The sequence below is a fragment of the Castanea sativa genome, chromosome 4 (assembly GCF_040712315.1).
Source record: "Castanea sativa cultivar Marrone di Chiusa Pesio chromosome 4, ASM4071231v1".
NCBI lineage: Eukaryota > Viridiplantae > Streptophyta > Magnoliopsida > Fagales > Fagaceae > Castanea > Castanea sativa.
The window spans coordinates 12,828,308-12,952,780 of record NC_134016.1 but is presented as its reverse complement, the minus strand read 5'-3'; the positions used below and the strand labels follow the sequence as shown (position 1 = coordinate 12,952,780).

The 124,473-nt window shown below is 37.6% G+C and overlaps 7 protein-coding genes, 6 non-coding genes and 1 pseudogene across 14 annotated transcripts; 4 read left to right on the top strand and 10 right to left on the bottom strand.

The window, feature by feature from the left end:
- Positions 1-33,753: 33,753 nt before the first annotated feature.
- On the bottom strand, positions 33,754-41,859 carry LOC142631782 (mitochondrial import receptor subunit TOM40-1-like). The gene is made up of 11 exons (XM_075806096.1): positions 41,414-41,859; positions 41,056-41,137; positions 40,623-40,722; positions 40,424-40,519; positions 40,255-40,305; positions 39,043-39,108; positions 38,480-38,581; positions 36,608-36,676; positions 36,446-36,529; positions 34,238-34,333; positions 33,754-34,067 (listed from the first exon to the last, which is right to left on the bottom strand). The coding sequence occupies exons 1-11, from the start codon at positions 41,550-41,552 to the stop codon at positions 34,011-34,013; spliced, it is 942 nt and encodes a 313-aa protein (XP_075662211.1). The 5' UTR covers positions 41,553-41,859; the 3' UTR covers positions 33,754-34,010.
- Positions 41,860-48,896: 7,037 nt separating this feature from the next.
- LOC142632460 (uncharacterized) lies at positions 48,897-49,949 on the bottom strand. Its single transcript, XM_075806856.1, has 2 exons — positions 49,726-49,949; positions 48,897-49,329 (listed from the first exon to the last, which is right to left on the bottom strand). Exons 1-2 carry the CDS (start codon positions 49,947-49,949, stop codon positions 48,897-48,899), a joined length of 657 nt encoding a protein of 218 aa, XP_075662971.1.
- A 917-nt stretch (positions 49,950-50,866) lies between these two features.
- LOC142632459 (uncharacterized) lies at positions 50,867-51,938 on the bottom strand. Its single transcript, XM_075806855.1, has 2 exons — positions 51,797-51,938; positions 50,867-51,327 (listed from the first exon to the last, which is right to left on the bottom strand). The coding sequence occupies exons 1-2, from the start codon at positions 51,936-51,938 to the stop codon at positions 50,867-50,869; spliced, it is 603 nt and encodes a 200-aa protein (XP_075662970.1).
- An 8,841-nt stretch (positions 51,939-60,779) lies between these two features.
- Positions 60,780-61,789, top strand: LOC142631814 (germin-like protein subfamily 1 member 20). Its single transcript, XM_075806135.1, has 2 exons — positions 60,780-60,964; positions 61,145-61,789. Exons 1-2 carry the CDS (start codon positions 60,835-60,837, stop codon positions 61,678-61,680), a joined length of 666 nt encoding a protein of 221 aa, XP_075662250.1. The 5' UTR covers positions 60,780-60,834; the 3' UTR covers positions 61,681-61,789.
- A 4,997-nt stretch (positions 61,790-66,786) lies between these two features.
- Positions 66,787-93,672, bottom strand: LOC142631967 (uncharacterized). Of its 2 annotated transcripts, none has more exons than XM_075806348.1 (6): positions 93,281-93,618; positions 92,987-93,182; positions 92,662-92,734; positions 89,171-89,220; positions 88,882-88,995; positions 66,787-66,936 (listed from the first exon to the last, which is right to left on the bottom strand). In XM_075806348.1, exons 1-6 carry the CDS (start codon positions 93,552-93,554, stop codon positions 66,813-66,815), a joined length of 831 nt encoding a protein of 276 aa, XP_075662463.1. In that variant the 5' UTR covers positions 93,555-93,618; the 3' UTR covers positions 66,787-66,812. The 2 variants fall into 2 exon arrangements, with proteins under 2 accessions (XP_075662463.1, XP_075662461.1); XM_075806346.1 differs by lacking the exon at positions 66,787-66,936 and adding an exon at positions 88,251-88,589 and having other exon boundaries at positions 93,281-93,672.
- Positions 71,491-72,560, top strand: LOC142631833 (germin-like protein subfamily 1 member 20). Its single transcript, XM_075806155.1, has 2 exons — positions 71,491-71,666; positions 71,849-72,560. Exons 1-2 carry the CDS (start codon positions 71,540-71,542, stop codon positions 72,382-72,384), a joined length of 663 nt encoding a protein of 220 aa, XP_075662270.1. The 5' UTR covers positions 71,491-71,539; the 3' UTR covers positions 72,385-72,560.
- Positions 85,326-86,335, top strand: LOC142630990 (germin-like protein subfamily 1 member 20). The gene is made up of 2 exons (XM_075805042.1): positions 85,326-85,510; positions 85,691-86,335. The coding sequence occupies exons 1-2, from the start codon at positions 85,381-85,383 to the stop codon at positions 86,224-86,226; spliced, it is 666 nt and encodes a 221-aa protein (XP_075661157.1). The 5' UTR covers positions 85,326-85,380; the 3' UTR covers positions 86,227-86,335.
- Positions 90,102-90,189, bottom strand: LOC142633195 (small nucleolar RNA Z122). The gene has a single exon (XR_012843836.1). It is a non-coding gene; the product is annotated as a small nucleolar RNA Z122 (small nucleolar RNA).
- On the bottom strand, positions 90,359-90,443 carry LOC142633192 (small nucleolar RNA Z122). Its single transcript, XR_012843834.1, has one exon. It is a non-coding gene; the product is annotated as a small nucleolar RNA Z122 (small nucleolar RNA).
- LOC142633194 (small nucleolar RNA Z122) lies at positions 90,571-90,658 on the bottom strand. Its single transcript, XR_012843835.1, has one exon. It is a non-coding gene; the product is annotated as a small nucleolar RNA Z122 (small nucleolar RNA).
- On the bottom strand, positions 90,823-90,907 carry LOC142633191 (small nucleolar RNA Z122). Its single transcript, XR_012843833.1, has one exon. It is a non-coding gene; the product is annotated as a small nucleolar RNA Z122 (small nucleolar RNA).
- LOC142633196 (small nucleolar RNA Z122) lies at positions 91,032-91,119 on the bottom strand. Its single transcript, XR_012843837.1, has one exon. It is a non-coding gene; the product is annotated as a small nucleolar RNA Z122 (small nucleolar RNA).
- LOC142633190 (small nucleolar RNA Z122) lies at positions 91,293-91,377 on the bottom strand. The gene has a single exon (XR_012843832.1). It is a non-coding gene; the product is annotated as a small nucleolar RNA Z122 (small nucleolar RNA).
- An 11,000-nt stretch (positions 93,673-104,672) lies between the features above and the next one.
- On the top strand, positions 104,673-106,212 carry LOC142632458 (berberine bridge enzyme-like 8; annotated as a pseudogene).
- Positions 106,213-124,473: the final 18,261 nt, after the last annotated feature.

Genomic DNA, 124,473 nt, shown 5'->3' with positions numbered 1-124,473 from the left:
AGCTTCGACCCACTTAGTGAAGTAGTCGGTTTCTACGAGTAGCCACCTTTTGTTTCCCACAGCCCTCGGAAAAGGTCCAACTATATCCAATCCCCATTGAGCGAATGACCAAGGACTGGACAAAGGATTAAGGACTCCCCCAGACTGATGAATGTTGGGAGCAAACCTTTGGCATTGGTCACACTTTCTCGCGTAGTCCTGAGCTTCCCTCTGCATATTGGGCCACCAATATCCCTAAGTCAGAGCCCTATGGGCTAAAGACCTTCCCTCAGTATGACTTCCGCAAATTCCCTCATGCAATTCTTCCAAAAGTGCCTTCGTTGCCTCAGGATGTACATATAGCAAGTATGGTCCGGAGAATGAGCGTTTATACAATTTCTGATCCTCGGACAACCAGAAATGAGGTGCCTTTCGACGAATCTTATCTGCTTCAGACTTGTCCTCGGGAAGAATATTGCATTTTAGAAAAGATACCACAGGGTCAATCCAACTAGGTCCAGGCATTATCAGATGGATACGAACGGCACTTGTAGTGGTCAGAGTTGGTTTTACCAAGTCTTCAACGAGGATAATCATAGGCAAACACTGAGCCAAGGATGTCGCCAAAGTGGTCAACGAGTCTTCATGTGTGTTTCCACTTCTAGAAACGTGAGAAAGGATAAAAGAATCAAACTCGGATTGCAAACACTTGACCTGGGTCAGGTACTCTTGCATTCTTGGATCCTTAGCCTCCATGGTCCCCCTCACTTGGCCCACAACTAACTGAGAATCCGAGAACATATGAACTTCCTTTCCCCCCATTCTACGTACCGTATTCATACCAACCAAGACCGCTTCGTACTCAGCCTCGTTATTAGTGGCTGAGAACGCCACTCTCAATGATTTTTCAAAGACGATTCCCTCAGGGGATACCAAAACAAGTCCAACCCCAGACCCCCTTTGGTTGGCTGCCCCATCAACATACACATTCCAAATCGGTGGTCCTTTGCTCGTGATCATGCCAACTGATTTTTCATCCATGTGTGATTCCTTCGCAGTTTCTTCTAATGATGGTTTGGCGAACTCTGCCACCAGATCCGCGAGAACTTGGCCCTTCACCGAGGTGGGTGCCATGTATTTGATATCAAAAGCTCCCAGAATAGTTCCCCACTTGGCTACCCTCCCCGAATAGTCAACACTTCGCAATACTGACTTGAGAGGCAGTTGGGTCAAAACCACCACAGTGTGGGATTGGAAATAGTGAGGAAGCTTCAGCGTGGCATGGACTACAGCCAGAATTGCCTTCTTTAAAGGCAAATAACGCACTTCAGCTTCATTCAAGGATTTGCTGACATAATAGACCGGTCTTTGTACCCCGTCGTCGTCCCTTATAAGGACCAGGCTGATTGCATGGACGGCCACAGCTAGGTATGCAAACAAGATTTCATCAACCTCTGGCCGAGACATAATGGGTGGCCGGGAAAGATATTCCTTAAGTTGCTGGAAAGCTAAAGCACACTCCTCGGTCCACTGGAATCGTTTCCATTTATTCAACAGTTGGAAAAAAGGTCTGCACCTGTCAGCTGACCGAGAGATAAACCTGCTGAGAGCAGCGGTCATCTCGGTTAACTTCTGAACTTCCTTTGGATTCTGAGGAGGTTGTAAGCCCTGGATGGCTCTAACCTGTGCTGGATTCACCTCTATCCCTTTATGAGTCACCATGTAGCCCAAAAACTTTCCAGAACCCACCCCAAAAGAACACTTTAAGGCGTTAAGGCGCAGCTTGTACTTCCTAAGTAATTGAAAGGTGTCATCGAGATCTTTTACATGCATAGGCACTGCCTTACTCTTTACTACCATATCATCCACATATACCTCAATGGTTTTTCCAAGTTGCGATTCAAACATTCTGGTCATCATTCTTTGGTAAGTAGCCCCAGCGTTTTTCAACCCGAACGGCATCACTTTATAGTGATAGTTCCCTGTTGGAGTAATGAAAGCAGTCTTCTCCTGATCACCCACCGCCAATGGTATTTGGTGATAACCCTAGAAGGCATCTAAAAAGCTCATCCGAGGATGCCCGAACGTAGCATCCACAAGCTGATCGATGCGTGGCATCAGGAACGAATCCTTTGGGCAGGCTTTATTTAGGTCTATAAAGTCTACGCATACTCTCCACTTCCCATTCTTATTTTTCACCACAACTGTGTGCACCAACCACTCTGGGTAGAAAACTTCTTTAATAGCACCAACCCTTTTGAGCTTAAGCACCTCTTCTGTGACAGCCTTGGAATGCTCTTTGGAGGATCGCCGAAGTGGTTGCCTCCTAGGAACGACGGCAGGGTTGACATTCAAATGATGGCAAATGAAGCTTAGGTCAACCCCCGGGGCCTCATAAGGATCCTAGGCGAAGACATCGATATTGTTTTTCAAAAACTTGACTAAATCCATTTTCTCCTGGTGTGGTAACCGTATCCCCACTTGAAAGAACCACTCGGGATCATCGACTATTAGAAATCTCTCTAAATCTTCACATATGGCTTCCTCTGCTGTCACCGCATCGGGCGCATCCAGAGTTGTTAATTGTTATAAGTCCTTCACAACCGAGGCCGAGGACTCTGATTTGGCTTGATGCAATATTGCAGCCGATTTGCATTGCCTTGCCATTGATTGGCTGCCAAGAATTTCCTCGATGAGTCCCCCCGAAGGGAATTTTACTTTAACATGCAAAGTCGAGGAGACAACACCCAAAGCGTGCAACCAAGGCCTAGCAAGGATGGCCGTGTATGGAGAATATGCGTCAACCATAATAAAATCCACCTCGACTGTTTTTAAGCAAGACTGTACAGGAAATCGAATCTGTCAATTTGGTATGACAGCCTTCCCTTCAAAGCTTATCAATGGCAAGTCATAAGGAGTGAGATCCTTCAATTTTAACCTTAACCCCTTGAATAAGTCAGGGTACATAATATCCGCACCGCTGCCTTGATCGATCATCACCCTTTTGACTTCGTAATTCCCTATCCTTAAAGTGACCACCAGGGCGTCATCATGGGGTTGGATGGTCCCAACCTTATCCTCTTCCGAGAATCCCAAGACAGGCACATTCCCTTTAATTCTTTTCAGCTTTGAGCCCGACTCCTCGGCCTGGGAGTGTGATACCGCCATCACCCTGGTAGGACAGGAACCGGTCCTGCCAAGTGCAGCGAAGATGACATTAATCGTTCCCAAGGACGGCCGAGATGAGTTGTTCTTCTTATTATTTAAACCTGACTGACTGCCCTGCCCATTAGGTTGGTACAGGTGTTGCTTCAATTTTTTCTCGCTAACAAGCTGCTCCAGATGGTTCTAGAAGGTCCTACAATTCTTGGTAGTATGACCCACATCCTGATGGTACTGGCAAAAAAGATTCTGATTTCGTTTCGTAGGGTCCCCTGCCATCTTACTGGGCCATTTGAAGTAGGGTTCCTTACGGACTTTCTCCAGTATTTGGTTCACTGGTTCTCGAAATACAGTATTAACTGCTTGAGGAGTGGCTGAGCCGGACTGCCTAGAGTAATCTCTCCTCGGCTTATTGTTATGGTACCTGTCCGACCTGAAATCCCTTCTCTCCTGCGGGATAACCTTCGCACTACCCTTACCCTGCTGTTGATCTTCCTCAACCCTTTTGTACTCGTCAATGCGGTCCATGAGGTGACGTACACTCCGTACGGGCTTCTTGGTCAGGGATTTCCTTAAATCATGATCAGTGGGAAGGCCCACTTTAAAAGTATTAATCACCACCTCGTCAAAATCTCCATCTATCTCATTGAACATCTCCCAATACCTGTCGAAGTATGCTTTCAATGTCTCATCTTCCCTCGTGGCCATAGATAATAGCGAGTCCAACGTTCGAGGAACTCTGCTGCATGTAATGAACCGAGACGCGAATGCCCTAGTAAGTTCCTTGAACGAATCGACAAACCCCGACTTTAGTCCATTGAACCATCTCATAGCAACAGGTCCCAGGCTAGAAGGAAAGACTTTGCACATCAAGGTTTCGTTATGAGAATGCACCGCCATCCTCTGGTTAAAGTGGCTCACATGTTCCGTCGGGTCTGTCCGGCCATTATAAATGGTGAAGGTGGGCTGGGTGAACCGTCTAGGGAGCCTTCCATTCTCAATCCTGCATGACAAGGGCGATTTGGAGAGTTGGTGTAACGCTCGGCTCATAGCATCGTTTCCCAAGCCCCTAGAGGGAAGCTTCCTATGCTTACGACCTGATAGGTCATCCCCTTCGCAAAAGAAGGTTTCGCTAGGGGGAGTCCTGGACCTTGAGCTGTAACTGCTTCCCCGGGATTCTCCTGAGGAAGGATTGGATGGGGGTGAAGCCCGCCTTCGTTTGACACGGCATAGCTTTTTCTTAAGGTGGTCAATCTCCCTCTGCATAGCCCTGACATCATCCTCATGGGTGGCAATGCCTCCACCACGCGTATGACTCGCGCCAGGACATACGGTATGAACACTTTCCTCTTGATCTCTCCGGCGCTCAAGACGCTCAAAAAGATCTTCGGGCTGTGATCCCTAAGATTCTGCATGATACGAACCTACGCCTGCCATGATGTTCCAATTCCTTCAACACTAGATTCCCCACATACGGCGCCAATTGTAAGTGCACAATTGTACCCGGACCCAAAAACAAGTGTTGGGCTCAGGCCCAATGAGCCTTATACAATAAAATTTGTAGAGTATGAATTTGGAAATCTAGGTTCGGGATGTTGGAAGTTTGATTAACAGGCTAGAATGCCACAATCTGTGCAAATGATAAACGAATATGACAGAGAGACCTCCTAGGACGTAAGCCGAGGACGATTTGTATATATATTCTCTTTCTATGCCAAAGTTTACAATTCTTAGTTCCTATTTTTTCTTGACGGAAAGTGCAGATCCCTCTCTCTTTCCTCTCTCGTCTCCTTATATACTTCTTTTTTTTTACTGGTTCATCCACGTGTCATACAAATCTTTCCCTTAGATACTTGTCCCATCCGCCACCTTCTTGAAGTCTTCAAACAATAGCAGGAAGGCTGAATTCTACTGTTCAGAGGTCATTTCACCATTAATGCAGCCAGGGAGGTAGATGCAGGGTCTTTAATGTGGTGGTAGCAGCTTTTTCTTTAGATATTTCTCACATGTCTCTGCTTCTAAAGGGTGCTTGGATCACCTTCTTACCCATCATTTTTTCCAAAATCTTGCCTCTAACCCCTTTAGCAAGTCCCAGGGTCATTGCCGAGCTTGTCTAAGGAGACATTCCTCCTCGGACCTTTGCAGTGTAGACCAACTTGTGGGCCTAGAGGCCCTGATAAAAATAAACTGGTACCAACCGATCAGATCCAAAGCCCAAACGTTTATTCAATAGCTTTTACCCCCCCACAGATATCATATCAAATTCTTCTTAATATTATATGCTGTAATTATTATTCTTCTTCTCACCCCCTCTCCCTGTCTTTACGATGAACCTTTGGTTTTTACAATTTTTTTAGAGTTTTAATGCCATGTTCTTTTCCTCTCTCTTACTGGACTCACATTTTTAAGATTTGCCAATGAAACTTCCAAATTGGGCAACACCAGGAAACACAGTACACACACCATTAGTACATGGAGTTTGTAAACATAAAGTAACTAAGAAGGTTAAAGTAGTTCTAGCCCTGTCGATTTAGGTTTATGATGGGTATAATTTGTAAATTTCTTTGAAGGGAGTTGTTCCTTGCTTCAAAAATTAGAATCAATTGAATTTTTTTTATTAGTTAATTTGTCTTGTTCAAGTTCTACTTTAGTGGTAATTATAGGGTTGTATGAGGCTATGTAAAATGAGGAAGAGATTTGAGAAAATATATCTGATTTTGAAACTTGCTTTGGCACTTTGCTAGTCTGTGTTACTAAAAAGAGAAATTTTGTTTCTGAGCTTTTCCAGCAAATAGGAGAAAAATTTTATGGAGAAATTGTTTCAAAGTTGTGCATAGGAAATAAATTTCAAAGAGAGGTAGAGAAGAGCATATATTTTTATTTATTTATTAGTTTTTTATGAAAAGGAATAAGAGATAGAATGATGTCTCTAGTTTAGTTTGTGTAGTATATATTAGGAATGACAACGGGTTGGGTTCGGGACAGGTTTCTTTATGCCTGAACCCGACCTGCAGGCCTGAATCCGAAACCTAAACCTGCCCTGTTTATTAAACGGTTTTTTTTTTCTAACTCCAAACCTACCCTGTCGGGCTACACAGGTCCCGCGGACCCCGCCACCTCAAGCCCAATAAAAAAAATTGTCTAAACCTTTAAGCCATGTAGAACAGAAACCATCACATGAACAATGCAAAACAAAGTAAAAAGCATAAAAATTTTGCTCAATACTACAGATTAGAGTCTAAGACCATAAATACAGATCAGATCTTTCATCAAAAAAAAAAAAAAAATACAGATCAAATTAGTGTCTATGGCTACCTCTATTTCAACCCCTCCAAAACTCCAAAAATAGAACCATGAAAAATCCCAACAGATCAAAGTTTAAGACCTTAAATACAGATCAAAACTTTCATAAAAATAAAAATACAGATCAAATTAGTCTAAGCCTACCACTATTTCAACTCCTCCAAAACTTTAAAAACAGAACCACGAAATACCAAAAAAATCCCTCCTTTTCAATCAGGGCGAGGTGAGAGAGGAAGGGAGGAAGGAGCGGCGTTTGCGGCAAGGTGGAGGAGTGAGCGGCGTTTGCAGCGAGATGGAGGAGTGAGCGGTGTGGTGAGGGAGGAGCTAGCGATCTCTACGGCAAGGTGAGGGATAAGTGAGCGGCTAGGTGGATGAGTGAGCAACTCGATGAGGGAGGTAGGGAGCGATGAGACCGGTGAGGTGGAGGAGGGACCGGTGGCAGCAAGTGAGAGAGAGAGTGAGGGAGAGGGAGGGGTGGCTAAGAGTGAAGGAGAGAGAGGCAGCTGAGAGGTGAGAAATTAGGGTTAAGTGTTCTTTGAAATGATAGAATAGTATTTATACGTAGGTTTTTAATTTTTTTAATAATATTATATATACGAGTCGGGTTTGGGCCAAGTATGCATAATACCCAAACCCGTTACAGGTTAAGTTTATAAAACTCGAAACCACCTCATTTGCTTCGCAGGTTGGGTAAAACCCAACCCATTAGGGTTGGACTGGGTTGGGTACTCGCGGGTTGGGCGTTTTTTTGCCATCCCTAGTATATATAGATATATACAAGATAAATTGTAATATATATACCAAAAGGTGCATATTGAAAGGTCATAACTTTTCATATTGGATATATATATTGTTGAAGGCCATATTGGATATATATTGAAAGTGTCTATTGAACAAAAATGCGTCTATTGATCAAAAGTGTGCCTATTGACCAAAAAATGTGCATATTAAATGAAAATGTGTCTATTGAAGGGTCATAATCCTTTGGGTACAAATAGTGGTTCATATTCATTTGATAACTTCTTCTCATTCATCTTTTTTAGAAACACAAGAAAAATGTGGTTCATCTCCAAAATTACTATTTGTAGAACCCAATAAACTTGGTTGTATCTTGGGAATGAATTTGTAGTAACCCATTAGCAACTCTTATGTGGGGGCAAATCTATATATGTATTAATAGGCAAAACTTAGAGAAAATTCAATTAGAATCTAACTTTGCGTTATGTGTCTAAATTTATATGGAGACCACACCATAATTTTCCACTTAAGTTTGTGTCATATGTTCACTTAATTTTTTTTTATTATTATTATTTTTTTATCTTTCTACCAAGTGAGTTAATAAGTGCAAAATCCTAAGAATTTAATATTAATGAACTATAAAATTAAAAAATAAAAACCAATAATATATACTCAATAAAAAACACTAGATAACAAAGACCACTACACGTTCTATATTATTAAAAATTAGAAAAAAAAATCATAAATAGTATTAAATTTATGTAAGAATTTTAATGTGTGACTAATTACATTTACTTTTAAAAAAATAATTTGACTAATTTTTTATATTTTGATGATAAAAATTGTGTTTAATTTTAAATTTATCTATATTTATGCATGTGTTACATGCTATTTTTTTTTATAATAATTTGACTAATTATTTATATTTTTATAATAAATATTGTGTTTAATTTTGAATGTATCTATGCGTTTGTATGAATTACATGCTATTATTGTCTAATGATAAAATTTAATCATGCCTCAAAGTCAATCAAAATTTTTGTTTGTCTACTAGATCATTTTGTTATTTTATTATATTGCTCCTCTAAATTCCCAATAGTTTGGGCAATTGATTTTTTTGTAAGTCGATTTTTTTTGGGGTAAAATAGTGAAAAGGTATAGGAATCAAGCCACACCAATGGTAGCAACAATAATACTGAACGATTTCTTTGAATGCTTGATGATTTTCTTCTCAGATTTCTTATTCTCTTCCCTTTTTCTTACAGATGATTTTCTTCTCAATACAGTTTTATGTTTTATTATATACATCTTATGTGAAATGGTAAGTAGATATTGAAACTTAACAGGAAAAATGAAAAGGCACAATTGTATACGTGGCATAAATTTATATAACTATGTGGTACAATAAAGAGAGGTCAAGAAAAAGTCAAACGTTTCGCTTTTATATTATACACGCACGTGCATCATTTTTTTAGACCGTAAATTTCTATAAGATCTAACAGTTAAAAAAAATTAACTGTCTATGTCATCATTCAATATTTCTTCTTTGCCACACCATCTAAATTAATTCAAAAGTTTTTTTTCTCTATCTATACCTTAATTATTACAATCATAATTAGAGAGAGAAGATTATTCAATATTTATTACAACATCTTTAACTTGTTTAGAGAGAGAGAGAGAGAGAGAGAGAGAGAGAGAGAGAGAGGATAAGATTTTGATAGTTTCTTCTTCTAAAAAATATGTTAAAAGCATTCACATCAGACTCCTCAAATATTTAGCTAAACTAACCCAAAAAACTTGATTTTTTCTAATTTAGCTATCTATGTTTTTTGTTTCTCAAAAAAAAGAAAAGAAAAAAGAAGCTATCTATGTTTTTTATAAATATACATCGGCCTCAATATTCTATGTTTCACCTCTCTCTAAACACATTAAAGATTTTATCAAATTCTAGTATTTTATAATAAAAGAAAAGAAAAGAAAACATTAAAGATGTGCCCCTTAATGAAGAGGAATTTGGAGATTTTATCAAATTCTAATATTTTATAATAAAAAGAAAAGAAAAAAAAAACATTAAAGATGTGCCCCTTAATGAAGAGGAATTTGGAAAGCAATAAGTAAGGAGAGAAAACAAAAGTAATTACATGTAATGATGCAGTTTTAACCATTAGATTTCTTTAAAATCTAAGGTCCAAAAAAGATGTAACTCTATTAAAATTTCATATATATATATTGGTCCTTTGAAAAAATATTTATGACTCTACCACTGATCTACACATTCAACACTTCTGTGATATTCTTTAAAAAAAAACACTTTTGTGATATTTTTTTTTTCATGTGTTTTGTATGAACACGGAATTTGGTGGCCCAAGCCCACTTAGAATAGTGAGATTGAAATTCCTAAACCCGGCCCAAATCAATAGATATTTGTACAGAGAGTGGGATGAGCAACTTTGGGCTTCGCCCGAGGACAAAGATAGCAAAAGAAAAGATTAGGGGCCTTGTCTTACAAGCTTGCTCGAGGATAATGTTCTTGATTGTTACAGATACTGTTCACTCTCTCTTAGCTATTGTTCTCTATGCGATCTCTTTTTCTCAATTCTCGCTCCCCCCCCTATCTGAGGGTCTTTTTCCTTTATATACTCCATGGGCGCTTGCATCCTAGCCCTCCATCTTTAATTTTTCCAAATCTCCTTAGAACACTTGTCCCTTTAGACTTCTGGTGAAGGTGGTAGAAGGAGCTGCTGAGTTATGGATCCACTATTCAAGTCACTTCCTCATTAATACAGCTGATAAAGCTGTTGCCAACCATTTAATGTGGAGGAACACATGAGACTTTTACCAGAAATTTCTTACAAAGATCCCATTCAACCCCTGAGACACCCATCTGCATCCCTTATATCCCCTAAGGACGCTCCGTCACTTCTCATTCCATCCTCGGACCACCTCACTCCTCGGGCCGTGGATGCTCCTTCCAAAAGTATAATTGAAGGCTACAACAGTGCTTCCCATCTTCAGTTCTCGGGTCCCCACATGTTTTTTCCCTGAATGAAAGAATTTCTTTAAAAACAAAAAAACAAAAAACACACAACCTATAAAGCAAAAAGATACTACATATACGAGGATTAGCCAAAATGAGACTCTTCACATCTCCTTCAAAAGATAACATGGGACAAGGACATATTGCAGGCTTGCTTCAGAAATTGCTAGAAGCAAAGCCTCTGTTTCGGACCAAAACACATATAAATAAATTTAGTAAATCACTGAATTTAACGAATATAAATTTAGCAACACATGATTTTATAAAATTAGGAGATTTTGCTCAAATAAACAGCATCTCCATCTAATTCTTCATATTTTTGTACTATTTGAAGAGTAAATTGTAACTTTTACATTTTGTCTACTTACTTTTTTAAATATATTTTCCAACAAACTCTTTACCTTTTCTTTGTCCTATTTAATATAATCATTTTTATTTGTCTTTATTTACTTGTTTCAACTTTATTTACTTGAGAGAGAGATGGGGATGAATATTTTATTCAAATAAATTCTTTTGCTAATGAACAGTAACACTCTAGATGAGAGTAGCTGTTCATTAGCAAAACACTTTTTGAACTTTGGAGAGACAATTGAAGTTGTGTTTATTGATTTTACTCTCTAAATAGAGAAGATTTTGGTTTTAACTTATCTATTGGAGATGCTCTTAGATATTATGGATTTGAAATAATATCTTACACATTTTTATTTCTTAAGAAAAGAAAAAATATCTCACACCTAGTTATTTCAAATCCATATAAATTATTATGTTATATAATTGAATTCCAAACCAAAGATGCATAGAAGGATGGAATGTGTCTTTTTGTTAATATAATATTGACATATGTCAAAACTCCTCAATTCCATGATCTTAGCCAAAAGGCCAAAAAAAGGAATAAAAATCTTCTATTCAGACTCTATTCCTTTTCATTGCCATTTGAGTTATTACCTATTAGGTTATTCTCAGTTATATTTCCTATTAATTTCCATGACATTGACGGTAAATCCCTTTCAAGAAACATTTTTGGAATTAGTATATTATATTTTATCTCCTTATTTGGAAATAACTAGCCATATATTTTGGTAAGTTAAAAATTAAAATAAAACTGACCCGAATCAAATTCAGTTTCGCAAATTGAGAATCAAGGAAATAGGATGTCCCATGTACCAAGCATAAAATGAAGTAGAAAACTAATATCTTTGATAATCCAAGTTAAAATAATTCAAATTAAAAAAGGGGCATGATTTATGAAGCATGTCAAACTCTATTATGCGCATTGATGGTCATTGATTCTATATGTTGTGTTGAGACTTGAGAAGTAAACACTTGTGCTGATGAAGAAAAAGAGTTATCATCAGGGAGTTATCATCAAAGTGGGGCGGAGCCCTTCCTTGAATTTTCAAAAATCCTTCATTTCTCTTGTATAGATAAATATTTTTTTAAAAGAAGATAGTTTGGGATATAAATTTAAATAATTCCCCCCCTAGATTTTTACTTAAAACATATAATGCATTTATATATAATTGACTAATGCATTTTTTTTGTTCTCTCTAAATGCATTTGTATATAGTCATTGAACTCTCACCCTCTATCCAGTTAAGCCACTCTACGGAGTATCGCTTTGCCACCAAGATCCTGCCGAAAGCCTTCCTCCTCACTCAGGTCACACTTTGCAAGGTGCTTGGTGTTGGGAAATTGCCTCAAATTTCAATTGTGACTTGGAAAGTCAATTAGGTTTTCTAGTTGAAGAAGGAAAAATTAATTTGGGTTTCCTTGTTGTAGAAGGAAAGATTATTCTTTAGTGTGGAAGGAAGTCTATTATTTGTTAAAGAGGTAATGTATTTTTAGTTCAAGAGAGAATAGATTCCTTGTTAAAAAGGTAATGTATTCCTAGTCCAGATGGGAATAACAAAAGAGTCTTATAAATAGACAATGCTACAAAGAATTTGATGGTTTTGGCCTAAGCATCCTCCCTATTGGGAGAGGAAAAATAAAGCGTGAAACCAAGAGAGAGAAAATGGATTTTCACTTGGGAGGAACGCAAGAGGAAGGAGAGAGTAAGGTACTGCCACCTTGGAGAAGACACAAAGAGAGTATGTGCAAGAGCAAAGAAAGAGAAAGCTGCACAAGAAAGAAAAAGAAGAAAGAGCAACCAAGAAAGAGCCACTTAGAGAAAAAGAAGATAGCCAAGAGAGAGTTGTGCGTGGAGAAGAAAATAAAAAGGAAATAGCAAAGTGTTGTCGCTTTTAAAAGAGATAATTAGTGTGTGTGTGAAAGCAAAGAAAAAAAGAGAGATTTTTCTATAGTCGTGAGATATACACAAGAATTATAATAATTGATTTGGTAATAGTAAAATTATTCGGAGTTTGTCCCTGGTTTTTCCCTTCAAAGAGAAAAGGGTTTTTCACGTAAATTTTTGTATTCTTGTGTGTGATTATTGTTTTAGATTGCTGATACCATTGATAATATTATTTGGGAGAGAGTTAAACGGGAGGGGAGTCGGCCCCTATGTTATGTTAGCTTGGCAAGCAACTTGTTTTGCACTTCAATAAAAGGGATTTTTGAATAAGATATGGACTCTTGTAAATATGGGTTTCAGTTAGCTTAACTAGTAAAATCTCTTCTTGTTGAATAAGATAAAGAATAATCATCTAGAGCAAACGTTATAAATTAAAACTATCTTTGAAAAAAATTGTATATGAACTCTCTCACGAGTATTATTAACATGGTTTTCTTAAAGTTTATAATATGCCACCATTTCCCATGCATTCTATCTTGGCACAACAGAATAGTCAAGTAAAACGAAAACTTTGACACATTTTAGACATTGTTAGAGCATCCAAAGCAGTGGAGCTAAAAATTTAGTAATTTAGCTCCACCAAAAGTTACTTTATCTATTTTACCTACACACATGCTGCAGCAGTGGATCTATTTTAGCTTTCAACACAATAAAATAATATAAACATCACAATAAAATAATATATCTACCACAATAAAATAATATATCTCACTACAATAAAAATACCACAATAAAAAAGTAATGTGAATGCAAAATAAAAAATTAATTAATTTTTAGCTCTCATGAACAGTGCACATCTATCTATAGATGTGCACTGTAGCAATGAGCTAAAAAAAAAAGATTTAGCTCCACTGCTGCATGCTTCTTTTTGGTGTTTTGGTGGAGCTAAAATAGCTATATAGCTATTTAGCTCCACTACTACAAGTGCTCAGCTTCCATCATCTCTACTTCCACTCCTACCCCTTTTTAGGTGAAGCTGCACTCATGGCAATTCATACCGTCAACATATGCCTCTCATCATTATTGCTTGATTTCACACCACATAAATGCCTATTTGAACCACTAGCTGTAGTCACTTAAAATTTTATGGTTGCACATATTTTGTTAATCTCTAACGCCATGAGTGCACTAAGTTTTAGCCACGCTCTCTATTGTGCCACTTCCTAGGATCTCCCGTCATGTCATCTTGAAACACAAAATGTTCTACTCCCTATCCAACTATATTCTCATCAAACGTGTCTCCCCAATTGTTCACCCATATCTTGACCTTTTTTCCTTGAGTCCTTGAACTCTAACCCTCGAGAGAGAGAGTTATTCCTCAATTCGATGAGTCCATCCCTTTCTGCGCCGAGAATCATGATGACTACTACTCTCAAGCTTTGCATATCGTATCCGATGAGAGCTTCCCCCTACATACCTTCGTGATTTTCATTTTTTTTTTTTTTTTTACAATCTGCAATTTGTATTACTCAAAACTCAAAAGGACTTATAGAAGGGCAATCCACCTTACAAGCAGAAAGTAAAATGGGGGGCAGATTGCCATTATTGAAACAAAAGGAAACATTGGAATATAAAGCAAACTTAGCAACTTTGTAAGCTGCGACATTACGGTCTCTCTTAACCCAACTAAAGGAACAATTAGAAAAAGATTCAGCTAAACATAAAAGAGTTATCCAGCATGGTTTTGACTGGCCAGTCAGCATATGGAGCCTTAGTAGATAAGGAGTTGAAAAAAAATTTAGCGTCACCCTCAACAATGATTTGAGACCATGTTTCTGATTTTGCTAACTGGAAAACCCAAAGAATTGATGATGCTTCAGCTAGGAGGGGTGAGCAACTATTTTGCTACTTAGCCCAAACCTTGATAGCTGATATGGCAGCATCAACATTAAGCTTGACCCAATCCGTAGGAGTGGGGCCCGTCAAATTGGTCTCAAAGAAACTCAAGGAAATCCAACCCCTTCCTCTCTCCTCCTTCTATCCAAAGAAACTTTCCCACTTACAAGCGTTGGGGGTGGAGGGAGGTAAGTAGAATGGTTGGTTAGGGTTGAAAACTCCATAAAACCGTGGTAAATTTGATGAAGGGAACCATAAATATCAGCTGGGCCTCCACTGTGCAAGACATGATTAAGTCCTTCGTGATTTTCATTATTATTGTACACTTGTCACATTACGTGAACCTTACACCTTTGATGAAGCATCCTATGACCCCTTATGGGAGCAAGCTATGAAGAGTTGGATGCACTAATCAAGACAAGGACATGGGATCTAGTTGTTTTTCTTCGACATCCGACCCTATTAGCCTTGACTAATCAACACAAAAATGATTGAAAATCGTGTCTTGGACACTATTGCAAGTGCCAAAATCATGTTTTGAATATTAGATTTTAAAAAACGGCTAAATTCTCACATAATTTGAAAACAACACTAATTTAACAAATAAATATTTAACACACACACACTCTCTTTCTCTCTCTCTATGGGGCCCACTTTTTCTCATCCACCCAAATTGGGCGAAAATGAGAAGAAAGACAAGTAACATAGCCTGCAATTTTGGGGGGCCCACTTCTAATGGCTTCTAAAACTTCAATTTTGTCCATCACCAAAACAAGCACTTGAGTTTTTATTTGGGGTATTTAGGTAAAAACATGTCTAAATTAAATATATTCTTTTATTTTCTTTTCTCTTCCCACACTCTTTCCAAACATGTAAAAATGAAGCATATTCTTTTTCATTTCTTTTCCTATCTTTTCCCTCTCTCCCTTCTCTTCTTTTCTCTTCCCCTCATTTACAACCAAACACACTGAAAGTGTTACTCTTGTTTTTGTCTTTCTAGTTTTTGCACTTTCCATTTTAATTCAAATTTCATTTTACTACCTGTTTATCTCTTTCTACCTTGAGAACTTCACCAAGGCTTCCTTAAGAAGCTTTGGTCCTTCTCACCTAGCCACTTATCTCTCTTTCCTTTTTTTTTATTTTTTTTTTTGACACTTGATAAACATATATTAAAAAGGATGGAAATACAAAATAGGCTAAGCCTATATAAAGTTCGCATACAGATTGTAGACATGCACTGGATACCTAGTAGTCCTAATAGCAAGTTCCAACACATGAGAGGCTATAACCTTAGGAACAAGAACAAAATTAACAAGCATTCCTTGTTGCTTTGGCTGCCTAGTATCAGAAACAAAAGTAGAAACAAAAGTTTGCTACTGCTAAGCTGGCACTCTAGCATTTTTGTAGATTTGCATTGTTCTTCTGCAGTTGTTCATTATGATGATCCTACGCAGATTTGCTTCCTTGGCTTTGATCATTGCTTCCACTACTGCTTCTTGTCTCCCACTACTAGTTGCTTTTGTGAACAGGTTAATTCCATCCTTTCGAGGTTCTTTTTATGTTTCTTGTACTTTAGACACGCGTCTTGATGTTATTGAACAATGCTTAGTCTAGGCTTTTTCTAAGAAGGAAGTTGGGCCTAGCGCTCCGCGGAATGGGCTCCAAAGTACCATTCTGCCACTGTCAGTTTGTGCGCAAACGTTGAGTCCAAGTCCAAGGGAAGACGCTGCAAAGTTGGCTTATCCTTTGTTTCTGCCGCAGAAGGAACTTTTCTCCAGTTTTTGCCACATGTCTGACTTTTCTGCCATGCGGCAAAACTTTCTGCTATGCAGTAAAACCATCTGCTATATAGTAAAACTTTCTGCTATTCAATAAAGCTTTCTGCTATGCTTTGGCTTTGTCCCACTACAAGCACGATTGCTTCCCATGTATTTTCTGCTACATATGATTGTGGCTATAGCTTTTCTGCAGATTCTTTCCAAAGACTTGCGATCATGACTCCTTTGCGGGTTTGATTGAGTGTAGTCCCCATTATGGGCTTTTGCCAAGAACTCACAACCATGGTCCCTTTGCTGGTTTCTAGCCAAGAATTCATGACCACGACCCTTTTGCTGGCTTTTGCTACTAAGACCCATATTCCTTGGATTTCTTCCTCGTTTGCTTTCTGTATGGGCATATTTAGATGGAGCTTACTACGTCTCTTGCTTCATGGTTGGCTAGTAATAGCCAAGAGCAAAGGCTTCTAATGTAGCATTTTCTCATGACGTATCCACATCTTTTTGGGACATCATGCTTCTTTATTCTTGTGGCAGAATGCCCGTGCAGCAGAACGCCTTCAATAAATACCACGTAATAGTTTTCTGCAGCAATAAGATAAGCAACTCTATTCACGGCAGAATGTGTGTCAGCAATTGTTTTTGTTGTTTCCTTCTTGTACACAAGCCGAAAGAAGGAGCTTTGAGTTTGTCACTGTTGCAGAGTTCTTCTAGAATGAGACATAAACATCAATGAGCTTCTTGAATTGAAAAGTGATGGTGGAGTTGTGTAGTTTGTAGTACAAGTGATCTGATACATTCTTTCTTAGAAATATCATAAAGATCGTGATCATTAATGCCACTCTAGGCATAAATCCTTTGAGGTGCTTCCAAGAAAACTTCTCAACTCTTCAAGGTTGTTGAATTGGTTTGCTAGACCTGATAATGGACAAAGAGCAGTTTGCAAGCAGCTTGTAGATTTGGGCTTCTTTATGGAGAGTACGCAATAACTGAGTGATTGGCTTCATTCCAAGGTTTGGATTTAATTTGGAAACTTCACCACCTTGTCACATGCCTTCAATGTATTCTTTGGTTGAAAGCAGATGTTTCGATATCGCCGAATTGATTACTTCTCCCTCCTCCCTTCATTGATACTAATATATTTGCTGATGTAGTAGCAAGAGATTGATTCAGCAAAAGTGAACATGAAAGGCTTTGTATGCACCTCTCTTGCTTTGAGAACAAGTCTCAAATTTGTTGAATAATATCTAGACTCGAATTTCTTACTGTAGCAGAATCGTTCACTACCCTTTTATACATCTTCACACTGTTGGTGTTCCCATGGATTCTTAATGGGGCAATGATCACTTTTGTTGTAGAAGATAATCACGTTGGATTTATGATTACACTTAGAAAGTTTAAGAATTCGATATTAAATTTTGTGGTAGGATATTCTGTGAAAAGACCTGTTGGAATTCAATACAGAATTTTGTTGCTGAATATTCTGCTACAGAACATTTAGTTGTGAACAGTTTGCTGAGATGTTTGCATTTTGGCTTTTGAAGCTTTCTACTAGGAAATATTTTGCAGATGAGCATTTTGCATTTATGAAATTCAGCAGATTTTATTGTGAACAGTCTGCCGAAGGATCTACACTTTGTCTTCTGAAACCTTTTGCTACGAAATATTCTGCCGATGAACATTCTGCATATTTGGGATTTGCTATGAAATATTCTACCAATGAACATTCTGCATTTTTGGGATTTTGCTGTGAAATATTTTGCCATTGAACATTCTAGAACTTCGCAGATTCTACTGTAAATAATCTGCAGAGTGATCTACATTCTGGCTTTTGAAATTTTTTGCTATAAAATATTCTGCGGATGAACATTCTGCACTTCTGAAATTCAGCAGATTCTATTGTGAACAGTCTGCTGAAGGATCTGTACTTTCTGCTACGAAATTTCTGCGGAGGGACATTTTGCACTTCTGGAAAAGTCTGTTGAAGGATACTTTGCGGAGGAAATAATGATTCGCAACAGTAAAGTAATGATAAAAGTTTTCCTTTGGCTGCTATAGCTTCATTTTTTGTTTCTAGCTTTTGGTTTTTTGAGGGGAAGTAGAGCTAGAATCACTAGCATGAAAAAATGATTGAAACCTTGTAAGGGAATGAAGGGATTTTTCTCCTCTAAGTGCTGGACCCAAAGGTGGAGATGAAGAGAGTTTAGAAAGCTTCTAGTGTTTCCTTTAAAGAAATGAGAGCAAGAAGGTGATAAGTGGCTTAGAAAGCTTTTAGGAGAGCTGCATGTTTGAATAAGTGGCTTGCCACATGTCTCACATGATTGACAAGGAGAACAAGTGAAATTGAAAGAATAGGACCAAGTATTGTAAAGGCCTTCTATTATAGAGTTCTCATGATATTTTTGTTGTAGAACTCTATGGTGTTGTAGTGATATTTTGCTACCACATTTTGAGGCAATGCCATTGAACTTTACTATGGTATTGTGGTATTCTACCACAACATTCTGTTGCAATATTTGACCATAGCATTTTGCTCATGATACCGCTCTATTTTAATGTTGTTGTGTTCTGCTACAGATTTCTGCTACAGTACTGTCTTGCTGTAATGTTGCTGCAATATTCTGCCATAGAATTCTACTACAATACTATCCTGCTATAACGTTGCTGCAATATTTTGCCATAGAATTTCGCAACACTGTTTTGCTGTAATGTTGCTGTGATACTCCACCATAAAATTCCACTATGGTACTGCTGTGATGTTTTGGAAACTTTCCTGAGGGTATAGCTTGGACAGTTTAAGAACATCTGCGTCTCGCTTTGGTATGGACTTGGAAACATGTTTGCGAAGGAGAAATATCTCATTCTCCCCATCTTGATCCCAACTCCCTAGTGGAGTTGCCAAAAATGTTGAGTATTCTTTTTACGTTTCTTGTACCTTAAACACGCTTCTTGATGTTATTGGACAATGCTTAGTCTAGGATTTTTCTAAAAAGGAAGTTGGGTTTGGCGCTCTGCAGAATGGGCTCTAAAGTACCATTCTGCCGCTGCCAGTTTCTGCGCAAACGTTGAGTCCAAGTCCAAGGGAAGACGCTGCAAAGTGGGCTTATCCTTTGTTTTTGCTGCAGAAGGAACTTTTCTCCAGTTTCAGCCACGGGTTTGACTTTTTTGCTATGTGGCAAAACTTTCTATTGTGCAGTAAAATCATCTGCTGTACAGTAAAACTTTTTGCTGTCTAGTAAAGCTTTCTATTGTGCAGTAAAGCCTTCTACTGTGCATGAAAGCCTTCTGCTGTACAGTAAAGCCTTCTGCAATGTGAATGACTATTCTTTATTTTTTATTGTAGAAATACTTTTTTGCTTCCTGTACATAAACAAATCTAAAACCCAAAGAAAATATCAATCAAGCAAATGTTAGTTTACATGGGTTAGCATATTCTCAAATATATACGTACATATATTCGTATATGTACTTATACGTATTCATATATACATATATAAAATATATTTTGCCGAACATGAGATACAAGGTATATGTTTATATACTTATGGCAAGATAATGGTTAGTTTGTGTCATAAGTAAAACACGTAATAACAAAGAAATAAGAAAGCTTCAGTAGAAAAGGTTTAGCTAGTATAATAGCTAACACGGTAAACAGAATAAAAAGGTGCTACAGCAGAATAACTAGTATAGTAAATAAAGATACCACATCAAGACAACTGATGCAATAAACGTGATAAAAATGTGCTACAGCAGAATAACTAAATACAGCAGATATAAGTTCTAATGAGTGAAAGCAAATATATTTGCAACCGAAATCGAATATTGAATCTTCCCATAAAATAAGTAAACCAAGAAGGAACCCAAATCCTAATTTGAACAACCTTGTCATAGGCTTTTGCCATCAAAGTTGTGCATTTTGGAGAATAGGCCTAAATGGCTACTGACTATTACTTTTGGGGACTTCAAAGAGTGGGTTTGCTAAGAGGGAGGAAAAAGATAGTCTATTGATGCATGCTCCTATTCCTGCCGTGTTTTCTCTTTTCTTTTTTACCACTTTCTTTCTTCTTTCTCTCTGTTCTTTTTACTCTTAGTTTCGTACTACTCTCTTGCCGTGGGTTGTTCCCCATTTTGTTCTTTCCTTTTCTTGGGTCCCTCTCTCTAGGTGCCTCTCTCTCTCTAAGTGCCTCCCTTAGGTGCTTACTACTCTTTTACGATGGGTTCCCCCCTTAGATGCCCCCCTCCCTTTTCGTTCATGGCTACCTCCTCTTTTTATAGTGAGCTAATTCAATGAGATTTCTCTCTTTTACCTGTAGGGCATCACCAACTGTTTTTGGTTTGTTGTGGGCATCCTTTAGGACTATCCACCAACCTATTGGTTGCCCCGACCATTGTCATTGCTCAACACATGTTTGCTGCACCACTGCTCATTTTACGATAAAATTCCCTTTTGTTTATTCTTGCTGTATACCTCTACCTCTAGGTTCAAATGGATAAGGATTGGGCTACCTCACTACCCAGCTTTATGGTATGCATTAAATGGTCCCAACCATCTATTACTTCTTTTGGGTAAGATACTGTTTGAACAAGGTATATTCCCAAAAGAAGTCACGGTTAGAAACCAAATATAGACCCCCTTTTCCCCCCACCACCAAACCACACCCTCTAAATCCCCTTGACCATGGGCTTACCCCCTTGTATTGGCTGGGTACAGGTTGGTGATGCTCTGGCCCTTTTGTGCTTGCTCCACTATCTTCTGCTTTTGTCTTCTTTTGTTCCCACGTCGTTTCTGCCGTAGCAAATTAGTTTTGTTTTATTCTGCTGCGTGTTTTTGTCTTATTTCTTCATGCTTTTCCTGTTGTGTTTGTCATTTCCTTTGGTTTGGATTTTCTTTCCTTCCCGCAATTCCTGCTGCTGACACTTCCTGCTGCTCTTTGTTTCTTTTTCATCGTGCTTCTTCATATTAGTTTTCGTGCCAGTCTTTTTATACAAAAGGATTTGGGCCTTTGTGGGCCAAATAATGTTGACTGGATCAAAAGGGTCTTGGGCCCAATTTGTCTTTATCTGCCGAAACCATTTTGCTAGAGAACTGTATTCTGCGGCAAAGCTGTATTCTGCTACAGATTTGTATTCTGCTACAGATCGCTTTCCCTTGTATTTCTTTCTTTGGACCTCTCTTGCTCTTTGATCTTCTTGGTGGGCCTTTGGACCTTGCTTTTCATTGGGCTTTCCTTCGTATGGGCTTTTGGGTACGAATAAAAAAATGGGCATCAACACTTCCAAAGTGATGGCTTCAAAAGCATATCCACATCTTCTTGATCTCCTATTTCTATAGGCTGCCACTTTGATAATGGCTTGCCAGTTTTGGTGGTCAATGGTCTGTGACTGCTTCATTCTAGTACTTGCTTCTGGTTTATGCAGATTTTTCTTAAATGCTTCCTTGTATTTGCAAATGAGAGATTGAGAGGTGAGTACAACTTCAGTAGGATTAGGAGTTTTTCCTTGGTGAAGCACCGAATTCCTGTGATTCCAAATTAACCATAAAATGGTGAACAATGCTTGAAGAAAATGCATTCCATCTTGTCCCAAAACTCTGCTGGTGGTGATACTTTCTATGATCCATTGTTCAAATATAACTGAGTTCTCTTTCTATCTCTCTTTCTTCCTCACCTTCAAGACTTTCATCTCATTTCAAGGTTGTTACAGAATGTAAAATCTATGTGCGTCAATGTGTGTGTTTTGTTAATGATTTATTGACCGGATAAAATTTAGCTACAAAATTGGTTATAGCTTAAAACTACAGCCTTACTCAATAATCTAAATTGCATGTTTTTTCGCTCTTACTCAAATGGCAAGGCCGGGGAGGCGAGCTTTGGCCATGTCAATGGCACACTACCAGAGGAGGTTACACTCTAGAAGAAGAGCTTCAGAGAGGGGGTTAGTCTTGACGTGTCTAAAGTGATGGTAGCTACCACCACATTTACTACACCCCACCAAACTCCCGAGCCGTATTTATGTGGAAAAGACCCCTGAACAGTGTTGTCTTGGTTGCCGCAACTCACAGAAGATTTAAAAAGGTGTCTGATGGGACAAGCACTTGAGTAGCAGTCTGCATGATCAACAAATGTAGGGCCAAGATCAGCTGAAAGAGGCTATATAATGTAAGAGATCATCCTACAATAAGGGAGGTTGATGGAGAATCCCAGAGAGAGAAAGACTGTAGCAAATCGTTCTTGAGATCAATCTAATATGAGTATCTATCCTTAGACCTTGATCGTCGACTAGTATTCTTCATTGTTCCTTGTCTTTTTCTTCTTCTTCAACTGTGCTAGGTTATTTGATTCAAGTTCTCGCATTTACAAATTCATTGTATTATGTCAACTCATTCTTGGAACTTACAATTGGCGTTGTCTGTGAGAATTTCACTTAATCTACACACCTTTAAGGAGAATGCCAAAGGATGTCTAGCAGTGAAGGATTCATGAGTTCTCATCCTGAGCGGCAGGACGAGTTCATAAACCTGGAAAACCGCTGGGATCGTGAGTTAGCTAGGTTTGAGTCCAAGAGCTCGAGACCAACCCGTTCCAGTCAATGCAGCCACAATTATTCGAGATCGCGAAGCCATCTCTCAAGTGAGACTGTTGGCCTAAGACGGGAGGTGAACCATTTATGCAGGCGAATAAGGTAGAACCAGAGAAACCAACGAAGTAGGAGTCTCACTACGAGCTCGGGCTTTAGTTCAGAGCTAGAACGGGGCCGGTGTAGGAGAAGTAGGACACCTCCCAGCGAAATGGAAACTAATTCTTCCAAAGATTCGCACAGAGAAAGGTGGCATTGCAGGCGGCACAGACCCATCCCCTGGGGAAATAGGGTATGGACGTTATGAGCAAGGCCCTTTCCTAAATATCCAAGTTGCCCTTCACGAGGTGGATTGAGAGAGCCGAGCTGCCCAAATGCTTTGCGTAACCCACCTTCATTGTTTACAACGGGAGGACTGACCCCATAGAGCACATTAGCCACTTTAATCAGAAGATGGCCATATTCACTAGAAACGAGGCTTTGATGTGCAAGGTGTTTCCCTCCAACCTCGGCCTAGTGGCAATGAGATGGTTCGATGGACTGCATGAAAGGTCTATTTCCTACGAGGAGCTCACCAGAGCTTTTGGTGCAAGGTTCATTACGTGCAGTAGGGTGTTGAGGACATTAGACTCCCTGCTAACGCTGTTGACGAGAGAGGGAGAAACCTTGAATACCTACTCGGATAGGTATTGGGAATTGTACAACGAATTGGATGGGGACTTTGAGGAAGTTGAAGTACACACCTTCAAGAGCGGGCTACCCACCAAGTCTGACCTATGGGAGTCCCTCACCATAAGGCCTGCTCGGACCATGAAATAGTTGATGGATCAGATAGACGAGCATAAGAGGGTAGAAGATGACAGAGCACAAATTAAGAGAAAGGCAAAAGGCTTCCAAGACCGAAAGGATAATCACTTCAATAAGACATGGAGAAATTGGCCCAAGGAAAACTTCTGCAATCAGGGACAGCTGAGCAAGGTCCAACCGGTCAACTAGGTGTTCAGGGTCCCAATCCACAAAATATTGTAGAAGATCCAGAACGAGCATTACTTCACTCGACCATACAAGATGGGTGGAGACCCAACCCGAAGAAATCAGTCAGTGTATTACCAATATCATCAGGATAAGGGGCACACCACTAAAGAGTGCAAAACCTTTCGGTTGTACTTGAACCTTTTGCTTAGGGAAGGAAAGCTAGGAGAGTTCACGAACGAGACCACGGCACAAAAAGGAGCCCCACATTAGGGATACTAGGGAGGGCAAGCACCACGGCCCCCTTTGGGAACTATTTATGTTATCCTCACCGAACCTGAACAAACGCCGACCACGTCAACAGGGGTGATGTTCGTGTCTCCCCCCATTACCAACTTCAGCCGAGAAGACCTCTACAAAAGGGCCATGACGAGACCTAGTCTCATTATGGGTTTTTCTGATGAAGACCTGGTTTGCACTGTCCAACCCCATGTTGACACTCTGGTCATCATAGTGCATATCAGGGGCTTCGACGTGCACAGGGTAATGGTCAACAAGGGAAGTGGGGCTGAAATCATGTACCCCGATTTGTTTAGAGGACTAGGGTTAAAGGAGACGGACCTAGAGTGTTACAGAGCCCTACTCATGGGATTCGACGAGAAAATGGTGATCCTAAAGGGAAGAATCAAGCTAACGGCCCAAGTAGAGAAGGAGGAGGTGTTGGTGAACTTCATTGTGGTGGACGCGTATTCACCATATACAGCTATTCTAGCTCGGCCGTGGCTACATGCTCTTGGAGCCGTATCATCCACTCTGCACCAAAAGGTGAAATTCTTGACTAAAGGTTGGATTGGAGAGATATGAGGATGCCAAGCCTTAGCGAGACAATGCCTCATCGCAACAATCAACCATCGAACCCCTCTAAAAGGAATGGATGAGGCGCTACCAAAGTTATAGTAGTTAATGCTTATCGTAGTCAAGGCCAAGGACGACAGGGTTGGAGCAGTAGAGGCTTGTGAAAGCCTTACCAAGGTGGTTATTGGGAGCAATCCCAACAAATACTTTCAGGTAGGAGCACATCTATCACAGGAAAAAAGGGACGAGTTGGTGGCTTTCCTTAAGTAGCATATCGATGTATTCACCTAGGACCCATACGTAGCGCCAGGGATTGATCCGGACTTCATATGCCATTAGCTGAACGTGAATCTCAAAGCTTGGCCAAAGAAACAGCCACCTCAGAGATCCTCTGATGAGCATTCCAATGTAGAAAAAGAAGAAGTCAACAAGTTGAAACAAGCTGGGGCAATAAAGGAAATTTTTTATCCGGGTTGGCTGGTTAACACTGTGGTAGTGAAAAAGAAGAACGGGAAGTGGAGAGTTTGTGTGGACTTCACTGATCTCAATAAGGCTATTCCCAAAGACCCCTACCTTGTCCCGAGGATAGACCAATTGGTAGATGTCACCTTCGAACACCCTCGGATGAGCTTTCTTGATGCTTTTTAGGAATACCACCAAATCCCTGTAGCGCTCGCCGACCAGGAAAAAACAGCCTTCAGGACTCCCCTTGGCAACTACCACTACTGAGTGATGCCTTTTGGGTTGAAAAATGTAGGATCCACCTACCAGAGGATGGTGACAAGAATGTTTGAGGCCCAGCTGGGTAGGAATATGGAAGCCTATAAAGATGACATGGTGATAAAAAGCAAAGTTGTGTTCGAGCACATACAAGACTTGGAGGAAGCTTTTTCTATGCTCAGGAAACACCAACTACGGTTGAACGCTTCAAAGTGTTCGTTTAAGGTGAGCTCGGGGAAATTCCTAGGCTTTATGATAACACACCATGGCATTGAGGTCAACCCAAATCAGATCAAGGCCATAAACGACCTACATCCACCTCAGAACCCCAAAGAGGTGCAATGGTTGACAAGCATGACAGCGGCCCTAAACAGGTTCATATTATGGTCGGCTGACCGATGCAGACCATTCTTCCAACTTCTACACAAGTGGAAGGATTTCTCCTGGACCGAGGAGTGTGATTGGACCTTCCGAGAATTGAAGGAGTATTTGTCAAATCCGCCAGTGTTGTCTTGTCCTAGGCAGGAAGAGGTCCTCTATGCCTACTTAGCTGTCACAAACCACACAGACAGCCTCGTCTTGATTTGGGTCAATTCCAAGGTTTAAAGACCAGTGTACTTCATCAGAAAATCTCTATGAGATGCCGAGACGAGGTACTCTCACGTAGAAAAAGTCATCTTAGCCTTCGTCCACACTACCAAGAAGTTGCCACACTACTTCTAGGCACATACGGTGGTGGACCTGACCTAGCTTCCCCTGCAAGTGGTATTACGGAAATCCGACTATTCTGAAAGGGTGGTGCAGTGGGGAACTATGCTAGGGGCTTTTGACATCAAGTACCAGCCAAGGACATCGATTAAAGGCCAATTTTTGGCTGACCTTGTCGCCGAGTTCTCAGATGATCAAACTAAGGAGGGTGTACAAAGCCAGGAAGCTGTTGGAGTTTTTGTCGCTAAAATTTCCCCTCCATGGATTGTGTACACTGATGGGGCTACCAACTAGAAGGGCTTGGTTGGAGTTGTCATTGTCTCCCCAGACGGAATACTTTTGGAGAAATCCCTGAGGCTGTTCTTCTTGGCCACTAACAACGAGGCCGAGTATGAGGCACAGTCAGGATTAGAGGCAGTAAAGGGCTTGGGAGGAAACAACATAGAGGTCTTTAGTGACTCCCAACTGATAGTGGGGCAATTACTGGGAGAATATGAGGCCAAGAATGCAAGAACGCAAGCTTATTTGGGCAAGATAAAGCAATTCCAGACACACTTTTAGGAGTTCACCTTGAAGCAAGTACCACGATGCAAAAATTCCCATGTTGATTCACTAGCTACACTGGCAACGATGTTCGATGGTGCTCTGCCACGATTAATCATAGTGAAGGAGTTGGACAGGCCGAGGTGGAAGGACCAGAGCCCCAACCATGGTGTAGTCTATCCGAGCTGGACCTAGCTAGATGGACCCCATAGTGGCATTCCTTGGGAGTGGAGATCTGCCAAAGGATAAGGCAGAGGCCGTGAAGATCCATAGGCACGCCCAGTAATATTGGTTATCTCAAGAGCAAAAATTGTATTGATCGTCTTTTTTTTTGTCATACTTGTTATGTGTACACCCAGAAGCAATGGAGCCATTGTTGGAAGAGCTACATGAAGGGATTTGTGGGAGCCACACAGGGGGAAGATCCTTGGCTCATAGAACCCTTACCCATGGGTATTGGTGGCCTAGTATACAGAAGTCCGCTCGGGATTATGCAAGGAGATGTGATTAATGCCAAAGTTATGCCCCGAATATCCACGAACCTGGAGGGGTTCTGAACCCACTCTCTAGCCCGTGGCCTTTCGCTCAGTGGGGTCTAGACATCACGGACCCATTCCCTCTGCTATTGCAAACCGGAGATGGTTGCTCGTTGGGACAGATTATTTCACGAAATGGGTAGAAGTCGAGCTGTTGGCTAATATTTGAGACCAGGACGTGAAGAGATTCGTGTGGAAGAACATTGTCACACGGTTCGACATACCTTACACCCTCATATCTGACAATGGATCACAGTTCGACAGCAAGGCTTTTAAGAGATATCGTAGTGAACTTGGAATCAGGAACAACTACTCTACCCCTGCATACCCACAAGGAAACGGGCAGGTAGAGGCCACCAACAAGGTGATCCTTAATGGACTGAAGAAAAGACTGGGCGTGGCAAAAGGGAAATGGGTAGACAAATTGCCCCCTGTACTATGGTCATACTTAACTACCTCGAGAAGATCAACCAGGGAAACCCCCTTCTTCATGACGTATGGAGTGGAAGCAGTTATACCCGTGGAAACGGAATTCCTAACAATGAGAATAGATCAGTTTGAAGAGCATAACAATGATAGTCAACTGTGTGCAAGTCTGGACTAGGCCGAGGAGAAAAGAGAGACGGCAACGATAAAACTAGTCCATTACCAACACAAAATGAGACAGGGTTACAATGAAAAGGTGAAGTCTGGACCACTCATGCTAGGGGACCTTGTCCTTAGGAAAGTGGTCGACAATACGACAAACCCATCCTAGGGAAAATTGGGAAGGCCCTTATCACGTCACCTCAATAGCGGGCGTAGGTGCATTTAGACTAGAGGATCTAGATGGAAACATTGTACTACAACCCTAGAATGTAAGTAACTTGAAAAGATATTATTATATCTCATCTGTTATTCCCATGTCATTGCATCTTAGGGTTAAAAAGAACCTTGGCCATGCTTGGTCTCTTGGATTACAAGCCTTGGGTAAATTAATACCTCACATATCTCTAAGGGTTAAACAGAACCTCAGCCATGCCTGGTCCCTCAGACCCATGCCATGGGTAAATTAACGCCTCCACAAATTCTCTAAGGGTTAAACAGAATCTCAGCCATGCCTAGCCCCTTGGGTAAATTAACGCGTCAACAAATTCTCTAAGGGTTAAACAGAACCTCGGCCACGCCTGGTCTCACGGACCCCTGCCTTGGGTAAATTAACGCCTCACAACCTCTCTAAGGGTTAAACAGAATCTTGGCCATGCTTGGTCCCTCGGACCACATGCCTTGGGTAAATTAACGCCTTCACAAATTCTCTAAGGGTTAAATAGAACCTCAGCCATGCCTGATCCCTCGGACCACATGCCTTGGATAAATTAACTCCCCAACATATCTCTAAGGATTAAACTGAACCTCGGCCATGCCTGGTCCCTCGGACCCATGCCTTGGGTAAATTAACGCCTCATAACCTCACGAAGGGTTAAACAGAACCTCGGCCATGCCTGGTCCCTCGGACCACATGCCTTAGGTAAATTTATGCCTTAACAAATTCTCTAAAAGTTAGACAGAACCTCGGTCATGCCTGATCCCTCGGACCACGTGCCTTGGGTAAATTAACGCCTTAACATATCTCTAAGGGTTAAATAGAACCTTGGCCATGCTTGGTCCCTCGGACTCATGCCTTGGGTAACGCCTCACAACCTCTCTATGGGTTAAACAGACTCTCGGCCATGCCTGGTCCCTCGGACTACATGCCTTAGATAAATTAATGCCCCAACATATCTCTAAGGGTTAAACAGAACCTTAGTCATGCTTGGCCCCACGGACCCATGCCTTGGGTAAATTAATGCCCCGCATATCTCTAAGGGTTAAACAGAACCTTGGCCATGCTTGTTCCCTCGAACCACATGCGTTGGGTAAATTAATGCCTCAACGAATTCTCTAGGGGTTAAATAGAACCTTGGCCATGCCTGGTGCCTTGGACTACATGCCTTAGGTAAATTAACGCCCTACATATCTCAAAGGGTTAAACGGAACCTTGGCCATGCCTAGTCCCTCAAACCACATGCCTTGGGTACATTAATGCCTTACAATTTCACCAAGGATGGGACCTCAATATATGCATCATTAAAGGAAAACAAGGACTCATGTGGCAACACCAAAAATGAGAAGTCACCTTGGGTTTTGGTTAAAGGTTCTGAAGGTACGTTCATGAGGTTATCTTGAAATAAGAGACCTCAAACTTCCTTTTCTACTAAGTGTTTAGTTCATCTCTGAGGACTTAAAAATTTCTACCAATTATACAATTTCTAGTATTAACACATAGTCATTTTTCTCACTATTTATATGGGCTTAATTTACTTGGATTAACAACAATTCATTGCCGTTAGCTTTTTGTTAAAGTATGGGTTTTCACCCTTAGAAGCATCATCAGTCTAACTTCTTAGCAAAAGACGGTATAATTTTTGTAGCCATCGGAGATAGATATTGTAGGGAAATTGAAAGTTCACTTGTTGTAAAGAAAAAGATAAAATCTTTTCATTAATAAAAAAGGAAAGGTACATCGTAAACCATGGCAAACTACCACAACAAAAGAAAAATACATAAGAAGAAAAGAAAGATCCTAGGTAAGTCTGGGCTAAAGGAGGATCTTCTTTGCTGGCTAGTTGGGGGACAGAAGGATCAACAGCCTTGCTCAAGTTGGCCTCCTTTTCCTAGGCTATAGCTTGAGGCTTGACCGGTTTGGACTCTTTTGCCTTGGAAACAATTTCCTTGCCTTGGTTAACCTTTGAGCCCTTAGTCTACAGCAGAGGTTTAGCTTGGGAGACCTCTTTGCCTTGACCAGCCCCTTTGCCTTTAGCCTCTAGCCAAGTTCTACCCTAGGCAGCCTCTAAGCCCTTGGCCACCTCCACCCCCTAGCCTTGGTCACCAGCCTTGCTAGGCCTTTTGGAGGTCTCCAAGGGAGGAAGAAAGGCCTGGGTGATTGGAAGCTACTCCAGTGCAGTTGTTGCAGGGGCAGCATCTATCTTAGGGCCCGTAGATGCATCAGGAGCTTCTCGGAGGTCTTGTGGCCAACTGTATCTCCGTGTAGTGGAGCTTTTTACGCTGCTCCTCGACTTGCGTCTGAGCGTTCTTGAGGCCAGCCTCAACACTCTTCCTCTCCTTATCCTCAATAGCCAGCTTCAGAGCAAGCTCTTTATTCTTCTTCTTGGCAGTGGCCAAGGACTTGCTGGTCTCTGCGCGAAGATTGTCCGTGAGTCTAGCCTCAAACCGGGCATCTTTCACCCACTTTTTAGCTATAAATACCTCCTGGATTTCCTGTGCAAAAATGACAAAGGAACACCCAATCAGATAAGAAGAAAAATAACCTAGCATGAAGTTAGTAAGATGTGTCGAAAGACTTACCAATGCCAAGTCCCTCTTCAGGGACCGAAAGAGGTCTTGTTGCTTCTAGCTTTTTAGAGCATCCATATCCTTTGGCAACAAGAGGGGCTACTCCAAGGCGTTTGCAATATATTGGGCGTTCCCTCTCTGGAACTCCCTAATGGAGGAGTTCCTTAGTATAACGGCCTCGTCTAACTCTAACCGAAGATTTATATGCCGGGTTCGGAGGTCGCACCTTGGCCACATGCTCAGCCTTCTTACTTTCGGCCGAGAAAGCCCTTTGCTTGCCTTTGGCCGTCTTTGGCACCTCCGGAGGAACCCCCTCATTGGAAGGAACCAACTCCCCCTCCTTAACTACCTCATTGTCCTTCTTTCTCTTCCTCAGATTGGTAGGCGTGAAGGGGGAAGCTGAAGGAGGAGGAGGAGAAGGAAGAGGAGGAGGAAGCTGAGAGCCCGAGGCATCCTTAGACGCCGACCCTTTGGACTTGCTCGCGAGGAACCCCCTCATTGGAAGGAACCAACTCCCCCTCCTTAACTACCTCCTTATCCTTCTTTCTCTTCCTCAGATTGGCAGGCGCGAATGGAGAAGCTGAAGGAGGAGGAGGAGAAGGAAGAGGAGGAGGAAGTTGAGAGCTCGAGGCATCCTTAGACGCCAACCCCTTGGACCTGCTCGCAAGGAGTTCACGGAGGCTTGCCCCCTTCTTCCTTTCTAGTGGCATCCGGTGGAACGAACACCTAAAGATTTGTCAAGTTCGTCTTCCGAGTTCGAGACCTCAATCACAAGTTCTCCCTGCTCCTCCCTCTCTTCCTCAAGCCAAAATTGGTCTATCTCCTCCTTAAGCGACAAGCGTGAGGAAGCTGTTTCTTCTCTTGGAACTGCTTCTTTACAAGGAGAATGATGGGAGGGTAGCTCGACCTACGTGATACCTTCTCGGGTTAGGAATCCGGGCACCAAAATGTCAATTCGAGCCAGCCGAGAATCACCCGCTCTAATCGTGTTGCCCACGTCCTGAAACTTATCGGACAAGGGCTTGAAATCAAGGATAAGATGGATAACTCTCAGTTGTCCGTCCTCACTCACGAGTACATCGAATTTCAGTACCTTGTTAAGATCTGGCATGTTGACAAAGTTAAGATTGGGGGCCACGAATCTTTTATCTGTGAAAAAGCCGAGAAGCAAAACCACAGTTAGAAAGGCGAGTCATCAGTCAGAAGGAAACAAACTACTAAAGAAATGAAGAAAGAAGTAAACTACAAAACTAATTCCCGTATTAAAGGACCTAAACCTAAGGTACCCACCTGGTGCTCCCTCTTGGGTTGGGTAGTGAAGACCATTGTGCCATTCACCCGAGATGATTAGAAAGTCATCTTTCATGCCTTTGTTTGATTTGGGGAGACACAAGATAAGCCTAACTTCGGAAGACCTAGACTTAAGGTAATAGCTAGAGTCTAGAAGAAGATGGCGCTCATACATTCAGACAATGTCGTGCCAGGTGAGGCCCAACTCCATTTGCTCGTTGAGAGTATCTACACTACCTAAAACTCTAAACAGGTTGGGTCCACATTGATGAAGGCAGATCCTATTGGCGATCAAGTAGTCCCTGGTCACTCTACCCATGGGAAGCCTCATTCCCCCTTCTACGAAGGCGATCATGGGAATAACGACACTCCCTTCCCTTCTGAGGATGTGCCACCCACTCAGAGGGCAATACTGCAAGGAGACACCTTGGGGAATATTATACAGGGCCCTAAAACCCTCCATACCTGCAGGGGTATCTACTAAGTGAGCAAATCTACCCATCTAAGCATACTAAGGTTAAGGGAAATAACTTTTTTGAAGAAAGAAATAGAAAACAGAAGGCCGAGGAGACTGGCCAAGGAGAAAAGATCCTAAGAATAAGATTGGAATAAACAAGGAACTTACGAAAATAATGACTGGAGTCACCTCAGGACCTTCTTGAAAGTTTGAAGATTTGGAAAATGGGAGAAATGAGTCCCTCAGGCACCTTATATAGGAGGTAGAGTTGGGCGGGAGTTACCTCGCCCAAATTTCGAGGAAAAATACCAGCCATAGGATCTCTATCTCACCGTAGGATGTGGAGAACAAGGCATCATATGGAGCATTTAATGAGACATTACGGATTCTAAAGCGCCAAGAGGGATTACAGGGCATACAAAGCGAAGTTCTCACGTGGGAAAGTCAAAGAAGCGTGTGGAGCCAATCACCCAAGATCAAAACCCCATTTTTCTCCTCGGACAAGAGGGAAAAACTGGAGTTTTGGGGGCTATTGTGGGACACAAATTTAATAAGGTAATAGTGACATGTGTCATATCTGAGGCCGAGGAGGCTGATGCAATTCCGAAGGGACCATACCCTCGGACGGCAAGGCCGGGGAGGCGAGCCTTGGCCATGTCAATGACACACTACCAGAGAACGTTACAGTGTAGAGGAAGAGCTTCAGAGAGGGAGTTAGTCCTGATGCGTCTGAAGAGATGGTAGTTGCCACCACATTTAATGCACCCCACCAAACACCCTGCCGCATTTATGTAGATAAGACCCCTGAACAGTGTTGTCTTGGTTGCCGCAACTCACAAAAAATTTGGAAAGGCGTCTGATGGGACAAACACTCAAGTAGTGGCCTGCATGATCAACAAATGGAGGGCCAAGATTAGTTGAAAGAGGCTATATAATGTAAGAGATCATCCAGAAATAAAGGAGGTTGATGGAGAATCCCAGAGAGAGAAAGACTGTAGCAAATCGTTCTTGAGATCAATCTAATATGAGCATCTGTCCTCAGATCTTGGCCGTGGACTAGTATTCTTCATTGTTCCTTGTCTTTTTCTTCTTCTTCAACTGTGCTAGGTTGAATACCAATAGTGGAAGAAGAATTATTTTATGATTAGTGCATTATCTTCTCTTTTTCATTAAGTTGATTTTTTTTATTGAAAAAAAAAAAATTAAAACTTTGATAAGGAACTTAGATTTGGATCTCAAGGCTTCATGTTGAGCTCAAGTTTGAGCTTAAGCTTGACTTGACTAATGAATCAAGCCTAGCTAAGCCAAGCTCAAGTTTTTAGAATTCCTAACGAGTTCGAGCTTGAACACAAGTTTTAAGCTTGATTCGAGCTCGAACGAAGCTTGAACACTCTACTTCTATTGTCTAGAAGAGCTCAAACATACATTACTCGGTAATGCTCAGCCCGTTTAGAGCCCATAGAGTGAGTTTGGCATTCTGAAGTTTCTGGTAGATTATTTGCTAAAGGTGAGACAAAAGGATTTGTTCCCCTCACATAAAACTCTTTCTACATTCCACATTTCCGCTTAAGAAATAGAAGAGAATCAAAACAACGTTATTGAAGTGATAAATATCTTAATTTGCATTATTTGATCTCATTCTACAGCCCTAAAGGGTAATAAGAGTGTTTACTCCGAATTAATAAATAAGACGGCTAAAACTGTGGCAGCACACGATGCTACTCACAAATAACGTTGCCAAAAGTAGAAATACAAAACTGTTTCTTTGCTCTGTGCCAATAGGAAAAATAAAGCAAGAATAGCTCGCAAATTTGCTACCAAGAATGAGGATAAAACAGCATCAAGTCATGCTAATCTACTCTCCGACTGTCAGCCCAAAACCAAATTTGTAGTCTTTCTTCCTGTGATCTAGCTGCAAGACATAAATTTACAAAACGAGTAAATAAGCATATCTCTATAATCTGTGCAACAGATCATGGATATGCATCCATCTTGAAGACCACTATATTGTAGGTCCCCAACATGAGTACGTTTGCATGATACACACCAAGGAAAATGCATAAACTAACAATTGATCCTCACCTCTGCAGAAAGAATAAAATTTAGACCCATATTCAATCGCTCTTCCAGAAAAGCAGATGCACAGCCATTGGAATCAATCTTCCCTCTAAGGCGGCACTGTAAGAAACATAAAAATTAGTCCAGCTCCAATTGTTGAGTTGAAGTTGAGAATTATATATGAAAAACTAAATTTGCCTTAGTGGAGTTAGGATGTTGCTTGCGACGAAAACCATGGTGAGGAGTTTTTTCTCAAAGATTGCAGCAGAAGTATCAGCTAGTCTAGATACATGCATCAGCCGGGATCAAACCAATCTTTCTATATGTTTTGCCACCTCCCTATGCCCAGATCAGATTTACATCACTGACCCTAGTCCTTATTTTTATCATCCACCACCATGTCTTATATTTTTGTTATTGAGGTTCAACGTTCTTAACATAATCCACGCTTAAAAGTTAAAACCAGTCCTTATCAAAAAAAAATTTACAAAAAAGTTAAAACCACTCTGTTCTTTATTGACTATTAATTGTTATTATATCTAACCCACCCAAATTCACATCAACTTGGTCTGTTTCATACTCCAAGATGCACACCAATTAAAACATTGATTTCTTTTCACAAACCCTAACAGGCAACAAGAAAATGAGGATCAATTATTAACTGGTATGGACCTCAGTTTTATAGGGGGACCAAATTTAACTCATCATTACTGCCTATAGCTATTGAGTTCATCCTATTATAAAATGGATTGGGTCTAGCTGAATAAAATACAAATAGTTAAGGTGCCTTAGTAGTTAATTTTAGGGTCCACCTATCCAAGCATTTAACTGAATGACCACATCTACTAAAAGCCTATTAATGTTTACTGTAATCAAAGTTAAGGTTAGTTTTTATAGGTGAATAAGAGCTTCAGATTTTGACTAAATCCTTCAGTTTTTATTTTTATTTCCATTTAGTTGATTAAAAAGTCTCTGATTTGAAGCCCCTAGCTTAAAGATTGAAGCTGTTCTTGCTGGAAGTTGCGGAGAAACCAGATCTACATGTTTCTCGGCCTGACCCAAAATTTTTTGGAACCTTCGTCCACTTTTACTTGTTTTTCGCCAATCAAAGATTGAATCTTAAATATCTAATATATTAAATTGAATTTTAAATGCAAAATTTGTATAATGAACATTATGAAGTAGGTTATCTAGTTCGTAGAGGGATGGCAGAGCTTATAATTATTTGTGTTCAAAATTTTATAATTCATTTTAAATAGAAAAAATATGTATCTAAGTTCTCAAAAAAATTATACGTAACTCATAACAGGGGCAAGGTTGTCTAACTCATGAATTTATCTAACTTTCCTTTAAAGTAAATTATCTCCCAACATCTTGTTTTAAGCATTGAGCAGATTTTACTGATGAAACAAAAAACCCTCAATCCCAAACATAATTTTACCAGCAACAAAACCTCAATATAGGAAATAGAAATAAGGACCATGAAGTGACATACTGTTGAATCAACTTTGTCAAGCAAATGTAAACATGACAATATTTAAGAAACAGAAGAGTCACAAATATGTTAATGCAGTTTTAAGTAACACATTGTTAGAAATATCAGCAAAAAAGAAATAATAGCAACTCTTCACTTTTTAGATGAGCAATATGCCAATGGACTACAAACAAACCATGTTTGCACATATCTTTGGAATAATACAACACGATCATCCCAAATCAAGAAGTAAATGGATCATTAGATCTTTTAAACCAAGAAACCAGTTTATGAACCAAAGGTACAGCCATAGCCAGAGCCAGAGAGAGAGGGAGAGAGTAAATACAGTCATATTTAAAATTGAAAAATAATTTCATAGGTTCAAAAGACAGCTGAATTTTTCCATGACTTGGGGCATGGTCTAGTAACATTTGTACCACACCTGATTACGGTAAGCAGAGACAACATATCCCATGGGGCTCTCACCTCAATTAGGTGCAATTTTGTGAGGGGACTTCAGACTTGTCTAACCTTTCCTATGGGCTAGGACTAGCGCCAAATTACCAAGAAAAAGGGTATCTACTATAATGTAAAAGAAGAAATCTATTATTGGCACTTTTCACATCAAAATGGTAATAATATATTCATGCTTAATAACCAAAAATACATTGACTACATAACCACAAAGCAACACATACAATGGCAGGCAAATTATGTCAGCACCAGGATACCAGAGAATTTACAAGAGCAGAAGTTACCTGTCTAAGGATGTAATCATAACCGAAACTGGCTGTGGCTTCTTTTGACATGTAGTTGTACATTAAGTCTGAAGCTAGAGAAACCTAAAAGGAAGAGAACTGTATAAGAAAATAAACTTGAAAATGATCATAACATATTCTTATACTGCTAAATTTACTCACCTTCTCAGATATCTTCTGAACATAGCTCAGAGCAACCAATCCTGTACTTGCAACTTGCCCAGTGGCAACCTGCAGAAAAATTGGTAAATGCAACTACAGTAAGAATCACATATCATCAAAATTTTAAAAACAAATAAGTTACTTATCCCTGCCCCCAAAGAGAACGAAATGCATTTGTTTCTCCACAAACACGAACCCATTAAAAAAAAAGATAAACTTCTGTTTTACAAACTCCATATAGCTCCAGAAAAATTTATTGACATAGGACAGATTTCATAAATCTATGTGTGCTTGTTATAAGCTTCAGGGTTTAAAGGTTACAGATTTGAAGCATATTGGTGATATTTAGGGTTTTTATTTTCAGTTCAAAAGGTAGGCATTAAAAGTATCCAGAGGAGTTATTCCTTGAAGCAAACAAATTGCAAGAACTTTTCTGACAGCAACAAGATTTAACAGCCCTAAGGTTATTTCAAGGATTTATTTGGTGGCTTATGGAAGGAAAGGTTTAGGATAGAAGGATTGAAAGAAGAAAAAAGAATCTTGGAAGCTAAAACAGAGTGAAAAGTATGTGAACAATAACAAGAGGAATAGATGAAGGAAAAAAGAAATTCAGAGAAAGAATAGCTCACACAAGGGCACACATTCCATAAACCAAAACACTCAAGTTCTCACATCAAATTTTAACTTTTTGAAAAATGGCACACAAATAGATGCCATATTCTTGACTTTTTCCAAAAGGACTAAGACTTCAAACACCAACTCCTAATTCATCTAAAAAAAAAACCTTTGTACCACGGAATGAAGACAAAAAAGATCTATACTGCATAATCTTCTTTCTGGACCAAAAAGTCTTTGAGAGGGACACACAGCATTAGTATTTGATCTTAGAGATGGTATTTCCTTTCTATCCATGCAATAGATGTCACAGGATTTATACTCTTTTGTATCACTGCGTGCACTATGGAATAGGTTACAAGCAAAATTTTTTACCATTCAGCAATTGAGTTGGGCCAACATGTGAATAACAGGAGCAATCCCTACAAATGGGAGTTTAATATACATGGACGAGTTTCTAGAAAATAAATTTTATTTCTAAACACATATGTTAATCAATTCATACCATGCATGAATGAATTTTCCATTCCAGCATGAGTAAAGGAAGAAGCTTGACATAAAATATGTATATCTCATAGAACTATACAGGGTCTCAGAATCCACAATAAAAAAATGATCACCATCCCTTTGATTATCTTAATTATGCATCGCAACAAGGTAGATCCAAAATGCATATCTCAGATACTTACTCAATTTCCATAGCTCTTTACTTTACAGTTGTCAATTTTGACAATGCATTGAAAAGAGAAAGGAAAGACACGGAGAGAGAGAGAGAGAGAGAGAGAGAGAGAGAGAGAGCGGGAGGGAGAAGCTTTGACCATAGGAACAACAAATAGGACAAGCACTTAGAATTGGAGAAAAGAACAGCCAAGTATCCATAAATAGCAGACTAAGTAAATTACTATAAATTCACTAAAAATCCATATTTTCTTAAGACGTGATTTAATCACTTTCCATAGCTCTTTACTTTGCAGTTGTCAATTTTGACAACGCATTGAAAAGAGAAAGGAAAGACAGACACACACACACACACACACACACAGAATGAGAGAGAGAGAGAGAGAGAGAGAGAGAGAGAGAGAGAGAGAGAGAAGCTTTGACCATAGGAACAACAAAAAGACAAGCACTTAGAAATTGAGAAAAGAACAGCCATGTATCCATAAATAGCAGACTAAGTAAATTAATATAAATTCACTAGAAATCCATATTTTCTTAAGACATGATCTTGTGATAAAGAATGAATTGAAGACAGCATACCATCTTATCCGTGTTGTATCGAGCAGCATAACCAATACCAGACTTCCGATGCTGACCAGCCCAAAACACTTCACCACCAAAAGACAAATTGGGGGTCACACTCTGAAAAACATAAAGTTATTTCAGTAAAAGACCATTAAATGGTGTTTGCTACACCAAACTATAAAAAGGAAAACAAAAAAAAAAATCCAAGAAATTAATCAATTGGCAAGATGATAAAACAGCTTATCAAAAATGGCAACATAATGTAACTATTTCCAGTTTGGTGAGGACAAGGAATGATCTTTCGAATGGATCATAACTAGTGAATTATATACATTTTTTGGATTTCTCGTTGTCTGCAGTACACAATTTTTTCTGTGACAATTTTATTTCCAGCCAATGTTTCCACAAACAAGCAGATTACATCAAGAACTCTATACTATTTGCCACCCATATGAAAATTATCACCAATTTCTCATCACATATCCATGAGCAGCTTCATAGTATTAAATTTAAAATATTAATCACAATCCATCATAATAAGTGTAAAAAAAGAATGGCTTGGTTCCAGTATCTTATACCTGTATATAATTTGCTCCAAGTAAGGCACCATTTCCCAGCTGAAACTGGGACCTGTAGTCTTTGCCCTGCACAGAGTACATTGTTCAACAAATTAGAGATACCAAAATGTCAATCCAAGCATTACTATTTTAGGAGAGCTTTGGAAAGACCCAACCCAAAGATGTCAAAGAAAGGGAAAAATGAAAAAAATTGCAGAAGGTCATGGAAAGTATCACTTTTTTTTTTTCTTTGGGCTTGGTAAGTTACAAATGCAACCTATGTCTCAAACCCAGGCCCTCACCTCTACCCCTTTCTCATAGGGGTAGAAAGTGTCATTAGAACTAGAGCTCATTGGCAATATTACTTCTGTTGCACTCACTCACAAGAGTTGAACATATCCAGTATCCACCCACTCCTTTGCCATGTAAGAGAACACCCAAAAGAAAGATTCCTACTTAATTTTTGAAATAAAGGTTCGCCATCAGACATTACTCATGTTTTTCATCCACTTGTTTTTTTCCTCTATTAGATTAAAATCCTGGGATAAAAAAGGGGGAATAACCCCCTACCCCCCAACAAACCCAGGCATGCATGGTTTTGATCCTAGGTCTCTACTACAATTCCAAGACACTTTGCCAACTAGACTATCCAACAACTTCCAGCCCTTATTACTTAGAGAGAGAGAGAGAGAGAGAGAGAGAGAGCCCAATGTTGCTGAACAATGGTTAGTGGTTACAAGAATATTATCTGAAGATAGGGTCCACTTCACACTTTGATACAGAAATTTCTTCCTTATTAGCATGTGAACAAGAATCTGATGGAATCCACAGCCATCAAATGATTTCCAGATTTCTATCTCTCCCAAGGTAAAGAAAAAAACTAGTTATCTCAATTCATAATCTGAATAATTGACAAGAACATCATACTCATATGTTCTTTAACAAAATAATAAATTAACTATAGATAAAGAAAATGTGCATCTGCCACAACTTGCAACCTGAATGAAACTTTTCTTACATGACAAATTTCATTAACAATAAAGTGTCAGCCACTAAGTACTTATGCAGGTACTCAGAAATATTCCCTAGATTAGGTGCCTCTGCAGCCTAGAACGCTCTGATCGCATATCGGAAAAAACTAACAATTATGTAAATGCACCAACAACATCATCACTAAAAGCACAATGAGAAATTATAAACATATTTACAAGTAAGGAAAAAGAGAAGCTTCACCTTGTAATCAAAATAGGCCATTCCATGTGACATATGCGGCTCATTTGTAAGCTGGAAAAGCACAAGAAAATATAATCAACTGCCTTAGACATGTTAAGGCACAATGCCAGTAAAATAGGGAAAAACTCCATCATCATTCATCAAGGGATGTTAATATATGCGTTTTTACCTGAGCATTACCCTTGAAAGAAAGATTGTCGGTTAAATCACACTTCACTCTTGCATTGAGCCTCCCATCAGTCATTATTCTCCCAAAAAGCATCAGCTACACAAAAACAATTAACACCAACAGCGAAGCTTTCAATTCTAATGCATCATTGAATTTTTATTTTATTATTTTAAAACCCCTTCAACCAGAGGTCACTTACCTTTGGGTCTATAAAGTTGGCACCAAATTCATAGTGAGCAGTAGGGATTTTAATGGTTTCAGAAGATTGTGAAGGAATCTCCATTGGTCCCATGAACACGCTGACCGAATGTGAACAATAAATAATTACTATCAAAATCAACAGCGATAAAAAAAAAAAAAAAAGGCACAGAAAATTGAAAACCCAAGAAACAAATGCCAAAATACATTGTAGGTACCTAAAATTTAGCACGATTGATTTTAATCCCTGAAATTTAAAGCAATCACTTTTAGTCCTAACAAACTTTTTAGTCTCTAATGAAGAACAATCACTTTAAGTTTGCTAGAGTCTAAAAGTAACCAATTTAAAATTTTGAGACTAAAATCGCTCCTGGGCTAAAAGTTTAGGGACTACAGAGCATTGTATCCAAACAAAGAGAGAAAGGGAAAGCTACCTGTGGCTGAGTGAGAACCTCTGATTGAGTCCTTTGGTAAAATCAAAGCGCATCCCTTCAAATAGTTCTGGCTTTAAAGACACTGCCAAAACAAAATACACAGATTCAACACAAAAATTAGAAGCATAAAAAAAAAGCCCATTTAACAGTTCTAGCAATTACATATTCTGATCCTATAGATTAGCAGAACACAAAATAAAATCCACCTAAAATCATCAATTGGGTCCAAATTCACATGTAACAAAAATAAATCTTACCCAATCAAAATCAAAAGCATGGCAAAACGAACAAAAATTGGAAAGAGTGAAAGTAGAAAAGAAGAAGAAGAAGCAGAAGAAGAAGAAGAAGAGAGACAAACTGAAAGCTTCACGGTGGATCTCCTCATAGGGAATAGGACAAGGGAGGTTGAAGTAATCGACTTTCTCGTCCTCTTTCTTCATTTGTGGCAGCGTAGTGGTACTACTAGTTGGAGGGGCAGTGGCAGTGGCAGTTGCCATTATTGTAACTCAATGAGTTATTTTGATCTCAGAGAGAGAGAGAGAGAGAGAGAGAGAGGTCTGTCTCTGTGTGTAAAGTGTAAAAGACTAAACCCCAGACAGAGTTGAGAGAGGGAGGATCTAAAACTAAAACTAAAACCCTAGCGGTTGTTCGCTGTTATTAAGGTTGTTGTTGTACTTCTTGGGCTCTAACTCGGAAAAGTTTTAAGTCAAACCCCGGTTCCAATTTTTTGCTTTTGGAGGCTAGTCAGTTTCGTGGTTGCCACTCGGTTTGTTTGGCAAATAATAAGCAGCTTAAATTTTAGACTTGGGACTATTAAACGAGTCATGCTTAAATATAACTATTCAGCGTGTTCTTAGAGCGTCATTATTGAATGGGCCAAATCTCAAATGTAGGCTAAATTTTAAAGTAGTTTACAATTCAGGTCCAAAAGAGAACTCCATTAGAAGTTGTAAAATACAACTATTGCAAAAAAAAAAAAATATATATATATATATATATATATATATATATATATATATATATATATATAATTGAGCTACAATGCGATTCTAAATGTAGAATCGCACTGTAGCTCAATGGTAAAAACAAAAAAATATTTTTTAATCGGTTTGGTCTTCTCTCTCCTCTCATTGCAGATCATAATTTTCATTATCTTTCTCTCTCTTTGTTTCTACTCTCTCTTCTTCCTGCTCTCTCTTCTTCAACGGCATGGAGACAACGGAAGGCTCGATCAATTTCTGTGGTGGAGGCGTGGAAGTCATGAGTTTGTTCATGGGTTTCCGGCATAGGTTTGTTCATGGGTTTTCGGCGTTTGGATCGGATTTGGGTGGCGTTGGGGTTGGCGTTTGGGTCAGATTTGGGTTGGCGTTTGGGGGATTTGTTCTGATGGGTTTGTTGGGTTTGATGATGGATTTTGATTTTTTATTTTGATTTGGCTGGATTTTGCTCAGCAGAGGGGGGTGGTGTGACTGAGAACGGTGGAGATCGGCGTGGGTTTTGACAAGATCGGCGTACGTGTTGACAACAATGAAGATCGGCGTGGTGGAGATCGGTGGGTGGCAAGATTGGCGTGGCGGAGATCGGTGGGTGGCGAGATTGGTGGTGGCTATGGCGGTTGTGGCGTTGTGGTGGCTGTGGCATTGTGATCGGCATGGGTGTTAATGGTTTTTTTTTTCTGGGTTTGCTGGTGTGCGTACTTAAAAAGCGGCTATTGGGCCCAACCTCTGTCTGGGCTCACAATCTATTTGTATTGTGGGTTTTGGATTTCCTACTATGGGTGATTCTATGCCCGGCAACCCATGTGTCCTTATTTTCTCTACACTCAGAAATGCTCCCCCCTTTCCTCTCAGAATGATCACCCTCTTTTCTTAGTATTTTCTCTCAAATTCTCATCTCTTATTTATAGCCTAAGGCTAGTGGAAGAGTTATGATTATTTTCGTGGTGAGTGGGAAGAGAGATCCAATGTTGTTACCTTTAAGTGGGTGTTTAGTTAGGAGTGAGAGGTGGTGATAGTGGCATTAGAACTGGTTCCATCATTAGAGGGACTACCCGGCAGTGATACCCCCTAGGTGATGCCATGCATTTCGGGACTCATTTGCTCGGGAAAACGCATTCCCCGACCAGGTAGGATCTCACCTTCGCTGCTCATGTTATAAACGTTTTTATCTCTTGGTCTTGGGCTTTTGATGGGCGTCAAAGCTTGCCTGGGCTGAGTTTAAGGGCCCAACAAGTGCAAGGTCTTACACGTGGCACCATTACGATGGGTTTTTAAGAACAATGCGCTTGAGGGAGAGTAACACCCCGTACAATAGCCCCCCTTGATTCATGCTCGGCTTTCGGTAATGAATCAAGGATTCTGATAACCAAGCATTATCCGAGGTGTCTAGTGGGTGGGTTATTAAGGGCGAATCAAGAGCAATCCCAGTCATGATGATGGTCTCCGAGAATACCGGGCGCCCCTTAATGCGCAGACAAGGAAATTATTGTAGTCTTTTTGAAAGTAGCTCAGTGTCAGGTTGCCATGTCAAGAATTATAACCTGTCGGTACGCGAACCATCTGAAGGTTCATGAACTGCACCTACACATGTGGGGTGGTTATCAAAGAGAGTTGTAAGGGATTTTTCCCGCCTCCCACAGCATTAAATGCCTTAACCTCTATATAAAGCCTTTCCTGGGTTACAATTTCACCTTTTATGTCATTTCTCTTTCAATCTTCTCTCTGCCGAGCATCCTCCTTCTGTGCGTAAACACTCCACTCCAATTCCTCACTTTCTAAAGCCCAAAGTAAGTCTTCTTTACCTCTTTCTTTGTTCGATTCTTCTTCATTCCATACTTCAGGAATGGGATTTTCTCATCTTCTTACCCTTGGGGATACCTTGGCCAATTTTAGAGAGACCTTTGGCGTCCCAGGGGATGTTGATAATGCATACTGCCATGAGGGCGACATCGCTCTCGAGAGAGCAGCTGGATTGTGCGGCAATTTTTCAAGTGATTATTATTTGAAGACTAGAGATATGCGGGTTTGGCTTATATCTTATCTGCTCGACTCCAATAGAAACTCGACAAGAGAGTTTGTTCGGGTGCATGGCAACTGGCTTGCCGATGAGCTACTTTGCCCGTTTTCGCCACATGATGTTGGTCGGTACCGAGAACCCCCATTTGCTTTAGTTTTGCATTTCTTTATTGTTTGCGTATTGAACTGATCGGTCCATTTGTTGGTTTGCTGTAGAATCAAAAAGGTTCCAGTCGAATCTCCAAGTTGTAAATGTGCGAGATCTCAATTTTGTACTTAGATCAGAGATTTTTGTGCACAATGATGGGATTTTCTCATCTTCTTACCCTTGGGGATACCTTGGCCAATTTTAGAGAGACCTTTGGCGTCCCAGGGGATGTTGATAATGCATACTGCCATGAGGGCGACATCGCTCTCGAGAGAGCAGCTGGTTTGAATGTTGAGTTCTTTCCGTTGATGTCCATACTTGAGGGTGGTGTTAGGTTTCCTTGTAGACCCTCTCATCATAAGTACCCTTGGGTTCTATGGCTTATGCCCCAACCAGCTCCCCCCCAATTTTTATACAGTCATTAGTTGTGTTAGCCGACTGAATCAAATGTTCGGGCTGCAATTAAACCATCATGACATCAATTTCATGTATAAATTGTGCGGCAATTTTTCAAGTGATTATTATTTGAAGACTAGAGATATGCGGGTCTGGCTTATATCTTATCTGCTCGACTCCAATAGAAACTCGACAGGAGAATTTGTTTGGGTGCATGGCAACTGGCTTGCCGATGAGCTACTTTGCCCGTTTTCGCCACATGATGTTGGTCGGTACCGAGAACCCCCATTTGCTTTAGTTTTGAATTTCTTTATTGTTTGCGTATTGAACTGATCGGTCCATTTGTTGGTTTGCTGTAGAATCAAAAAGGTTCCAGTCGGATCTCCAAGTTGTAAATGTGCGAGATCTCAATTTTGTACTTAGATTAGAGATTTTTGTGCACAATGATGGGCAACTCCGAGCGTCTCATTTGATACTCGACGTCAACCCAGTGTAAACTACCTGGCAATCTTTCAGCCAGGCGCTTTTAGTAGATAGTTCGCTCATATCATACATAGACGTTCGACATGCAAAATTTCTCCCCCCCACACTCACTACTGGTGAGGCTCAGGACCTCAGCCCCCGTTATACTACCGCAAACAATCTTGCGCCGATGAAGGACGAGTCTGCCAAGCGCATGTCCCAAAATCGTAAGAGACACGTAGCTGTTGAACAACCTAAAGCCCTCATCCTTGTAGTCGAAAGAGAAGCAGCCGAGCCGATCGACACTTTGGACACCAAATCTGACCAAGCAAAGAAAATGGTGAAGCAGAGAATGATGACCCTTGCTCTGTTTTTGCCCGAGGCCAACCTCGCGGCTCAACCTCAACTCCCCTAAGGAAAAGGTCAGACTCTTCCTGCTGGTGAAGGAAAAAATAGGAAGCACACCATCGAGAAAACCACTCCCGTCTCGGGTGACACTCCACCGAAAACTCCACCCCGCGCAAAAGGTGGGCCCAAGATCCAGGAGACAATGGGTGTTTCTTAACCGGTGGTCCAGGTTAGGACCAATGTGGCATCCTCTTCCCAGCCCGAGGTTAGTTGGCAGCCCGTCTTTAAATTAGGCGACAAGCCTTTATTGGGGGGCGGGTTGCCTTGAGTCTGGCGAAAGGCCTCCTTCTGCCCGAGGATGTGCATTTCCTCTTGGATGGTGACGACGAGTCGCTAGCTAGGCGGTTGCAGTGGCACACCATTGCGGTAATTTTCTATCTCCTCTTTTTCACGTGTTGTAATACATAGGTATCTTTCTCGTCTTATCATTCTATCCTTGTCATGTCATCAGGCCACGCAGCTGACTTGCGTCATTGACGAGAGATTAAAGGAGGCAACTGAGGTCATTAATCGAGAGAAGGCATTGAAAGCCGTTGATGAGGCCACGGACAAGGAGAAGGGTGAAGCTGCTGAGGCTTTTGAAAGAAAAGCAATAGATGCCGAGAAAGCCTGATTGGCGGCAGAGAGCAAGCTGGCAGACATGGTGACCAAACTAGGTGAGACTGAGCTCAAACTGGCAATGGCATATAGCCTGAATTTGGCCCAAGTCGACCAAATCACTGACTTGAAGGAAGCCCTTGAAGCCTGTGAGGCCAAGTGGTATAACATAGGCTTCACAGAGGCTGAAAATTCTGTGGAGCCTATTATTCACCAAGCCCAACATCATGGGTTCGGGGAGGGGTGGTTGGCCGCCCTTTAAGCAATGGGAGTGGTTGAGGATTCTCCAATGTGGAATCTTGAGCAGATCCCCTATCCGGCCCCTCCCGTTTAGAGTCGAGCTAGCGCCACGGACGAGGAAGATACCCCAAGCATGAGGGATCTAGTGCGGGTGATTGACTCCCACGTAGAAATGGTTGATCTGGAGGTCACGAGTAATATTCGTATCGGAGCTGAAGATGTTCAAAACCAGATGCCCCCTACAACCCAGACAGTTGAGGATGGATCTGGGCAACCTGCTCAGCCTCAATCTACCGACCCTGCTGTATGAAGATTTAGTTTTTATTTATGTTATTTGTTATATATTTGGTAAGCTTAGGTCGTCGGGCTGTGGCGATGAAACAATTCCTTTAACTTTTGAATTTGTTTTGATTGATCGTGTTGAAATGGAAGTTGTGTGTTTTTCTCCTTTCTCCTCACCCCCTAACTTTTAGACACATCCATGCTTGTCGGTAATTAACGAGTTAACACATGACTGAGGTCAATTTGCTCATCATACCTTACTTTCTCACTTATAGTGGTGGGGAACCCATGTCAGGGTCGACTCTTTTAATTCATGGTATCCACCCGCACAGTTATAAAGATCGGACCGAGAGAGATTGAATTGATTGGAGACTTCCATCCTTAGGATACTTTAGAGTAAGGTTTCCACTTGCTCGGTGATGAAGATCGAACCGAAGACAGGTTTCTTTCTTTAGGTTACTTTTGTGTAAGGTTTCCACCTGCTCAGCGATGAAGATCGAACCGAGGACAGGTTTCTGTCCTTAGGATATTTTAGTGTAAGGTTTTCACCTGCTCAACGATGAAGATTGAACCGAGGATAGGTTTCTGTCTTTAGGATATTTTAGTTTATGGTTTCCACCTGCTTGGCGATGAAGATCGAACCGTGGACAGGTTTCAATCCTTAGGATATTTTAGTTTAAGGTTTCCACCTGCTCGGTAATGAAGATTGAACCAAGGACAGGTCTCTGCCTTGGGATATTTTAGTTTAAGGTTTCCACCTGCTTGGCGATGAAGATCGAACCGAGGACAAGTTTCTGTCCTTAGGATATTTTAGTTTCCTCTACTCCCATATTAATTGGGGAAAATGAATTGAAAATGAAGGAATCATAAGAACGAATACACCTGCATGGATAAACATCATTTTTGTGTTAATTAACAGTATGCACATAAAATACTACACTCAATAGGTACACCCGCGAACTGATAACTAGTGATAAAATTTCTTCAGATTATGGGCATTCCATGGCTGGGGAAGTGGTCTCTCGGCCAGGTCCTCCAAAAAATACGCCCCAGCACCTACAATAGCGGTAATCCTGTACGGCCCCTCCCAAGTTGGTGTCAATTTTCCTGCATTGATGTCTCGTGTATTCCCAACAACCTTACGAAGTACTAGAACTCCTGTGGTAAATTCCCTTCTCCTCACCCTCCTCCAACAAGTTTAACTGTCTGAACATTAATTCTTCATTCTCGGTTGGAGTGAATCCTGCAACCTGGGCATTGCATAGGTTTATCTCAGCTGATATGACAGCCTTTGCTCCGAAAGTTAGAGAAAATGGGGTCTCTCCCGTGGATCTCCTCGGGGTTGTCTAGTATGCCCACAGAACACTGGGTAATTCCTCGGCCCACTTACCTTTGGCGCCTTCTAACCTTTTCTTCAGTCCGTTGACGATCGATTTATTGGTGGCTTCAGCTTGGTCGTTGCCCTGCGGGTATGCCAAGGTAGAGTATCGGTTCCTAATGCTAAGATTGCTACAAAATTCATGGAAGGCTTTGTTGTTGAACTGCAGGCCATTGTCTGACACAAGGGACTCTAGCACTCCAAATCTTGTTATAATGTTTCTCCATACGAACTTCTTGACGTCTACATCTCGGATGTTTGCTAGTGCCTCGGCCTCTGCCCACTTCATGAAGTAGTCCACCGCCACCAACACAAATCTCTAGTTACCTGTCACCCAAGGAAAGGGTCTGACCATGTCCAGCCCCCACCGGGTGAAAGGCCATGGGCTACTGATAGGGTTTAGGTTCCTAACCGGTTGGTGGATTGTCAGGGCGTGTCTTTGACACTGCTCACACCTTTGTGCATATTCAATGGCGTCCTTGCGCATCTGCGGCCACCAAAACCCTTGAGTCATTGCTCGGTGAGCCAATGAACATCCACCAACGTGACTGCCGCACAAACCTTCATGTAGCTCAGCCAAGAGTTCTTCAATCTTGCTAGGGTGCAGACACTGTAGGTACGGTCCCTCGAATGACTTTTAATATAGTTTTTGCTCGGCAGATAACCAGTACCGAGCAGTGGTTCAGCGTACTCTGGCCACTTCCTTTTCGTCATTCAGAACTCAGTCTTCAGTGAGAAAGTCGAAGATAGGGTCCATCCAGCACTGCCCGGCGGTGGTGACTTGTGAAACTCCTGTTTTAGCATTAATACTCAGTTCAGCCACCAACTCCACCCTGATTAATCAAGGCACCTCATTGGCTATCGATGATGCTAACGTGGCTAAGGAGTCGGTGTGTCGGTTCTGCCCTTTGGCCACCTATTCCACCCTCAAACTTGAAAAGTTGCCCATAGTCTGTTTAACTAACCGCAAATATTCAATCATTCGAGGATCTTTGGCCTCGAAACTCCCTTGTACTTGATTAACTATTAGATGGGAATGCAAGTAAACCTCCACCTCCTTAGCTCCCAAATCCGAGAGGACTCTTAATCCGGCTAGTAGGGCCTCATACTCAGCCTTGTTATTAGAGGCTCTAAAGTCTAATCTGAATGAATGTTCCAGCTTTATTCCTTCCGGGGTGATGACCACAACTCCAGCTCCAGCTCTAGCCCCTGTCGTATTGGACGCGCCGTCCACAAATACCTTCCACGAGTTGGCTCCTACAAGGCAAACCATCTCCATACTTTTCGGCGAAAAGTCAGCAATGAAATCGGTGAGTACTTGACCCTTCACCGAGTTCCTGAGCATGTATCTAATGTCAAAAAAGCCCAACAGAGTCCCCCACTTAGCTATCCTCCCCGTAAAGTCAGGTCTCCTTAACAATGACTGCAAAAGATACTCAGTTAGGACATAGACGATGTGAGCCTAAAAGTAATGGGGCAATTTTTTAGTAGAGTGCACGAATGCTAACACCAATTTCTCTAGTGGCAAATACCTTGTCTCAGCGCCTACAAATGTTTTGCTTATGTAGTATATTAGTAGCTGCACACCATTATCCCTCAACAACACTGCGCTCGTGGCATGCTTGGATACTAAAAGGTACATGTATAAATCTTCTCTGGGCTCCTGGGCTGTCAACATTGGCACTCGCCCAAGATACTCTTTTAGGTCTTGGAAGGCTCTATCACATTCTTCGTCCCACTAGAACCCTTTCCACTTCTTCAAAAGCTGATAAAAAGGTCGGCATCGATCAGCAAACTTGGAAATAAATCGGTTAAGGGCAGCCAACATGCCGGTCAATCTCTGAACCTTTTTCAGATTGCTCGGCGGTTTTAGACGTTTCACAGCTTCAATCTGATCGGGGTTAACTTCGATTCCCCGTTTAGTGATCAAATAGCCCAAGAACTTGCGGGCCCCTACTCGAAAGTGCATTTATCGGCATTCAGACGTAGCTGGTGTCGGTGAAGTATTTCGAAGACTTCTTTAAGGTCGCCAATATGTTGCTTTTCTCGTTTTCTTTTTATCACCATGTCATCTATGTATACTTCAACCGTGCGCCCAATTTTATCCCTAAACATTCTCGTCATCATTCGTTGATAAGTGGCCCCTACATTCTTCAATCCAAACGACATCACGGTGTAATGATAATTAGCATCAGGTGTTATAAATGCAGTCTTTTCCTGATCCTCGGTAGCCAGGGTAATCTAGTGATAACCTTGAAAAGCGTCCACAAAGCTCATCCTTGGGTGCCTGTAAGTGGCATTCACCAGCTAATCAATCTTTGGCATCGGGAATGGATCCTTTGGGCATGCCCAGTTTAATTCAATAAAGTTAACACATACCCTCCACTTGCCGTTCTTTTTCTTTACTACCACAGTGTTTGCAAACCATTCTGGAAAGAATGACTCCTTTATAGCCCCGGCTTCTTTCAACTTTCCAACCTCTTGTCTGACGGCTTTGACGTGCTCTTTAGCTGACCTCCTTGGCCTCTGCTTCTTAAGAGGGTGCAAAGGGTCCACGTTAAGCTCGTGGACTATAAATCTAGGGTCAACCCCAGGCACCTCATATGGACTCCAAGCGAATACGTCTATGTTCTGCACGAGAAAAAGCAACAACTCCACCTTCTCTTCGTTCTTCAAACTTGCCCCTATTAGAAAATTCCTATCAAAATCCTGTAGGATTTTCACTTTCACAAAGTCCTCGGCACAGCTAGCCCTCATTTCCTCTTGGAGTTGCTGTAGTTGCTATAAGGGGGTTTCCTCGGTTAACCCACTTTGCCCGATTGCTCGGCTAGCTGCGGCCACTAAGCACTGTCTAGCTACTTGTTGACTGCCTCTTATCACAACAATTCATATCTTGGTGTAGAATTTGACCTTCACATGCAGGGTGGAAGGCACGACCCCCATGGCATGAATCCACGGCCTTTCGAGGATTGCAGTGTACGGTGAGAAAGAGAAGACCACTATAAACGTTACGATCACCTCCTTACCTTCCATACTTACGGAAAGTGAAATTTGTCCTTCTAGGATTATCATATGGCCATCAAACCCCATCAATAGGGTATCATACTTGGATAGGTCTTCCTTCTTCAGACCAAGCCCTCTGTATAGGTCGGGATACATTACATCTACACTGCTCCCTTGATCTATCATTACCCTCTTTACTAAGAAATCTTTTATGCGGGTTGTGATTACCAAAGCATCGTCGTGCGGCTGAATGGTGCCTTCCATATCATCATCATCATCAAAAGCGATGGGCGGCTTAGTGTACCTCAATTTCTTCTCGGAAGGTTGTTTGCCTGTGCAAATTTCTGCCGGAACCACAACCAATACCCCCTTGTCTTAGACGCATGAGCGCCTTTTGGAACTGCATGGATGACTTCTATTACTCCCAAAGGGGGTGGGAGAGGATTTTCGCGCAACCGAGCTGCTTGCCCGGCTTCTTGATTACTCGGTTCCACCACAAATTCTTTCAAATACCCCGCTTTCATCAACTGTTCTAGATGATCTTTTAACACCTTGCACTGCTCAGTGGTATGCCCCTTATCTTTATGGTTAGTGCAATACAAGTTTTGATTTCTCCTAGAGGGGTCTCCTCCCATCTTGTTTGGCCACTTAAAATTGACTCGTTCTTGATTCGATCAACAATTGTGTATACTGGTTCTTTGAAGGCTACGTTCACCTCTCCCATCTGCGGCCTTGTTTCTTGAATTCTTAAATCTCGCCAGGGTCTTGATTGAAAGCCGATATGACGAGGATGGTTTATGACCGGGGCTTTACCCTTGCTCTGTAACCAATCATCTTCCAACCATTTATACTCCTCGATGCGTCTTATCAACTGTCTCATATCCTCAAGAGGCCTCCTCGTCAACAATTCTCGCAGTCTGGAATCCTCGGGCAACCCCATTCGAAAAGTACTCATTGCGATTTTTCATTTTCCCCGCCAATCTCGTTGTACAGTTCCCAGTACCGGTTAGCATAATTGCGAAGGGTCTCCCCAGCCCCCATTTTCATAGATAGCAACGAGTCCACGGATTGCGGAACTCGGCTGCAGGTCATGAACCATACGCCAAACTCTTGGATCAATTTGGAAAAACTGTGGATAGAGCCTTTCCTTAATCCGTCGAACCATCTCAAAGCGGTGGGGTCGAGGCTCAAGGGAAATACTTTACACATCAGTGCATCATTTTGAGCATACAGAGACATCATTTGAATGTAGTGGCTGACATGTTCCACTGGGTTTGTCTTTCCGTCGTAAGAGTTGAATGGCGGCCGTGCGAATCTGCTTGGCATTGGTGCACTTTCAATATCTCTTGAGAAAGGTGACCGGGTAACATGGCGTAATGCCCGGCTCATCGCGTCCATGGCCACATTTTGGGGTCATCCCCCTTCCAGGGAAGCCGAATCATGGTCTGTGTATACTAGTGAGCGATCGCGGTGCTGATGGGATCCAGATTGATGGGACCCTACTACACAGTGGTCTCTAACACTTGCCGACCTTTCCCCTCACTCCTCGTGGTCTCTTCCTCGACGCCTACCCCTCGCTTCCAACTCTAAATCCCTCATTTTTCTCCTTAAATGTTCGAGCTCCTGGTCCCTCCGCTCAAGCTCTTGATCCCTTTTGTCAAAACAGTTGCGCTGCGAGGCGTTGGATGCTGTCTGAAGTGTTTCAAATGACCCCTCTCCGAGCCCAGACTGCCCTTCTTCCTCGCGCTGCCTATCCTCACGCCTTTTCTGCCTTCTTTCACGCCTTTTCTGCCTTCTTTCACGCCATGTGGACCCCCGTGAAGACCTCCTAGAGTCACTTTCAGCATTATTCCCTAGTCAACTTCCAGACATCTTCCCGTGCGCGTCTTGACAGAACCACGACTACATAGGAGATTCCTACAGACGACGCCAATTGTGCGTACCCAAAAAGCGGTTGTTGGGCCCAACCTCTATTTGGGCTTACAATCTATTTGTATTGTGGGCTTTGGATTTCCTACTATGGGTGATTCTATGCCCGGCAACCCATGTGTCCTTATTTTCTCTACACTCAGAAATGCTCCCCCCTTTCCTCTCAGAATGATCACTCTCTTTTCTTAGTATTTTCTCTCAAATTGCCAACCCTTCTCTCAAATTCTCATCTCTTATTTATAGCCCAAGGCTAGTGGAAGAGTTATAATTATTTTCATGGTGAGTGGGAAGAGAGGTCAAATGCTGTTACCCTTAAGTGGGTGTTTAGTTGGGAGTGGGAGGTGGTGATAGTGGCATTGGAACTGGTTCCACCGTTAAAGGGACTGCCCGGCAGCAATACCCCCTAAGTGATGTCGTGCATTCCAAGACTCATCTACCTGGGAAAACGCATTCCCCGACCAAGTAGGATCTCACCTTCGTCGCTCATGTTATAAACATTTTTATCTCTTGGTCTCGGGCTTTTGATGGGAGTCAAAGCTTGCCTGGGTTGAGTTTAGGGACCCAACAAGTGCAAGGTCTTACACATGGCACCATTACGATGGGTTTTTATGAAAAATGGGCTTGAGGGAGAGTAACACCCTGTACAGCTGGTATATGTGATTGGCGTTGTGGTGGCTGTGGCGTTGTGATCAACATGATGGTTTTTTTTTTCTCCAGTTTCGCCGATCTGGGTTGATATGGATGATGGAGGAGTTGTGTGGAGGAGTTGGGTTGATTTGGATGATGGAGGAGGAGTCTGGAAGAAGGTGAAAAGTATATTTTATTGTGAGATATATTATTTTAATGAGTAGAATAGAAAAATAAAAGTTGGGATGTTAGGTGTATTGAAAAATGGTATTGTATAATTGATAAAGTGGTTTTTTGGATGGTAAAATAGGATAGAATTGAAATAAATCAATGCTTATGCTCTTAGAGGTTATTTTATTTTTCTTAGGTAAAAATTTAATAATTTCTAACCATTATAATTTAGAATTACTATATTTTTGGGTAAAGATTTATTTTTTTGTGTTTTTTTACACAATTTGATATTTATCCAAATTGCACAGTTTGTGTTCTAAATTTAGTCCAGTAATAGTAATCAAAGAAAAGCATCGTATTATTGTAATCAAAGAAAAGTAATGATTAAGCTTTAACCCACAAGTGCATATTAAAAAAAAAAAAGGATAACCATAAGAAAATAAAGAAATGAAGAAGACCCAAAGTCCAAATAATTAGAAGGCTGTTGACTTCTTTATAAAAACAAAATAGAAAAGAGAAATGTACATTGACACACATGTTGAACCAGAACAATTAGAACTACACTTTTGTCTTTGTAAGTAAAGTTTTCTCTTTTTTGGATTTTGAATTTAGAAAAGATGATGATGCTATAGTGTAGAGAAAAAGAACATAGACTGAGAGGAATTGAGGAACAAATAAATTGAAGAAGTTGAGTAACTAATGTGACAATTGTCCTATTTTATAGGCAATGTTTTACATGGGAGTTAGAGATTATTTTTAGCATGTTTTCCTTAAGTTTTATCTCTACTTTTCAGTATTTTTTTTCTTCAAAATCAAAACAAAGAGATTTGAGGGGGGAAAAAAAGACCAAACATGAGATGAGATTAAGGAGCATGGGAAACTGGATATTAAAAAAAAAAGTTAATTTTTTTATTTATGAAAAAAAAAAAAAAAACTTAAGTCTTGATAAAGGAAAAAAAAAAAAAAAGAAGAAGAAGAAGAAAGAAAAGTGAAAACGTGGAGTAATGTGGGAGTTAAACATTGCCTATTTTGTAGGCAAGGTTATATGTGGAAGTTAAAGATGTATTTTTATTATATTATCTTCAAGTTTTACCTCTACTTAAATTTAGGGTGTAAGGGTATTTTGGAACCAAAAAAATGTTCAGTCCAAACAGGAGAAGCCCTTTAAATAGTAGTATAAATAATACGCCCATGGTTGAACATGAACCTTGATTTAATTATTTATTTATGTAAACTTGAGGTTTTTTATTTTGTTGAGAATTTACACTTTTATACCTTAAATTATACCAAAATTTACACTTTGCCCCATAAGCTATGAAAAAGCACATTCAGTCCCCTAAAATCAAAATTTTGTAATACTAACCCTTGTTGTTAGTTTGGTGTTTACTTTGACATAAATTTATAGGCATGTGCACAACACATGACATTTGATGAGCTGGACACCAATAACTAAAAGGAAAAGACTATTTACCCCTCTCCCCCTCTCTGTGGGAAGACCCAAAACAAGTCTCTATTTTCCCTAAAATCTTTTTTGCTAGATAGAAAAGAAGATGAACAATAATTTAAAAACCTAGATCACCAAAATAGGGAGAATAGATCAAACAACAAACTCAAATCAAACACTGGGATTAACAAATTTGAAACAATACACTAACCTAAGTCTTATTTGCCAATCCCAATTCCAATTGATTACTTACCTTAGGCCTGATCTCAAGAGAGAAAACTTCACTGATGAATTAATCATCAACCTTCTTGGCTTACTCTGAAACAAGTACACAATACTTATTAATTATTCATTTTGACTACTACTTTTGAAAAAAATGTATACTCATAAGTAATAATCCTCTCACATAGCGATGAGTCCCACATTTAAGGGGTCTATCTTTGCATAAAAATATGGTTACACTAGACCAATACATAATAAATTTTTCTCCCAAACAACACTTTTTTAAAAATTGAAATGGATCTTTGATTAATCAAAGGGAAGAATGCGAATGTGAATTTGTCAATTTTGATTCGTATATTAATTCAAAACCAACCAATAATCCATGAACCAATAAAATTTTATAAAATTTCAACTTTCTATTTTAGCGTGACTAAATCAAGAATTATATTTAAATCAAAGAATATTTTAAGTTACACAAAAAAATAATTTTAAAATATTTTGAAATCTTTATAATTGAATTTTAATTAGATTATTACTCTTTTATTAAAAAAAATACTTAGATAATAAATTTTTTTTGAAGTAAATTGTGTTAACAATTTTGAGGTTATATCAAATATTCTTTTCATTCCTAAAATATAGCCCAAGTTCTATCTTCATCCTTAAAGTTTTAAAAAGTTTATTTAAGTCCTAAAAGTTCAAAATGTTATAAATTTCGTTCCTAAATATTTTATTACAAAAACTAAAATTTTGTGCAATTGGATTTCTTGTATGTTCCTATGAAACGAAAGGCAAGATTCAGATTTACAAAGAACCACCAAATTTCTCAAGAGCTTGTGTGCCTAGCTATAGGAAGCCCCTTGTTTCATGTTGGTTGTAACTTCTCTTTTGTAGCTTCACTAATTATTCACAAGTGCTTGAAATTAAATTCAGAAATCACTTTATATATTTTATGCTTTTTTGTTCAATCCAAATGTATTTTGCTCTTAGATATAGTTGTTATGTCATATACCTTGAAGATGTGCCAATAATGCACAATACAACTAGAATTTTTATATTTAAGACATAATAATATAATATGATCCAAACTAATGGTAGGCTCATGCACTTTTAAAATAAGCAAATTAATATTGGGATAGTTTATTAAAAAAATTGTTTTAGTTTATGGTTAGCCTAGGGTTAGTTTAGGGTTCTCTAGTATATAAATCTCACATTATAATTATTATATCACAAGAGCTTAATATAACAGAAGATGTAGTCATCAACAACTTTCCACCATGGACATGGGCGAATATTGGAACAAACCACATAAACTTTTGTGTTTTTTGTTTTTGTTTTTTTTTAAAGGACTTTTGTGTTTGTTCTTTCTTTCACGATTCCACTCATCACTCATTCACACAAAAACTTTAACGTTATATTGAGTCGTATTAGGAGCAATGGTTATCATGGTTGAAATACAAATTATGTTCTTTGTGGTGAATAAATTTTTTGTATTGAATTACATGTTGTATACTAATTAAATTAGACTTTAATACTAATATCTGATTTAGTAGGAATTTCCTAAATCAAAATATTTATTTTAGCTTGCTATTTCTTGTGAAATCATTGCATTAAAAGCTGTAAAGTCTCTCATTTTTTATGGTGGACCTCCTTCGTTCTTCATGCTTCCTTTGAGACATATCCTGAGTCATCCATATCCTACTCAGCATGCTTTGGTCTTCCATGAGGATCTGCTTCCTAAGAGCATCCACATTAGTCCAGTTAAAATCATCTAAATCACAAAAAACTACCAATTTTACACATTTTGAGCCAAAAAATGCACACATCAGTGGGTGTAAAAACATGCAAAATTGTGCAAATCCATCCCCGAGCTACAGTAACCGTGTATATTAACACGGTTACTGTAGCTCGTTTATCCCTTTTTTAATTAATTTCCATTGGCTCCTTTTTTTCTCTCTCTTATCCGTGCTCAACAACCCAGTTAACTGCTCATCTTCGTTTTCCTCAGATGCACACAAACACACCCACAAACAAACACACAGAAATCATTACAGTGATACACTTCTCAAAAAAAAAAAAAAAAGAGATACACACACAGATAGTGGATTGAAGCTCGGATCAGAGCTCGTGGCTGTGGATCGTGGATCGGACCTTGTGGATCGGAGCTCTGAGCTGGTGGATCGGAACTCGAAGCTCAGATCGGAGCTGGTGGATCGGAGCGGATCGGAGCTCGGAGCTCAGATCGGAGCAGATCGGAGCTTGGAGCTCGGATCGGAGCCGGTGGATCAGCGCGGATCGGAGCTGGTGGATCGGCGCGGATTGGAGCGGATCCGAGCTTGTGGATCAAACGGATCGGAGCGGATCCGAGCTCGGAGCTGGTGAATCATGGATTGGAGCTCGGATCCGAGCAGATCCGAGCTCGGATCCGAGTGGATCGAAGTGTTAATCGAGAGAGAGAGAGAGAGAGAGAGAGAGAGAGAGATTTTGAAACGGGATGATCTGAAACGGGTAGAGAGAGAGAGAGTTGATTTGAAACGGGATGGTAGAGAGAGAGAGATGATCTGAAACGAGTAGAGAGAGAGAGAAAAAAAAAGTCTGAAATGAGAAAGGAGAGAAAGAGAGAGCGAGAGAGAAAAGAATGAGAAATGAGAAAGAAGAGAGAGAAAAAAATCAGAAATGAGAAAGAATCAGAAATGAGAAAGAAGAGAGAGAAAAAAATCAGAAATGAGAGGAGAGAGAGAGAGCGCGCGTTTTGTCAAGGTGGTTAGGAAAAATAATAAAAAATTGTGAGAGTATTGATTATTTAATTAAAAGATGGGTAAAATAGAGGAACTGATGTGAAGATTTTGTAAAAGTGATAGTGTAAAATAGAAAAGGTAGATTTTTTGTGTAAAATAGAGGAAATTTTTAAAAGAGCTGATGTGGTTGCTCTAAGCCTGGCAGATCCTCGTGTATTTTGGGCCCATATCCAACATGTTTTTCATTTTTTCCTATCTTTTTGTTGGGCTTCTTTGATCATCAGGATTTCTTCATGTTGTTGGCCCAACTCTTTATTTATCCTTTCTTTTCAGAGGCCCAAGACCTATCCTTTTCACCCTCATGGGCCGGGCTCCTCTTTATTTCATCATCTTCTTTCTATTTTTTTCATTTCTAACTGGTTGGGCCTTTCTTACCTCCATGGGCCTACGTCTTGATCACATTTTGGACCTCAACAGCTGGTTTCAAGAAGGAAGTTGAATGTGAGGGAAAGATATCTAGAAAGGATTTAAGAGTTGGTTGTGAAGCTTACATCTTTTTTCAAAAAAATTGCAAATATTGCGTTACTTTTTTTGAAATCCAAACACAATCATAGAGTTGTAACACCATGGAGAAAACGTAAATTTCCATTGCAAAGGAACATATTGGTTGCCACTAAAATTAGCAAATCACTCTAAGAGTATTTACAATCTAAACAAATGAGGGAGAGAGGGATAGGAATATACCCTTTTTCATTATTTTGAGATGAGAAGTTTTGAAAATGTCTCATTTTTCAAAGAAATACAATTTGATGTTGATGGTCCAATAACTAATATATTTTGGATGGACCATAAAATAATCGTGGATTATAATTTGTTTGGTGATGTAGTTTATTTTGATTCTATGTACTGAACCAATAAAAACTATCATCATTGGCCCCTATAATCGGATCGAATCATCATAGACAGACAGTGGTCTTTGGTGTTGCATTATTGTGTGAAGAAATTGCTAAATCTTATTCTTGATTATTTCTAACTTTAATAAAAGATAGGTGTGGAAAGAAGCTAGTTACAATTTGTACTAATCAAGATGCTAAAGCAAATGCATAAGTGTTACTAGAATCATATCATCGTTTATGTCAATTGCATTTATTTCAAAAAAATTTCAAGCATCTTAAATTTTTTTTAGAAGTTCAGGTTCATTTACTGAAGAGTTTAAAAGTTACATGCATGATCATGAGTATGAGGATGATTTTATTCAAACATGTGAATCAATGTTGGATAAACATGATCTCTGACAAAATAGGTGGTTGAAAGGAATTTTTGAAGTTATATATATATATATATGTATGTATGTATATATGTATGTATGTATGTATATATGTATTTCTAAATACTTAAGAGTACATCCTTTTTCTGATGGGTTCCTCTTGATTTTATAGAGGAATGTGGATTTTCATATTTCTCTCACATTCCTCTATCTTGGAGTTTTTGAACTTGTGTGTTACCTCCTGGGAGCTTGAATCGAAAAGTGGAGCTAAAATTCAGAAAATTGGAGTATCAATTCTAAGCATAAGTGGATTGTCACTTCAATTTAGGCCCTAGGACTACCAATTGACACTCCCACTTAGGGTCGAAGTGTCAGTCGATGCTTTGACTCGAAGGGTTTGTGTTGGTTTTGTGGAGCTTAGATTATGTGTTCAATTTGGATTGTGACCCAACTCAACTTGGAAGCATGATGGTTTTATAAATGAAATTTTTTGTGAGGCATAGTTCATGGAGTAGAGGCTTGGGATAATAGGTCTAAGCTCACTTTGGTCCCATTGCTTCGGATATTTATTTGTTGCCTCAGATTAGAGTTTGCTGTATTGAAAATTGTATTTTTCTCCTTGATATAGTAAAAATCACGGCAACTCAATGGATATAGGCATATATTGTTGAACCACATAAATCTTTGTGTCATGTGATTGTTCTTGGCGCATATTTTTTTTTCTCTATTTTTAGTTTCTCATAGTTTCATGAATTAGCTTAAATTCGTAACATGAATTAGATTAAGAAATATAATTGAATGAAGAAATTTAAGTACATTTGAAAGGTTATGGTGCTTTCCATTGGCAAAGACTTTATCACTTGATCTTCAATTTGACTTTCGTTATTGCAGTTACGTAATACACTAGAAGCTTTGAATCCATCTAATTATGCGTTCTACAATAGTAATTCTCAAGGTATTTCATGGAAGTCAGCCGAAGTCACACAGAAACTTTCCACCAAAATATTAAGTTATTAACAACCCCTTGAGATACCGATACATACAAGTTTTTATTTTTGTTTTGAGAAACACATCCAAGTTGAATATATGTTGAGATGGTGTGTTGAGAGCTTTATCTTTTGTGGACAGAGTACAGGTTTAGTACACACTAATTATACGATCGGTCTTTATCATTGATTGTGCCTTATTAGTAACATATAAGCGTAACGTTATCTCATTGAACTGGTCTAATTTGGTGAACATTTAAGGCGCGAGATAGTGGTTAAAGAATAATTTGGACATCAAAAAGAAAATTGGTAATAGTCGAAGACTTAATGCATCATTCACGTACGGAAAATCAGACCTATTCAATGTGTCTAATCTATAAATAGACATGCTTTCCATTCAACATTTTTCATCCCTCGCTCTAATCCCAAAGCAAAAATATATAGAACAGAAGATCGAGTAAGCTTGAAATATGATGAAAGCTTACCTTGTAACTGTTGCCCTCTTCGCTTTGGCATTCTCTCTTGCGTCTGCCTCTGACCCCGCTCCCCTGCAGGACTTCTGTGTTGCACTCAAGGACTACTCCGACTCCGAGTCAGCTGGTACAAACTTTTCTTTTTTCTTTTTTCGAATTTCTGCATTATTTTTGTCATGTGAAAATCTACACTAACCAGAATATAAATATGGAAGAAATAATATTTGCTACCTGGCCTTATTATTTTCTGCATTGAAGTTTTAAGCATTCTTTTTAAAGTGTCCATAACAAAAATTCCTTTATGCAGTATTCGTTAATGGAAAGTTCTGCAAGGATCCAAAGCTTGTCACAGCTGATGATTTCTACTTTGGTGGATTGAACATTCCTGGGAACACATATAACAAAGTTGGGTCAAACGTAACTAATGTGAATGTGGACACATTTCCAGGCCTCAACACTCTTGGCATATCCCTTGCTCGAATCGACTTTGCACCATATGGACAAAATCCTCCCCACACTCACCCTCGCGGCACTGAAATTCTAGTAGTCTTGGAGGGTACTCTGTTCGTTGGTTTTGTAACATCCAACACTGATAATCGCCTCTTCACCAAAACCCTAAACAAAGGGGATGTTTTTGTCTTTCCAGTTGGTCTCATTCACTTCCAAGTCAATGTGGGAAAAACCAATGCAATTGCCATTTCTGGTTTAAGCAGCCAAAACGCAGGCACAATCACAATAGCAAATGCTGTTTTTGGATCCAATCCTCCCATTAATCCTGACGTTCTGACCAAGGCCTTCCAACTCGACAAGGAAGTGGTTGAATATCTTCAGAAAGAATTCTAAATTTTCAATTAGAAAAAGTAATTGTAAGTGCTATGAAGCACTGGTTATATGGCTCTGTTTATCTCATTGCAATCATAACTAGATTAAAATAAAACGATTGCTTATGTAACTCTTTTTTTCGAGTATTTGGAATATAGAAAATGTTGGCATTTTTTTAAGCACCTCGTTTTTCTTTTTTCTATTAATCCATGTGGCATTGGCAAAGCAACTATATATTTATAATAATAAGAAAATGCATATCAAATTAAAATAAGGGTTAATTAGTTAAGGTTTACTGAAGCTCAAGTACATGTTATGTTAGAAAACAAAAAACGTGTTTCATTCAAGAAATCCTTTTTCCGCCCACATGTCGTATTCAATCAGCTTAGTCCTTTTTTGATTATGTGCTACATCCCAAGCTTACTTACAAAATCAGCGAGTAAGATAATTTCTACTTATTTGTTGATCAAAATGATGATGTACTTGCGTCAACAAGCATAATGGGAAAAACGGCATGATACCCTCTTGGTAGTGGTCATTAAACCTCCTAAACTTTTAATTTAGCTAGTTTACTTCTTAAACTTTACATATGTACCAAATCAATGCTTCTATTACTCTGCTGTTTAAATTCATTGACGTTGTAAAAATTGTGCTAAATTTAGTTTTTTAATTACCCACCTAAAAGCATCAAATTTTCAAAATGCATAACTACAATTAAAATTTTACCCAAAATCTTGAATTTTCAGATTATTTCGAAAATGCAAAAATTCTATTTAAATTGTACACGTACTCTAATTTAGCAATTTAAAATTCTAAATAAGAATTCAAAATCAATAAAATTTTCATATATTCAAGCTGATATATAACCCACTACTATTTGATAGTCTTGGTTCAGCAAATTTCGTAAAAAAAAGAAAGAAAAAAGAAGAAGAAAAGAAGCAGAGGCTTGATAGAGGGATAAGCCAGAGATGAAGCCAAACATATTCCTTTGTTTGTAACGGATAATCCTCTTACATACAAAAGATCATGTATGGCTTTGTTTCAATTGTCAAGCTTCTTCTAGAGTTGGTTCATTCCTCCTAGTTTCTCAAGCATTATGGATAATACATGTGTTATGTTCTAATTACTTAGGAAGTAATGTATTAGAACTCTAATGTGTATTGTTGGCAAACCATGATCAAAACAGGTGTCTAGTTATGTTTTAGGCTTGCTCAAATTATTTTATTTATGTAAAGTTGGAATCGAGTTAACTGCAGAAGTTACTGTGCATTTCTGCCTGACTCGATATCGAGAATTAGACTCGACCGATCGAAAGTCATGCAGATTGTTTTTTCTGCAAAATTTCCAACTCAAGTCTAAGCCCATATGACATGTAGGGTTTTATGTTTTGCCCTAGGTATAAAAGGCAAACCCTAGTCACGTTTTTGAGGTTGCTCATATTGCTGTTTGTGTGAATCTCTTGTGAGATTTGAGAGGTGCTTGCCTTCACACAAGCTTAGAATTATCAAGAATGAGATTTCTTCGAGAGCTTAATGATCGTTCAGTTGCTGCCATAAAAGCTTAAAGATACACAAGCAGGAGTGCTTGTATTTGCTAGAGAATCCAAGAAAGAATAAGTCTGTGGTCTCGGAGCTTGCACGTGGTCGTGTCAGTAAGTTTTCTATTGGTGGGTAGCAATATGATGTTAGTGGTCTAAGTCGTTATTGTACAAACTTTGATTCTTTCATGGTGGATTCAGTTTTACCTTGAGGATAGTTAGGTCAAATCATCCCCAGGTTTTTTACCAATTTAGTTTTCCTGGGTCATCATATCATTGTGTTCTTTATATTTCCGCTGTTTTGCATAATATGATATATTTGTGTTAACCTAGATTTGCTTAATTTGGACTATGTAATAACTTGGCTTGTTAACTGGGTTAATCCAATTGTGTTTTTAAGGGGTCTAAATAACTCTACAACATGTATCATTTATGAGCAAAATTACGTAAGTCTAAATAGTCCACAATGATGTTGCAAGATAAAATTAAGCATTATCCACAACTCCTTAAATAAATACTTATCCATTATAAAGCAAAAGATTTAATTTTTCAAGTAGTCATCTATAAATTGCATGTTAGAGTTTTTTATTTTTATTTTTTTGAGATCAAGATGCTTTAGATTTTATGTATCGCAAACACGAACAATGCGCGGGAAAATTTCACATAATTTTTTTGTTAAGCAAAAAATAAGAATAGTAGTTGAGATTTATGAGTAACAGTCCCAAATCCATCTCAAAATAATATGATTACATTCTGATATATAAAATATATTCAGTAAGGAAGTCTGTATGTACCGAGAATGTTGGCCCATCCCTGAGCATTATGCTCGCACTTCAAATAGTCTTGGCCCATTCAACCCATTAGGCCGAACACATCAAACATTGGGCTAGGAGATGCCCAACCAAGCATTTAGACTGAGGATCCTAAGGTTTTGCCGTGGATCAAAGGTAATGTCTTGGGGGAATCCGTCTGCTGAGCCATAACCAGCGTCAGACACAAGTTATTAGGAAATCATATTAGTGGTAAGAGGTGGGTCCCATCTGGACAGGAATATGGGGAAAAGCAACCCATTGAGGGTTGGGTATAAATAACGGAGGAGCATCAAGAAAAAGGGGTTGGAAAATTTTGGGAAGTGAAACATGAGAGTAATGAGAAAAGACTTAACTGGGGAAGAAGGGAATTATGCTCGGGTTCTAGGGTAGAAGCTTGGCTGTCTAGTGGTCATCTCGGCTGAGCTAAGAACTAGGGAGTTTGGTGTAAAAGAAATGTTAATTCATTGATCAGACACTTTAAGAAACACTTCTTGGACCTCCCATTGTGGGATAAGCCCAACCCAAAATACAAATAAATTGGGGGTTAGGGCCCAAAAGCCCAAAGTTGTTGGGAATGGACCACCACAAAGTCTATATCTTAATTTTTTGTGATTCTTTTTTTTTTTTTTGGCAAGGAAATATATTGCATTTTACTTTTAATTATTATATTTGGCAAGATATTTTGTAATACGTTACAATATATTGAGATATGCATCAAAATAAAAAATTGGAAAATGTATAATTTTTATTAGAAAATGAAAATGAATCTTGATTGTTTCACATGAAAGCTAACATTATTTCACATGTTTGGAGAAGTTAATGAGCATTTTTAAAAACTTTGTTTCCATTCATCACATAAAAACTACTAAACAGAGTTATAATAATTTATATTTTAATAATCACTAAACTCATATATGAGAACTAACTATTACAAAAAAATTCCTCCCCAAAGCATATACTGATTTTTTTTTCCCCTTTCCACACAATTTAAAAAATGTGAAATCCAATGGTCATGAAAAAAGAACCTAGGAAGATGATGCCAAACACAATTTTTTTTTTTTTTTTTTTGAGAGTATGCCAAACACAATTTTTGAATTTTAACAAATCAACCAAGAAAATAGTAGGAGAAGAAAACAGGAGAAAACTTTGAAGAGCGGACTTATTTATGGTGCAACAAGCCTAAATATATATTTTTTTAACTACAAATCCAATTTATATTGTGGTGTACAATATGATAATAGTTGTTATACATGTCCTAGTAAGAAAGAAGAGAGAAAGATCTTGAATTATAAATTATCATTTGTCAACAATCAATGCAATAAATTATAAATTAGTTTGCGAGAGTAATGCATCTCTGATTGTGGAATTACCAAGGAAAGCATCCAAGTAGATGAATTATGTTTACTTTCACATAAGTCACACTTGCTAAAATGTGTGACCTTTGTGAAAGTAAATAGAATTGATCAAGTACAATAGTGCAAGAGAATTGATTAGTAATACCAACATTATCACCCAAAATGACCAGGAACAACTAATAAAATAAAAAAAACAACCCAACAGCCATTTATCACTTATTGTCCTAAAGAAGAAAAAAAAAATATTGTAGTAATTTCGTGTGTTTAATAGTTTTGGTTTTCTGAGCAATGCTATTGAAATTGTTTTACTAACACAAAAGATTGTTGCTATTATCTTGACAATACTTCTCAATCTTCATATATGAACAATTCGACAAATTCTAGAACCTATAAAAAAGTTTATTTAGATAGAATATAAGAAAAAGTAGAAAAGAAATATGCACTAGGCATAGTCTTTGTGCAAATATTGCTACCACAATTGATTGAATGCTTTACTAGTTGCTTGAGAGATTATGTAAAGTCAAACTATAACGTGTTTGAGTTTTTTAGGCCTTTGAAAGGTTACTGGATGACAAGCGCTACAATAATGAAGTTAGAATCCTATTATGACATGAGCCAACGTCTAGTAGTTTAGAAAGTGAGAGTGCTTCTTTTAATTATTGAAGAAATAAAAGCATGTTTACTCATCTAAATCTATAATTTACTTAGCAAGAGTATAAGAAGTCTTTGGATATAGTTGAAACCCACTCATACCTCTACCACTTAACACAATCTCTCTCCCCCCCCCCCTCTAAGTTCTAGTTTCTCCTATCCAAAAGAGGTGGGTGGAGCTTAAATTACCTTAAACTCTACCCATGAACAACCCTACGCTGATACTAATAGCCTCTTTGCCTTGCCAGTCTCCCACACACAAAATATGTCCCCCTTTATTCATAAATAAATAATAATTATTAAAAAAATCTCTTTCCCTCTCCTTTGACCTAAGATCAATTATAAGATATTATCTAACCAAGAATAATTCAGTTGTCATCCTTATGTTGTCATTATTGGCTAACGGACTTTCACTACATGTACCATACCGAATTCAAGCATGAATTAATTTTGATCTATTAAAATATATTCTCACACAATAACTTAAACTCATTGTAACATAACACATTTAACATAAAGTAATAAGGCATTGAACGTACTATATAGTCAAGCACAAATAAACAAGCAGACATGGATAACTACTGGAGTAGAGGATGGGTGGCAAGAATAGGAAAAGAGAGAGATATAACAAGTGAATAATTCATTTTACTGACTAATTTTTATATAGATAAGCTACATGGTGCTCTATATAGATTTCGGCTACTTGTTCAGGCGGAGAAGGGAGCCGAGCATTTGGGCACAAACAAAATTAAAAGGATACAAGCGCCACATTTGACTTAATTTGTACATAATCATCCCTCAAGAACTCTTTTTCAACTTAAATTCATTGCCACTTGGTAATGGACCATAGAGACAAATACGCAGATCACCTTTGAGTAGTCGTTGGTGAAAATAGTTCTTGTACAGGTCCCAAAATTCATCTCTGCCGAATAAAAAGCATGAGTTGTGGATTAGAATAAAGAAATGAGCTTGGAGACAGAAGGTAAAAGATGGATAATTTGGCCCAGCAACAATCTCGCAGTGGTAGGCAACAGACAGCCTGAGATGCCCTAAGAAAAGAACATTCTTGAATAACTAACCTGCTTGGTGTACCACTAGCAATATTAACACGATTCTTTAACAAGGATGCCTGCATCATCCAGAAGGAATAATAATAACCATTATTCATGTTAAATATATATAGTCTTAAATATTCACATGCTCTATATATATAATTTTTTTTTTTCAAAATCAAAATTGTACCCTTTAAAACACAAGTTGTTTAACCTAGTTATTTAGCCAAGTGATTACTTAGGTAAATTATTCAAATCTAAGTTAACACAAGTAAATAATATCAAGTTAACAATGCGGAAAATAAATAACACAACGATGTGATAACCTAAGAAAACCAAACCGGTAAAAAAATCTAGGGAGGATTTAATCTAGCTATTCGCAAGGTAAAACAAGATCCACTATGAAAGAATTGAAGTTTTACAATAGCGACTTAGACCACTAACATCCTATTGCTATCTCAAGTTGAAAACTTACTACCACGACTACGTGACAGCTCCGAGTCCACAAACTACTTCTCTATCATATTCACAACATCAACAAGTACGCCACTCGTTTTTCTTTAAGCTCTTTATGCAGCAATTGAAGCGATCACTAAGCTCACATCAATCTTGATCTTGATAACTCTAAGTGTGTATGGAGGTAAACACCTCTAGATCTCACAAGAGATTCACACATACAGCATCAACAACCTCTAAAACGTGGCTAGGGTTTTTCTATTTATATGAGACATAAAACATAAAACTCTACACGTCAAACCAGGTTTGGGCTGAGTTGGAAAATTTTGCAGAAAAACAATTTACACGAGCTTCTATTGATCGAGTCTAATTTTTGATCAATCAAGCCTTGCAAAAATTGAATAGTAATTTCTTGCAATTACTCGATTCCAACTTTACATAAACACATACTTTGAGCAGCCTAAATCTAGACTAAACGTTTTGATCATGGTTTGCCAACATATACATATTGAAGTTCTAATACATTAGTTCCTAATTTCTTAAAACCTAACAAAAATGTCAAGTATCTTTTCTTTTTTTTCACTAAAACGATAACATTAAAATAAATTCAAATAGGGTATTATCCTTTAGATAGGAGGTGTGAGGTGCCTAACACATTCTACTTAACCGAGCTTTCGAGTCCAAAATCTTTGGTTTGAGACTTTTGGTTTACCCTAATAAATAAACCCCCTTAAAATTGGTTTAGTTAATTTGGCAACTTAAAAAAGAATTAAAAAAATAGATGACCAATCACACTGGCTCGCGACCATAAAATAATTGGTTTAGTTTATTCCATGTACTGAACCAATAAAAACTATCATCATTGGCACCTATAATCGGGGCGTATCATCATAGACAAAAAGTGGTCTTTGGTGTTGCATTTTTGTGTGAGGAAATTGCTAAATCTTATTCCTAATTATTTCTAACTTTAACAAAAGCAAAGTGTGGAAAGAAGTTAGTTACAATTTTTACTAACGAAGATACTAAAGCAAATGCTTAAGTGTTACCAAAATTTTATCATTGTTTATGTCAATTGCATTTAATTTCAAAATGTTCTCAAAAATTTTAACAATATTTAAGGAAGTTCAAGTTCATTTGCTGAAGAGTTTAAAAGTTACATGCATGGTCATGAGTACGAGGATGGTTTTATTCAAGCATGGGAATCATTTTTGGATAAACATGATCTCTGACAAAATAGGTAGTTGAAAGGAATTTTTGAAGTTAGAGAAAAATGAGCAATTGTATAGCATGCTTATCATTGTCTCTGTGGTTGATTTGTAGTGTGCAATCGGTCACTTTCAGGCTTTGTGGGTATGAGCTCTTGAAATGAACTTCAAGTCTTCATCATCTTGTGGTTGAGATGATGATATTAATGACTGGTGTGCTGGAACTTCAACGAATGAAGTTTTTAGAGTCGATTTGGAATATGTTCAGGGCATTAGGTGATTTATTTGCTTAGCGTTTCAGGGGATAATTATAGTAGTTTGTAGTATGTTAATAGAGGGGGGGGGGGGGGGGGTGTACAACCTCTGGCTCTAGTTGTGCTCTTTGTTAATAGTGATGTCGCACAATAATAACCTAATTCCTTTGTAAAGTTGTGATTTCCAACTATATTGTATTGGCTTTAATTCCGTATCAAATTTGATTATAATTTCTTCAATCATTTTCCCTGTATGTATGTGGGTTTAATTGTAAGGGATGAGTGTAAGAGATCCGTGAAGAATCAAGCTTCAAAAGTTGAACAAGCGGATTTCACTACTGGCTCGCGACTATCTTGCGAAAAACAACCCGCGAAATGAGCCATGTGTAGAGTACATGATTGGAAGATGAAGAGTTGTGTCAGGCTAGATTTTTCGCGACTGTCTTGCAGGTAAGGCCAACCCGGGAAGGACCCACGAAACTTTCTGTTTGGCAAAAATTTATGTTTTGCTTTACTAAGTCTTTGCCCACACTATATATACCCTTATTATCCACAAATTGTATGGAGTGCCTTTTAGAGAGAAAACCTTAGAAAATACACTTGAGAGTTAGAGATTGTTATACCCACAATCATCTACACATTTCCTTGTGGTTTTTTTTCCTTAACTCCTACCTCTCCATTTCTATATCTTTGAGAGATTGCTAGCCCAAATACTTAACACAACCATACTAAGTGTAAAGTGAGATTTTGGTGTTGCTGGGAAGCACTGGAAGGTGCATTCATTGGCGGATGCAATCGTGCTGAATTGCGGGATCCGGAAAGTTAGAGAAGACAAGGCTCCAAGAAGTCAGTTGGTAGCAGGAGCTTGGAGGGCTCAAGTACATGGGGTAGACTAGGCTTGGAGAGTCTATTGTTATTTGTGTACTCCAACCTTATTCTCTAGTAGATTGATTTCGACTTAGAGGGTCGTGGAGAGGTTTTTCGTTGAGTTCTTCAATTTCCCCTTTGATAACACGTCTTGGTGTTATCTTGTGTTTACATTTCTCTTCCCTACTCTTTAAGTTTTCATTTTATTATTGATAATGGATGAATATGGCTTAGGGTAGAGTTATCGGTTCATTGCGCTTATTTACTCTTGTTCTATACTTAGTCTAAGCCAGAGAAAAAACAATCTAGCCATAATTTTTAATTGGAGGTCAGAACAACTTCTTGTGTTTTAGCATAAATCTGAGCTTTCATCCTCTTTACAAGAATATATATATATATATATATATATCTAAAAACTTAAGACTACATCCTTTTTTTGATGGGTTCCTCTTGATTTTATAGAGGAATGTGAATTTTCAAATTTCTATCAGGTCCCTCTATCTTGGAGTTTTTGAACTCGTGTGTTACCTTTTGGGAGCTTGAATCTAAAAGTGGAACTAAAATTTAGAAAATAGGAGTTTCTAAGCATAAGTGGATTGTCACTTCAATTTAGGCCCCAGGACTGCCAATTGACACTCCAACTTAGGGTCAAAGTGTCAAGTAACGTTTTGACTCAAAGGGCCTATTTGGTTCTGTGGAGCTTAAATAATGTGTTCGATCTGGATTGTGACTTAAGCCGACTTGGAAGCGTGATAATTATAAATGAGATTTTTTGTGAGGCATAGTCCATAGAGTAAAGGCTTGGGCTAATAGGTCTAAGCCCACTTTGGTCCTATTGCTTGGGGTATTTATTTGTTGCCCCAGATTAGAGTTTGTTGTATTGAAAATTGTATTTTTCTCCCTGATATAGTAAAAAGCACAGCAACTTCATGGACATAGGCACATATTGTTGAACTACATAAATCTTTGTCTCATGTGATTGTTCTTGGTGCATATATTCTTTTTTTCTCTGTTTTTCGTTTCTCATAGTTTCATGAATTAGGTTAAATTCCTAACATGAATTAGATTAAGAAATATAATTGAATGAAGAAATTTAAGTACATTTGAAAGGTTATGGTGCCTTCCATTGGCAAAGACTTTACCACTTGATGTTCAATTGGACTTTCATTATTGCAGTTACGTAATACACTAGAAGCTTTGAATCCATCTAATTATGGGTTCTACAATAGTAATTATCAAGCTATTTCATTGAAGTAAGCCAAAGTCACACATAAACTTTCCACCAAAATATTTATTAACAAACCCTTGAAATACAGATACATCCAAGTTTTTGTTTTTGTTTTGAGAAACACATCCAAGTTGAATATTCGTTGAGATGGTGGGTTCAATAAGTTGAGAGCCTTATCTTTTGTGGACAGAGTACAGGTTTAGTACACATATAAGCGTAACGTTATCTCATTGAACTGGTCTAATTTGGTGAACATTTAAGGCGCGTGATAGTGGTTAAAGAATAATTTGGACATCAAAAAGAAAATTGGTAATAGTCGAAGACTTAATGCATCATTCACGTATGGAAAATCAGACCTATTCAATGTGTCTAATCTATAAATAGACATGCTTTCCATTCAACATTTTTCATCCTAATCCCGAAGCAAAAATATATAGAACAGAAGATCGAGTAAGCCTGAAATATGAGGAAAGCTTACCTTGTAACTGTTGCCCTCTTCGCCTTGGCATTCTGTCTTGCCTCCGCCTCTGACCCCGCTCCCCTGCAAGACTTCTGTGTTGCACTTAAGGACTACTCTGACAAGTCAGCTGGTACAAACTCTTCTTTTTTTCTTTTTTCAAGTTGCTGCATTATATTTGTCATGTAAACAATCTACTCTAACTAGAATATAAATATGGAAGAAATAATATTAGCTACTTGGCCTTATCATTTTTTGCATTGAAGTTTTAAGCATTCTTTTTAAAGTGTCCATAACAAAAATTCCTTTATGCAGTATTCGTTAATGGAAAGTTCTGCAAGGATCCAAAACTTGTCACAGCTGATGATTTCTACTTTGGTGGATTGGACATTCCTGGGAACACATATAATAAAGTTGGGTCAAACGTCACTAATGTGAACGTGGACACATTTCCAGGCCTTAATACTCTTGGCATATCCCTTGCTCGAATCGACTTTGCACCATATGGTCAAAATCCTCCCCACACTCACCCTCGCGGCACTGAAATCCTAGTAGTTTTGGAGGGTACTCTCTTCGTTGGTTTTGTAACATCCAACACTGATAATCGCCTCTTCACCAAAACCCTAAACAAAGGGGACGTTTTTGTCTTTCCCGTTGGTCTCATTCACTTTCAAGTCAATGTGGGAAAAACCAATGCAATTGCCATTTCTGGTTTAAGCAGCCAAAATGCAGGTGCAATCACAATAGCAAATGCTGTTTTTGGATCTAATCCTCCCATTAATCCTAATGTTTTGACCAAGGCCTTCCAACTTGACAAGAAAGTGGTTGAATATCTTCAGAAAGAATTCTAAATTTTCAATTAGAAAAATTAATTGTAAGTGCTATGAAGCACTAGATATATGGCTCTGTTTATCTCATTGCAATCATAACTAGATTAAAATAAAACGATTGCTTATGTAAATCTTTTTTGGAGGATTTGGAATATAGAATATGTTGGCATTTTTTTAAGCAACTCCTTTTTCATTTTTCTATTAATCCATTTGGCATGCTCAAAGCAACTATATATTTATAATAAAAATGTTAGAGATATATTAGCCCATTAGCATAAGCCCAAGCCTAATTCTACTTTGTGTGCAAGCCAAGTTTCCTACTTGTACTAGAAGTCTATTAGTTTAGGGTTTAGTCTACTATATATACACATGTTATGGTTCATTGTAACACAGGATTTGTACTACACTCTAATATATTATTGATGTAGCCCTTTAGGGTTTCCTCCGTGGATGTAGGCCGTTAGGCTGAACCACGTAACCCTCGTGTGTTATTGTGTTCTACACTTTATGCTTTCGCTTCCGCATCCATACTAGCATATTCAACATGGTATATCAATGCTAAAATTTATCATGGTATCAGAGCCACCTTCCTATGGCCATGGTTTTCTGTCCTTACGGTGTATTAAGAGCAATCTTTGTCTTCCTCGGTGTTTTTTCGCTGCGTTCATCTTCTTTGGTTTTCCACTGCTGCCGTCAAAATTTTCCGGTATAGTCATGTCACCGTTAGAAGTCGCATCAACACTGCGAGACCATTGCCTTTCTCAAGCCACCGTCACAGAGCCAAATTTCATTCAAGGGATCTTTTCAACCTAATCAAATCTCAAGATTTCATCAAGTGTCCATCTTGAGTTTGAGAGGGGGTGTTAGAGATATATTAGCCCATTAGCATAAGCCCAAGCCTAATTCTACTTTGTGTGCAAGCCAAGTTTCCTACTTGTACTAGAAGCCTATTAGTTTAGGGTTTAGTCTACTATATATACACATGTTATGGTTCATTGTAACACAAGATTTGTACTACACTCTAATATATTATTGATGTAGTCCTTTAGGGTTTCCTCCGTGGATGTAGGCCATTAGGCTGAACCACGTAACCCTCGTGTGTTATTGTGTTCTATACTTTATGCTTTCGCTTCCGCATCCATACTAGCATATTCAACATGGTGTATCAATGCTAAAATTTATCAAAAAAAAATGCACATTTAATTAAAATTGGGGTTAGTTAAGGTTTACTGAAGCTCAAGTACATGTTAAGTTAGAAAACAAAAAACGTGTTTCATTTAAGAAATCCTTTTTCCGCCCACATGTCGTATTCCAATCAGCTTAGTCCTTTCTTGATTATGTGCTACATCCCAAGCTTACTTACAAAATCAGCCAGTAAGATAATTTCTATTTATTTATTGATCAAAATGATGACGTACTTGCATCAACAAGCATAATGGGAAAAATGCCAAGAAACCTCTTGAACTTTTGGGTAGTGGCCATTTGACCCCCTCAACTTTTAATTTAGCCAATTTCCTTCATAAACTTTACATATGTGTCAAATCAATGCATCTATTACTCTGCCGTTTAAATTCATTAACGTTGTAAAAATTGTGCTAAATTTAGTTTTTTAATTGCCCACCTAAAAACATCAAATTTTCAAAATGCATAACTTCAGTTAAAATTTTACCCAAAATCTTAAATTTTCAGATTATTTCCAAAATGCAAAAATTCTATTGAAATTGTACACGTACTCTAATTTAGCAATTTAAATTTCTAAATAAGAAATTCAAAATCAATAAAATTTTCATAAATTCAAGTTGATATATAACCCACTGCTATTTGATAGTCTTGGTTCAGCAAATTTCGTAAAAAAAAAAAAAAAAAAAAAAAACAAACAAACAAACAAAGAGAGAGAGAGAGAGAGAGAGAGAGAAGCAGAGGCTTGATAGAGGGATAAACCAGAGATGAACGCAAACATATTCCTTTGTTTATAAGGGATAATCCTCTTACATACAGAAGATCTTGTATGGCTTTGTTTCAATTGTCAAGCTTCTTCTAGAGTTGGTTCATTCCTCCTAGTTTCTCAAGCAAGGTTGTCAAAATCGGGATCCTACGTAGGATTTTTGGGAGGTAGGTGAAATCGTGAATCGTAAGATCTTACATTATTTGAGAAAAAACAAAAAAATATACATAGATATATTAAATAATCACATAAATTATATATTCATTCATAAAAAACCAAAAAATTGCATCTAATTGATGTAATTACCATATATCATTACATCCATGTGTAAGCATCATTTAAAGAAACCAAAAATCTCAAAATGTGACACTCTCTTGGGATGTTATTTTTTTATTTGGGTCCAACTAACACTCTATCTCCCTATATTAAAATAGCAAAACTTGGTCTATTGGGATATTATTTTTCATTTGGGTCCAATTGAGCTTTTTGTCAAGTTAAAGAAGATTACAAGAAATCAGGATTGTTTGAAATCGTCGAAATTGTACGATCCTACCGATCCTGAACAATCACAAAGATCCTTGAAAGATTTGGACAATTTTGGGCAGGTGGGATTGTAAAATCATAGGATCGTAGGATCCAGATTGAGATTTTGACAACCACGTTCTCAAGCATTATGGATAATACATGCATCATTGATGAGCAAAATTATGTAAGTCTTAATAGTCCATAATGATGTTGTGAGATAAAATTAAGCATTATCTACGACTCCTCAAAGAAAAAACTTATCCATTATAAATGTCAAGTAGTCATCTACAAATTGCATTAGAGTTTTTATTTTTTTTTTTTTGAGATCAAAATGCTATAGATTTTATGAATCACAAACCCAAACAATGCGCAGGAAATTTTCACATTATTTTTTTGTTAAGCAAAAAATGAGAATAGTAGTTGAGATTTATGAGTAATAGTCCCAAATCCATCTCAAAATAATATGATTACCTTCTAATATGTAAAATATATTCAGTAAGGAAGTCTCTATGTACCGAGAATGTCGGCCCATCCCTGAGCATCAGGCTCATACTTCAAATAGTCTCTGCCCATTCAACTCGTTAGGCTGAACACATCAAACATCGGGCTAAGAGATGCCAGTCTGTGCAATCAGACCAAGTATCCTAAGGTTTTGCCATAGATCAAAGGTAATACCTTAGGGGAATCCATCCGCCGAGCCATAATCGGCGTTAAGCACAAGTTGCTAGGAAATCATATCGGCAGTAAGAGATTAGTCCCATTTGGTCAGGAATATGGGGGAAAGCGACCAACTAACATGGGGAAAACCCCCTCATCATGACTACTCCACTAAGAGTAGGATATAAATAAAGGAGGAGCATCAAGAAAAGGGAATTGGAAAATTTTAAGAAGTGAAACACGGGAGTTGTGAGAAAAGACTTAATTGGGGGAGAAAGGAATCCTGCTCAGGTTCTAGGGTAGATGCCTGGCTGTCTAGTGGTCATCTTGACTGAGCTAAGAACTAGGGAGTTTGGTGTAAAAGAAACTTTAGTCCACTCAAATACATAAATAAACACTTCTTGGACCTCCCACTATGGGATAAGTCCAACCCAAAATACAAGTAAATTGGGGGTTAGGCCCAAAAGCCCAAGGTTGTTGGGAAAGGACCACCACAAAATCTATATCTTAATTTTTTGTACTTTTTTTTTTTTTTTGTTGCTAGGAAACACATTGCATTTTACTTTTAATTATTATATATGGCAAGATATTTTGTAATACATTACAATATTGAGGTATGCATAAAAAATGCAACAAAATAAACAAATGGAAAATGTATTATTTTTATTAGAAAATGAAAATAAATCTTGATTATTTCACATAAAAGCTAACATTATTTCGCATTTTTGGAGAAGTTAATGAGCATTTTATAAAAGCTTTGTTTCCATTTTATCACATAAAAACTACTGAACAGAGTTATAATAATTTATATTTTGATAATCACTAAACTCATATATGATAACCAACTATTACAAAAAAACTTCTCCCCAAAACATATACTGATTTTTTCCCCTTTCCACACAATTTAAAAAATGTGAAAAAATGAGGAAGTTAAGGTTATATTTGGTAACATTTCTAGTTTCTATTTTCAAAAACTTGTTTTGAGGAATATAAAGAAAAAACAATTTTCTTGTATTTTCAAAATCAAAAACATGTTTGATTAGTTGAAATTGGAAAAAAAAAGTTTTTTGAAGAAAAAAAAAAGAAAATACTGAAATATGTTGTAACTAGGATTTGAACTCTAGTGATAATTCATTAAATGAGACAAATTCATTAAATTCGATGCGTGTTTTCATTGACTTTTGAAAACTAGAAACTAAAAACAACATTTTACATGTTTTCAGTTTCCTTCGCAAATTGAGTTTTGAGAACAATTTTTGTTTTCTATCCATTTTGGATTGCCAAATAAGTTTTTTAGTCTTAAAAATAGAAAATTGTTTTTGAAAACTGAAAATAAAGGAAAAAACAATTACCAAACATACCCTAAATTTGTAGTAGAGCTTAGTCGACCAATAAATAACAGAAAAGGGGCAACGGAAAGCAAACACATTAATTATAGAATTGTTTATATATGTCCATATTTGTTTTTATAAACCATGGAATCCCTTCATTATGTTGAGCATCCGATAATTTTATACATTTAATACTCTTGTTCTCTAAAAGATTTATGTGGTAGCTCTACAACTGTATCTTATTTGATATCTTCCAAGTCTTTAGCTTCAGCCCAAATTACAATATATAAACCAATAATCATGAAAAAAGAACCTAGTAAGATCATGCCAAACACAATTTTTGAATTTTAACAAATCAACCAAGAAAATAGTAGGAAAAGAAAACAAAAGAAAACTTTGAAGAGCGGACTTGTTTGTGGTGCAACAAGCCTAAAAAAAAATTAACTGCAAATCCAATTCATATTGTGGTGTACAATATGATAATAGTTGTTAAACATGTCCTAGTAAGAAAGAAGAGACAAAGATCTTGAATTATATATTATTATTTGTCAACAATCAATGCAATAAAGTATAAATTAGACTGCAAGAATAATGCATCTCTGATTGTAGAAATTAGAATTACCAAGGAAAGCATCCAAGTAGATTAATTCTATTTACTTTCACATAAGTCACACTTGCTGAAAATTGTGACCTATGTGAAAGTAAACAGAAATATAGTGATCAAAAAGTAAAATAATTAAGAGAATTTGATTAGTAATACCAGCATTTTTACCCAAAATGACCAAAAACAACTACTTACAACAACAACAAAATTACAACCCAACAATCATTTATCACTTATTGTCCTAAGGAAAAAAAATTATGGATGAAATTTTGTACGTGTTCGTAGTTTTGGTTTTCTGAGCAATGCTATCAAAATTGTTTTACTAATACAAAAGATTGTTGCTATTATCTTGACAATACTTCTCAATCTTCTTATATTAACCTTCTCCATTCTAATCAATTTAAGAAATTTTAGAACTTCTAAAAAGCTAATCAATTTAAGAAATTCTAAAACTAGTAAAAAGCTTATGTCCATGAATATAAGAAAAAGTAGAAAAGAAATATGCATTAGGTATTTGTGCAAATATGGCTACCACAATTGAGTGAATGCTTCAATAGTTGCTTGAGAGATTATGTAAAGTCAACCTATAATGTGTTTGAGTTTTTTGGGCCTCTGAAAGGTTACTGGATGACAAGCGCTACAATAAGTTAGAATCCTATTATGACATGAGCCCACGTCTACCAGTTTTGAAAGTGAAAGTGCTTCTTTAATTGAAGAAATAAGAGCATTCTACTCATCTAAAATCTTTAATTTACTTAGCAAAGGTATAAGAAGCCTTTGGATATGGTCGTTAATGCATGCTATGATATATCACCATTTGGCCTTGAAAGACTGCATCCTTCAGTTCTTCACTAGAAAAACCAAATTTGGCCATGGAAGGCCACGACCTTCACCCAAAAAGACTATCGGGCTTAAAAGTAGAGCAAAGGTCTCTTGTGTTAGTGGCGATTCCAGAAATTTTGTTCACAGTGTTCCTTAGGAAGCATAAATTACACAATCTTATTTCTTTTTAAACTTTTAGGTAATTAGGTTTGATTCAATGTTATTAATTACATTCCATTCTGGCCGGAAAATACCGTGCCGGTAAACAAACAGGAACAGTAACCCACCCTATTCTACTTCGGAAAAAATTTCGGGTCATTCCAGCCTATTTCGGGTGTTCTGGTAAATATCGGCCGAAATTCAAGATTTAACCGGAATGAAGTTTATGCTTTAAAAAAAAAAATTTGTTCTTAAAACAAAAACAAATTTGCATTTTGTAAACCAAAAAACCTCAAAAGGAAAAAAGATAAAAAGGAAAGAAATGAACAAAGGTACCTATACAGCTAAAAAAATCGTATTGAGAAATTTGAGACTCAAAACTTGAGAAGAGGCATTGCCGCACTGGTACTGATAGAAAACACAGAAGTTATGAACAAAGAGGAAGGCAAAGCGTAGATGTAAAAATGTAGATGAAGATGTGATAAAATTTAAAAATATGAAGTGTAAAAATTGAGAAGATAGAAGATGTGTGTGGTTAAAAATAAACAAGAAAAAATAATAAAAAATGAGAAGTAATATATGTCTAGTGAGGAAAAATAATATTGTAATTAAAAATAATAAAAGGTTCAAAATTGTGTTGTATTGGGTAATGTGCTTAGTCGAAAGAATCAAGCCATTGCCCAGCCTGTAGTAGTTTTATTATAATTTTTTTTTTTTTCAGATTTTAGTTCAATTTTTTTTTTTGAATTTTTCCTTTTTGCTTGAAAGACCTCAATATATTATTAAGTTGCTCAAATTATGGATCAAAATTTAATTTTAGTGGCATAAAAAAAATTCAGGGTGGTCCCAAAAAATTTTTAAAGGTAAATAAATATAAAATTTTAAATTATTATATATAATTTTTTTTTTTTCAGATTAAGTGGTCCTGAGACCACCCTGGCCATAAGATGGCGCCGCTGCTATCTCGGGCCAACTTTCTACTGATGTCTCCAACATTGAAACAAAGCAGTTAGGTAGTGGATTTTTTTTTTATAAGGTGTAGAGTATAGGTGTTTCCCCTCTCTCTAGATCTGGCCGTGAACGGCCACAATCTTCATCAATGATGGTCACTTCTCTCCCTCTCTCACTATCAAGCGTTACACCCCATCGTCACTGCACCACACTCTTCGGGGTTTGTTGGACTTTTTCTTGTTGTTAAGGTTGGTTGGGGCGAGAGGTTTCTTTCGCTTATTTTTAGGGTTTTTGAGAGAGCGGCTCTTCTCCGCCTTAACGCTCCCCATTGCTGCCTCTCGAACGGTTGCGTCTTATTTCTTTCTTTCCCTTTGGGTTTATAACAACACATTTATAGTTGGTCAAGCCTGATAGGGTTTGTGTTTTTTTCCTTAAAACAACACAAAACAAAACTAAAACTTCAACCGATTGAAGGTAAATTTTGATAGGTCAATAGTTATTATGATATTAATCAAATGAATGTTTAAATTTAAATTTTTGTAATCTAAAATTATGTTTTAAAAATAAATTTATAGTTCGAATAGTAAATAACATTTTATTGACACAATTGACAAATTCACATGCATGCTAGGGTTGTAAAAAAAATATAGATATACACTTGCTAAAAAAATATTTAATGCTAAACTTACCTGTTGTGACCACTCTAATAAAAATATTAAACACCTTGACTTGAGAATTACAAAAATTTGGGTTCAACAAAAATAAGAGTAATGCTACAATCACAACATTTTAATAACAAATCTAATGTGATAAATTGTTACTGATTCTAATTTGAGCTTAATACTGATATTATTTTTTGGACACAGATTTCCTCCAAACAAGTTTGCAGCAACTGCTGCAAATAGGGACAGGTGTCAATTATATAAGAAGACACTTAAGCAATCACTTAAGCAAGGGTCATGTGCAACGCATATGACCCATTTTAATTGGATTGCTATTAATCCTAACGTTAACAGTGTTAGGCAGTCTTCTCCTCAAACACGCCCCTGCTTCCTCTCACCCACGGCAATAGCCTCACGCCTCACGCCTCATGCCTTATGCCTCACGCCTTAAACCTCTCTCCCATCTCCTCCTCTACAGCGCGGCAGCTCCTCTTTTGTTTTTCTCAGAAACCCCAGTCTGGCCAGAGAATCACGGCCACATGCAGAGGCCGCCGTCGATGCCACCAGTTCACCCCCTTCCCTCTTCGCTGATTCTGTCTCATTCCCTTTCCCACTCAACCATTGCAGCCCCTAACAACCTTCTCTCTCTTTGCCATTCCCATCCCGAACCCATATATTCGCCGCCAAGGACATATTGATCATTATGCTAGAGTGATGTGTGTGATTACATGGAATCGGTCATTTAGAGGGTTACCTAATGTTGATGATGGGAAGGATGACTTTGACTCAGAAGAGCATGAAACTCATGCCACGGTGCTAAAATAAGTTGCTAGCCTGGGAGAAGCTATATAATGAAGTGAAGGTATATTGCAGTATTTCTTTTTGCTTTGTTTTTTCACACTTTGTCCCGAAAAAAAGTTGTACCTAGTGTGGTTCCATTTTACATGAACTGATTATGTGGCCGGTGAAAAAAAGCTGAACCCAGTGAGATCGACAACCGCTGCATGTGGCCGCCAACAACAACATCAACATCAGCATCATCCCACCCGCCGCCACCACCACCGCCACCCAAATTCCCCCAATATTGGGCTAGGAGAAGTCCTTTAAATAGTAGTATAAATAATACGCCCATGGTTAAACATGAACCTTGATTTAATTATATATTTATGTAAACTTGAGGTTTTTTATTTTGTTGAGAATTTACACTTTTATACCTTAAATTATACCAAATTTTACACTTTGCCCCATAAGCTATGAAAAAGCACAATCAGTCCCCTAAAATCAAAATTTTGTAATACTAACCCTTGTTGTTAGTTTGGTGTTTACTTTGACATAAATTTATAGGCATGTGCACAACACATGACATTTGATGAGCTGGACACCAATAACTAAAAGGAAAAGACTATTTACCCCTCTCCCCCTCTCTGTGGGAAGACCCAAAACAAGTCTCTATTTTCCCTAAAATATTTTTTGCCAGATAGAAAAGAAGATGAACAAAAATTTAAAAACCTAGATCACCAAAATAGGGAGAATAGATCAAACAACAAACTCAAATCAAACACTGGGATTAACAAATTTGAAACAATACACTAACCTAAGCATTATTTGCCAATCCCAATTCCAATTGATTACTTACCTTAGGCCTGATCTCAAGAGAGAAAACTTCATTGATGAACTAATCATCAACCGTCTTGGCTTAATCTGAAACAAGTACACAATACTTATTAATTATTCCTTTTGACTACTACTTTTGAAAATAACGTATACTCATAAGTAATAATTCTCTCACATAGGGATGAGTCCCACATTTAAGGGGTCTACCTTTACATAAAAATATGGTTACACTAGACTGATACATAATGAATTTTTCTCCCAAACAACACTTTTTTTAAAATTGAAATGGATTTTTGATTAATCAAAGGGAAGAATGTGAATGTGAATGTGAATTTGTCAATTTTGATTCGTATATTAATTCAAAACCAACCAATAAACCATGAACCAATAAAATTTTATAAAATTTCAACTTTCTATTTTAAATCAAAGAATATTTTAAGTTACACAAAAAAATAATTTTAAAGAATTTTGAAATCCTTATAATTGAATTTTAATTTGATTATTACTCTTTTATTAAAAAACAAAGACTTAGATAATAAATTTTTTTTTTGAAGTAAATTGTGTTAACAATTTTGAGGTTATACCAAATATTCTTTTCATTCCTAAAATATAGCCCAAGTTCTATCTTCATCCTTATAGTTTTAAAAAGTTTATTTAAGTCCTAAAAGTTCAAAATGTTATAAATTTCGTTCCTAAATATTTTATTACAAAAACTAAAATTTTGTGCAATTGGATTTCTTGTATGTTCCTATGAAACGAAAGGCAAGATTCAGATTTACAAAGAACCACCAAATTTCTCAAGAGCTTGTGTGCCTAGCTATAGGAAGCCCCTTGTTTCATGTTGGTTGTAACTTCTCTTTTGTAGCTTCACTGATTATTCACAAGTGCTTGAAATTAAATTCAGAAATCACTTTATATATTTTATGCTTTTTTGTTCAATCCAAATGTATTTTGCTCTTAGATATAGTTGTTATGTCTCATATACCTTGAAGATGTGCCAATAATGCACAATACAACTAGAATTGTTATATTTAAGACATAATAATATAATATGATCCAAACTAATGGTAGACTCATGCACTTTTAAAATAAGCAAATTAATATTGGGATAGTTTATTAAAAAAAATTGTTTTAGTTTATGGTTAGCCTAGGGTTAGTTTAGGGTTCTCTAGTATATAAATCTCACATTATAATTATTATATCACAAGAGCTTAATATAACAGAAGATGTAGCCATCAACAACTTTCCACCATGGACATAGATGAATATTGGAACAAACCACGTAAACTTTTGTGTTTTTTTTTTTTAAAGGACTTTTGTGTTTATCCTTTCTTTTCAAAGGCCCAAGACCTATCCTTTTCACCCTCATGGGCCGGCCTCCTCTTTTTTTCATCATCTTCTTTGTATCTTTTTCATTTCTAACTGGTTGGGCCTTTCTTACCTCCATGGCCCTGGGTCTTGATCACATTTTGGACCTCAACAGCTGGTTTCAAGAAGGAAGTTGAATGTGAAGGAAAGATATCTAGAAAGGATTTAAGAGTTGGTTGTGAAGCTTACATCTTTTTTCAACAAAATTGCAAATATTGCGTTACTCTTTTTGAAATCCAAACACAATCATGAAGTTGTAACACCATGGAGAAAACGTAAATTTCCATTGCAAAGGAACATATTGGTTGCCACTAATTAGCAAATCACTCTAAGAGTATTTACAATCTAAACAAATGAGGGAGAGAGGGATAGGAATATACCCTTTTTCATTATTTTGAGATGAGAAGTTTTGAAAATGTCTCATTTTTCAAAGAAATACAATTTGATGTTGATGGTCAAATAACTAATATATTTTGGATGGACCATAAAATAATCGTGGATTATAATTTGTTTGGTGATGTAGTTTATTTTGATTCTATGTACTGAACCAATAAAAACTATCATCATTGGCACCTATAATCGGAGCGAATCATCATAGACAGACAGTGGTCTTTGGTGTTGCATTATTGTGTGAAGAAATTGCTAAATCTTATTCTTGATTATTTCTAACTTTAATAAAAGATAGGTGTGGAAAGAAGCTAGTTACAATTTGTACTAATCAAGATGCTAAAGCAAATGCATAAGTGTTACTAGAATCATGTCATCGTTTATGTCAATTGCATTTATTTCAAAATGTTTTCAAGCACCTTAAAATTTTTTTTAGAAGTTCAGGTTCATTTACTGAAGAGTTTAAAAGTTACATGCATGGTCATGAGTATGAGGACGATTTTATTCAAACATGCGAATCAATGTTGGATAAACATGATCTCTGACAAAATAGGTGGTTGAAAGGAATTTTTGAAGTTATATATAATATATATATATATATATATATATATATATATATATATATATATATATATATATATATTTCTAAATACTTAAGAGTACATCCTTTTTCTGATGGGTTCCTCTTGATTTTATAGAGGAATGTGGATTTTCATATTTCTCTCACATTCCTCTATCTTGGAGTTTTTGAACTTGTGTGTTACCTCCTGGGAGCTTGAATCGAAAAGTGGAGCTAAAATTCAGAAAATTGGATTATCAATTCTAAGCATAAGTGGATTGTCACTTCAATTTAGGCCCTAGGACTACCAATTGACACTCCCACTTAGGGTCGAAGTGTCAGTCGATGCTTTGACTCGAAGGGTTTGTGTTGGTTTTGTGGAGCTTAGATTATGTGTTCAATCTGGATTGTGACCCAACTCAACTTGGAAGCATGATGGTTTTATAAATGAAATTTTTTGTGAGGCATAGTTCATGGAGTAGAGGCTTGGGATAATAGGTCTAAGCTCACTTTGGTCCCATTGCTTCGGATATTTATTTGTTGCCTCAGATTAGAGTTTGCTGTATTGAAAATTGTATTTTTCTCCTTGATATAGTAAAAATCACGGCAACTCAATGGATATAGGCATATATTGTTGAACCACATAAATCTTTGTGTCATGTGATTGTTCTTGGCGCATATTTTTTTTTTCTCTATTTTTCGTTTCTCATAGTTTCATGAATTAGCTTAAATTCGTAACATGAATTAGATTAAGAAATATAATTGAATGAAGAAATTTAAGTACATTTGAAAGGTTATGGTGCTTTCCATTGGCAAAGACTTTATCACTTGATCTTCAATTTGACTTTCGTTATTGCAGTTACGTAATACACTAGAAGCTTTGAATCCATCTAATTATGCGTTCTACAATAGTAATTCTCAAGGTATTTCATTGAAGTCAGCCGAAGTCACACAGAAACTTTCCACCAAAATATTAAGTTATTAACAACCCCTTGAAATACCGATACACACAAGTTTTTATTTTTGTTTTGAGAAACACATCCAAGTTGAATATATGTTGAGATGGTGTGTTCAATAAGTTGAGAGCTTTATCTTTTGTGGACAGAGTACAGGTTTAGTACACACTAATTATACGATCGGTCTTTATCATTGATTGTGCCTTATTAGTAACATATAAGCGTAACGTTATCTCATTGAACTGGTCTAATTTGGTGAACATTTAAGGCGCGAGATAGTGGTTAAAGAATAATTTGGACATCAAAAAGAAAATTGGTAATAGTCGAAGACTTAATGCATCATTCACGTACGGAAAATCAGACCTATTCAATGTGTCTAATCTATAAATAGACATGCTTTCCATTCAACATTTTTCATCCCTCGCTCTAATCCCAAAGCAAAAATATATAGAACAGAAGATCGAGTAAGCTTGAAATATGATGAAAGCTTACCTTGTAACTGTTGCCCTCTTTGCTTTGGCATTCTCTCTTGCCTCTGCCTCTGACCCCGCTCCCCTGCAGGACTTCTGTGTTGCACTCAAGGACTACTCCGACTCCGAGTCAGCTGGTACAAACTTTTCTTTTTTCTTTTTTCGAATTTCTGCATTATTTTTGTCATGTGAAAATCTACACTAACCAGAATATAAATATGGAAGAAATAATATTAGCTACCTGGCCTTATTATTTTCTGCATTGAAGTTTTAAGCATTCTTTTTAAAGTGCCCATAACAAAAATTCCTTTATGCAGTATTCGTTAATGGAAAGTTCTGCAAGGATCCAAAGCTTGTCACAGCTGATGATTTCTACTTTGGTGGATTGAACATTCCTGGGAACACATATAACAAAGTTGGGTCAAACGTAACTAATGTGAATGTGGACACATTTCCAGGCCTCAACACTCTTGGCATATCCCTTGCTCGAATCGACTTTGCACCATATGGACAAAATCCTCCCCACACTCACCCTCGCGGCACTGAAATTCTAGTAGTCTTGGAGGGTACTCTGTTCGTTGGTTTTGTAACATCCAACACTGATAATCGCCTCTTCACCAAAACCCTAAACAAAGGGGATGTTTTTGTCTTTCCAGTTGGTCTCATTCACTTCCAAGTCAATGTGGGAAAAACCAATGCAATTGCCATTTCTGGTTTAAGCAGCCAAAACGCAGGCACAATCACAATAGCAAATGCTGTTTTTGGATCCAATCCTCCCATTAATCCTGACGTTCTGACCAAGGCCTTCCAACTCGACAAGGAAGTGGTTGAATATCTTCAGAAAGAATTCTAAATTTTCAATTAGAAAAAGTAATTGTAAGTGCTATGAAGCACTGGTTATATGGCTCTGTTTATCTCATTGCAATCATAACTAGATTAAAATAAAACGATTGCTTATGTAACTCTTTTTTTCGAGGATTTGGAATATAGAAAATGTTGGCATTTTTTTAAGCACCTCGTTTTTCTTTTTTCTATTAATCCATGTGGCATTGGCAAAGCAACTATATATTTATAATAATAAGAAAATGCATATCAAATTAAAATAAGGGTTAATTAGTTAAGGTTTACTGAAGCTCAAGTACATGTTATGTTAGAAAACAAAAAACGTGTTTCATTCAAGAAATCCTTTTTCCGCCCACATGTCGTATTCAATCAGCTTAGTCCTTTTTTGATTATGTGCTACATCCCAAGCTTACTTACAAAATCAGCGAGTAAGATAATTTCTACTTAGTTGTTGATCAAAATGATGTACTTGCGTCAACAACCATAATGGGAAAAACGGCATGATACCCTCTTGAACTTTTGAGTAGTGGCCATTAGACCCCCTCAACTTTTAATTTAATCAATTTCCTTCATAAACTTTACATATTTGTCAAATCAATGCATCTATGCTAAATTGTACACGTACTCTAATTTACACGTACTCTTATGTCGATCCTAAGGAAAAAAAATTATGGATGAAATTTTGTACGTGTTCGTAGTTTTGGTTTTCTGAGCAATGCTATCAAAATTGTTTTACTAATACAAAAGATTGTTGCTATTATCTTGACAATACTTCTCAATCTTCTTATATTAACCTTCTCCATTCTAATCAATTTAAGAAATTTTAGAACTTATAAAAAGCTAATCAATTTAAGAAATTCTAAAACTAGTAAAAAGCTTACGTCGATGAATATAAGAAAAAGTAGAAAAGAAATATGCATTAGGTATTTGTGCAAATATGGCTACCACAATTGAGTGAATGCTTCACTTGTTGCTTGAGAGATTATGTAAAGTCAACCTATAATGTGTTTGAGTTTTTTAGGCCTCTGAAAGGTTACTAGATGACAAGCGCTACAATAAGTTAGAATCCTATTATGACATGAGCCCACGTCTACCAGTTTTGAAAGTGAAAGTGCTTCTTTAATTGAAGAAATAAGGGCATTCTACTCATCTAAAATCTTTAATTTACTTAGCAAGAGTATAAGAAGTCTTTGGATATGGTTGTTAATGCATGCTATGACATATCACCATTTGGCCTTGAAAGACTGCAATCTTTAGTTCTTCACTAGAAAAACCAAATTTGGCCATGGAAGGCCACGACCTTCACCCAAAAAGACTATCAGGCTTAAAAGTAGAGCAAAGGTCTCTTGTGTCAGTGGCGACTCTAGAAATTTTGTTCACGGTATTCCTTAGGAAACATAAATTACACAATCTTATTTCTTTTTAAGCTTTTAGGTAATTAGGTTTGATTCAATGTTATTAATTACATTCCATTCCGGCCGTAACGGTCGGAAAATACCATGCAGGTAAACAAACCGGAACAGTAACCCACTCTATTCTACTTTGGAAAAAATTTCGGGTTAGGTGGTCCTGGGACCACCCTGGCCATAAGGTGGCGCCGCTGCTGTCTCGTGCCAACTTTCTACTGACTTCTCCAGCAGCATTGACACAGAGCAGTTAGGTAGTGGATTTTTTTTATTTATAAGGTGTAGAGTATAGGTTTTTCCCCTCTCTCTAGATCTGGCCGTGAACGGCCACAATCTTCATCAATGATGGTCATTTCTCTCCCTCTCTCACTATCAAGCGTTACACCCCGTAGTCACTGCACCACACCGAACTGGTAGTTGGAGGGGTGTTGGCTAGTTGAATACCCCAACTTGTACAACTGATGGCGGGTTCTTGTTTTTATCTATTAAAATATACAATAACTTAACTCATTGTAACATAACACATTTAACATAAAGTAAGGCGTTGATCGTACTATTGTCAAGCACAAATAAACAAGCAGACATGGAAAACTACTGGAGTGGAGGGTGGGTGACAAGAATAGGAAAAGAGAGAAGAAACAAGTGAATAATTCATTTTACTAACTAATTTTTGGATAGAGAAGCTACATGGTGCGCTATATTTCTGCTACTTGTTCAGGAGAAAGGAAAAGAAAAGGGGGGGTTCGGTTTGGTCAAAACTTGAAAGGAGCCAAGCATTTGGGCTCAAACAAAATTAAAAGAATACAAGCGTCACATTTGACTCAATTTGTACATAATCATCCCTCAAGAACTCTTTTTCCCCTTAAATTCATTGCCGCTTGGTAATGGACCATAGAGACAAATACGCAGATCACCTTCGAGCAGTCGTCGGTGAAAATAGTTCTTGTACAGGTCCCAAAATTCATCTCTGCCAAATGAAAAGCATGATTTGTGGATTAGGGCATAGCTTTTGAGAAAATATACTTCCTTAATATTGGACCAAAAGAAAAATAAAGTAGAATGTTGATTTTTAAAGAAATTTTAGTGTACTTTTCAAATGCAATTTTCAGGGATCAAACAAACCTTATTAAGGAGACCTCAATGGAGTTTCCAATTAGAAAAATTGAGAAATAGAGAACCGTTGCAAAAATTAAAAGGATAGTGGAATATATGCATAATGACAAGATGGAGATGGATTTACTAATAAATCAAAATCAAACCTGACTTGTGGAAGCGTAAACAAGGAATAGCCCTTAACATCTGGGTGTATATCAAGCAGAATCACTGCTAACCGTGAAAGTGCCAAAGCCTCAATGTCAATTAGCTTCTTTATCCTGTTATTGTTAAGAAAAGTAATGATGAACTAAAATAATCAATAAGGTTAGAAAGAAATGAGCTTGGAGACAGAAAAGATAAAAGACGCATAATTTGGCCCAGCAACAATCTTGCAGTGGTAGGCAACAGACAGCCTGAGATGCCCTAAGAAAAGAGCATTCTTGAATAACTAACCTGCTTGGTGTACCACTAGCAATATTAACACGATTCTTTAACAAGGATACCTGCATCATCCAGAAGGAATAATAATAACCATTAATATAAGAATCCAGCCAACAATAGGTAGAAGGGAAAGACTAAATAAACTGGAAAAATTATATCAAACTAAAAAGACTAGAAGCTTGCAAGAATGACATGTCAGATAACCATTAAAAGATCTATGCCAAAACAAACAAACAAATTTTTTTTGAGAATTACCCTGAGGGTGTCCTTAGGAACCTTCTCTTAAACTACGTTCAAGTGAAAAATTCAGGAACCAAATGAGAGAGGAAGGAAAAACGAATGCACTACATTAGGCAATTACACTTCGCAATAAAATTAGCTGAAAACTCACTCAAAATATCACACGCTATAATAAAGTAATATAATTATATCAATCAAAAGAAGTCAAATAAGAGCTTTCCTAACTTTGACCGGCATGTGTCAATTAATCCAGTTGAACTATTCAATAAATCTATGACCAAGGGATCCTCATACTATTATCTCTCAGGCAACTAGGAGCCTTGTACACTGGTACATGAAATGACCCAATACTGGAGAGAGCTCATGATAGATTTTTTCTCAATATCTAATTGTGTCCAATGTAGGGGAAAAAAAAGTTGGAAGTGAAAAACACTACCAAATCTTTGTTTTATATTTCTTTGGAAGAAGATTTATAAATTTTGTTATTTCTCATTATAATAAGGATTTATTAAAAAGTAATTTAAAGGCCTATGTAATTTCATCACAACCACACGTTAACACAAACAAACAAATAGAAGAGAGAACGGATCTTGTCATTGTTCAAAACAGACGATCAGAAAAAACAAAAATATGTGTCCATATAATTATCAAAGCATCACACAGAATTTCAGATCATAAAAATTCAGATGAGCAACCAGTGAAACCAGGGATCAGACTGACGTGCAAATGAATAATTTCAGCATTGCTGGTGACTTTTCCAATCAGTTTTTATGTTATCATCATTTCCCAAAGTCCACAATAAGCTAGACATTAAAAAAATGAGATAATGTAATTTTATCACAACAACCCATTAACACAAACAAACACATAGAAGAGAGTATGGGTCTTATCATTGTTCACCATAGACTATCAGAAAAAACCAAAAATATGTGTCTATAACTATAAAAGAACCACAGAGAATATGGGATCAGACTGACGTGCAAATAAAATTCAGCAGAGCTTACGCCTCAGTCACAATTTTTTGGTTTTGGCATCATTTCCCAAACTCCAATAAAAACAGTAAATCCAGTCATCTCACCATGGATAGTTGGATTGCTAACAAATGTCACTAAGAAGTAAAATATAAAAGATAGACACTAATATGGAATACATAAGATGAGCAACCAATGAAACCTGGGATCAGACTGACGTGCAAATGAATAATTTCAGCATTGCTGGTGACTTTTCCAATCAGTTTTTATGTTATCATCATTTCCCAAAGTCCACAATAAGCTACACATTACAAAAATGAGATAACACAATTTTATCACAACCCATTAACACAAACAAACACATAGAAGAGAGCACAGGTCTTGTCATTGTTCACAATAGATTATCAGAAAAAATGAAAAATATGTCTATAACTATAAAAGAACCACAGTGAATATGGGATCAGACTGACGTGCAAATAATATTCAGCAGAGCTTACACCTCAGTCGTAATTTTTTGGTTTTGGCATCATTTCCCAAACTCCAATAAAAACACTAAATCCAGCCATCTCACCACAGATAGTCGAATAGCTAACAAATGTCGCCAAGAAGTAAAGTACAAAAATAGACACTAATATGGAATAGATAAGTCATAAACATTGAAACCTGGGATCAGACTGACGTGCAAATGAATAATTTCAGCATTGCTGGTGACTTTTCCAATCAGCTTTTGTCTTATCATCACTTCCCAAAGTCCAAAATAAACAACAAATTACAAAAGTTAAATGATGTAAGTTTACCACAACAACCCATTAACACAAACAAGAACATGGAACAGACTACCAATCTTGTCACCATTCACAAAAGATTATCAGAAAAAATAAAAAATATATGTATGTATATCAATATAAAAGAACCACAGAGAATTTGGGATCAGACTGACGTGCAAATAATATTCAGCAGAGCTTATGCTTCAGTCACTCTTTTTAAGTTTTGGCATCATTTCCCAAAGTCCAATAAAACCACTAAATCCAGTCATCTCACCAGAGATGGATGCCTAACAAAGGTCACTAAGACGTGAAATATAAAATATGGCAAAAACATTTTGACAATGAGCTCCAGCACAATTGTCACTCCCTCCCCTTACAAGTGTTGGGCGGTAGGTGGAGGGTGAGGTCGAGGGTTCAAGACCCATTGGATGGGTGTGCAACTAACCAATCCGAAAAAAAAAAAAGCACTAATATGGAAAATATAATTAAATAATAATCATTGAAAAAGACTATGGCTCCAATTGCATCAACAATGCTTTAATTGAAATTTTTATACTAATAAAAAATTTTATTGAAAGTCTGTTGGAGGAAATTGTGAAAAATGTATCCATACTGTGAGAGAGAGAGAGAGTAGATGAAGAACATTTCGGAGCTCATAACTGTGGGAAAAGGCAATGACCTATCTCAATTAAAAAACAAAAATAAGCTCATAACATTAACATGTGCAAGAGCACTCCAGCATCTATTCAAACTGTGCCTAGCTTGTTGTAAAGCTTATTGTTGATTTATTTTTTCTCATGTAGCACACATTTGTAGAGCCACAAAGACTTTAATATAAAATTACAGGGTATTAGAATGATTTGAGTTCATTCTTAGTATAATAACTATATTTAGAATTTGATGCCTTGCTTCACTTAGACAACTATTGCCTTTTGCCTTTTTCGAGACTAAAATCTCGACATCCCTTTCCATCTTAAATAATGCTACTTCTTCCTGCTTCTTTCAAAGTCAATCAAGATAGTAAAGAAACTAAAATTTCATCAGGTAATTAGTAGACACATTATCAATAGCTAGATGAGATTCACAGGGCCTTTGTCAAGCACATCCTCAACGCCTTAATCTAAATCCTACTAGGCTTCCCTAATCCTTATTGTAACTTGAACCGGAACAATGAATCCAAACCACACCATTTCGGCACATCATATATTACAAAATTCTCAAACAACTTTCTTTCACTCTCTCCTTGTTTGGCATTAACTCCAAAATTCCATTTCCTGAATCTCAACCTCATGTATCCATCAAATATATCCAAACCCATCCATATCCACACAAACAAAAGTTGCATTACCACAATTAAACTGAAAAGAAGAGCAATCTTAGTCCCTATGTAATGATCACATGTCAATTTTTAGTTAGGCCACATCATCTAAGAGACTAAAAAGATCACTTTTAAACTTCAACGATTAAAATCGAGCAATAATATATGTATTCCCAAATTAAAACTGGCTTCAGAGGGCAAAAGTACCTGTTCCTCAACCTTCATATGTTTCGAAAACAACTTTACGGCATGGCAATCTTTAGTCAACGTGCGAAAACCCCTTTATGTACCACAAATGAACAAAATGGTCAGTGAGATTTATAAATGCGGCAGTGGCAATATATGAGAAATGTTATGTCCACAACATTTTCATAATAAAGATGGTTACTGATTGTTATTGTTGGGGGGAAAAAAGTAGATTCAAATTTGATCCAATAACAACTAGTTGCAGTAAAAATGTTGTGGCCATAACACTTCTCAGCAATATATACACTATGACAATGAGCTCAAAAAAGTAAATAAAGAAAGAAACCTTAGGAGTTCTATTGCTCTTAAGGCAGATGAACTAACGACAAGAAGTGCTGGACTCCCAGGATCTACTTTTCCTTCCAAAACCTGTTTTCCACAAAGCACTTCTTTCCATGATGCCCCAAACGCTGCCTTCATATGTTTCCCCAAGTTTTCAACGTCCTGGTCCGTGTCTTGAGATAACTCGACAATGCAAGTATCTACTTGATTTAAAGATAAAAAAAAAAAAAATCATTTTTATTTTTAGTTTTGGGTTTTGCTGAACAACCAAACGGAGCGTAATGAAAAGTAGTAGTACCTTTGAGGGATTCTAATTCGAGAGAAGAAAGCTGGACCCCATTGGCGGATTGGAACTGATTGAGGAAACAACTAAGCTGTTCAGACGCTGATGCTGGTTGTTGTACCTTTTGGATGATTTCATTGTTGTTGTTGTTGTTGTTGGTTTCGGGGTTTTGGATTCGGGGTTTCTTGGACTTTTTCTTGTTGTTAAGGTTTGTTGGGGCGAGAGGTTTCTTTCGCTTATTTTTAGGGTTTTTGAGAGAGCGGCTCTTCTCCGCCCTAACGCTCCCCATTGCTGCCTCTCGAACGGTTGCGTCTTATTTCTTTCTCTCTTTGGATTTTTAACAACACATTTATAGTGGGTCAAGTCTGATAGGGTTTGTGTTTTTTTCCTTAAAAAAAACACAAAACAAAACTAAAACTTCAACCAATTGAAGGTAAATTTTGATGGGTTCGGCTCCCCTCCCGTTTAGCAGCCTCCAGTTCACTCCCGTTTTAAATAGGATGACTGACACATGGCATATAGGCAATCCAACGGTTATAAATAAAAAATAAAAAATATAAAAACAAAAAAACACTCTAACCAAAATTTCTCACTTTCTCCGTTTGTCTCATTCTTTCTCTCTCATCATTTCTTCTTTTTTACTGTTCTACACCTCTCAGTTCGCCGTCTCAACTCCCAACTCTGAAAATCTTCCTTTTTCTCTCTTCTAACCCCCTACACAGATTTCCCTTCCTAATTTACCTTCAAAAGCCTAATCAAGATCACTATGCTCTCAAAACTTCACCTTAATGGCTTGCGCAAGACTTAAGGTACCAAATACTCAACCAAATCAATTAGAAGGAATGATAATCATTTGATTTTGCTAGTAGGAATCCATGTTTGGATTATGGCTTGTGTTAGAGATATATTAGATATATTAGCTCAATGTAATAGGCCTAAGTCCACTCTTACTTGTATTAATAGTCTAAGGTTTAGTCACCTATATATACTCATATTAGGGTTCATTGTAACACAGGTTATTGTACTACACTCTTATATATTAAAGATGTAACCTTTTAGGGATTCCTCTGTGGATGTAAGTCGATAAGGCTGAACCACGTAATCCTCGTGTTCTCAATGTTCATATTCTATATTTCTCCTTCTGCATCCACTCTAACATATACAATATGATATAACACGTTGCGTTGCTAATAATAATTATATATTTAACAGTTTGAAGGGGCTGGGACTAAAATTTCCATGGCAACTTATCGTTTTTGTTCTATAAAATTTAAACTTTGGTTCTAATTGAGGAATGCAGTTATTTACACAGTTATTTACACAGTCATTTGTTTTCTTTTCCTTTCCCATCATTTTTGGTCACCAAACAAATTACGAAGTGCCAAAAAAACAATGGTTGGGGTTAATGTTCAACAGTTAAGCAAATGGGTATTTGAAAAATTGCAGGAAAAGAGTGAAATAGACAAGAAGGAAATAGTTCTTAGGAAAAAAGAAGGAAACAGTGAAGAGAGCATGAGAGAAAAAGGATGAGGAAAAAGAAAATGAAATCCCACCAATAAATATCATGATTATGGTGCAAAACTTCTTATTGTTCTTATAGAAATATAAGGAAGACTTGATTTTCTGAGTTGGGAATGGGAGGGGCTGAAGAGAAGAATCAATGAGAGAGAATGAGACAAACAGAGAGAGTGAGAAAATTTGCGTTTAAGTGGTTTTTGTTTATAACTGTTGGATTGCCTATATGCCATGTGTCAGTCATCCTATTTAAAATGGGAGATAACTGGAGGCTACTAAATGGGAGGGGCGCCGAACCCAATTTTGATAAGACAATAGTCATGATATTAATCAAATGAATGTTTAAATTTAAATTTTTGTAATCTAAAATTATGCTTTTAAAATAAATTTATGGATCGAATAGTAAATAATTTTTGATTGACACCATTGACAGATTCACATGCAAGCTAGGGTTGTAAAAAAAATGTAGATATACACTTGCTAAAAAAATATTTAATGCTAAACTAACCTATTGTGATCACTCTAATAAAAATATTGAACACCTTGACTTGAAAATTACAAAAATTTGGGTTCAACAAAAATAAGAGTAATGCTACAATCACAACATTTTAATAACAAATCTAATGTGATAAATTGTTACTGATTCTAATTTGGGCTCAATACTGATATTATCTTTTGTACACGGATTTCCTTTAAACAAGTTTGCAGCAACTGCTGCAAACAGGGACAGGTGTCAATTAAATAAGAAGACACCTACTATTAACCCTAACGTTAACAGCGTAAGGCAGAGTCTTCTCTTCAAACATGCCCTTGCTTCCTCTCACCCACCACAACTGCCTCACGCCTCACACCTCTCTCCCATCTCCTCCTCTGCGGCGCGACAACTCCTCCTTTGTTTTTCTCAGAAACCCCAATCCGGCCAGAGAATCACGGCCACATGCAAAGGCTGCCGTCGATTCCACCTGTTCACCCCCTTCCCTCTTCACCGATTCTGTCTCATTCCCTTTCCCACTCAATCGTTGCTGCCCCTAACAACCTTCTCTCTCTTTGCCATTCCCATCCCGCACCCATATATTCGCCGCCAAGGACATATTGATCATTCTACTAGAGTGATGCGTGTGATTACATGGAATCAGTCATTTAGAGGGTTACCTAATGTTGATGATGGGAAGGATGACTTTAACTCAGAAGAGCATGAAACTCATGCCACGGTGCTGGATAAGTTGCTAGCCTAGGAGAAGCTATATGATGAAGTGAAGGTATATTGCAATATTTCTTTTTGCTTTGTTTTTTCACACTTTGTCCTGAAAAAAAGTTGTACCCAGTGCGGTTCCATTTTACATGAACTGATTATGTGGCTGGTGAAAAAAAGTTGTACTCGGTGAGATCAGCGGCCACTGCATGTGGCTGCCGTCGATTCTGCCTCCCAAGACAGAGGTGAGAAGGTTGAGACGCGGGTTTGAGGAGTTTGAGGAGAGAGAGAGAGAGAGGGGCTGTCCAGTTTAGATGAGAGAGATGCTGTTAACGTTAGGCTTTGGCCGTCATCAATTCCGCCTCCCAAGCTCTTGCCGGTCTGAGTTTGCTGAGATCACAAGGGTGGAGGAGATGAGGGAGAGGCGTGAGGCTGTTTGAGGAGAAGACTCTGCCTAACGCTGTTAACGTTAGGGTTAACAGCAATCCACACATGACCCTTGCTTAAGTGATTGCTTAGTTGTCTTCTTATTTAATTGACAACTGTCCTTGTTTGCAGCAGTTGCTGCAAACTTGTTTGGAGGAAATCTATGTCCTTATTTTTTTACTTACCAATAACAAATTTTTACATAAAATTTATTGTAAAAATGTTGAGGACGTAGCATTATTTCAAAATTAATTCTGCCCCCAAACATAATCCTTAATCCATTTTATACATACATACATACATACATAGCTCAAATAACAACAATAAATATTAGCTCAAATAACAACAAACATAAACTAAACAAAAACAAGACAAAACCAAACAGCAACAAGTAAACGAAATTATTCAACAAAAAGCCTGTTATAAGACAAAAAGTTAAAAATAGCTAATCATTCATATTTGTAGCCCGTTCAATTTTTCGATAAGAAATAATTTCTAATTTCATTTTTGGGTAAACTATATATTTGGTCCTTAACCTTTTTACAATATATCAATTTGGACCCTAACGTTTCAAATGTGTCAATTTAGCCCTAACATTTTTTGTATTATGTCAAAATGGTCTCTATCGTTAAGTTATGGATGAAAAATACTGAAATAGTTAACAACTTTAATAAAAAATTATTTTCATGCCACCTAGAATGACATATGGACTTGAAAAAATAAAATCCAATCCACATGTACACCATACTTTCAATCTCATTTTTCTTCTCTTTTACACTTTTCTCTTTGTACTTTCTTCAGAAACAAACGGCCAAAATGGGCAATTAGTCACAGTTGCTGAAGAATATAGTTAGTAGGCATTGGTGCGAAAGTAAATATAATTCTAACATCTCGAGTGTAAGAGAGTCGATTTTGGGGGTCAAAATTGAGTCTCAAAGACTCGATTTCCAAGGTCTATCACGTCTGATGTGGAATTTTATCCACGTGGTGACCACCTGAAAATCGAGTCTTAGAGACTCGATTTACAAACCACCCAAAAAAAAAAAAACCCAGAAATCTCTGGGTCGAGCCACCTAGGTCGCGATCTGGGTCACGACCTAGGCGTACGACCCAGGTCGCGCCACCTGGGTTACGACCCTTGCGAGACCTGGGTCGCGACCTAGGTTGCGACTTGCGTGCCTGGGTCGCGACCCCTGCGCGACCTGGGTTGCGATCTGGGTCGCGACCTGGGTTGCGCGGCCTGGGTTGGGACCTCTTGCAAGACCTGGGTCGCGATCTGGGTCGTGACCTGGGTCACGCGGCCTAGGTCGCGACCCCTGCGTGACCTGGGTCGCGACCCAGGCGCAAGACCCAGGCGCGCAACACAGGTCGCGACCCAGACCCGCAGGGGCCGGCGCCGCCTGGGTAGCGCTGCCTGGGTCGCGCTGCTGGTCGACGGCGATGAGCCTGTGGTGGCTGACCTTGTGCCGGAAGACAGATGCAATGAGGAAATGAAACTCAGAAAAAAAGATAAGGAAAAAAAAAAACAAGTGAAAGTTATAAATCGAGTGTTAGATACTCGATTTTCAGGTAGAGCCCACGTGGAAAAAATGCCACATCAGACTTGATCTGACCATGAAAATCGAGTTTTTGAGACTCGATTTATAGCCTAAAATCAACCCTCTTAGACTCGAGATGTTAGTAAAAAATATAGTTTAGAAACAGTACCTACTAATTATAATGTTTAAAAATTAATGCTAATGGGCCATTTTGGCTGAAACAAACACTTGCAACAAGAAACCCAACCAAAAATTAAAGCCCCAGCCACCAAGAAAACATCTCAATTTCTTGGCATCCATACAGAGGCCAAAAACCAAAAGCACTAATACTTCTCTTTGCATTGTAATTTGTGTGAAACCTTGCCAGAGAGGAGAGAAGTCGTTGCTTTCACCAGTGAGAAGTTGAATCGCCTCCTAGACTGCTAGCCCCCAGATACGACTAAGCCTCCAAGCTTCTCAACGCCTTCCAGCCCTACCACTCGATTTAGAATGGCCTGATCTCCAACAACGAGATCCATCTCGTCCTCAACTGTCTCAGCATGAAGTGCTCCATCAACTCAAGATATGCTTGGCTTTGACAAGTACGAAAATCCTTTCTCATGGAAAGCTGAAAAAGTTTATACCCTTTTTATATTCTCATCTAATATGAATGAATCAAAATCCCCACCGTAGCGGGCAATGTGTTAAACTTTAGACGGCAAAGCTTCTTTTTTATTTTTGATGAACTTTAAAAAAAAAAAATTATGAACTCAAAATTAGTAAAGCTTCTATTTTGTTTTTTATTTGTTTGTTTTCTTCATAAAGATTGAATTATACTAGTATATATTATAGTGTATTTTACTGTTAGGCACTATGCTCTTTGAATAAAAAATAAAAAAAATCAAGTGGCCTGTTTTGGGTTTTTGTTTTTTATTTGGATGTCAAGTAAATGAGATTTTTTCTTGGTGGCTGATGTTTAATTTATTATTCTGTGTTGTTTTTTAAGTGATCATTTCTAGATAAATTTGATTGGAACAATGAAAAAGAACCAAGAGAAAATGAGATTGAAGATAATGTGTTGATTACAGGTGGATTGGTTCTTTTTTTTTTAGTTTAAGACAAGTGGCAGTCCACATGGCAACCTTGGTGGCATTAAAATAATTTTTATTTAAGCCATTAGCCACACCGGCATTTTTCATCCGTAGTTTAACGGTAGGGATCATTTTGACACAACACCAAAATGTTAAGGACTAAATCGACACATTTGAAACATTAGGAACTAAATTGACATATGGTACAAAGGTTTGGAACCAAAAATGTAGTTTATCCTTCATTTTTCCTTAAAAAATAGTACTAAAAAAAATATTGTAGTTGTAAGTTCTCCTTGATGGTAATGACAATTATACTCTTTTTAGCTTTGCAGTCGCACCAATTTTGCTCTCCTTAGCAACTTGACTCGCAGCTATAGCAAATATTGAAGTTATCACTTTATTAAATTTTGTATGATTAAATTTCTAAGTGACCACCCTAATAAAAATTTTTAGAGCCACCACTAATTGACACAAAATTTAATATATTTGTTAAGAACATTGTTGAGGTCTAAAATATATATATATATATATATATATATATATATATATATATATATATATATATATATATATATATATATATAAAAGAAAACATGATAAAAGGCCCAAGGAGGTGGTACATTGGGCCAATCCATGGGAAATAAAAAATTGAAAAAGAAGAGGAAGATTGGGGCTACAAAAGAAAGAGAGATGATGGACCTAAGGCCCAAAAGGGAGCAAGGAGTCCATAGGAAAACAAAGAGGGGAAAGAAAAGAATTCAGCCCGCCAAGACCAGAGAAAGAAAAATGAGCTGGGGAAGGACGCTGGGGGGTTGCCTGGGACCTTTGGATGTACAGCACGGCTAAAGGAAGATTAAGACAGTTCAAAAGGTACTAGGAACAAGAAACAGATGGGCCTTTTCTCGAAATAACCAATAATATAGCGCAAGGCCTGAGGAGTTGGAAAGCAACGGCTCAGGGGTAGGAAGTCGGTGTCTCGAGAACCCAGAATAAGAAATCCATGAAAGGAAATGACTTCGGTTTTCCCAGAAGAAGATTTCACTTACTGGGAAAAATGACAAAAGGAATGGGCGGCTAAAAGGGGGTAAGCCTGAAAAGAGAAGACAGACAAAGAAGGGGACTTGGAAGGCAAAGGCATCTCAGAATAGAAGGTCAGCAAGACACTTTCAAGGAAAAAAACATCAAAAGAAGGGAGCTATAGAAAATAAGGAAATGAGCAGTTGTTAGAAGAGTTGAGACAAATAGAGGGCTCTAGTTCCCAGGGGGCCAAGGGGGGAAGAATCAATGGTACCCCGAAACCCTAATGTGACACTATAAAAGGGGGGAGAGCAGCCAATGTTGGGGTGGCATTCGGCAGGAAAAAGAACAAATAGAATCATTAAGAAAAAATTATGTAAAACTCAAAGAAAACAGGGAAATATCTCCCGGTATCCCAGAAACAGCCGTCCAGAGCACATGCTTGGATTCAAAAGGATTCAAACTTTGCAAATCTTGGAGAACTAAAAGAGTCATCCAAGTTTGTAATTTTTGAGCTTGCTTGAACCTTGCATTTAGTCTTGGTGAGCTCATTGTAATCCATAACTAAAAAAATCAATGAAATATTTCCCCACTGATTTCAGGATCCTGAGCAATTATTTCATTTTTTCTTTTATTACATTTGTCTGCCCTGCTGTTTTCTTGCTAATCAATACGTATATTCTCGATTGCTAGTGTATGTGTATTGCAGGAGTCTCGCCCTATGCACCACTTGGTCTTTAAACAGATCATTTAGCTGCGGTAGACCAAGTCCAATCCCTTCAAACTACAATTAGGGAGTCTGGGGTCCTTGTTTAAACTTGGGCCTGGATACTATACGAAAAGGGACTCTCACAAACATGTAATCCAATTGCTATATTTTCAAAACATGTAGTCGTGTTAATTTTTTTTTTAGTGGGAATTATAGTCCTTGGCTATAACCAAGTTTGTAACCAAACTTTGTTCGATCTTAATTGGCAAGTTGTTACTATCTAGTCTTGGTGGAAAAATAAAAGTAATTTCAGTAGTGGGTTCCAATTATAACCAATAACAACTTACTACTCAAGATCTATTGCAAAAGTATTGTGAAAATATTGTAGATGTAACAATTCTCATGTTTTAATAGGGACTATTTTGTAAAGAAACTCTTTGGATTACTTTAAAATGAAACATGTATCCTTCCAACTTGACCCAACTAATCCCTGCAGCACCTATGGTTAAGTTAGGTCAGTTGAGTTTTATTTTATAAAAAAAAATCTCAAACCATGGGTGTGTGGTTGGAAATACATGTCACCATTAAAGTGGGCTTTAAAAAAAAATAATAATTAGAGAACTTCATTTCAAAGCAATTTGAAGGATTCTATCCAAACTAGTCTCTATTATGGGTTAAGATCAAGTTACTCTTGGTGAAACTCTATGCAATGATACATTACCTAATAACTTTTATTAGATTAATATTTTTAATCTCCCATTGTTGGATTATATGTTCTTTATGTTCACAAGGCACATGCCAAAATTTATACCAATCAAATACTATTTACTATTCAATCTATAAACTCATCTTTTATATACAATTTTAAAATATAAAAACTTAAAATTTAAACATTTGATTGATAACATAGTCATTGATTTCATATTATCTTGAAATTTTTCCAATATGTAGGGTATAAGAATAATATATAATATAGCGGTAGAATTTTCAAAATTCAAGCCCAATAAAAACATATTGAGTGTAGCTTGATCCTAACCCGAGTGTAGCTTGAGTGTGTAACTTGAACTCAACTTATATATATACATATATATATATATATATATATGTATGTATGTATACATATATGTATGTATGTCTGTATGTATGTATGTATGTATGTATGTGGTTAACTCTATGATTTAAACTTGTTAATATGAAAAATGAATAGTACTTTCTCCAAAATATTTGTATGCACACATAGTGACGGGGATGCATACATTCATAACTTCTTCTTCTTCTTCTTCTTGGTGAAAACTTTAGGAAACACTCCTAGTTTAAGACATGTATATTTTGATCTATGAGAAAGTAGGTCACTTTCTATGATTTCTTCAATGATTTATAGGATTTACAAAAAAAATTATGATTTCTTAAATTTATCCATAAATAGAAAATTAAAAACCCGTCCAATCAGCCGAGTCAAAACTGTCTACATTTTCAACCGACATGTTGTTTTTAAATGTAAGTGGGTTGGCGGTGGTTTGAAAATTTTCCAACCTGTTAATGACAAATTTGTTGAAATTTCTTTGATGAAATTAAAAACTAATGAAGGCAACCAAAAGTCAAATATATAATAGAATCTTAATTCAAAAACTTAGATGATAAATTATTATGAAGTCAACCAAAAGTTAAATATCCTTGGTTATATATATAAGTTTAGACCACATGGCAATCCACATGACATCCTAGATGGCAAAATAATAAATTTGTTTTTTTGGCATTGTGGACACAAGAAGGGGAGTCGCCACCTAATTTTTGCAATGGTTTAGGAACTATATATATAGTGTCCTCTCGAGGAAGAACCTTTGATCTTACTACCAGAGTATGGATTCGGAGTTTAGGTACGCTCTTAGGAAGCTATTATACACCCAAGATCGCCCAACCCTAAGGTTGGCTTCCCATTATCGTGTCTTATGTTTTAACCCTATTAAAAACTATTTAACACTTATATTCTAAACTCACACACACACACTAATTAAGCATCTAACATACAACATGACATTTTTATACCAAAACACATAGTTATCTATCCTAAAGCAAGAGAGAGACAAACCACATATAAGAAACCCTAGCATTCATCTAGCATGTGAAAACCCTATCATACATCTAAAACAAGGCAGCAAACTTGATCATGGAAGCAAGGTTTCATAACAATCACAAGATCATATAAACCATGCAATTTGGACATAAAACAAATATTCAAATGACATACATCACCAAATGCATGTTCATATCAATGCATGACTTACCTTCACTTACCTTTCAACAACACAACACCTATGACATTAATTCATGGACATGTGAATGAATGGCATAACATTAAAACTAAGAAACCCTAATCTAAACATATGATAGTAAGTAAACAAACAAGCATGTGAAACATAGACTTTGGAAGCGCAAGAACATAGAAAAGAAACTAAACAAGACAACATGTTAAGGCAGAGGCAAAACAAACAAACAAAAATTAGGGTTTCTGGGCAGCGGTTCACGCACGCAAGAACAGGCCTGCGTACGCATAATCAAGCCTGAATGCACTGGCAAGATTATGTGTACGCAAGCCCTTGCCTAGAAAACCTAACAACACAGAAATAGAGCAGAAGTTTAAAACGGAGATTCTAACCACCTAACATGCATTTTAAACATACAAAAACTTAAACCTAACCTAGAAAGGCATATTAAAACATATTCTTGGTAGAAAATCTGCACATCCTTTTTTCATGTGCTTCAAGGGATCCACAAAGCTCATCTATTGTAAGGTTTGATAAGTCTTTGGCCTCTTCAATTGCAGCAACCACATGCTCAATTTTTATTGACAAACTAATATTTTCTCTACAATTTTTTTTATCATTTTTATTATCTCCATACCTTCTAATTTGATTTATTATTACTGAAACTTTTGGGAAAAATTCTTACACAGTTTCATTTTCTTTCATTTGTAAATTATCAAATTCTCTCCAAAAATTTTGTAGTTTAATAGAAATCACTTTATTATAACCACTAAATTGCTTTTTCAAAATTTCAAATGCTTCTTTAGATTTTTTGCACCCGATATTCTAGGAAAACTAGTTCTACTTACCCATTGGATTAAGAGTAGAGCCCTTGTATCTCTTTGCTTGTACTCCTTTTGCTTTACTACTGTCCAAGTTGATAGATCTTCTAGCTGTTCATAGCCTTCTTCAATTAAATCCCACAAATCTTGTGAGATGAAAGAGTGCCTTTATTTGTGTGCTCCAAAAATCATAGCTCTCACTGGTGAAGATGGGAACAATGTTTTGGGCATAATTGAAAGTGGATGTACTTGTACTTGCTGCCATAATTTATGGTTTGTGTATATGTATGATTTAGAATTTTAGGACAAAAGGGGGGCTGGCTGCCTAGCTCGGATACCAAAATTGTTGGGTGCAAGTTTTTAATCATGTGGCTACAAGAGATAAGGGGCACGACAAACAATAGAGTATTGCTCTTGAAATAATTCAATTTCATTGCAATTCTAGTCATTGTTTTTAAGTTACATTGCATGGCTTATATAGAGGCTTATGGTCTGTTTGGATTGAGGGAAATGGAGGAAAAGTAGAGTAGAATAAAGTAGATTTTGCCTAAAATTAGCTTATTTTCACTTTTTCAACTAACGGTACTCTACTCCTCTCTACTCTCTCTCCTTCCCCTCAATCCAAAGAGACCTTTAGGTCAGTTACAACATTACATTTGTAAATGAGATGCTCTTGGACTGAAGGCTTTGACACCCGGCTTTGTGAGTTGTCAACTTGCACGCCTCTTCAACATTATTTTGCTGCCACTTAGGTCTACACTTAACTAGATTATTGACATCTAGTTTTTCAATTCTTTTCAATAGATTCAAGTAAAACTCAACTTTTATTTCTAGGCCCAATCCAATATGTCAGATATGGGAAATTCATCGCAAGGATCGTCTTCTGAGTCCTTTATTCAGTGTCTTTTAAAACATTCTCAGCCCTCTCATCCAATCTCTGCAGCGATATATACTCCAAACAATGATTCCTACTTCTCTATTTTGCAAGCTTACATTCGAAACCTTCGATTCAACACGACCACTACCCAGAAACCTTTTCTCATTCTCACTGCTTTGCATGAGTCTCATATTCAAGCAGCCATTGTTTGTGCTCAAAAGCAAGACCTCCAAATGAAAAATCCGAAGTGGAGGCCATGACTATGAGGGTGTATCTTATGTGTCAGAAGTCCCATTCTTTGTCCTTGATATGTTCAATCTCCGATCCATTCATATTGATATGTAAAGTAAGACCGCTTGGGTTCAAGCAGGAGCAACTCTTGGTGAACTTTACTACAGAATCTATGAGAAAAGCAAAACTCATGGTTTCCCAGCTGGGGTTTGTCCCACTGTTGGTGTTGGAGGCCACTTTAGTGGAGGTGGCTATGGTAATATGATGAGGAAGTATGGCCTCTCAGTCGATAACATTATCGATGCACAACTTGTTGATGTCAATGGCACACTTCACAACAGAGAATCTATGGGAGAAGATTTGTTTTGGGCTATTAGAGGTGGTGGAGGAGCTAGTTTTGGAGTGGTTGTGTCATATAAAATCAAACTTGTACGTGTTCCAGAAATAGTGACTGCTTCCAAAGTAACAAAAACTTTGGAACAAAATGCCACGGACATTGTGTTTGAGTGGCAGCATGTTGCAGATAAGCTGGATGAAAACCTTTTCATTAGGCTTATCTTGGACATAGTAAATGGCACTAATGGAAAGAAGACTGGAAGAGCTACTTTTATTGCTCTTTTCCTTGGTGACTCTGAGCAACTTCTCTCGATCATGAACAAGAGCTTTCCTGAATTGGGTTTAAAAAAAACAGATTGCAATGAAACGAGCTGGGTTCAATCTGTGCTTTTTTGGACAAACTTCGATCTTGGCACACCAAACGAAATTTTGCTTAGTCAGGTACCTCAAACAGTGTCTTGCTTGAAGAGGAAATCGGACTATTTGAAGGAGCCCATTCCAAAGGATGGTCTGGAGTTGATTTGGAAGAAATTGATTGAGCTAGAGTACGTGACACTGGCATTCAATCCTTATGGGGGAAGAATAAGTGAGATTCCAGCTGAGGCAACTCCTTTCCCACATCGAGCAGGGAACCTGGCAAAGATTCAATATTTAGCAAATTGGAATGAGGGTGGAAAGAAGGTGACAGATTACTATATAAATTTGACAAGAAAGCTTTACAGTTTCATGACCCCATTTGTGTCCAAGAATCCAAGGGATGCATATTTCAACTATAAAGATCTTGACTTGGGTATTAATAACCATAATGGTAAGGCAAGTTACAAAGAAGGAAGAGCTTATGGGATCAAGTATTTCAATGGTAATTTTGACAGGCTGGTAAAAATTAAGACTAAGGTTGATCCTGGTAACTTCTTTAGGAATGAACAGAGCATCCCTACTCTTCCATACTAGCGGAAGTGGAATGTTGTCTGCAATTTGATTGCTTCTTTGATGTGCTTAGTAAAGAGATTTGTATATAGAGTAAACCTTTGTTTATGTAAGTCTGTGAGCTTAGAAAAACAATGAAAATCACAGAGAAAACAACAAAGAAGAAGAACAGTGAAGAAGAGAGAGAGAGAGAGAGAGAGAGAGAAGAAAATATCTTCTTGATTGAAAAGATTGAATTACTGAAAGCTTAATTACATAAAAAATGAACTACTCTATTTATTGTTACAATCAATGCCAATAGCAGTATAGATTAAGATCCAAACTATGCGCTAAGATTCACGGAGAAACCAGCTCAACCATAACTGTTCTTCGCGCCATAATAACTGACATTTGAAACTGCCCAAGACGACACCGTTTAGGATTGAAGGTAGATGCACCAAAACATAAACCAAAACGGTGCGCATCACTTATGACTTTAATGAAACGATGTGCTTGACTCACAGACTAATTCTTATGACACCAAACGATGCGTTTGGTTCTGTATCTGAACTGTTGAGCCTTTGCCTTGATCTTCTTCTTCAACATCCCCCCTCTAACGACAGGGGGAAGAATCCACCAGGAGTTTGGAACGAAAGAAGAAAAATGGAGGAGCAGGTAAAGGCTTTGTGAAGATGTCAGCTAAGTTATCCTTACCAGAGACACAACCAATTTTGAGATCTTTGTGAAGAACCTTCTCACGGACATAATGATAATCAACCTCCAAGTGTTTAGTCCTGGAATGGAAAACAGGATTGGCAGAAAGGGCAATAGCAGACACATTATTGCACCAAATGACAGGAACATAAGAAAGAAAGATCCTGAGTTCTTTGAACAAAATGCGTAGCCAGGAAATTTCAGCAGCAGAAGTAGCCAAGGCTTTATACTCAACCTCAGTAGAGGAGCGAGACACAGTTTGTTGCTTCTTAGCAGACCATGAAATGGGATTGGGACCAAGGAAAACCAACAAACCAGTGGTAGAGCGTTTGTCAGTAGGGTCCTTTACCCAATCTGCATTAGAGAAAGCAGTGAGGGTCAATGGACAGGGAGAAGCAAATACCATGATGCAAGGTGCCCCTGAGATATCTCAGAACACGCTTAGCAGCTTCCAAGTGCACTGAGGTAGGCTTGCCCATGAATTGAAAGAGTTAATGCACACTGAAAGCAAGATCAGGTTTGGTAAAGGTAAGGTACTGAAAAGCACCAACCATACTCCTGTATTCAGTGGGATCAGGCAAGGCAACACCAGAAAAAGGCACTAAATGAGAAGAGGAAAAACAAGGAGTCTTCACAGGCTTGGAATTTTCCATGTTGAACCTATGCAAGACATTTGAGGCATACTTAGTCTGAGTGAGAGGGATGCCATGCTTAGAACGAGCAATCTGAAGTCCATACATACTCACCATTTTCCATTCTTCTTTTTCACCACTACAGTATTAGCAAGCCACTTAGGATAAAACACCTCTTTAATAGCCCCGGCCTACTTAAGTTTGATCATCTTCTCCTTAATAGCCTCCGAATGCTCTTTAAATGAGGGCGAGGTGGTTGTTTTCTAGGGATTACAACTGGGTTTACATTTAGATAATAGCAAATAAAGCTTGGATCCACCCCAGAAGCCTCATAAGCACTCCATGCAACCACATCAATATTCTGCTTGAGGAATATTATTAGCTCTTCCTTCTCCTGTGGAGGCAACTGAGCTCCAGCTTGAAAGAACTTTTCCGAGTCATCATTAATAATGAATTGCTCTAACTTTTCGCACTTTGGCCCTTTTGAAACAGCGTCAATAGATAACACTGGAGTCCTTGATTGCTATAAGCCCTTCTTAGTGGAGGCTAAGGACTTAACTCTTAGCTGATGCATCATTGCAGCCACCAGACATTGCCTAGCAACAAATTGGCTCCTAACCAGCTCCTCAATTTGGTCCCTAGGCGGATAGTTCACCTTCAAATGCAAGGTTGAAGAAACGGCTCCCAAGGCATGAAGCTAGGGTCTTGCTACAATGGCCATGTAGGGAGAATAAGCATCCACCACAATGAAGTCCACCTCTACCACCTCTGAACCGGCCTGCATGGGCAATCTAATTTGGCTCATTGGAACAACAACTTCCCCATCAAAGCCTAACAAAGATGAATCATAAGCTGTCAAATCTTTACGCTTCAAGTTTAGCCCCTTGTACAAATCAGGATACATAATTTCTACTCCGCTGTCCTAATCCACCAACACCCTTTTTCACATCATACCCCTCAATCCTGAGGGTGACCACCAGGGCATCGTCATGTGGCTGTATTGTTCCAGCTTTGTCCTCATCTAAAAAGCTCAATGCCGATTGGATCTCCGTCCTAGCCTTCTTCGACTCAGGGTTAGAGTCCTTAGTGGGTGGCCTGGCTATAGACATTACCCTAAAGGGGTGAAAACCCGTTCTCCCTAAAGCAGCAAAGACGACATTAATAGTGCCCAAAGGAGGCCTTGAAGAAGTGTCTCTCTGAGGTTTGGGTTCAGCCTAACCGCCTTGCCCACTGTATTGATGTAGAAAATGCTTCAATTTACTCGGACTAACTGTTCTAGGTGATTCCACAAAGTTCTGCAATCTTCTGTGGTGTGCTTTCGCTCTTGGTGGTATTGAAAATGAAGGCTTTGATTGCGCTTCATAGGATCTCCTCCCGTCATATTTGTCCATTCAAAGTATGTTTCATTCTTAATCTTTTCTCAGACTTGATGCACTGGTCCCTTGAACACTGTGCTGACCACCTGATTGGCAGTAGACCCAAACAGCCTCGTAAAGTCCCTTCGAAGCCGATTACTATTGTATTTGTCCGACCTGAAATCCCTCCTATCCTGAGGGATAACCTTCGCCTTTCCCTTCCTCTGCTGTTGATTCTTTTTGACCCGCTTATACTCGTCAATACGGTCCATGAGCCGATGCACACTCCTTCCAGGCTTCTTAGTTAGTGACTTCCTCAAATCATGCTTGGCAGGTAGGCCGACTTTGAAAGTCTTTATGGCCACATCTTCAAAGTCCCAATCGATCTCATCGAACATCTTTTAGTATCTGTCTCAGTGTGTTTTTAGGGTTTCCTCCTCTAGCATGATCATGGATAACAAGGAATCTAAAGGCCGAGGAACCCTACTGCATGTAATAAAGCGAGATCCAAACGCCCAAATGAGTTCTTTAAAGGAATCAATAGAACCTGCCATCAAGCCATTAAACTACCTTATTGCCACCGGCCCTAAACTGAATGGGAATACTTTACACATCAAGGCCTAATTCTTGGAGTGCACAGCCATCCTCTAGTTGAAGTGGCTCACATGCTTTACAGGGTTTGTTCGACCATTATACATGGTGAATGATGGTTGAGTAAATCGACGAGGAAGTCTTCCTCCTTCAATTCTGCACGTAAAAGGTGACCTAGAGATCTGGTTTAATGCTCTGCTCATAGCGTCGTTTCCCAAGCCTTTGGAAGATAAACCCCTATTCTTGCGATCATGAAGGCTTTCCTTATCATATGAGAAAGACTTACTAGGGGGAGTTCTTGACTTGCACCTGTAACTACCATCCTCATTGTCATCTGAAGTGGAGTCAGAATTGGAAGGAGTCCGCCTCCATCGTTCACAATGCAACTTTCTTTTCAAATGATCAATCTCCAGTTGCATGGCTCTAGCATTCTCTTCTTGAGAGACATGGCTCCCACCTCGAGATTGGCTCCTACTAGTGTGGGTGGTGTGCACATTTCCTTCCGGTCCCTTCTTTGTTCAAGATTGAGGAAATGGTCCTGACGCTGGGACCCCATGGACTTTGCTTGGTTTAGGCCTGAACCTACCATAATTGAATGTTAAACTCACTAAAACACAAGGAAGTCCCACAGACGGCGTCAATTATAAGGTCACAATTTGGGACCTAAGCCCAAAGGAAGAAAGGTAATAGGCCCAAAGATTCCAATACAATGAATTTGTAGAGAGTGGATTAGAAAACTAGGTTCTAATGAGTTTAAACAACAATCGTAGTGGGCCAAGATTACAATAGAATAAAGGTGAACTGAATTTAGCAAAAGAAAATGGTCATTAGACACAATCCGAGGTGGGTGATTCTTATATCTCTCTCTCTTAGGACTGATTACAAATATCCTTCTCCACTTTACAATGTTTTTCTCTTTTTTTCTTCAATCCCCCCTTCTTTGGATCTCCCCTCTATTTTATACTATCTTCCCCCTTTATCTCTACCCTCCACATGTAGATCAGATTGTTGGTGTTGATCCTTGTCCCATCAGTACCTTCCTGAAATCTTTGGGAGTAGCTATAAGACTGAAAAACCACTGTTCAAGTATCACTTCCTCATTAATGCGACCAAAGAGTTAGCTATAGAGTATTCAATGCGATGGTAGCAGCTTTTTCTTAGATATTTTATAGCTTTCTTTTGTCCTATATTCTTACGATGCATATTCTGATAAAAATATGCATGTGCGCAGCGAAAAAAGAACGGATCTACTTCATTCATAAAAGTTAACATGTACTATATAGGTTTCAGAATTTGAGAACAAGAAAGTGTACCTTGGAGCGGTGAATTTCAAAATCGAAGATCAAAATCGCTTGGGAACACTTTGAATTTTCACTCCAATTCCACTAACACCCAAGATGTGTGGTCACTCAATCAGTTCCAAAGGAAGAATGTCAAGGAGTGTTTAACACTTCTTACACCACTTCGCAATAGTGTTTTTTACAATTCTCTACAGAAAATTATGTATGTTTCTCCCTTTGTGTCAAACCGATTATTTAATTGGGCTGACCTTTTGGGCATTTCCAATTGGGCATTTCCAATTGGGCTTAAGTGTGTGGCTTGGAGTGGGACTAAAATGGACCAATAAGACACTAGCTCCAATGGGCCTTGGGCTTTTTTGTTAACTCTTGACAAGTCCAAAGTTACAATTAACTATATTTAATACCACTATATAAATATAGTTGCACTCCAGGCTTTATCTATAAATTATATCTCAAGACTTTATTGTACATATAACCTCTTCATAAAATATTCGTAGTAACACAAAGTCATAAATATAGACTGTCACTTTGTAAATTACTACATCTTATCCTTGAGTACCCGGTTTAATCCTTCAAGTTATTCATCATATATTTATGAAATCCAATTTCATAGATATACACTCTAGTAACTATTTACTAAAGTAGTTAGGCCTAACATTCTGAATAACAAACCCATTAAACTTATCTCAAAGGAATATTTTATATCTCCGTTAAGAGACTATGAATTCCATCTTGAGAATATATGTTCCATCAATATTAAATGTGGTTGCCTAACATATTGAGATTTTGACTGTTACTCTAAATCTCACTCTTGATATATCAAAGCAACTTACACCTCATGATTAAGTCCATTGTTCTCTCAGAATTAAGAGTTCATGCAAATATAAGTCGTGAGTTTATTATTCATTTGACAGTCGTTAGGAAAATAATAAATCTCAAACCTATCAATATGTTTTAACTCTTAAAACATATCAACATATCAACTAGAAATCTCCATTTCCATGATCAAGACAAATCATCTTAGTTGATATGTTATAGTCTTCGCAGATGACATGCTCAATTTCATCACCGACTACAAACTAAAATTCTGAGTTTACAAAGAACTTGTGATTTATATCTTTAGTGACTTTTCACATAAATCACGTACTATGCATCTCATGGACTAAATGATAATGTCCCAATATTCATGTTACTATTATTTTAGATAATAATAAATCAACTTTATTAAACACAGCATTAAATCATACATAATGTCATACATAATAACATACATAGCATCATACAATAGGATTTAAGGGCACAAATCCTAACAATCTCCCACTTGCTCTAAAGATTATTGTGCACTAATCTAACTCCCATCTCCTCCAAATGTGACTCGAAAGTCCTTTGAGGCAAGGCTTTGGTAAAGGGATCCGCTAGATTCTTTGCACCATCAATCTTTGCTACTACCACATCTCCACGAGCAACAATGTCTCGAATGATGTAATACTTTCTTTCTATGTGCTTTCCTTTCTTGTGATTTCTTGAATCTTTGGATTGTGCAATCGCTCCACTATTGTCGTAGAATAACGTAATAGGAACTTGCTCAATTCTCATAACACCAAGATTAGAAAGGAATTTCTTAAACCAAACAGCCTCCTTTGCTGCATCACAAGCAGCAACATATTCGGCTCCCATGGTAGAGTCGATAATACAAGATTGCTTAACACTCCTCCATCTTATGGCTCCACCTCCCAAGGTGAAAACACATCCCGACGTGGATTTTCTGAAATCTAGATCAGACTGAAAATTCGAATCTTTATAGCCAATGTGAATCAAATCTTCACAACGGTAAACAAGCATATAACCTTTCGTTCTTCGTAGATACTTGAGAATATGCTTTACAGCTTGCCAATGTTTTGGTCCTAGATTTGATTGATATCGGCTGACCATGCTAACTGAATAACAAATATCCGGTCTAGTACAAAGCATGGCATACATGAAACTTCCCACAGCAGAAGCATAGGGAACTTGTCTCATCATATTTTCTTCCTCTTGAGTTTTAGGCCTTTGGTCATCTGACAGAGGAACTCCATGTCTAAAAGGAAGTAATCATTTCTTGGAGTTTTGCATACTAAACCGTTCTAGAACCTTATTTATATATCTAGCTTGTGACAAGCCTAACATCTTATTCTTTCAATCTCGCCAAAGCTTGATCCCTAGAATATAGTTAGCTTCGCCCAAGTCCTTCATATCAAATTGGCTTGACAACCAAATTTTAGCCGATGACATTACTCCTACATCATTTCCAATGAGTAGAATGTCATCTACATAAAGCACTAAGAACATCACTACTTTGTCTTGATGTCTCTTGTACACACATGGTTCATCAAGATTTTGTTCAAAACCAAATTATTTGATTGCCTAATCAAATCTGATGTTCCATGACCTAGATGTTTGCTTAAATCCATAAATAGACCTTTTCAACTTACATACCATATGCTCTTGGTTTTTTTCTATGAAACCCTCCGGTTGCAACATGTAGATTTCTTCTTCAAGATTGCCATTAAGAAATGCAGTCTTGACATCCAAATTTGTCAAATCTAATAATCATAATAAGCAGCAATGGATAAGAGAATTCTGATAGATTTAAGCATGGCTACTGGCGAAAAAGTTTCATCATAGTCAATGCCTTCTTTTTGTGTATACCTTTCGCCACTAGTCTTGCTTTAAAGGTTTCAACATTTCCATCTATCATTCTCTTCCTCTTGTAAACTCATTTATAACCAACAGGTTTAATGTTGTTAGGCGCCTCTACAAGATCCCCACACATGATTGGAATACATAGAATCCAATTCAGATTTCATAACTTGGACCCAATGATGTGCATCTATATCATTTATTGCTTCATCATAAGTGTGAGGATCCAATTCAGCCTCTTCTGAGATAGTTTCATAAGTTTCTCCCAAACCTATGAATCTCACAAGAGGCCGAACGATTCTCCCTACGACGAGGCTCCTGTGTACTAGACATCTCATTAGTAGTATCTTATGGTGTATCTAATACAACCACATCATCCATAGTTTCATCCATTGGTTGTTTAACTACAGGTTCATTCATTTCAGCCAAGCCAACTCTACTTTTAAGAGTAAAATTATTCATATAGTCATTTTTCAAGAATTTGGCATTTGTGCTAACAAACACTTTATTATTCTTATGACTATAGAATAAATCTCCAACTGTTCCTTTTGGATACCCTACAAAGAAAACCACTTCTGTTTTAGACTGTAACTTGTCAGACTTTCCTTTTAACACATGTGTTGGACAACCCCAAATATAGAGATGTCTCATACTAGGTTTACGCCTATTCCACAACTCTACAGGTGTTTTAAGAATAGACTTCGAATGTACTAAATTCAGAAGATACATTGCAGCACTCAAGGCATATCCCCAAAAATAAATTGGTAGAGTCGAATAACTCATCATGGATCTAACCATATCTAAAAGAATCCTATTCCTTCTTTCTGCTACACCATTTTGTTGTGGAGTTCCAGGTGCAGTCAACTGGAATATAATCCTCTTTTCAGTCAAGTAATCCTTAAAATCACTAAGAAGGTATTCGCCACCTCGATCAGATCGAATGGCCTTTATGCGTTTACCCAATTGATTCTCAACTTCAACCCTAAACTCTTTGAACTTGTCAAAAGTTTCGGACTTCCGTTTCATTAGGTACACATAACCAAATCTAGAGTAATGATCAGTGAAAGTAATGAAATACTCATAACCACCTCTTGCTTGGATTGACATAGGACCACATACATCTGAATGAACTAATTCAAGCAACTCTTGGGCTCTTCTACCTTTTGCATTAAAATGTTGTTTAGTCATTTTACCTTCCAAATAAGATTCACAAACTGAAAATTCATCAAAGTCCATGGGCTCTAAGAGTCCATCTTTGATCAGTCTTTGAATTCTATTTGAATTAATATGACCTAAACGCAAGTGCCAAAGATATGCATCACTAGAAAGAAACTTTCTCTTTAATGATTTTACATAAGAGTTATCATCTAATTCAGAATTATGTAATTCATGCTTATCAGAAGTTAAAATATAAAGACCATCCACAATATTGCCAGAATTGAAAAACATTTTATCTTCTTTATTACAACATTGTCTTTTAGGATAATACAATACTCACGTTTACCCAAATAAGTTGCAGAAATCAAATTCCTACAAACATTAGGTACAAACAAACAGTCTTGCAATATTAAAACCCTAGACTCAAAACACAAATTAACAACACCAACAGCTTCAATCAGAATTCTGCTCCCATTAGCCAAAGTAAGAAACAATTTCCATTCACTTAGCTTTCTGGTCTCATGAAACCCCTGCAAAGAATTGCAGATATGATTAGTACAACCTGAATCCACACACTAGGAATCCGTGGGATTCTGTACCAAACATATTTCAAGAAGAAAGGAAGTTTTCATACCCTTGTTCTTGGCAGCCTTAAACTTTGGACAATTTCTCTTGCAATGTCCTTTCTCACCACAATGGAAACACTTTCCTTTGAGCTTCTTTCCTTTATCGGCAACCCCTAAGGCAATTTTCTTACCCTCTTGCTTAGTGAAGTCCTTCTTCTTCTTCTTCTTACCCTTGCCTTTCGACTTAGGTTGAGAAATAGAAGCTTCACTAACATTGGCTTCAACACTAGAAGTACCAAGGACGCCTTCCGCCGCCACTAACTCATTCATCAATTCAGACAATGAATAAACCTTTTTATTCATATTATAATTCAGTCTGAATTCCTCGAATGATTCCGGTAGTGACTGGAGTATCATATCCACTTGGGATTCTCCATCAATGTTGGCACCTAAAATCTCTAATGTATTCAGATTAAAGATCATTGTATGATAATGCTTTCTCACTGAAGTACATTCAGCCATTTTGGTATTATAAATTTGCCTCATGGTTTCTTGCCTTGCTGAACGGCCTTGCTCACCAAACATCTCCTTCAAACTATGCATAATGTCTGAAACTAGTTCTACATCCTGCATTTGGTACTGTAGAACATTTGAAATAGATGTTATGATATAGCACTTGACCATTTCATTAGATTTCTGCCAATGATCATATCGTTCTTTTTCCTCAAGAGGAGCATCTAATAAAGGAAAGCTAAGACATGGTTGAGTAAGCACATATTTGTGTTCTTCAACTGTTAAAACAATGTCCAAATTTCTTTTCCAATCAACATAGTTAGATCTAGTCAGTTTGTTTTGATTAAGAATAGAAACAAGTAGGCTAAATGATGCCATGTTCAAATCTGAAAACAATAAACATGAATATGATAAGTAAATTGGACATTATCAATTTAGCATATAAACATATAATATGGAAGCTTAATAAAACCATAAAATAATATATGCAACGACAACCTAATCCATGTCTATAATTCCTTGGTAGCAAGTTTATTATAAACACATTAATTAGTTGAGAACTAATCTCATTATTAGTGCTATTTTGATAACTCTTATCAAACACTAACAATATGCTGTATTACCTTTAGCCTCTAAGTAATAATGACATAGCTCATTTGGGAGGTTAACATTACACTTAGTCTAGTGTACACCATTATCTAGAGTCATGTGTAGCCACATTTCATCTCCCTTTATAATGTTTAAACTTGTAGCACCATGAAAACAAAACACCCTCCTTTAGGATCGCGAGGTATATACGCCAAGACGAGGTGCTTGTCCACACTACTCTAAACGGGTAAGTTCAATCTCGTAGTACTATGAAATAAACACCCTCCTTCGGGATCGTGAGACATATATGCTAAGACGAGGTGTTTATCCCACACTACTATGAATCGATAATGGAGGCTGTGAGATCCAACCCTTGTATCTCTCTCCCACTAGATTTTTTGAAATAAAGGTTTTTAAATTTAAAACATGTATAAACTAATTACACATTGCCTTGCTCTTTATATATATGTAAAAAACACTTAGGAAAAATTCTGAATCCACTGTCCTCGATCGATCGAGAGAGTATGTACCTCGATCGATCGAGAAAAGTTCTGGTTGCCCAATCGATCCTCGACAGATTCTCGATTGATCGAGAAAAAGTTCTACAAAGCTTGATTGATTCTCGACAGATCCTCGATTGATCAAGAAATATTTTGTCAGCTCGATCGCTCCTCGATAGATTCTTGATTGACCGAGAATCAATTGCAGGAAGCTCGATCGATGCTCGACAGATTCTCGATCGATCGAGTGTCGTGAATTTCGAATTTTCCAGAATTTTTCTAAGATAGTTTTATACGTTTTCATGTACAAGACAACCAACATACGATCATAATGAACATAAATTGATATCAAAACTAAATTTCATTGATGCTATAGCCTTAAATTTTAGTTTAACATACTTAAACTAAAAAATTAAATAACATCATAACATCAAAATCAGTTTTTATCAATCAATAATTTTAAGAACCATGCAAAAAACAAATTTCTAACAACATGAAATTATTGTCTATAATTCCAAAACTATAAACATGTTAAACAGATACGAAATGAAGACCGCTATGATACTATTTAATGGAAATATGCATGTGCGCAGCGAAAAAATAACGGATCTACTTTATTCATAAAAGTTAACATGTACTATATATGTTTCAGAATTTGAGAACAAGAGAGTGTACCTTGGAGCGGTGAATTTCAAAATCGAAGATCAAAATCACCTAGGAACACTTTGGATCTTCACTCCAATTCCACTAATGCCCAAAATGTGTGGTCTCTCAATCAGTTCCAAAGGAAGAATGTCAAGGAGTGTCTAACACTTCTTACACCACTTCGCAATAGTGTTTTTTACAATTCTCTACAGAGAATTCTGTATGTTTCTCCATTTGTGTCAAACCGATTATCTAATTGGGCTAGCCTTTTGGACCTTTCCAATTAGGCTAGGTTTTTGGGCCTTTCCAATTGGGCTTAAGTGTATGGCTTGGAGTGGGACCAAAATGGACCAATAACACAATAGCTCCAATAGGCCTTAGGCTTTTCAGTTAACTCTTGACAAGTTCAAAGTTACCATTAACTATATTTAATACCACTTTATAAATATAGTTGCACTCTAGGCCTTATCTATAAATTATATCCCAAGACTTTATTGTACATGCAACCCCTTCATAAAATATTCGTAGTAACACAAAGTCATAAATGTAGACTGTCACTTTGTAAATTACTACATCTTATCCTTGAGTACCCGGTTTAATCCTTTAAGTTATTCATCATATATTTATGAAATCCAATTTCATAAATATACACTCTAGTAACTATTTACTAAAGTAGTTAGGCCTAACATTCTGAATAACAAACCCATTAAACTTATCTCAAAGGAATATTTTATATCTCTGTTAAGAGACTATGAATTTCATCTTGAGAATATATGTTCCATCAACATTAAATGTGGTTGCCCAACATACTGAAGTTTTGACCGTAACTCTAGATCTCACACCTAATATATCAAAGCAACCTACACCTCATGATCAAGTCCATTATTCTCTCAGGATTAAGATTTCATGCAAATATAAGTCGTGAGTTTATTATTCATTTGACAGTCGTTAGGAGAATAATAAATCTCACACCAGTCCAGTTCAATATGTTTTGACTTTTAAAACATATCAACATATTAACTAGAAATCTCCATTTTCATGATCAAGACAAATCATCTTAGTTGATATGTTGTAGTCTTCGCAGATGAAATGCCCAATTTCATCATCGACTACGAACTAAAATTTTGAGTTTACAAAGAACTTGTGATTTATATCTTCTGTGACTTTTCATATAAATCACATACTATGTATCTCATGGACTATATGATAATGTCTCAATATTCATGTTACCATTATTTTAGATAATAATAAATCAAATTTATTAAACACAACATAATGTCATAAATAAGAACATACATAGCATCATACAATAAGATTTAAGGGCACAAATCCTAACATATTCTTATCAACAGAATCTCTTAGAATGTTGCTTCTGGGTGGCAGACCGTACCTTCTAACCTCTGCTTCGTTCAGACAAGGAGATATCTCTCCTCGGACCCCCTCCTCGAACCATCGTAACTTGACCTCTGTCTTCATTCATCAACCTGACCTTCCTAACAATATTTACCCCGTCCTCGGACAATTAAGCGTCCTTGGATCGGGCCTCTGGCCCAATGTATACTACTGGGTCTATTCTCCCTACACAGACACATATATATGCATGAGGTTACACACTAGTGTCTATATTTATATATATATATATATATATACACACACACACACACACACACACACACACACACACACACATATATATTGCCAAGTTGGCCCGGTCGGAGTTGTAAGTTACTTTTATTATTCAATCAAGTTGGTCGGCACTGCCACCATAGTTATCCTTTACCAGAGCATTATAATTATTTTGAATTATTTTATGGATATATCTCCTATACCTCATATATTGTTTTACATCTATTTCATGATAACTCTTCCATTCTCATTTATTTATTTCTTCATCTGTTACTATTTCATCATCTTCTTTTACATCTGTAAATGGTAGGCTGGGCCTCCTTCTTAACCATTCTATTTGTTATTCTGTGATTATTTGTTCAGATTAAACTTTTGCTTCCCTGATATCCCGATTCTTCTTGTTTTTGTGTTTAGCCCTAAAGTTTGTTGTAAATGTATACTTGTGAGACCTGTTAACTGAGCTCTGTGTCGTCTTTGATTGTAAGTCCGAAAATCTTAGGAAACCCTTTCTTATGCTTACTCTACCCTTTCACCACAGATAGTGAAGGTATCACAGCCTATCGTTTTGGTCAGAATGTCAAGTTTGAGTTCGTTAGAAGCCCCGAACCTTGGGAGGTTAGCTCCCTCCAGAAAGCTTCTATAACAAAAACTCTCAACACTGTCACCATCCAACCCCTTCCATCTCTAGCCCAGTATTTTGATTCAATCGTATCAATTGACGATTCTCTTAACCCTAATCGGTCCCAGTTATCATCATGCATTCATCATAAAAGTAATTGCATTTCTACATCCATCAGTTTTAACAACAAAAGGTTTTTTAACAATTATTTAAAAACCTCAAATAATCCAAACCTTTCTTGGCAGGACTGTGAGAGAGCAATATTTAATACCACTAATAAGTGGACAATGACTTCTTCAGCAGAGAAGAAGAACAAGGGGAAAGCACCAGCAAAGGGCTATCCTTAAGACAAAAGACTATCAGCGGGATAGTCTTTTGTAATGCATGAAGGTGCATCTTCTACAAGCCATAGAGGATCAATATCCCTTCAGGGATTTGTCCCACCAACGGTGACATATTCCAGTGGTGATATGGCTATTGTTTTGTAGGAAGTTTTATCCAGGACTTTACAATTCAATGATGGAGCATATACAGACTTACCCTACTCCATTAAATGTCTCCTTGATAACCTTCAATTCGCCTACACCCGAAAAAACCAAGACCTTTTCCAAAAAACCCTCAAAGCACTAGAAATTCACCTAGTTAACCTTGAGGCTAAGAATGAAGTCTTAACCAGTTAACTCTTTGGCAAAGCGGATATCCATTCAATGGATAAAGTGGCTATCATTGGCACTGATTATGCCAGGCTTAGTCTTAAGACTCGAGCTACTCTAAGAAGTGCCACTGCCAACTTGCCATCAGACTTACAATTTCGTATTCTGAAAAGCAAGGCTATGAACAAATCTCTGAATCTTTGGTATAAAAATTTCAAAATTCTGGTCACAACCACTGTCCCTAATCCAGATGATTCAGATGATATTGACAATGTTCTCATGCAAGCCACATGGGAAGAATACTTTGGAAGCAGCTCCAGAGTATATGAAAATAAACATCCCTTCTTGGGACTTTTGGTCAACTATGAAGACGGGACAAACGATGATGAGAGAGATCCAACTTGGCTCTCACAAATGTTTGAATTCGGTTTCATCAGGCTTATTAAGCTAACAAGTCATGACCAATTCAGCCAACTACCTTAGATCATCCAAAGTGCTGTTAAGCAAATCAACAACCCTTTTGTTTCTATAAGATGTTGGAGTACTCTACCAAAATGGGACAAAGATAATTGGATGGAGGTTCATCCCTCAAAGCATCTTGTCCTCATCAATGGTTTTACCCTCTAGATTGTGTAAATGTTTCCCAGATTTTGCTATCCACATCCATGATAACAATGTTATCAAAGCCCTCACACTCAATATCAAGACACATGGAACCCTCATGACGCAGGGAACTAGCCAGATTGCCTTGATATACAGAGTCTATTACAAGTGCATGAGAACCAACATGAATGTCGGAGCACTTGACAAGAGACAGAAGGGTGAGACAACCCTCATCCAAACCACAAACTCTAGTGCTAAGATTCAGGTCCCAAGAACCCTGAAATGGATAGATGTCACATTCCTAGCCAATTGGACTTTAGAGAATGAGAACCATGCTAGACACCTTATCTGTGCACCCAGTTACCTAGCCTACTTTCTTCCAAATGGGGACCACCCTTCAACGCCTTCCCCGGCTACACGGGCTGACCAAACCAAACCAGGAAGGTTTTCAGACTTACAGTCAAAGACGACATAGAGCTCAGTTAACAGGTCTCACAAGTATACATCTGCAACAAACTTTAGGGCTAAACGCAAAAACAAGAAGAATCGAGATATCTGGGAAGCAAAAGTTTAATTTGAACAAATAATCACAGAATAACAAATAGAATGGTTAAGAAGGAGGCTCAGCCTACCATTTATAGATGTAAAAGAAGATGACAAAATAGTAACAGATAAAGAAATAAATAAATGGGAATGGAAGAGTTATCATGAAATAGATGTAAAACAATATATGAGGTATAGGAGATATATCCATAAAATAATTCAGAATAATTATAATGCTCAAAGTAACTTGGATAACTATGGCGGTAGTGCCGACCAACATATGCGGAAAATACAAGTAAAGGCCGACTGAGGCCATGGGGTTACAATTGTGAAAACCGGCTAGGGTATTACAAAAGTAAAGGGGAGCCATTTGACTACAATTGTTGGATTGTAAAGAGGAGGCAAAGCTGAGAAACTCTGGACTAGGAGAGTGAGGTAACTGTTGCTACAATTGGACTTGCTTCAGAATGGAGTCTTGGCTGCCTTATATAGACTGGAGGGAGCCTTGGATGCCATCTGAAGATTGCTGGAATCACGGAAGGTGAAATGTTTTTACTGAGGTGAAAACTCTTTCCACCGAAAGCAAACAGTGTTTCTGAATGATTGTGTCTATGAACAGTTACTTATACTGTTCATGAATAGTGACTTGTCCCTTGCTTTTCTAGAGTACTGTTCATCTGTGTGGCTGGTACTGTTGGATGAATAGTAGTCTGTCAGGGAATCTGCTGGGATACTGTTCATATCAGTGGTTGGTGCTGATTTTGAATAATAACCGGATTGGGTTCTTATGCTGAAAAGTGGCTGGTGCTTAGTTAGGATGAAGATGCTTTAATTGCTATCCAAATTATACCACTGTAAGGATCCTGTGAATCCTGGAAGGGGTCGATTGGACAACGGTTTACTGAAGCTTCTGAAGAGGTAGGAGAAACCTTTTCTTCTGTCTCTAGTTGTTCTGATCGGTCCATTAACTACTGGGCAAGATCTTTTAATTCTTTGCTAGATTTTCCAGTGATCTGGACGGAGTCTAGGCTAGACTGGGATCTTATTCTGTGAGCAATGGGTCTCTGAATTGGGGGAGGATACTCCTTGTAAGCCTGATTGATGATTGAATCAATCCTAAGGCTGTCCCACCATTTGACTATAAATTCTCGATCCAAGAGGTTGTTGTTAATTGTGTATTTCCACATACTGATCCAATGGTATGATATATATATATATATATATATATATATATATATATATATATATATATATATATGTAAGATGACCCTATATATTAATAGGTAAATCTAAGAGAAAATCCAATTAGATTTTAAATTGAAATTCAATTAGAGTTTTATTTTGCACCACGTGTCCTATTTAATCTAATTTTTTAAATTTTGTGCCAAGTGAGTTAATTTAGCGTAAAAATTGGATTTCAATTAAAGTTTAATTTTGCCACACATATCCCATCTAATCTTTTTTTTATTTTTATTTTTGTACTAAATTAGTTAATTTAATGTAGAAAATAAGGAATCCAATATAAATAAATCATACAAAACATAATTTTTGAATGATTTTTTATTTATGAGACTTTTTTTTTTGCTTAACTAAAAACAATTCAAATTTATAAGTTATTTATGTAATATACCATGACTATGTATGGTCCATTACTAACTAAGTAAAAAAATATATATATATATATATATATATATATATATATTTCTTTTTCAAACCAAATTTTAAAGAAAATTCAATTAGAATCAAAATTGGATTTTTCTTTTGTTGGCTTTCCATACAAATTAAATTGTTTAGATTTTTGTTGTTATTTTTTCTCTGAACTAATGAACATATTTTTTTATACAGTTTCTATTCAGATATTTTTTTTGGTAAAGATATTGAAATTAACAAACTGTAATTGAGCTGAATGATCTCATGCACCTATCCTCATTCAATTTAGGAGATACTATTTGACCAATTTATTTTTTATTTTGTGTTATATTTAGTAGAATTTCACAGACATTAATTGTGAATTGATATTGTATATGTAGTTTTCAACAGTGATTTTCATAATTATATACGTAATAACAATGTAATGAGAAACTTGGCATAATCAATATCATGGAAATTGCAGGGAAAAACTATTTTAGTACTTCTAAATGTCCTTATTGAACTATGTCCTATATTTTTAATAACTCAAACTAACATCAATAGCACCACTACAATTCATCATTCTCGTGCGTAAGCATGGGTTTTATACTAGTATATATTAATAGCCAAAGCTGAGAGAAAATCTAATTAGATTTCAAATTGGAATTCAATTAGAGTTTAATTTTGTACCATGTGTCTCATTTAATCAGTGTAGAAAACGAAGAGTCCAATATAAATAAACTTAAGGAAAAAAATATTTATTTAAGACCAAAGTTTAGAGAAAATTTGATTAGAATCTAAATTAGATTTTACCTTTGTTAGCTTTTCTTATAAATTTAATTTTTTAGATATCAACTGTAATTATTTTTTTGAACTAATGAATATATTTTTTATACTGTTTCTATTTAGATATTTTGTATGTGAAGATCTTAAACGTAACAAACTATAATTGAGTCAAACAATTCCATTCAACATAAGAGATACTAATGAACCTATTTATTCTTTTATTTTGCGTTGTATTTAGTAGAATTTTACGGATAGTGATAGTGAATTGCAATTGTATATGTAGTGTCTAATAATAACTTTCAAAATTATATACATAATACAGTGTGATGAGAAACTTGGCGTAACCAATATCGTTAAAATTGCAAGAAAAAAAAAAATTTAATACCTCCAAATGTCCTATACATTTAATAACTCAAACTAATATTAATAACACCATTACAATTCATCATCAATTCCTATGCGTAAGCATGAATTATATACTAGTTATAAAAAGGATGGTGAATTCAAACTTCAAACATTTCTGTTGGTAATATTAAAAGGTGTTAATTATTTTATATCAATGAAAATAAATAAATTTTAATTATAATTAATATATTTATAGCTTT

What these genes read in the sequence shown, in the direction of transcription:
- LOC142632459 (XM_075806855.1), bottom strand. Translation starts at nt 51,938, where the DNA reads ATGAGTACTTTTCGAATGGGGTTGCCCGAGGATTCCAGACTGCGAGAA. An exon ending in TGATTGGTTACAGAGCAAGG is followed by an intron (nt 51,328 to 51,796) that starts GTAAAGCCCCGG and finishes TGGTTCCGGCAG; the next exon opens with AAATTTGCACAGGCAAACAA.
- LOC142631967 (XM_075806346.1), bottom strand. Translation starts at nt 93,554, where the DNA reads ATGGGGAGCGTTAGGGCGGAGAAGAGCCGCTCTCTCAAAAACCCTAAA. An exon ending in CGAATTAGAATCCCTCAAAG is followed by an intron (nt 93,183 to 93,280) that starts GTACTACTACTT and finishes TAAATCAAGTAG; the next exon opens with ATACTTGCATTGTCGAGTTA. An exon ending in GCTAGTGGTACACCAAGCAG is followed by an intron (nt 88,996 to 89,170) that starts GTTAGTTATTCA and finishes TAACAATAACAG; the next exon opens with GATAAAGAAGCTAATTGACA.
- LOC142631782 (XM_075806096.1), bottom strand. Translation starts at nt 41,552, where the DNA reads ATGGCAACTGCCACTGCCACTGCCCCTCCAACTAGTAGTACCACTACG. An exon ending in GATCCACCGTGAAGCTTTCA is followed by an intron (nt 41,138 to 41,413) that starts GTTTGTCTCTCT and finishes TTGTTTTGGCAG; the next exon opens with TGTCTTTAAAGCCAGAACTA. An exon ending in AGGTTCTCACTCAGCCACAG is followed by an intron (nt 40,723 to 41,055) that starts GTAGCTTTCCCT and finishes ACATTCGGTCAG; the next exon opens with CGTGTTCATGGGACCAATGG.
- LOC142631814 (XM_075806135.1), top strand. Translation starts at nt 60,835, where the DNA reads ATGATGAAAGCTTACCTTGTAACTGTTGCCCTCTTCGCTTTGGCATTC. An exon ending in CTCCGACTCCGAGTCAGCTG is followed by an intron (nt 60,965 to 61,144) that starts GTACAAACTTTT and finishes TCCTTTATGCAG; the next exon opens with TATTCGTTAATGGAAAGTTC.
- LOC142631833 (XM_075806155.1), top strand. Translation starts at nt 71,540, where the DNA reads ATGAGGAAAGCTTACCTTGTAACTGTTGCCCTCTTCGCCTTGGCATTC. An exon ending in CTACTCTGACAAGTCAGCTG is followed by an intron (nt 71,667 to 71,848) that starts GTACAAACTCTT and finishes TCCTTTATGCAG; the next exon opens with TATTCGTTAATGGAAAGTTC.
- LOC142630990 (XM_075805042.1), top strand. Translation starts at nt 85,381, where the DNA reads ATGATGAAAGCTTACCTTGTAACTGTTGCCCTCTTTGCTTTGGCATTC. An exon ending in CTCCGACTCCGAGTCAGCTG is followed by an intron (nt 85,511 to 85,690) that starts GTACAAACTTTT and finishes TCCTTTATGCAG; the next exon opens with TATTCGTTAATGGAAAGTTC.
- LOC142632460 (XM_075806856.1), bottom strand. Translation starts at nt 49,949, where the DNA reads ATGCACTTTCGAGTAGGGGCCCGCAAGTTCTTGGGCTATTTGATCACT. An exon ending in CTTTTGAAGAAGTGGAAAGG is followed by an intron (nt 49,330 to 49,725) that starts GTTCTAGTGGGA and finishes TTTTGACATTAG; the next exon opens with ATACATGCTCAGGAACTCGG.